The following is a 114051-nucleotide window of genomic DNA, read 5'->3' on the forward strand; positions in this document are numbered from 1 at the left end:
TAAGCGCAGCCTCAAGTCGTCCTTAAGTTGCAAAACTAACACAAAGAAGAACAGGTCAGATATTTATTATGTATCTAAGAGAGGGGATATGTTAAGTATTTATGTCACAAAAACTGCAGGGGATTTATATGTCATTCATTAATAAAACTCAATGATGACATAACATTAATAATGAGTGTTGTGAGGATTTGGTTCGAATCAAATAAAATGTCCTGTCTCAGTTTTCTCAGTAGCTTGTCTCAGTAACAAGTCAGCTGCTCTTTTAGCTCCAGCAGACTTCACCCCCCGTAGAGACACACAGTCTGTAATCCTCGGTTGGTTTACTGTAATTACTGAAGACATCGAGCTGTAATCATGACTCCGCCTCACCCAACCTTCCTGTCTCTCTCCTTAGATGACCTTGACTTCTGTCTCCTCCTAAGGTTGGGGCTTTCCTGTCCTTGAAGGTTCCTTCCTTTTTTTTTAAAAATAGCACAATATTCTATGACACATCCATGAATATGTCTTCAATATAATGTACATAAATTAGGGACGATTAATCTAACTGGATCCAGATTTGCATTTCAGTGCAGGCAATCAGTGATGGAGCTTTTCTGTGGTTCACCATATAATTAGCTGCACTATTAGCTGGTATGAAAATACATCCATGATGCGTGAGAAAGTGAGCGTTTATTACAATAACGATGCCATAATGCTCATCCACACCAGCGCTTTTCAAACATGCACACAGATAAACTTAGATTTGCATGTTAGCACTATTCAGATTACGTCACCTATTTCATCTAAAACAATATTTTGCCTTATTTTATAATGATTTACTACAACCCCATGACGTTCAACTTTATCAATGGAAAAAATAGCTTATAATAGCATGCACTATTGACATAATGCAGCATACAAAGGTGACTTCTCTTCTAACAAAGGCAACACCATTAATCTATAATACCAATGCATGTTTACTTTGGGCTGGGCTTTTCAGAATAAGCTGCCTTTTCAGTTTGTGTCATTCTTGCCAGTAGTCTATTTACCCCAACAGGTGCCTCACACAAAGCAAATGTGCTTTATTCACTGCAGGTTATTGAATTCCAGAGATGTGAACAAAGTGACTCCTTTTGTTTGGGTGTCATGGAACAAACAGCTCTTAAAATAGTCATGTCTGAAACCAAAACATAAAAGGTAATGACATGGTGTCAGACAGCGGAAGAACGTTGTTGTAAAATATGACAGTAGGCTTATAGGATTTTGACTGATTTGGGGATTAGATTCTGGCCTTAAGGTAATAGACTTGCATTCTTTTATATGCCACACCTGCCTAAATCTATAAAACAAGCAACAACAGGAAATTTAAAGTCTGACGTCAGGTAGGTGAAGCTTAACCAACACGTTAGGAAGTTTTTATATCAGTTTTACATATCAACATATTGATGGATTATACCGTTAATTAAGGTTATAAAAATTCATAAATAAATCTAGTAAAGTATCATTAAAGTATTACATTTCTCTGCTGCCAAAGCTCTGTTTATCTCATCACTTTATATGCCTCTGTACGTATGTCCCATTCTCACGAACATGATCTCTCAAGAACGTTTTGAGGGATTTTCTTAAATTTCCCTCCAAATGTTAACTTTGAGTCAATGATAATCTGATTACAATCTGGGGGTCAAACAAACGTCCACTTGGATTCAGCAATTAATTGATAAGAATTTGGTCGTCAAAGACCACTGTGACCTTACATCTGTCTAATTCTCGTAAACACAATATCTCGTGAAGGCATTCAGGGCATTTTGCCAAATTTGTCACAAACGTCCACTTGGACTCCATGATGAATTTATGCAAAATATTTAAAAAATCACACACGTGTCTAATGGAATATAATGATAAAGTTTTTAGTTTAGTTTAGTTTTAGACATTTTATATCCAAGAGGTCAAAAGTCACAACTCAGGAACAGAAGGGGAGACATTAGGTCAAACACTGAATTGGTGACACTGTTCTGGGGTGTCCATCTTGAAACTGTGTTGATTGTAAAGATCCTCTGGTTGAAGACGTGTGTGGAGCATCAGTGTTTTCACAGACATGGATGCAAAGGCATACAAACACGAGGCGGTAATTCTAGTTTTCTTACTGGATGGATCCATTAATTAATAAAGATTATAATGCTCTCACTCTGTCACAACATTGTCAAATGCTGAAATTAGGACACTTTCTCTCAGAAGATGTGTCACACATTGTGCCTCAAAAAGTTTCTAACCATATGCAGCCAAAGGTAAATGAGTTCAGCCTAACAAGTAAATAAGCAAGTGTAAGTGGTATCAGAGCCGCCTGACATGTGACTACACTGTTATCAAACAGGACTCTATCCAATTTGCAGGTCTGACACAGACTTAGCTGATAGGTTCCTGCTGCTGCACAGTTACTGACAGAGATACTGCTGGAAAATTGGGGGGTTAAACAAATTTTGTTACAACAAGACAGATGAAGAGAGACAGCACATGGGGTCATTTTGGAAGAAGATCCGGCAGGTGACTGAGAACAAAATGCTGTTTTTCAGCAACACTCACACCAAATGTCTGCCGGATAGAGGCGTCATCAACTTGTCTGAGGTCAGTCGCTGTTTATTTCAGCCATACGTGTCATTAATATGATTTATTCATCTAACTCTATGTATTTAATTTATAGTATATGTGACTGGCATTGGTGAATATGAAGCATCATTCTGACCAGTCAATTTAAGTATTACAACCACAACAATACTATCAGATGAGCTAAATTTAGGCAATATAAGATTATTTTTAGTTGATCATCAGCAAAGAAATTTAGCATGTCAGAAGCTCAAAGAAAAGATAATAAAAGTAGGTAAAAATGGCAGTTCAGGAGCTTTGAATATTTTACCCAGTGTGCATACATGTTTTTTTATGGGCAACAAACAGAACCGACAGGGAAGACTGGGGTTGGTTGACACACAGCTATTTTCTGTTTCGTTTAAGGTCACAGAAACAATAAAGTAAAAATATTTGCTTCCTTTACCTACACAGATTTGCGATGCTAAAAACATCTGAAAGTCACCAACTTTATTGGCGAGGGGGACTTTTTACTATTTTTTAATAGTACCGAAAGTTAAAGAGTGGACTGTGAATAACTGAAGGTCTGTGGTGAGTGATTGTAGCTGGCTAACAGAATATGATCTCAACGGTCAAATTTGAGCATAGTTGTTTGGTAAACTAATTTTGGGGAATTGTAAAATTAACAGTTGTAACTGTTACTGTATTTTGAGAGATTAAAACTATTTTTTAAATATTAAAAATAATGGTTACATTGATCATTTTTATTAGTATTTTTTAATGGTCACTGGCATGACTATGGCTATTTAAACATCCCTACTGATAAATTGCTTAAAAAATGTTTGGTTAAAAAAAAGGGAAGATATTCTATTTCATGTTTACATTTGTTGTTCATATTTAAATTAAACATTTACATTTCTTTTTTCTATTGTTTGTGTAATTTTTGGTCTCTATAGCATTTTAACACTGTGTCAACCAACACCAATACCATAAAATGCACAACTTTAATCATAAATCATACAATTTTAGAAAACATTTGTGCACATTAAAATAGTCCTTAACTTTTCATTTGCTGCTACAATATTTTTATATAAATCATTACAAAGCAATATGGCAGAAAGTGGAAAAGTGTGCCAAACAACCCCGGTCTCCCCTACAATACATAAAAATGATTAAAAACAAACAAACAAAAAAAAAAACCTAACGAAATTAAAAATTTAAAGAAAATGTATTACAGTTTTAAAAAGTAAAAAGATCAGAAAGCAAAACTACAAAATATACACAGTGGCTTCTGCTTCCCGTGTGCTGATTTATGATTCAGTGCATTCCGCTGAAACGAGGCGCAGCTGCTGCTGAAGACCTGCAGGGTTCAACTTCACTACCTGGACAGAGAGTGAAGGCAGCAGGACGCACTCAGGTGTCTCCTCGCTCTTTGTTTATGTTGCCTCTTGTTTGCGAGGAGGACGAGATGTAAAGTTTGAAACACTGACAGGATAGAGAAAAGAGACTTTCGACAGCTTTAATTTCGTCTACTGTTGTGTTTTGACTTCACTTTCCTCTGAAAAGATGAGCGGAGGAGTCACGCGGACTGAAGGAAATGGAGAAGAGGACCAAAGAGCGAACGTGAGTGATAAAACTAGTTTAAATGTTTCATTTAAAAGACAACAATGAATCCCTGTAAGGTTAAGCTTAATTTAAATGTGACTATGGTACTAAATAATACGCTTATTGTGAATTAACACCGCTTTATATTTCTTGTGGTACCACTGGACTAACGCAGTTAACTTTATTACAGTCCACAGTGGCTGCAGATAACGTTAACTGTTTTAGACAAGTATTTGAGCTTTCCCTTTCTTAATCCTTTGAAACCAGAGGAAATTGGCTTAATTTTCTTTCAAAAACAAGGAAAGAAGGCAACTTAAGTAAAATAACTCAAAACAGCACAAAATTATTATTATTTTGTTTAAGAAAGACAATTAGCAGAAAAAAGATAAGGTTAAAAAAAGGCATTTTTTTCTAAAGATTTGCAAAAATTAAGATTAAAGAGGGAAAAAAGCCAAGTATATGACCAGGAAAAAAATGAGTAAAATTCTTCATAATTCTGTAACAATCATTTTTAATACATAAATATGAATATAGTTGAATAGACATTTACCCTAGCTATTTTCAAAACAATAATTTCTAAGAGTTCTAAGTTCTTAGTGTTACATTTCAGAATTATGTATGTGAATGCATATACAGCACATTTGCCACAAAACATATGTTGTGTGACTGCCTCGGATGTGTTTTGCCCCAAAGCAAATTTAAGATCATGGCAAACAGCCAAAAGTACCTTTATATTACTGTATAGACAGTTAGGAGCTTTGGGCTGGAGTATGTCAATCTGGTGGTATTATAATTGCACACTGTAACATCATGTAATCATGTTATATCTTGAATTTAAATCAACAATTTAAAAGGCAAGCGGTTTCCTTGACATACATTATCCTCCGCAAGAGATCAAAGAAATGCCAAATAGTTGCCAAATTCAATAGTATGTACAAAAACAAACACCTCTTGCATTGTTATGTATCATAAAATACTCAGGCAGGTCAAATAGTAGGTGTGAGTGCTGGGTCACTTTGCTACTTGTTGCATAAGTTTAATGTCACTTATCATTAACTTTTCCTACAGAGTGTGTGTCACTGTGTACATAATCCTTTCACTTGAACTTTAACCTCTTTTTCATCTTTGAAGAGTTCGTGTAGAGTTTGCTTTTGATATCATAGTGGTTGCTTTTTTACACCACGCTGTAACTTCATATAAAAATGAGTTGATATGCTGGGACAAGTTAAGTGTGAACGCCCTACTTCAAACGTCCTAGAAGTAAATTAAAATGATCGTACCCTCCAGCAGTGTTTTTTGTGGCTTAATTATAATCGGAACTCTTTTTTTTGTTGTTGTTTTTTTCCACATTCTAGAACTTAATTAAGTTAAGGCTCGATTGAGAAAAAATCCGAAATGTATAATTTACTGAGTATTCCATGACAGGAGTTCCACAGAACAAAAGTGGTAAACCTTGTTTGTTGGCTTGTTCAGCAGAAATATTCTCTTTTCATTGGCAATCTTATAATGTTTTGTTACGCCATCAATCTTATTTCAGCAACATCTATCTGACATTTGATCCAGTTTGAGCAAGACCTGCTCTTTTACATTTTGTTGCAAATTGTTTTTATTACGCACTTCCATGTAGATACCCAGATGTAATAGATATTTTCCAAAGTCACATAAATAAGAATTATCAAATGAAAGATTAAATATTACATAACTTTTTTTATGTAATTTACAGCAATTCATCGGCCTGATCGTTGATTTAATGAGTGTCATAATGGCACATGTGCGCCTGGATGTTGCGTGAATGAACAGATCCTTTGTTTTTACAGATATCTGGCAGGAAGAGGAGAAATACATAATCATGCCTAGACTAAAACACATGTTGCTAAAGCATTTTTGGCAGCTGCCAGCTTTGATGGGCTCTGTGCGCTGTGATAAAACCAAAAGTGAATAAATGATTAGAGTAGGATTTATAGACCTTTTCCTGGCTTTACAGTTTGAGGAGGATGTTTTTTTTTCTTGACTATGAGAGTGATTTAGAGCTTTATAGAGATAAACTTGACTTGATAAGGTTGAAACTATGAAATCACTGATTATTTACAGCAATGGCACTCTGCTGGAGATAGCCAAGGAGCATTTTTGGATGATCTCACTGTAAACATAAGCTTTGACGTCATTTGCATCCTGTTCTCAAAACCACTGTTTCCACTGAGAAACCTATTGCATCCCACTGAAGCACATCTATGACTTTTCTTTATTCTTATCTTGGCAATTGACATTCAAGTTACTGTGTGTCCTATCATGGCGTGAGAACATGCTGCAAGAATGGTGTAGGCAAAGATATTATTAAAATAGCTTAGCTGGATTGTTGTGGGTTCTTTGTCAACTCGAGGGTGTACTTACATGGCTACATAAGAGGAAACCTTTGTGTGCGACACCAGCATTGTTAAATGGCATGTTTGCAGTGCTCACATATCAACAAAAGGATAAGCAACTCTAAATAGCGTGATAGATGACAGGGTGTTTAGGACACACCAGCACAAGCTTGAAGACTCTTTGTGGAAGGTAACACTCAAACCAGCACTCTGTATGTGAGACATAATGTCATACGTTTTGCAAATAATACACAAGAAATTTAACCAACAATCAGTAAACAGAACTTGACCAACAAAAAATGTTATAATTTAGGCGTTTAAGTCATTATTAGTAAAATATTCAATGGTTAGAACCTTTTCAAATGGGGCTATTTTGGGGCTTAATAACATTGTAAAATAAATATGTTTGTGTTTTGGAGTGTTGGTCTGATAAAACAAGCAAATGTAAGGCATCCCCATGAGATCTGTGAAACAAAGATGGGCAGTCGGTTAATAGTTTCATCCGTAAAATGTCAAAAAGAAAAATTGTGAAAAAAAATCACTAATTTCCAAAGTGGTGTCTTCAAATGTCTCATTTTGTCCAACCAGCAGTCCAAAAACATAGATACTCAGTTTTCTAACATAAAAGACTAAGGAAAAATATTTACATTTCAGAAATTTAAACCACAGAATATTTGTATTAAAAAAGATCTCAAATAGATTTAATGATGATGAGTATTCTAAATATTGAAGCCATATATTGATAATGAAATGATTTTAAGTTGCAGCCCTATATAAAGCACTTAAAATGGTAGTTAAAAAAACATAACATTTGAGATCATTTCAGCAATGAAAGGTTACTGTAAAGTAGTGATAAGACTATTTATGGTTTGAGGACCATGTTAAAAAACACAAAGTTGTTTGTGGTAAATTTAGTGCACAAGAAAAGAAACTGAAATGAGGAAAGAAAATAAACGACTAAAGTCAAGATGGTGCGCAACTTTTTGGCCAAGACAAAGGCAACTGGAGGGGATGCAACAGAGGGCTTTTATCGCCACTAGTTCTTTGATGTCACTTTGGTGTGTCTGGGCCTTTAGTGCCCTTTTTTCGAGTTTTTGGCATATTTTGATTATCGTGGATCACAATTATTCTAACCAGAGTAATTATTCTAACCAGAATGAGAAGAAACGTTCACATCGTCCCATGCCTAGTTTGAAGTTTGAAGTAGCTAGAGACACATGATCAAACACACAAGCATGAACATATTCGGACTGTGGCATTTGGCTTTTGTTTGCACAGTTTTGTTTACACAGCACACACTGAGCCAGTAACTGTTATATAAAGACACTTCATTAATCTCTCTTATATAACTCGTGCCACACATTCCTCAGAGCGCTGCTACCTACCACTGTCCCAAAGTGGCAGATAAATGAAGCTTTTTGACCTCAGTTGGTACATTACTGCACATTTGCAGACATCTAGGCTACAAGTATTAACCTAGTCACTTGTTTACTTTGAAAGATTGAGACTGTTTGATGAAGATAAAAAGCTTTGAATTGTTGCTTACATCCACAGTTTTCTTAGTAATTCAAATAAAATGTGAAGAAAATGGCAATTTAGTCCGATTATTAAACTATAAAGGTGGCTTTTAAACTGTTGTGCAGTTTAGATTCACCATCATCAAACTTCTGTGTTCAGGACTGTTTATAATCTATTCGGAAAAATGTTCCCTCCAGTTCTTTCCATTGTGTATTTGGCCTTACAGTCCTGCAGGGGAGGCTAACAGCCATGTGCCTCCTTGGACTGGCACCGTAGCTCTCTGACTGGAGAACAATCTGGAGGAAAAAAGGGTTGGGCAGCTGGTGGAGCCTCACCCAGCCATGTAAGGCAAGACAGCCGTGGCTTCCCACGAACTTAGTCACAAAGACACAGACAGTGTGGATCAAAGCTCCCTCAACATCCCCGTGAAGAGTCCCAGACAGCCTCGTCTGCCCAGGTAGATATCACAGTGATCATCTGTGGGATAAAGTAAAGGGTTTGCTTTTGGGATTTTACTGCGTGAAGTGCATGATGGTACTTGTGGTTATAGTTTTGTTTGCTTTATGAATGAGTGTTTGCTTATAGAAATAATGGCATTGTGAACTTGTCATACTTTTAAACATGCTTAGTTTCCCCACATAGATTAAACCAGTCAAAAAAGCTAAGTAAGTAAATATTTTAACAAAATGAGGTATATATTTGCCTGTTATTGGATTGGCGTAGTTTATACAGCCACTAATGACAAATTTCAATCTGAGTTTTGTCACCATCTTTATATTTTATTTGACACAGACCACCAGAATGCAAACATTGCCATTTAGTTTAATTTTTTTAGACAAAAAGAAACTTTAAAACTTTTCAGAGTCACTTCCCAGTTGTCTGTTGCTTCTTGTGCTTTGGAACAGTGATTCAGTTTTTGTGTTGGTGACACATACTGTTGGCATTAATCACCAGGGAAGAGTTTGTAACTACCATGAGTGACGTAAGGTGGTTTGTGGCGGGACGTGCTGATATCAACAAAGTTACCCTGTTGTTTTAAGTGCTTTATGATTTTTCTTATCACTTTTGGTGTGTGTAAGTTGTGTTGCTTGGTTGATAAAACTGCTTTGTTTTGACTGCACTCGGAGATTGATGGATTTCACATGTTGCTGTGATCTGTTAGCACCTGAAATGGGAATGCAGGTGTTGGTGCTCAGCTTGTTCTCAGCTTGTTAGAATGATTTAGTACATAGATTTATATATTGTGTAAGTCAGCGTGTACAGTTGTGATGTCATCTCCAAACCAGTAAACAACAGTCATGGATGAGTTTGCAACTGGAGAACTGGGATTGGATGGTCCTGTATTGATTGTGGGAGGTCACTGACCGGTACAGGGATGCTGTTTTAGCTCTCACGCTGAGTTAAGGCAATGATGTCACCTCCGAATCAGTGAACATACATGAGTCACATTGAACTAATGCGTCACTGTCTGTTTTCATATTAGCTGCAGGTCTAAGTCAGTATAGATGATCTGATTATCAGTGTTTTGTTTTTTTTTCCTGAATACTTGACTGTCAGAGAGATTCTGAAATTAAGTCATATTTTGATGACAAGATGAATGATTCAAGTCATTTCCCATACAAAATGGTGAACTTTATCTTTCCCTGAAGATTGACCGCTTTTCTTTGTCTCATGTAAAAGTAACTAAATATCTCAATTTATAGATAAAACCAACAACCCTTTGAAACCTGTTACATTGGTTTGTTTTTTTCCTGAAAAACATGAGGATAAGGCTATGAGCAACTTCATAAAACATGGCCCAAATATAACCAAGAAATTAGTAAAAAAAAAAAAAAAAAAAAAAAAAAAAAAAAAGTCACAAGAAAATTACCCAAAAATAAGTAAAAAAAGAAAAGTAAAAAAATTAAAAATTAAAAACAAACAAGAAAATGATTTTAAAAAAATGCATTCTTTTTTTTCTGTAACATAATTTGATATATATATATTTTTTTTTTTTATTATTTTTTTAAAATAAAATTTTAGTATTTAAACATATAGTTTTCAGGGCATATTTCTCTGATTTATTTTTTTTACATTTTTGGATTCTTTGTTCATCATGGAGGCATGAGAGAAACCGTTTTGTTTAACATAAAACGGGGTGAGTAACTGAAATACAAATAATCATTTAAGGGAGGAAATCTTCCTTAAATCAAGAAAACAATCTGTAAATCAATCGACAGTGAAAATGTTTTGGTGCAGATACTGCACTTTACTCTGCACTTTACTGCTTTGTAATCTAGTGCACTTTAATTTGAACTTCTTTGTGGTTATCCTGTATGTAGGAGTGACAGAGGGGTAGAAATGTGTAAGGTGTGCTAAAGCACTGCTCTGACCTCCTGCTCCATTATCTGCTATGACAAAAGCATTACACCAGAGACAGAAAACAGACTCTCCCTCAGGGCTGCTGCTGCAGCTCAGCTGAAGAGCTGACCTGTGAAAAGCTCCAGTGGCAGATTATTTACAAGAAGGTTTATTTTAACACTTTGCTAGAGCCTCTGCATTGTCTTTTCCTTGTGTAGTTTCACACCAGTAGATGTTAAATCAATCTGGAGATGTTCATTTGGGCACGCTTGCGAGGATCTATTATGTAAGACAGAAATGTTTGGAAAGGCATACTTACTGTTTAAAGAAATATGTTGATCGCTGTGTATATGTAAAACAAATTACACATGCAGTTGATTATTTGCACTGTCTACGTGTAAACAATTACCAGATTACCAGTGTTGCTTTATATGTTACTGAGCAAAATAGCAATGCTTCTTTGTAGTAAATTAATTTTCTTTTGCATGTTTTTTTCCAGTGGAAAACATTCTTATGTAAGATGTGGAGTATTAAGTTATAAGTTTGTCTCTTGATCTGATTAAACTCATGAGAATCTGATTAACGTAGATTTATACCTCAGAGGGAGAATCAGTCAGTTGTAATGAAACAACACCTCAATTACTGGTATTGATATCATCTCAAAAGTTATTTTCATTAAAACCATTAAACCTGGAAGCTGTTTTTACATGTATTATGAAATGAGTTTGTATGTAAACATACCACTCATGTTGTATAGGAGATATGGAAAACCCTAGGGATACCTATCTACCATGCTTTTGTTTTCTTTGTGCTTTCTAAGTGAATTTGAGGTTACTCCTCCTAGAAATGAAAATTAAGCATGCCCTGAGTTGCATGGACAAGCCTAGTGGGGCCGCACTGAACACTGGAGGCAGACACATTATTGAACTGTATATGCAGAGAGCAGATGAAAGTGCTGATCTCATTATGTACACCAGTGTGTGAGTTTGCACTTGTCTGTGCAGCAGAAAGCAAATATGGATTAGAACAAAACGGAAGGAATGTTAAGTTAAGGTTATGTGGCAATATAACCTGTTTACTCAGACAAAACACCTGCATATTCTCATCGCACAAATTTTCTGACTTAACATTTTTTGTGTTTTAGCACAGGAAAGAAGATTTTTCATAAAACTGGGCTGTCTATGCTGTAGAAAGATGCAAATCCTTTTGAAATTGGTGCCACGTGACCAGAGAAAACAGAGGAAAAGGACTGTGGCATTTGCTTTTGTTCAAGAGATAGAAATCCTCCAACCACCACATTGCAATGCACTGCACCGGACCAATAAATGCTACTGCTGGTTAATGACTTATTGCAAGCTTGGCCATTTGACACAATGTGGCGGCCTGTAACAAACAATCAAAAACTTGTTTCTGGCAACATTTTAGGTAAGAATTAGGTAATACAGTTACATAATCTTGGTTCATTTTGATCATTACTGCTTAGTTTTACTGTCTGATCTGAGTTTGGTCTGCATTTGAGAGAGAGAGCGAGAGAGAGAGGGGCAGCTCTCTCTCAATCCGCTCCTATACTCTTTTTGTCCGTATCATGGGGGGTATACGAAAATGCGGAAGTACAATCTGTAGTTCGAGCAACAGCCCGAGAGCCAACAAAAATCTGCTGGATGACACGCAACGCTTCATCCAACAGATTTGAGCTGATACATGAGATGAGATGAGATCTGGACTCTGGTAAGATGGAGGGAAGTTTACCATAATTCCATATTATTATAATGCAAAGCTGGTTGAAAATTTGTCAAAAATCCCCTTAATCAGTTGTGTTTGTCTTGTCAATACATGAATGTAAGAGCTGTTAGGACACAACAGCAGTTAGCAGTTGCTCATACCACCACAAAAGTATGCAGTGATTCAGTGTTTAATTTCTCCTTGGAACATGATCACATGAATGGACTATTTGGCCGGTAATGACACCGAATAACACCTATCTGTAGGAGTGGTTTCCAATCAACCTTTTTATTTATAATCACTGACTGGGAATGTTTTGGCACTGTTGTCACGGTGCTGTTCAGTCGACCTCTGCAATGTTTGTTGAATGCAATATGAAAGGTCAAGCTTTTTAAAGGTAATAATGCAGTTTCTTGTCATTCTGAAGTTTGCCGATGCGCTGGATAATTCCCGGAAATCACTCAGTGATTTTTTTTTCTCAGTTTAAAGGGAAACTCCTCACAGGCATTCAGCTCAGCACATAAAAAAGGTTAGGGTTGTTGTAAGATTTGACTCTATTAAAGAATAATTTGCATATTAAGTGCCAAATTATATCTGTAATAAAATAACTGAGAAAAAAAAGTATATATCCTCGTTACAACTTTGTTCAACAAGAAATCTATGGTGGCCTAAGACTTTTGCACAGTGCTGTATTATTCTGCTGCGATTATTTTGCTTTGAAATGTAAACCTTTCGATGGAGTGGGCATTTAAGAAATACCGAAGAATAGCGTGCGGCTGTCTGCAGAACATTATGTTTCTGTGTATAGTAAGCACCTCCCAGGGTGTGTCCATCCCATAATCCTCTGTGTGAAACCCTCAGGCTGTCGCTCCCTCAGATCACAGAGTGAAATGTTGGCCTGCCTTTCACGGCCTCTGATGGTTTTTCAAACGTCGCAATTACACACGAAAATCTGCCACTCAAACTAAACCATTTAGTGTTTGACTTGCAAAGCAGAGAACTGGCTGCTTACGTAAGTAATCAAATGTGTTGGCTGCATGTGACGTACCCTGGGTTGATGTTCTTTGTTCTTCAGCCATACTTTACTGTCTTTGTGTGATAGTTGACAAAACTCAATGGTGGGCATGTTCACACACCATTCACATGCAGGTTTGTTTTATGTGTCACAGTGGCTCACAAACACAGCAAAAAGAACAAAAAGATCTAAAGTAAATTCAATTAAAATCACTTTATTTGTCCCTGAGGGGCAATTAAACATGTAGAATAGCTGCATAGCAACAAATAGGAAAAAAAGAATATGTTCTATATCTTAAGCATGTATCTATTTTAGTTTTTTACTCTACATTTGATAGGAATCCTTCACATATCAATGCTCTGTTGGAGAAGATATTGTACATAGAGCAGAGGTGGGGAACTTTAGTCGCAGTAAATATGTGACTTAAGTCACAAATTTATGGACTGAAGACTTGCTTGACCAATACCGATAAGACTCAACTATAACCTGACAAACATCCAAGCAGGATCGAAACGCCATCTTCATTAAACTTGTGTGGACATGAAGTAAGTGTGCATGAGTGTTTTTGAAACATGATTTTGTGATTTTGACTGCAAACCAGCAGAATCCAACACGAAGCGAATATTCATGGAGGAAGCTCGTCCGAAAATAATCAAGTTTGGATTCAAGGATTATGTTGTTGATGAAGGCAGTAAAAAGGGGGTAAAAAGGGCCAAAATCCATAAAGCAGTGTACTGGGATGGTGCAGGAATGAGTCTATAGCTAATTTATTTATTAAATCATCATCAGAATTTCATATGACTTGATTTGCTTGACTTTTAACAGGAACTTGACTTGTTTGATTCTTTTTAAATAACTTGGGACTTGCTTGAGACTTGAATGTTAAGACTCGGGACTGGCTTGTGACTTTCACATTTGGCACATTCACCTCTGATTTAGAGATTACTTACAGCCTCATAGAAGTTAATGTTAATCCCCTCAGCACAAAAAAGTTAGATTGAGCACACATAATAAAAACAATATTGATGTTATTCTGCATGTTTCCCAAAATCATCATGATCTGCAGGTTCCAGGCATCACATGATTGTCAACTGCCTAATATCAATAGAAGGGAAGCATAATGCATTCACTTGAAAAAATAATACTTGCCTTGTTTTTCTGAATTAACGAGAGAATTATCTCAGAATTAGGAAAGAAGTTTTCATGGAAATGTGAAAACTTTGCTCATAATTCTGTGTGAATTACACAAAATGACCTCACAAATACTGGGAAAATAATCTTATTTATCCAGACAAATATTAGACTTTCTTTCCTCAAGTGAATGCATAAAGCTTCTGTTCAAAGTGCAACAGACTGCAGTCATAAATTTGGTGCCTCTGTACCAGGTGCTTCTGTTGCCACATTGTGACAGAGAGCTGCAACATTCAGCCACTGACTGGTACTTGATGTGTGTCCGGATGACTTCATTTCCAAGGTGCTGCTTGGAAGCCAGACATAGTTAAGCGCTTTCCCAAGGAACAGATAATAGCTTTTCCCAGGAAAGAAGGCGTGATTGTTGTTTGTCTGCGCTTTTAAATGTGAAACAAAATCTACCAGGAATGATTATGAAATGCTGGTTGGTTTCCTTCTAAATTCTCAGCCCGGTTCACATGTGCTGTCACTAAATCATGCTGGTGTTGAAGTTATTATATCTGTATTGTTTTCACACTTACAGCTGACAAAAGACTGTGGTATGTAGAGAACGTGTCACTGCCTTTTTGTCATTCCTGCACTGTAACCACCAGTGTTATTTTCCCAGGGAGCAATTATTATTAAGTGTACAGTTGGTACACTGTGAACATTGTCACCGTGCTGCATGACAACGTGTTTCTGCAGCCTACTGCCTAACATCCACCAAACAAATGACACTAAAACATGTTATAAAACAACATTACATAAGTGAAATTAACAAGACAGGGAAGATTCCTGATGTCCTTTGGCATGACTTAAGACAGGGGAGCAACATCTGTTTCTCTGCATTTTATATACCGTGTAAGAGTATCACCTGCTTGTGAAACTTGTAAAAATACCTCTCTGTCTGAAAATAAAAAGCCGGTCCTGGAAAATACGTTTTTTATGGGCAAACTCACAGCTTCCACCGGTGAAACCAGCAAGCGTCGGCTTGCTGGTTTCACTGGTGGAAGTGCTGATGCATGGGTATGAACACATAACCCCACATAGGGGATAGGATTAAGCATATTTCAGGTTGGTGATAAGATAACAATCAACTGTGTGACATAACTCACCTTCACCTGGACTTTTATCCTCCACTTGGAATAGTTTGTCAATGGGCCAAATGTTATGTTGTCTTTGCACATTCAGAGAAAAGGCCTCATAGTTTGTGTGGAGTCATGCATCCACTTACTTCAGTGGGTGTTTCCAATGGAGATTATCTATAGTTAAGCAAGTATTTGCTTTGGGCAAATGCTATGCTTTGTAATATAAAAGAGTCAGCTGAGTTTAAGGGAATCTAATTATCCTGTTGTCTTCTGAACTATACATTTCATAACTGTTTTGTCTAAATTATGTCAAATCAGATTTAGCTGTTCAGTACAACTATTTGATTGTTCATTCCTTTTTTTTCCCAATTTAGATTTTGAGAGTTTAAATTTGGTTCGGCGGGACGTTCAGGGTGACAGCAACGCCTAGTAACATAGTCAACAAGCCAGGGTTGCCCCTTGAGCTAATGCATATTAACAAACAATTGTAAATGCACAACATTTTTTGCCGATACTAGAAATCAGAAGCCGGAGACTATATTGTATTAAATGTATTAAATTAAGGAAAAGCGTTTCTTTCTCTGGGCAGCAGCCTCTGGCTCATTCTGACTGGGCAAAGAGGTTCAAAAAGATGACAAGTCATGGTGTCATATCACATCATAGTGATGGGTTAAAACACACGTGCGATGAAATCTGGTCTGCAGTTTCCAAAAGGTTCAATAGCTGGCGCACTATCATAGACAATAGTTGATGACTGACTTGTTTTACTGAGGGGTCCGCAGTCAGCCTCGACTCTGAATATTTTTGTAGGAAAAATAAAGATAATGATGGCGATTACAATTCTGCAATTACTGAAAAAGTTCATTATTAAAGGACATAAACAAATACTTTATGTGTGCAGACTTCCTTTGTATTTTGGCCACCATCCTTTCGAGTGCACCCTAAAGTTCTGGCCAAAAAGAGCGCAGCCAAACGACACCTTCAGCATCTCTTCATTTCTAATGCCGTCTGCTGTGACCCTCTAACACTGCAGCTCCAGGCTAACCTGCAGCCCCCATTGTTTCAAAGAGTGTGTCCCAGCCTTCGTTGAGTAGCCTTGAGTCTGGGTCTGCAGCTACCTGTACTAGAGAGCATCATGAAAATGAGGCGCGCTCACTCTGCAGCTAGATCTTGGGGTCGAAACGTCACCAGAAGTACACTGCACATTGACTGACAAAAGCAAAACAAACAAACAAAAAAATAACTGCTTGACTTGAAAAATCTCAGTCAACTGAGGATTCTCCAACTGATTATTCAGATCTTTGACTTTCATGGGGCAAACCTAGTTTTGTATTACAGTTAAAGAAAGTTTGTCTTTGTTGTGCGATTTTCTACTGTGTTAGGTGATTCTCTGTGGATTATTTTACAAGCTCTAGATAGATAAACTTCCACGACATGAAATAAATCAATAGCACTGGATTATGATGTGAACTCTGACTAAATGGCTGTAATAAACATGTATCAACACGCACTTTACTGAAAGCCGTCACTCCATGTTATCAGGAATAATGTCTTTAAATGAGCAATAAGAAGCTGGCACCCTATCAAAAGTGGCCTCAATTTTAAACAAAACAACATCTTTAAAGACAGAAAAAGAGTGAACACTAAATCTGTTTTCTTCAGAACTGTCAGTATGACTGTGTTGTTGTTGTTGTTGTTGCTCACATTATTTTCAACCAGTACTCTGTTTTGAAGTAAAGTTATCAAATTCTCACATGATGTTTTAGTTTCTAAGGCAACACAGTTGAAATGAGAGTGACTCATCAGTCACGGATGTTTTGAGTGTTGGTATTTTTGTCCCTTACTGGACAGGACTGGTTTCATTTTCTCCAGTGAGTAGAGTGGAATGTTTTGGTCAGCAGACAGCCCCGGGGATGCAATGGAAATGTCTCCTCTGTGTCGGTTGCTAGGCTTTTTAGTCCAACAATGTGGCATCCAAAGAGGAACTCCAGTGTGGGGAAGTTTTATGGTCAAAAATACGCCTCTTTTTCTCTGCTCCACCCTTTTTCTCAACGGTGACTTTCGATTTGTGCCCCTCTTCTTTCTCTTCACTGGTGGTTTTCCTTAGAATCCCCACAGCTCTGTTAAGTCATCTTGCTTCCATTTTTCATTTCAGGTCCGATGCAGTCGGCTTAGTATCTCTCTACAAGGTCGGGATCAGTCTGGCTGCAGCTTGGAGAGGCAAATTAACAAGGTACGAAGCCAAAGAGGAAAACTGTCATTTACTGAAGGAAAAAAGCACAGAATGGGATATTTTGTTAATGTGTTTTTTACTGAATGTAGGAGAGCAGCATAGCAGTCGTGCTGCCACAGAAACCAGAGGAGCAAGAAGAAGTGTTCATCACGCCCATAGACGAAAAAGTTGAAGTTATTAAGGTATGTGAGCTTGTTTTTGTGTTATCTTTGACTGTGTAATTGTGTGCATGTACGAGCCAGTCCACCTTTCAATCATTTCACTCAATCTGTCATTTTGGTATTCAGGTTTACCTTGAATCCCGTCCAGAGACAGCTCGGAGTGTCAAGATGCTGACGGACGAGGTTTCCCAGATTCAGGAGGTCAGTGTGCGACGGACAGAGCTGAGCAGAAACTTCCCTTAGACACATTTAGACAATGAGTCAACATTCAGTGGAAAACGTTAGAGCATGTGTGTCTGTGGGTTGAATAAGTGGAAGTGTACAGTAGGTTTTAGTTATAGTTTTAATGTGTTTGATGTGTTTTTGCTTCTAGGTGAGGTACTGTCTGAAGACTCTGAGAGAGCAGATGGCAGCCAGACAGAACAATAACAACAACAAGGTACACACCCTCTGACTCAAAGATAAAGATGTTTTGCTGAATGTGTTGCAAAAACAATTAGAAAAAATCATTTTTTGGTCAATTAACAGGGAATGAATTGACAGTGATTAAGATATTCTATTTTCAGTAAAATGTTGTATATGTCTTGTCAAAGTGGTAAAGATATTTTCATCATGTGTTTCTGTATATTTTTCGTGTTTTTTCTTAAGTAGTTGTGTGTTTAGTGCTCTCAGCTACTGTGAAATTAACCCAGTCACACTTGAAAGTAATTACCTAAGGATCATTAAGAGCAGTGACAGCAGCGCTGGTGTTTTTACCTTATTGTGTAACAGTTGACAACCTTCCTTTGTGGCTCAAACTTAGCCTTCATTTTCCAGAGAAATCGTACCAGGGCTACAATTTAAACACAGATGGTGTCATTATTTAATAGCTATTAAATTGTGCAATCAGTATTTACTTCATAATGGTAAGTTAAAGCAAAAAAACTTGACTATGTCCACTTTATTCTAGCATTGTTCATATCATTTGAATTATTGTTACAAGTGCTTCACAGTTACAAAAAAAGATTTAAATCAAAGATGAGCAAACATTGCGTAATAATGATACGTTTTCAGATCTGACCCTTAAAGGGAATCATGACAGTTAAGACTTTGAGCACAACATAACCAGGAGCCCTTAATTGGTATCAGCGACTCGCTGATAGATGGTGGTGCCAAGTTGTTTAAGGCCTTAAAAGTAATTATGAGGACTTTAAATTTAGCAGGAAGGTAGTGTAACACAGCCAGCACCAGGATAATACAGGGACGCTGTGGAGTTTTAGTTATTGATCGTGTAAGAACCTAATTGTAGATGTGCTACGGCTTACGGCTTAAATAACATTCAATACGTAACAATTGTAACTGAAGTTTTTGTGTTGCCAGAGTAATGAAGATCCTGCGCTTAATCAGAAACCAATACTTCAACAACAAATTGACCATCTGAGAATAAGCCCGTCATGCTGTGTTACCTTGAATTCATGTGGAAAACTTTTTTTCATGTGCACCATGGCAAACAAACCTCTCCCAAACACATGCATTTTTGCTACAACCTTCATATTTACCTGACTGAAAGTGAAACTGATCTATGCTCACTTCAAAACCAGACTCCAGTACTAAGGTCGTTTGGCAAAACTGTGAGGGAAAATAAAGTTCTCACTTAGTAAAGCTAACATGGCATGACTCATTGATATAAAAATAGTCATTTTCTGGGTTAGGTATTACTTTCAATGTATAGTGCAGTGATCTCTCTTGGCCACTTAAGTACTTGTACATTTTACAAGTAAAAGAAGAAATAAAGCACTAACTCCACTAACCAGCCGCTGCTTTCCTCTTCAGCATCCAGTCAACGGCTTCAGAGTCCATTCGCCCCACAGCCGAGACCTCAGCAATGGAAACATTGTTGTCACTGACTCAGACGCTAAAGTAAGCTAATCACAATCAGCCTTCTCTAACGTCCTCAGAAGAGCATTTGCTGTGTTTTTTTATGATCTGATTATTCATCAGTCTAATGTGAGTGAACCACAGGGAACAGCAGGAACCAATTTCAAGTGAAGCTAGTTTGAATGCATTTAAATTTGTATTTAAATGACAGCCATAACATCCATTATGGAGAAAAAATGTCTGGCCCTCCAGCTGTTTCCCACTCACACGATCCAACTACCTGCTGCTCCTCAGAAAGCGGCGCCAGACTGATAACAAAGCACCACACACACAGCGCAGGGGCTCACTTACACTCTGACTAACAGCGCATACACAGCCCACACACACACACACGCACACACACAGACAATATCGTATTTTCATGCATTATTCTCAACTCAGCACATCACAGCATCTCCTGTTACACAACACCATTATCTACCAGGGAAGTGGAGTCAGAGCAGGGAGGTTTTGTGGCGTTCATACACAGTGACCTGTATATGTGGTATGTAGGTAACCGAGAGTCAATTTACACTTTATACAGCAATGTAAAGTGCATTGTTTGCGTGAAGACAGTATTTTGCACACCTAAGGGACGGCTCCAAGATAAAGTGTTATCTCCGCACAGTTTAACACACTTCTCGTCTAAATGCTCTTGTTTTACCTCAGGCTGGGCCAAACAACCTTTTAAACACGTAGTAAGAAGCCTAACAGCAGCCGCTCTTATCTGTTTGTTAGGTCTGCTTTGCCCTCAGGTTCAAGCAGCTTGCCAGATTAATCCTAATTGAGCATGTCACTTTCTGTCTGCCTGCACTCTCAGGTCGAGGATAATCAGGAGGAGAGCGTGCGGCTCAGAGAGGCGACCAGGCGTCTGTACGCGCAGCTGAAGGAGATGGAGAAGAGGCATCAGGAGGAGAGGGAAAAACTGCAGGTCTGTCTCATGAGATCAGTAACATTACACGATTTCCTGTCTGCAGCGATGACTCACTCCTCTGCTGCCGTCTTGTTCCTTTAATCATCCTCATTATCTGCCAGTCTTATCTGCGGATTTCATCCCTCATCCTGTGATCCCCCATTGTTTGGGTCTTTGCTCTACAGCACATTCGTCTGTCAGGTCATGTAGGGACACTGCCCGCAGACTTAAAGATAAATAAATAATAGACTTACCATGGGCCGATCTATCAAAAACCGTCCCGATGGCGTTGTTCTAAATCCCTCTTAATACTGCTGTTAGCAGCAACAACACAATTACATTAATGCAGAAAGCAGACGCATGGATCCATTTACAAAGTTATAACCCTAACATGTCACGTGAAACACAGCAAATATTACATTTAGACTTAAAACTAAACACATAATGTTTTTCTCAAAAGTCAGTTGTTCATTTTTTGTTTTTTGAGATGTTCCTGGAGCTGTTACACCACCGTCCACAATTAGTTTTTCCTGTGAGGTAAAATTACTGCTTTTGTCAGTGGAGTCTGGTGGCTTTGACTAAAGCATAGATGGGGAGCTCGCAGTCGGAAAGGACTGTTTGCGTCAAGGTAAAGTGGTGAAAATATTCTGAAAATAGCATACATTTAAAGTGATAATTTTTTTTTAGATGGCTAGATATATTTTGCTAATGCCCCCATCCACAGCAGTCCATTGCTTAGCTTCTGTGATGGTACTCCTGCCTGCTTCTTCAAACTGGGGGCAAGCGGACAGACATCTACTGTATGTAATACACTGTCTGTAGATAAGTACCTCATTCAACTCCACTTCGAAACGTCTGAATCTGATCCCTTTAATTGCTTGGATCTGGGAAAGCCGCTAAGTTGATATAAAAAGACATTGAAATACACAAGAAGTCAGGGCTTTAAACAAACCCAACTATCTGTTGCAAACATCCATTACAGTTTATAGACTTCCCTGGATTAACTTTTACTGTCGTACTTACTGTTTTACAAAAAGAAATTATGCTGACATTTGAGTGGCACTCATTTTCAGTTTTACCTCCAAATAAAATGGTTTGGACAATCTCGCTCACTGTCGGCAAGCACCAACATCTTCAGCCTGAGCAGAGGTCTAATCAGCCAGAGAAATGGAAAACTGTAATTGTCTGGGTGTGCAGAGCCTTTAATAGAGTATCCATCACCACTAAATCACAGGAAACCACAAACAAGTTCTTACTCTACGGGTCCCCTCACAGGCCGAGTCGCAGGAGTATAGCGCTCGTCTGGCTGAGCAGTCCGAGCGTCTGCAGAAGGCGGAGGAGCAGTCGGAGGAGAGGGGTCAGCAGGTGGAGGAGCTGCAGAGGCTGCTGGGAAGCATGGAGATCGAGAGTGGCATCCTCAAAGACAAGATGGCAGCAGGGGAGGCAGAGCTGCTGCAGCTCAAAGCGAACAGGGAAGAGGGGGCGGAGAATGAGAAGAGGTGAGCTGAGAAACAAAGTGATGAATCAAAGCACAATAACTGCTCCAAATAAGAAGAGAAGTTGGATTGTTTTGTTTTTTTTATTCCAAATTTTTTTATTTCCAAATCATGAGGAAAAACTCAAAATACTGCACCCAATGTCACTTTTTTTAGTGTTGGATGCAAATATATGTGAATCCTTTCACTTTTATATCCTATAACATGAGAGAATGTATCCCAAAACATGAAATTGAAATTGCTTCCCAGGGTCCAATATATGAATCATTCAAATAACATCACTTTCTCTAGTTAAAATTAAAAAATAACATGCTCTGTAGTTTTTTAATGTTTGGCTTCATATTGTATGTGTATCCATTTGCTGTTAGTTTGGCAGGGTTTTATATGTGTGTGTGTGTGTGTGTGTGTGTGTTTGCAGGTGTGAAGAGCTGGAGAAGGAGGTGGCCGTCCTGAAGGAAAAGATTCATCACCTCGATGACATGTTAAAGAGTCAGCAGAGGAAAGTCCGCCACATGATCGAACAGGTATTTATGCACACAAGCAGATTGACTAGCAGTGCAAGTTGCACACACACACACACACACACACACACACACACACACACACACACACACACACACACACACACACACACACACACACACACAATGCAAATGAGCACTCCGGTGCCCACAACTGCACAGGAAGCCATTAACGGGGAAATTAGATTTTGAGGAGGCGGACACATAAAGCGTAATTGATTTGAGGGAGTGGAGCCAAGAGGAAACGTGTGGTGAAACAAAACTCACTTGTCATGAATAAGTGATGCTGCATCTGCTCCTGTTGAAAAAGTGAGCCGTGTTTCTCCTGAACATCTCACATTGTTTGTTTGTGTTTTGTTTGTTTTCGTGTACGATACAGCTGCAGAACTCCCGGACGGTCATCCAAGAGAGGGATCGATTCATCAGGGACCTGGAGGAGAGGGTGGCTTTCCTGGAAGCTGAGGTCAGGAGGCTCATGTTAGATGTATTATTGCTTTGACTGCATGCTCCTCTGACATCTGTATAAAGTATGTTATGTGTAATATTAGTTGCCCATTCTGCGCTAAATCATAAACACCACACTTTTCCAATCAAGTAAAAGCTGAAACGTTGTCCTGCATGTAAAACATTCATACAACTGCTCTGTAATTGCATCTGTGCATGTAATTAAATCCCTTTAACTCCTTTCTGTCTGCAGAACAAGGAAATGCATGACCATATGGAGTACTTCCTGGCAGGCCAGGAGCCTCCATACCTGACATCCAGTGAGAACAAGCCAGAGGTTGTTTACAGGTGAGCTGCTTATCTTCTTATTTACAGTAAAGCCAAACACAACACTAGTATTGCCAGGGGACCTCATGTGATTTAGAAATTATCCCTATTGTCTGTTTCATGCAGCACATTCACAATAGATAAGAGAAGTCTAAACAAACAGAACCAACTCTGCTGCACATTATCGTGGCATTCATCTCATCATCTTTCAAGATTGTGCTCTTCTGGTGGATTTTAGCTCACTCTTTCTGCAAGTGGATCTCGCTGCTGTGTAGTGAGATGAGCTTCCTGCATCCAACATGGTGTCAAAACTTTCATTTATAATTTCTATTGCAGCTTCCATAGTTCTCGACCTGGAAAGAGGCAGAGACAACAAACAAACAAAAAAATAACCATTACGATGAGAGGCTAATTCCAATTTGACTAATATTATCACATGACCTCTGTGTTTGGCGAAATGTGTTATTTTCAGCAGAGATTTTACTTGACAAATTACAGGCATTGCTGATTCACAAGGTATTCGGATCACAGACGACCTCGGCAATTATTACAAATTACCTGAGGTCCCCAGTGATAACCATGCGAATAGGGCTTAAAATGCTGATTTCATCCTTCTGAGAGTGTGCTTTTGTCAAATGTCCATGTGTACCTAATACATTTCATTTTTAATTTTTATATTCCCCTCTTTGCAGTAAACCACTCACACCAACATCTCCGACCAACAAGGCCCTCCCGTTCATCAAAGTCATCGAGATAATGTCCTGAATGGAGAGTCCAAAGGACTGACCTGAGGTGAAATACGGTGTAAATATATGTAACCATCTACCAGGATGTGAACGTAAAAACATTCTGGCTGAAGAGGCCGCATGGTGACAAAGCACATTGGTCTTTTGTTAGAACGTCACAGTAACTTTAAGGCAGTTCTGCAAACCTTCACTGGCTCTCGGTGTTAAACAGATTTTAAAAAAGGAATTCGAACTAAGATCCCATGTTATGGGGAATCCTAAAAAGGAAACGAGGAGGAGGCTGTGCAATGCAAAGAATTTTACTGAACTTGTTGTATGACATGCAAAGAGAAATCTGTGCAGTACGCGCTGTGTCAGCAAGTCCTTACGATGCAGTGACAGGAGAAATAGTTCAGGAAAGTTCTCTTGAGTTGTAAAGTTTTCCACCTTCACCTTTGTCCCACGCAGAAAGACCTGTCTGAATAGGTCTGCATGAAAGGTGGATTTAAATTTAAAACAGCTGTTATTATTGTAAATATCTGTGTTACACATACATCTGGACAAATGCACAAACACTGTGTTGAGTGTTTTCAGCACTTCTTTATCCGACAGCAGCGATACTCAACTTGCTTTGTCCAAGGGCCACTTAATTAAACATGAATAATTAATTTATTAATTATTAACCCGCAGTTTGTCAGGGGAATCCTCCCCTTATTATTATTAATTTCTTAAAATACAAACAAGCTCCGTTTTGATGTTTTTTTTAAATACCTTATTTATGTTCAAAGCACAAAAAATAATCCCATTGTGTATCAATTTATGTTCATTGTTCATCATCCTAGCTGCGTATCCTATTGAGCGTTGGGGTGCTGGAGCCAGTGCCAGCTGTCATTGGGCGAGGGGCGGGGTCACCCTGGACAGGTCGCCACACTGTCACAGGGCTGACACATAGAGACAGACGTGCGTTCATGCCAACATTCACACCTATTCCCACCTAACCACTACTCCACTTTGCCGCCCTTATTTATCTATTTATTTTTATTTATTTATTTTTAAAATCTCTGGCAGGCCGCCCAGCACCCCATGGGCCGCAAGTTGAGTAACGCTGTCCGACAGCCTGTTGACCACAATCCTGTGCAGCCAGGGTCAGCGTCAGATTCCTCAGTGCTTTGCAGCACATTGACAATTGCAGGCATGCAGTTGGCTGTGTCAACAGTTAGATATGATTCATGTTGATAATAACTTAAATATAGTTCGCTGACAGAGTGGGTTGCATGTAATAAGTTGATAATGCTAATTTATGTATTAGAATTTTTTGCCTTTAATTTAGTTCTGCTGGAAAAACATATTAGATGCTACTAGTATTAATGGAGGCTATTTTTTTTTTTGTATCTTTGCTGCCAAGTGCTGCCTCAACATCCTTACATATTCTGTTTTGTGCTAAAAGGTTGCATATTTAATAACTGATTAAACTTATAGACTTACTTAAATAACCTAGATAGCTTTGCATTTTTTGTACAAACTTCGCTTTTTTCTGTGCGATACTTTATGTTGCTGTCCAGGATGTATAGTTTTATTAACAAAGTGCGTATTTACTGTGAATACTGTAGATAGATACGTCGAAGTCGAGTTTTTTGTTGTAGACTGTACACTTTAATTCATGTTTATCTGACTCATCTGTTTTACTTATTCCAGCTTTCATCATCTCTGTGTTGCATGTTTACTCTGTAACTCTGTACTGCCACCTAGTGGAGAAAATAAAGACAATATGAAGAGGTAGGTTGTCAGGCTTTTATCTCAAACCACAGAAGTATACAACCTCACATAAATACAAATCACACCATATCAATATAATAACTTATCAATGTCTGTATAAATATCTTGCATCTGTACAAACACCATCAATTAAAAGGTCGACTCATATTTACATTTGGACTTTTGAGAAACAAACAAATGCCGGCAACTTTTTTTTTCTTTTTTAACAAAAGTGACAATGGAAACCTGCCATGTTTGCTACAATCATATTTGTCCTCTGAATGCTCAATAGGTCCAAAACAAGAACAAAGGTGCTGGTTGCACTATGTACACATAACTGTTTCAGCATTTAAAGAAGAAAATCTTTGACTGCAGATTTTAACAGTTATTAACTGAATATAATATATATATATATATATATATATATATATATATATATATATATATATATATATATATATATATATATATATATATATATGTCAGTGGTTCTCAGACCTTGTCTGTCATACCCCCTTAAGAAGCTGGAAAACAGTAATGCCCCCCACCCAACAAATTTTAATAAATAATTGGAGAAGCATCTTATTACATTTTAATGCAATACAGGTTAGCACAGTAACATCAGCAAAGTCTTGTTCATTTTCCCCACATAAATCATAATAATGCAGCTTTGTTCCACTCCATATTTTTCCTGTGGTCATCCACGACTCTCCACAATTTTAGAACCACTGTTGTACATAATCCTTCGAAATTACCTGAAAAATACTTACTTTTCGAAGATTTTTCTCCAACTTAACTCGTGGGTGAATTTTAAAGGTCAACTTTAAAACAGTATGTTACAACTCCTTGTTTGCTGTACACTGTGTAACTGCTGTGCACACTTACACACACACCACACAAACATTGTGAAACAGTCAGTCTGCAGCAGCAGCAGCAGTCTCTCACAGGGTGCTCTCCAGCGTGTTGTAGTTGTCTTTGAAACTCTTGAGCTCCAGAAAGTGTTTGGGCCTCTTGCTGCGCTGGCCGGTGGAGGGCAGGTAGGTGACCTGGATGGTGGAGGGAGTGCTGCGGACAGGAGAGCCCGTCAGGTCCTTGGCCGCAGACTGGTGATGCTGGTCCAGGCTGGTGGAGCTGGAATATGCTTTCACCCTGAGGGAGGGGAGGAGAAAGGGAGGCAAAGGAAAGGGGGATTACTGCAAAACTGTTTACAGTGTATGATAGATGGCAATGCTCACGTATATTAGTGATACAAGTGTGGTAATATTACTGGATATTAATAATGAAACAGCAGCAGTAACAGTCGTAGTAGTAATAATAACAGAGTATTTAAATGTTGATTGTAATGATTTGAAAACAAGATCAGTGTAAGTATGTGCTTCTACAGGAATACAACAGCAGATCTGCTCTTTATAACGTATGACTGGGGTAATAATGAGCGAACATGAGTGCTCTAAAGGCAAGGTGCCACACTACAGCATGAAGCCTACCTGTTACATCAAATCAGTGGAAACTGCATTCAAATTTTACCAGCTCATTTGATGTCTAAGCTGATTTTTTTTGTCACATTAGGAGTATTTTCAGTGGTTAAAACTGAGGAAATCAGTTTGAGTGAATGCATGCACCCGGGCCTGTCCTGTCAGTGTGAGCAATGCAGATTAGAAAACTTGCCCCAACAATGTTACAAAGCAACTTCAAGTCTGGACCAGTGTAAAAGCACTTACACATCGGCCAGTTCGTTGAGAGCTTGCTGGTATTCAAGAAACTCAGCTTCACCAAACACCTGAAACAAAGAGTTAGGAGTCAAACCAGTAATGCTACAACAAAACTTTTTATGTTAAACACACAATGCTCATCCATCAGTTACACACAAAAACCTTTGTACGCACCCCAGTCCCGTGGCGAGCGCTGTCGTAGCCTTCAAGTAAACGGTCAATGAGCGCACTGCGGCTGCTCTTGATCAGAGAATGGGAGTTGCGCAACTCCAGCAGCCAGTTCCTGAAGTTGCGTCCAGTAAACGCACTGGGAGAGCGGCTTATCTCCTGCAGAGGAATTCCTGAGGTCCAAACAGGAAGGAACAAGAAGTGAAGGTTAGAAAGGTGAAACTTTAACACTCCCCAAGGAGAAATCTGGTCACTGCAGGAAAAAAAACCCAAAACACTTTTGCACATCCCTTGATAAATATTTTTACATCCGACACAAAACTATGCAGATTTCTCATTCTGAAACAACTATATTGTACAAATTTATGTTTTTAGTATATTAAAGTAGAATTTTCATATTTTTATTTTAATATTTCTATTGTTTATTTTTGTTCTTGACTATTGCAATACTTTTGCTTTTATTTCCTCTGTATAAGTTTTCTGTGTTTTCAATGTATAAACGACAGACTAAAACCAGTTCCTTGTAAGTGTAACCCTACTTGATAATAAATCTTTGTCTAATTCTGAACAGCATTTGGTGAACTCATAGAAAATAATGTACAATAATAATGAATTAATAATGAATACAGTTATGTGGTGAGATGATGAGAAAAATAATGCATGCACCTGCAGAATCAGTAAGTCTGAGCATCACATTTAGTCTCACCTGAGTCACGGATGGCATCCAGGGCTTTCATTCTGTACAGGTAGTTGTAGCAACCTTCAACAAACACATGTTTTTTTTATTGCATTACACAAAAAGAGGATAAAATACATTTCAAAGGTAGAATAAGATGAGCTGAGAGGGTGACTGACTGATCTGTGAGCCTTGCTTCAGCCTGTCGTCTTCTTCTGCTAAAAGACGGGGTTCAAAGCGGATCTCCTGGACCTTGGACAGTCTGGAGTCGATCTCCTCCCTCAAACCCTGGTAATAAATTCATGAAGAAGATGCACACAACTATTGCACCAGCAGCTGCATATTCAACCAATCTTTGACAACACACAGGCTTTCAAAGGAGGAGATCCCCTGTACCTTTGGTGCATTGTGGCCAATCGGTGCATGGGGTCCTCGGCGGGATCTCATTGCGAAACGCATGATTTGCCTTTTGACGAAGATAAACAGCAGCACAAACACCTGCACACAAAAACAAACATGACGGGACAGGGTCATAACTCCTGCACGATCAAATTATCAGCCAGAAATCACGACTGAACCTACTTACCAAGCTTCCGTAGGCCATAACCAGAACAACATTAACCCCCGATAACGGCGACGACTCTGCCATGTTTCCTCTGTCAGTTTTTACAGTTTATTTACAGGTCGACTGGCTAATTTAGCTAGCAGTTAATCTAAACGTTACTATTTTGCTACATTAGCTTAGAAGCTAACAGTCGGTTGACCATTTTGAGGAGAATGGCCACTGTTGCACAGATGAGATATTGTTTATATGCTTTAAAGGGATGTTTATAGAAATCCAACTAAGCAGCGATACTAATATTTCTCTTCATGTTCAACGACATCATGGATGAAGTACGCACTTTAGCTTTTATGTTAGCCATGATGGTGCTAACGAGAAACAGTGAGCGCGACAATAACAACTGATTTACGACGCTTCAAATTACCGTAATAACCATGTAAGGAAGACCAAATAGGTCAAACAACCCACCTGTGCAGTATATTAAGTAGTAGTTTATTTTGTACAGTATAGAAATGTTTAACTTTGTTTTGCCAAAATATTTCAAAAGAACCTAAAAGCTAATTCTGTCTGTTCTGTTTTTTATTAGTCCATGTATATTTTGTAGAATTTTTTTTAATTTTGTACAACATTTTATACAAACAGTAGCAATAATTTTTTTAAATTATTTTTAGTGTTTAATTAGACTGTTGTGCATTGAAACAAACACTATTTTGTACTAAATATATTACATTATTGTATTCATACTAGTTGTCATAGAATTAGTAGTATTTAACACTGTATTATATCATTTTTTCACATTCACATCACTTACACTAGTGTTTAATTTCTACATTTAATTTATAATTTCTGCAAAATTAATTTTTTTTTACATTTAATTCCACTGTTGTGCATTGAAACAAGCACAATAATGGAATTAGCATTAATCATATATATTACATTACAATATCAATACTGATAGAGGTAGAAATAATAGTATTTAACACTATATTATATAGAATTATAGATAGGATAGTTTGTGCCACTGCTGTAATTAATGTCATTAATAAACTTAGTTTTATTGTTGTTGATATATTGTTGTTATTGTTGTTCTTATTTTTTTTTGTCTTTTGTAGTTTACGTGTTTTCTTGTTGTTGTTGTGTTGTCTTTTTTATTCATAGTTTTTGGCTTGGATTTTTTTGATCTTATATTTGTTTTACATTATGACGTAATGTTTATTTGCGTGGACCCCAGGAAGAGTAGTTACTACCCAGCTAGTAGGGCTCAAAATGAATAAATAAATAAATACATGACAAATTTTCTTGCATTTTATATTAGGCTACATAACATGTTATTGTACAATTATCGTACTGTGAGTGTATATAAATAACATATTGCAAACTAAACTAAACACCCCTAAATACTTGAATGAAATGTAATTTATTTATTATTCATGCATGCACCTTTACACTTGTAATACATACTATTTAGGACTGTTAACAAGTCTACTTCAATAAGGATTTCATTGTTGCACCGTTATTTGCACAATTCATAAAGCATTTTACATTGAAAAAAGCAATGTACTGTATACATGGTGTATATTGGTTGACTATAATTTCTGCACTGTCTTTCCTTTATGTTATTTATTTATTACATTCAATATTTTTTTCATCTATTTTCTTAGCTCATAACCCCCCTCTTGTCATTCTGCTATAACAAGGAGTATTCTTCATAGTATACTTTATAATGAATGTATACAGTAAAGTTCATGGCTCCATTGTAATATCTATGTGTATTTTCATTAAATTAATTCCTCACACGCATCATCCCTCAGTTTGCCAAAGTTCATTATCTATGTTTTGCATCCCCACCGGTGACATGTCATAACCCCGGTGATGATATTAAACTATTTCGGTGTGTGATCACATGTTGTGGGTCCAGTTTCCTCGCAGCGCCCTGTAAACCACGTGACGCAGCTCTCCGTGGTGTCAGAGTGGAGAAGAAACAGGTAAATTCAGTCTCTCGCTTATTGTGTGAGCGAGTCGGTTCGCTATATTTTCCCAACTTAGTTGTATCAACTTGGGGTTCAGGAATTGTATCCTGTCCTAAATCCGACTAGAAGGTCGACAGCGAGACCACTTGTCGGCCGGTTGTGTAGCAGTGTCTAATATTGAGCCGGGTTTCTGGTCAGTATCGCCTGTTATTTATTTTCATTTTAGGGGCCTGTAGGCCTGCGTTCAGCCTCGGTCATTTTAAAATCGAGAGCCCGGCTTTTAAAACGTTGTGGTGCGAGAATGTGGCAGAGTGGTGGTGCCGTTTATGGAGCTGCTACGGTGCTAACCGAGCTAACCGGCTAATATTTCCTAGCTACGCGAAACGACGTTAGTTAATTAAGATAGCATGGCTAACACTGGTTAGCAGACAACCAGAGGCAGTGGGGTGGCATGGGCGTTTTGGGTTTGGCCGAACATTAAAGCTTCAATGCTCGATAGTAGCTGATTAGCTAATTAACTTGTTGGCTATGAAGCTAAGTCAGCTAACGCTAACAACTCAGCTAGTTATTTAGCTGGTTAGCTAGCGGCTGTTGGAGATAAGTTAGCCTCGTTGTCGCCATGAGGTGAAGCCGTGAGTAGCGGAAGCCCACCAGGGCTTCAAAGCAGGATGATTTCCCCTCAAGTATTAGCTAGTTGGCTAGCATTTTGGCCATGTGGTTGGCTAATAGAATTGGATATAATCGACGGGCCCTGTCTTAAGGCTTGTTTGTGGGCTAACGTTGGTCCAAACAGGGTTTTACGTAACGTATGCAAGATTAAGGAGTCCATAGCAAGGTTAACAGTTTGCTTTCCAGCAGAGATGTAACGTTAGTCGCATGTTTTTAACTGTGTGTTTGTATCTTGTCTCCCCTATTTGGTGATCAATACAACGTAGATCTGACTATCATGGGTTTTTCGATCATTTAATGTTTGAATATATAGGTTGACCAAACAGCACCAGGGCTATTTTGATATAGAAAACGTTGCATAATGCTCTGAAGAGGTAATAAGGTAATGTCAGCCAACGTTATGCACTTGTAAGCCTTGAGTGTACCCAGTGTACCGTGGCACCCTTGCTTCCCGGGTCAGCTAGCTTTGCCTTAGACAGAGACTGAAAAAAAAAACCCTTTGTCAACGTTTTCCAGGCGTCTCTGGAAACAAAGCTGATGCTGTCTTCTTGATACTGCTGCTAGCTTCCCCACACTAGGCAATAAGCCACCAGGCAGTTTGAGGAAGTAGTGTTCAAGTGTACTAGACATGTACATGATGGTGACATAAATAGGTCACAGGTCTGTAATGCTTATCTCTCATCCCTCTCTCCCCAGGTGTTATTCCTTTGTAAATACTGTTATTTGTATATACTGTAAATGATGACGTCCATGGGCGGGAACCGAGCCCGGGGCAGCTGGGAGCAGACACAGGGCCAGACACAGAGTCAGACACAGCACAAGCAGAGGCCTCAGGTACCCTGACTCTCACCACCTGACACTGCACACATGCACAGGGATTTGCACCAGAAGCAAACATATGCAAATCAGTGTGTTGCTAAATGGCATTTGTTTTGTCAAACGCAAAGTTTCTACAAAACAATGTAGTACAGACGCCAACAATTTGGACAACAATGTTCAAACTAACAAAACAATTCAAGTTACAGCCATATTACCTCGCCTTTTAATAACTACACTAGAAGATATTCAGGGCTGTTTGACAGTCAGGAGGAGAATCCCTGATTTTAGGCATTTGTGATTACAGCTTCAGTCTGAAGTGTACTGATCAACCCACTCACTGATCTAAGTTCACCAAGTAACACCACGCAAGTTAGTTAGTCACATTTTAGTGTTTGTAGAGGTCTTAACACGTTAGGATTGTAGGGCCTAAGAAGAACTCTAGCAGTGCTTTCTCTAAGATGAGGCACAATATTTATATGAAACCGTTGTTAAAGATTTTATGAAGGGCTAAATATGAGTTTATTCTTTCTTTTTTCTTTTACAACAATGTAAATCTTATACTCATGGGTACAAAATTGGCATGACCTACTTGCCAAATGCTGATAAAATATTCAAATATGGTAGATTTGCTTCACTCACCAACCAGAAATACAATGCTAATCTGTTAAGTGACTGGTAAAAAAATTGAACATTCACGAGTGATTTTTTTCCAGTGAACAAAACAGTTAATTTTGCACCCTGCTTGTGCCTCTATGTTTTTAAATCCTGGATGTTTCACTCCTTTTGGAACAGGCTACAGCAGAGCAGATCCGACTCGCGCAGATGATTTCAGACCACAATGATGCAGACTTTGAAGAGAAGGTCAAACAGGTGAGCTGATGCACATTCGTTTGCCCTATTTTAGCTTTCCTGTATAGTTGTTCTTGTTTCTTTTAAAATGTTTATGTTGTGGTAAATGTTTTATTACATCTCTTGTGTCTTACATTGGGCGTGTGTGTACGTGTCTTTTATATTTTGTTTTGCATATTTGATTTGTCAGATGTCATCAAGCTCATAGAGCTAGTGACACAGCATTCAGAGCATTATATTAAGACTGTGATGGTGGTGAATATTATATAGCATTTTATGTAAAATGTGTTGTTTAGCTATGGTAGTCATAGGAAACATTACTTGGGTAATGTATAAAGGCCACAGTGTCTGTAATGAGACAGCAAAAAAAAACAAAGCTTATTTTATTGTCAATTTCTTCATTTTTGCTTGTGTAGAGGATAAAAAATTAAGGTGCCACCCTGGACATTACTGTCTTCTGGGGATGTAACTATGCATAAAAGTCAATGTTTGGTTCATACTCCTGTTTAGGAGTCATGGTTTGGCACGAGTTGGTGCAGCAGAAAAAATACAAATGCATAAGAATATGTTTTTAGGATATATTTTTTCTTAAAGATTATTTTTTTGCCTTTTTGCCTTTATTTGATACGACAGCTTAAGTACGAAAGGGGGAGAGAGAGGCTATGACATGAAGCAAAGGGCCGAGGCTGGAATTGAACATGCGGCCGCTGCGGCGAAGACATGGCCTGTACATAGGGTGCCTGCCTGACCATCTGAGCTACTGGGCACCCCATTTTCATTTATTTTTAACAGACAGTATTGCAGGTGTCAAAGACAGACTTGGTCCTTCGAGGTTGCATTTTGCTCACTGGTGACCTTAAGTTTACTGTTTTCATTATTAAAATAAGAAACGTTGTTTCTCCTTTATTGGAGAAGGCCTGGCGGGCTGCTAGGTCAATGGAAACCTCTGGCTGGCCAATAAAAAAATACCTTTTAAATGCCTAATATCCATTAATTCAGAAATCAGTAGCCTCTGTGCAGATGTTCTGAAACAGTTTCCATGCATGCATTTCATCTCAGTGTGAGAGTCTTTGGCGTGTCTTGCTGTCATTTACGGATTTCTCTTTGTTTCATTGAGAGTTGGGGCTCTGACTGTCAAAAACACATAGAGCGAAAGCATACAGAGGAGAGATAGGTTAAGTTAATGATATCCGAGTTGACGACAACTTGTTACGTTTTGGTAATCAAAAGGAAATTCCCCCAAACCAAAGATGGACCGCTCTAAATATTTGAAACTCAAGCAAAAATATCTGCGTTTCATCAATGCTCCGCCCAGCCCAAATCTGTTGCCACAGTAGTGAAGATGCTATCAGCTCTGCTGCTGATGGGAGGGAAGCTAGTCATGGCCAGAGCACGAGCAGCTCTCCTGCTGATACAGCTGCAACCACTGACAAGCACAGACAGACGGGCTTTGATCCATCTTGGCTGTCAGTCAGAGAGGAAATACTCCTTATGTCTGACTGATGGATGATTGGTATGGATGGGTGCAAAAATAAATAATTGTGTAAATGTATAAATATTGTTGTTGATAAGCCATGTTGCATGAGTCTTTAGTGGAGGCAGTTTAACCAGTAATCATAATATTGTGATGAAACTTACACCCCTAGTAAATAATTGGGTCAATTACACCCAGTATAACCTTTTTATCCTTCCAATGTGTTTTTTAAATATCTTTTCAGTATTATACAGACCCTAAAACTATATCTAAGGTTAGAAAGTTCTGTAAACAGGTCATCACGACCTTTTGATAAGAGAGGTTATCTTTTGCACACTCGTTGATAGTGTGTAGTAATATTAAAGGCACTGAAAGAGGGCATGGTGTCACAGTCTTTGTGGAAAAGGAATCTTGTGCTCAAGCCGCTGAAATGACCAAGATGCTGAATCCCTGCTGGTAGCGAGCATGCTGTTCTCTAACTAACACTGTGTTCTGATGCATGTATGCTTTTCAAAAATATTTTGCATAAGTTTACATAAGAGCCTTAGTATTAACAGGATGCCGGGAGTGTGTGTCTTGGGTCACCTCTGTTTCTAATCATGCCACTTCTTCTTTTGCAGCTGATTGACATCACAGGCAAGGACCAGGATGAGTCAATGATCGCACTGCACGATTGCAACGGGGATGTCAACAGAGCCATTAACGTGTTGCTGGAGGGTAGCCCAGACACTGTGAGTATTGGCTTTGTGTGAGGGCTTAGCGCTGCGAGGGCCTGATTCTGGAGAAATCAGTGCTACATTGAGTTAGATAACTATGATATTGCACTAACAGTTTGCTCTGTAAGAGTAGGGCTCCTGTAAAGGTGTAGCATAGTGTGAACCTGGGCAGAAGCAGGGGTTTCTTAGTTCAGACAAAGTTGTATGTAAAGGTTAAAAGCTGCAAGAAGAAGTTATTTTAAAAAAAAATTCTCTTCTTCCTGTGTTGGTCATCATGTCATTTCTGCATGCCCCTAGTGTTTTCTGTAGACTTTTAAGAAAAATGAATCCTTTCACGTTTATTTTTTTAACTGTCTCACTTTTTTTTCAACTGATAATTTCACGTATGACCAGTTCTTACAAAATTCAGGTTTCTAAGATCATGGAAAACCTGGAAAACTCATGGAATTTTACAGTCACATTTTCCAGGCATGGAAAAGTCTTGGAATAAGTAAAAATCATTGAAAGTATTGGAAAAGTCATGGAATTTTGTAGTGTGTAATGAATTTATTACAGTAATCTTTATCGGATAACCTTCCACGTAATGCAACATAGCTGCACATCAATTTTCAAAAAATATCAACATAACGTAGCTGTAAAAGCATTGGTTTTTTTTTTTTTTTTACCATTGCATATGTTTCTTCAATTTTTCTCTGCACTCTGCCTCTTCCTCCATGTCTGCCAGCAAGCGTAAATTATGTATATAAATGTATGATGGATCCTTGAAAAGTCATGGGAAAGGTTTTAAACTATTTTGGTAATCAGTTAACAGTTTCAGTTATATTTCAAGCAAAAATGTCAAACATTTGCTGGTTTCAGCTTCTTAAATGGGAAAATTTGCAACTCTTTTGTTTATGACAGCAAAGGAGTCTTTGGGTTTTGGATTCTTTCTTGGACAAACGAAGGAAAGTGATGATGTAACATTGGGTTCAAAAAATACTTTGATGAGCATTTTTTGACATTTTATAGACTAAATGATTAGTTGTGAAAATAAACATCAGATTAGTCAGTAATGAAAATAATTGTTAGCTGCAGCCTAACTTGTGACCCAAGTGCAACAAGGATCCACTCAGTGAGCTCTCATAGTTGCATATAAGCTTTGATATAAATATAACTTATAGGACAGTGAGGGAAATTGAAACCAGAAAGTGGAAACTTGTTGCACCAGCACATAAATCAGACCTGATAAGAAGGTGTCATATACTTGCGTTGTCAAAATATTGGCTCGGTGGAGAGACTTTAAAATGAACTTGCTCAGAATGGCTTTCTGGGAAATTACCGTCAAAAGAAACAGTTTATTTTTGTTTTCACTTTGTGATTTTTAAGTAGCTGCTGCCACGTCTGGCCCACACAACCTTAAGTTTCTGCATCTTTGACAAGCAGAATATAACTAAGATGTGGGCAGATGTAGAGTTAGCACATGTGGAGAAAGTTTGAGCCCACCAGAAACATTTTTGACTCAAACTGACCACCAGGCAAAATCCAACCTGTTTGTTGAGGAATTTATTTATTTATTTTTTTTTTGCTGTGATCATATTTTGTCAGGGCAAATTATCCTGTTGTTATGGCAGCTGTCTAGAAACACTTGAATTAACCTTCACTTTTCCTCAGTGCTTCTTCTCTTTTGGTGACTTAAAGTCAATGAGATCAGCAGTGCATTGATTTAAAGGAACAGGAGTGTAACGCTGTCTTTATCTCTTCTTCAGGACTCTTGGGAAATGGTGGGGAAGAAGAAAGGGGTGTCCGGCCAGAAGGAGGCGAGCCAGGCAGAGACTGGAGAGGAAGGAAAAGAGAACCGGGAGAAAGGAGGAGAGAAAGATGTAGCACGTCGTCGAGGTGGAGCTCCACGCAAGGGCCGTGGAGCCAGCAGGGGACGAGAGTGTAAGTGTTTACTGTGGCTTCACGGTTTTGCTTTTTAAGACTCTTAAAATGTGAATATTTGTTTTGCCAAATGAAGAGCTGGTTGCAGTGTTTCATAGTTATGTAGTGCTTTTGCACTGACTGCTCTTTGGCTTTCTGGTATCACAGTTATTTTCTGAGAGAGAGCCTCATGCTTTTGACACTTCAGAATATATTTGCCAATTTTCCATGAGTTGAGGTACCAGCTAACTGTGGCTGCGCTTTTCTTTTACCATTCCTCTCATGCAATATTCAAAACCTGTCTGTGGATGAGATACGCAGAGTATCTTGCAGTTGATCACTAACCATCGTCATCTAAAAAAACTGCGACATGCACGCTACAATTTACAGCATGGGATAATTTCCTCTTTTGTGAATTTTGATGCATTTCACAAATTTTACAAACTATCAAAGCTGGCAATGTGTATTTATAGCACCTTTTACAGACATCAGTTACCACATATAGGGGCAGAGACATAATAGACAGCCTAACATAAAATGAAACGTGCTACCTAAATGCCTGTCTGAACAGATGGGTTTCAGCTGTTTTTTTAGCAGAGTTCACAGAGTTAAAAGACCTAAAGCTTATTAGGATGCTATCCCAAACCCCTCATTACCGAACACAATGCTGTGTTCACACCATAAGCGTCACATTTCATAGAGTCATTTTCAGTGGAAGCCGATGGCATGAAGCTACAAACAGACGCCCAATATTCACAAATAAAAGCTGAGCTGGCCTCAATTTTTTCAGAGCTCCAATCATCCAATCATGTGTTTTTGCTTCTTGCTGTGATACTGTTGTACTTAGCGTAATTAATTATTATTTTATTTAGCCTTATTAGGTGACGCTGTGCTAGCGTTCTATGCATTGCGGTGCACATGGGGATGCAGTGGGGTGGTGAAATGTAATGACAAAATGAGACTCAGGTGTTGATCAAAAACAGATGTTTTTTTTTTTACCAAATACAAACTTAAGATGATGTTTAATTGAGGTGCTTTGTCACCACTAGCACATACACACAAGCTGTGATGACAACTACGATAACAAGCACTTGAGCAACACTGTAATGTAATGTAACTGGTCACACTGGTGCTGTGTCGCTCGTAGTGTGAATGCAGCATAAGAGCTCGGTTCATGTGGCGGACGTGCAACAGGATCTACTGTGGAGCCTGGCCATGAAGGGCTCTAAATTTTAAAATGAATTTTAACATTAATTGGAAGCCAGTGCAGAGAGGTTGAAATAGGTGTGATCGTGTTGAGAGCTTAGCAGCAGCCTTTTGGATGATTTGTACTTGAGACCTGTGCATGAGCATACTAGAAACAGGCAGCACTCCAATTTTTCTGCAATTTTTGAGCTTCAGTGTTGTCAAATTAGGCGGCACTTCAAAATAAAAGTCCTATAGTGGTTCATCAATGGGAGGGTTTCAGAGTGAAGAAGCAAGTAGAACGAGTTTAGTTTGCATCGACAGTAATTTGTAAACTTGTCGGAACAGCGTGGCCTCCGTCTGTTAGATGAAGTTAAGAATAGAAACGTTGCAAAGGTGTCACAAAATTACTGCAAGAAAGGAAAACGTCAGTTTCTTGACATCACCTGCATGAAAATACTGTTGAAGCCCCTGTGCCTGATGGCACCATCTAGTAATTTGCAGTACACCAGTAGACCTTTTCTAAGCCCTAACTGTGGTCCTGAAGAGAGGACAGGGTGTGCCACAGTGAATGAAAGCCAGTGAGAGATTTGTCTTTCATCTTCATTTTGATGAAGGGCTTCTGGTCTCATAGAGGAACACAATTTTAGATACAGTGTGTGTCTAAGCCATAACTTTTTTTTTTGTTGAAATTACTATTTTGACATTTTGAGGCAGTTTTTGTAGTATCCAAATCTGACGTTGTTCTCTCTTCAGTTCGCGGTCAGGAGAACGGCTTGGACGGAGGCAAGGCCGGAGTAGCTGGAAGAGGAGCAGAGCGAGGCCGAAGGGGAAGAGGCAGAGGAAGAGGGACTGTCGGTAAGTGGCTGTAATCCCCCTCAGACAAAGGAAATGTATCTAATCAAAATGAGGCGGTATCGAGGGAGGGATTTTATTTTTCACTTAAACCGCTGCTATTCTTTTTTGTGACAATAGTTGTCACAGGAAGAAACCGAAGTAAGCTCTTGTTGTCTCTGCAGGAGTATCTGGACGGCGAGGAGGCAGATTTTCGGCGCAGGGCATGGGGTAAGAGAACACCTGCGTTGCCTAAAACAAGACGGCCTTTTGTGTTCCACTTTTACCTGTTGCCATGGTCACCAAAGAGCAGGACCCCAGCCTATTGTTAAGCCTTAATCCAAAGGAGGGAGAACATACATCAGCCAATGGGATAGTGCGGCGTGGGCAGAAAAACACTCCTCAGACAGTCTAAACATTTTATTTGGAGTGAAATTTTGATAGATACACACAGGGGGTTGTCTGCTCTCTGGCACAAGGCTTCAGGTTTTGGGTTTTTTTTTTTTTTTTTTTTTGCTTGTTTTTTCTATCTTTTGTGTGTGTGTGTGTGTGTGTGTGGTTAATAATATGCCAGTTAATGATGATTTGGCATCTTATACAGGCAGCTTGGTGAGTAGGTGCCATAACAGAGGAAGTTCTTTCCTCAACTACGATGACATTTTTGACTAATGTCAGCATTTAATGTGCGACATTGTAGTCGTTATAACGAACCTCCTGCCTTTAGTTATAAGCAGATCGGTGTGATGTGATGTAACACCGCTGTTGTCAATTTTTAAATCTTCTTGGTCTGCTGAAGCAGCACATGTGACATGATGTGGCTTTCTCTGGTGAGGTCAAGGGCTGAGTGGCTTCCTTCCAGAAGAAGCCTGAATGTAATCTTCACTCTTACCAGCACAAAGTGTTTAATGCTGACTTCAGAGCTGCTAATCATGTCATAAATACATATTACATACATATTTGAATACAGAGGCTCCCAAGGAAGTCACTGCTTGAATGAAACTAAAAGGTGTAATTCACTTTGCAAACAATGACTACAACAAAACATCATATCTTTAAGTTTTTATCTGTGCTGTGAAAACGTCCTACATTTTTAAGGGTATTTGTAGAGTGTGGACCCAGATATTAACTTGCATATCTCAAGACGCACTCCAGTGTTCTGTTTCATATAAACTAAGCTTGTTTTCGGTGCCTGGGCTTCCCACCTGCCAACGCATGCAGTCCCAGCTGAGGTGTTTTCATGGTACCTAACCTCCCTCCCCACCTCGCGTCACACAGCAGTAACTGTGATTGCTTTTGCTTCATGCTGCTAGCAGACACAGTTTACCAGCTTGGCATCAGTGTGAGTTAAACACTTAAATGAAACATTTGGCTTTAAAGGAAGATGTCTCAAAGCGGATAAGGTTTTTGATCTGTTTAAATATGATAAGATGACAGTGGGCAGGTGTGTGTGTGTGTGTGTGTGTGTGTGTGTGTGTGTGTGTGTGTGTGTGTCATGGTATCTTGTACTTGTACATTTAAGATGATGCTAAGAAAGCTTGTACCATTCACCTCACACACAGTGCTTAAAAATATTAGCATGCACTGAATCAAACTGTGAGCTCACAAGGGAAGAGCTTTTCCACACGTCATTACTGATGAATAAACTGATCAAAGAGACTTTGTTCTAAAGTTGGTTCAAAACTTAAATGACTAGCATGAGGGGAGGAATATTGATCAATGAATTTCATTTTATATACAAACTGTGGTTGTTAGCCAAATATACTAGATTTTATTTTTATGTCCAAAGGGATTTATTATACAGTGCCAAGAATCTCAGACATGAATTCACTCATTTTCTCAGTGGGCCATGGGAGGAATGAGGCAGTGCTCAGTTATTAGTTGTCTTATTCCTGTGTCACTAAAAGGTACAGATCACCCTAAATCAATTTTTTTTTCTCTTACCTGTAGTGCTATTTATCTAGTACAGAAGTATGTATGTGTGCATAAGTATGCACTTCTGTGCACTATTATTTACTGCACAGAGGTGCAGTACAGAAGATGCACTCTACCTTTAGTGCTAAAGCTGTTGTTGTGACCAGTTTAATGTAGGAACTATTTTCTTTCAACCAAACTACACCTCAGGTGGCGTGCATCTCATGCTAACTCACCCAGCACCACTGAGCTTGCTAATGTTACAGCTCAGCAGAGGAGGACGCCATTAATGTTTATATCTCACCCTGTCACAAGCACAAGCCTCTCACCCATGAGTAGATGCACGATTCCTCCCACGACACATATCTTCAGCTGGTGTGGTTCTGTTGAAAGATCCTACATGAAACTGCTCACAGCAAGGTCTATGCACTATTTTCATTAACTGGGTCATGATTTCTGGAAAGAGAAAGCTTTTTTCTTTTTTTATTTATTTTTTTAATGTATATTTTTTTTGGTGCTTTGAGTGCCACAAGCCGAGTACCATCTAGTTCGGAGAGAAGCCCGAAGTCTCTATGGCTGATATCTCCAGCACTCAGCAACTCACACCTAAACAATCTAGATTGATAAAAAGCACGACAGGTAACAGGGAAAATATGTATTTTTGATTTCTGGGTGAACTGTTCCTTTAAACAAAACCCATCTAGCAAAGTTTTTGCTTCTTCCCTGAGGCTGCATTGGCACAGTAAACCCAAATAAGATATTTAGTATAATTAAAATGGATTCACATGCTTTTATATGTGGAAAGTATCATAATTACAAGAATCTCTGACACAATTATTTCTATCGTTTAATGCAGTACAGAAGATGCACAATCTTTATAGCTCGTCCCCAGTTTGACAACTCTGCTTAAGGAAGTTTTCAGTGTTTAGTATTGCACAGTAATTTTTAATGACATAATAGAAACTTCCATTTTTCCCTCTTATTTTAGAGTTAGTCACCTTTAGGGAAAAAACATATTTTGCCTGTGTGTGTGTGCTTATAATATGAAGTATTAGCTTATCGTTGTTGAATCTAATCATGGTTTTATAAACTGTAATAAAGTGATCTTAAATTGCTGTCCTGCAGCTTGTGACACATACAGAAATGTTGCATTTGGAGTGATGTTGGTACCTGCAGCATGCAACATGGGTGCATATATCGACCTCCTTCATTGCTGATATTGTCTTGTATAAAGGCGATGCATTCATTAAAAGGCCAGTTTATATTTACTTGTACCAAAGCATTGGTTGGCACATTTACAGCGCTGTCTCTTTGGGGTAACTGTAAGCCGCTTTTGCATTTGAATTCAGTATGTGAGTTTGCAGAAAATAAACTGAAGGAATAGACTGCAGTTTGTTTGTAACTATAGAGGCTTCTCTGTGTGAGTGTGTATACCAACCCCTGAAAATGGTTAATATTGTAGGCCACAAAAGTAAAAGTGTGATTTTGCCCTGGTGGAGACTGAGCTGTTCACCTGAATTGAGCCAATTAAATTCAAAGCTGGTCAAGGTTTATCACGAAGCATGTGTTTATCATTATCCGATTTCTAAGGAAATAACAAAGAGATAAAAAAGACTATTTGACTGAAGATGGAGATTTCTTTCAATGGAGGAGATATTGAATGCTGGCTGCATTCACAAAAGCATCCTGTGTGGCTGTTCAGTAATAGCTTTGAGATGATGCGGCTGTGTGATAGAAGGTACCATAGAAATTCCTGAGATTGTTTAGGCATTAACTGCATCAATGGAAAGATTACTGCATTTACTCTTGCATAGCTGCTCTCATCTGGCAATGGTTGTTGTGTTTGTGGCTGCATTGTGTATCCCTCTGACGATTTGGGTTTTATTGGACTGTGTGTTTACCCACCATGACTAAAAGCATACTGGCTTGCCTTGCATCGTAGAGTGACTGACAGGTGTAGAGTGTTTTGTTACAGGATTGGCAAAAGCAGATCGAAGGCATTCTGCTTACGCTGCTGCTCTGGATTATTGTCTGAAAAACAAAAGCTTTGTGTTCTACTTTTACTTTGTTGTCCTTCTTGTAATTGTTGCCATTATGTTTCCTCTAAAGCCAGATTGATAAGGGGCCCAGATATGATATTGCAGGAGGTGAGAGGTGAGTGCATCGCCTCTGGTGTGTCTGTTATTCTTGTTTTCTGTAGGGAGACTTTTGTGTGCCATAAAACAGGACGCTGTAATGTAAGACATTATCAGAACAGAAAGCATTACTCTTCGCTCTATTAATAGCTTATGAAAAAGATACGACCTTCCAGAAATTTGATGTTAAATCTTTTCACACAAGCCATAAATGCCCTGAGATTTGCACAGGAAGGATCTTAGACAAATAATGAAAGCGGCTTTGCTTAGCTTGACTCAAAAGAAAAGTGTTGTACTTTATGTTGCTAGGTTGCACCAGCTGTAATTTTCTCAGCGTACACGGATGTGTCAGATTAATGAAAAGCAAAGGAACAGCTAAAACAGTATTTACATGCTGCTTATTTGCATGTCTTGACTGTACAAACTCTCAAAGACAGTAATAGTTTCACTTCAGTCTCTCATCATTTCCTCTTCCTGCTAAAACCACAGTCACTGCGTTTCTGAAGTGTTTCTATCAGCTAAAAGCCTAATGACGATAAGAGCAGAGCTGGGGATTTATTCAAACAGTACTCACGGTGCAAGGTGCAGGCACAGAACCAACCAGCTCACCAGTGGTTTCAAACCAGTTCAAACTTCATGTGCAGAGCGTGAACTCCTGGTTTGGATCTGTTTAGTTTTCATTGTTCAGGGTTTTTTTTTTACCAGGAACCAAAATATCGACAGATGTCTCTTCTATCAAAACAAACTGACCAGGCGATTAAAACTGAATAAAGCAGTTTTTTTTTATTGCAAATCAGTGTTTCTCTGATGCTGTTGACGCGTTGCAGATGGGATGCTAGCCTAGCACCTGCTAACGTGTGCTCACCTTTTTTTCTCAGACAAATTAAGACCCAGACTCCAGGAAATTTTCAACAGTAACCAAATTATCTGCAGAGTAAAAACACAGAATAAAGTAGTTTCACATAAAACAAAAATCTGCTTGTGGCAGAGTGGCTGTGAACTACAGTGGCTGATGCAAAAATGCAAATAGAGCTGGTGTTTGGTTTGTCCGTCAAGGGCTTCTGTAGAAACACGTTGGTGAAATATGGAGCTCTCCATAGATGAGGACCTGCCCCCTATGTAGATATGAACTGCTCATTCAAAAGAAACAAAAACACAACACTTCTTATTTTCAAGTGATTAAACACTAAAGAAAACATTTTTTCTAAATTATATTTAATTTCTGCAAATATATCTCCTGAATTGTGAATTCTGAATTCTACACACTGGACCTTAAAAAAAAAAAAAAGAAAATAGAGAGATTTGTGTGTGTGTGTGTGGGCACCCAGTTGTGGCTAAATGTTTATATATTTTTTTATTTTATTATTATTAGTTTTTTTATTTCTGCGCTGACGGCCCCTCAGCTGTTGGTCACTACATGCACTCAATTCTCAACCCACTTATCATTTTCTTCCCCAGAACATTCAACCCTGCTGACTATGCGGAGCCAGCCCAGACAGAAGAAAACTATGGCGGAGGCAGCACCTGGAACAACACAGGAAGCGTGGAGCTGGAAGAGGGAGCTAGTAAGTTAATTTATTAAGAAAGGTTGCCCTCCAATAAGAGAACTTAATCTTATCAATGAAGCATCTGTTTACCATCCAAACAATTTTAAAAATCATTATCAGCATCCTAAAAGAAGCTCCAGCAGCAAAGATGAAAGGAAAGCTCACTTGCGTTCAAAGGGCGCTCACTTTTTGATGCTGTGCAAAGAAGCTTTCCTCATCAACCGTGCAAACTGTCCACAAAAACCCAAATCCCTGACATTTTGTTTTTCTCTCAGATCTTTACATCCAGATCTCTGTATGTCCAGACTAAAGTATAATAATCTCTTTTCATTAAATTCGACTTTGATCTCCTCACCTCTGTCTTTGTCTCCAGGGTTGGAATACGCTGCAGGAGAGGGAACAAATTACCCGCCCAAGTTTGACTCTGCTCCAGGTACACCTATCATCACTTCTTTGTTGTTTTCATGCATCACTTATTCTGTTTCAGTCTCTCTCTGTAGTATTTAAGTGTTTCCCCTTTGACTCACAGGTGCCTGGAGGACCGCCACAGAGGAGTGGGGCACAGAAGACTGGAATGAGGATGTGAGTGTTTAACCTCATGCAACTGTGGCTCTAAATATAACATTAAGTGAGAACTTTTAAAGATGATTTTAGCGTAGTTTCACTGCTGGAAGACTCCATTCATTTTAGTCTCTAAGTTTACTTTTGTTCTTCTAACTGTAACTTGCTCCATCCTCTCTCTCCTCCTCTGCAGCTTTCAGAGACCAAGATATTCACAGCTTCCAGTGTGGCGTCCATGCCTCTGCCTCAAGAGAATGTTACCATCACCAAAGGACAGAGGTGGGTCACTTATACTCCTTATTTGCCTGACTCATGCTTTCCAGGAATGGGCTGGGAGAATAATTACATTTGCTTAGTTTTATTGTTTACTCATTCAATGTTTTTATTTATTTATTTTTTTTAAAAGGGTCAAGCTTTCTCATTTTGAAGATTTGTTGCATTTCTTTAGCTTGCATTTTCATAAACTGAGTATTTTGGATTGTTAGCTAGGCAATAAACATTGTTGTGACCTTTACGCAGCAGTGGCATGACAAATCAATGAGACACAAATACAAAATACTCACCTCTGTGAATTTGAGTTCACTCTGGCAAATATGTATGTGGCAATTCTTATGAAAGTTAAGAACAGAAGGAGTGGGTCTTTGTCAAGGTTGATAGAAGTAATAGTTTGCTTTCGTGGTTCGGCCTCCATGATTTTTGTAATCCTAGTAAGTGTAATCGCAACATGATTGGTATGTACCTCCGCTGGTGACATGAAAGCTCAGAAAAATCGACCTTGTTCCGCAATACGTTTTTTTTTCGCCATACACTATTACCATACTGTATGAAAATACTCATGACAAAAACAGTAGTTTGAACAAAATATTGTGAATTAATCACACGAAAAAAAACGTCCCAGTGTGTAAAGGCCTTTCATTTAGACGTCACCTGGGTTTTTTCTTTTCTGTTGTTACTATTTTCTAATGGTTTATAGACCAAACAGTTGCACACTATGTAGAATTGTCGATTTGTGTTTGTAAACACACTTGCAGCTGAAATTGAAAGGAAAAGTCAACCCCAGATTTCACATTTGCCTTTTTTCTTTGCTGTGTCTCTTGGATGCCTGCTGCTTATGGTCTTGCACCAGGTCCTCACTTTTTTTTATAAAGCCCTGACCTCGCCTAAGGGTATACACCCATAAGAGTCCTGCTCACAGAAAATAAGAAAATATAGATGGCAGAGTCTCTGCTGGAAAAATGCATTGCCACACACGTCTAGTGGATCATATTTATTTATTTATTTTTTAAAGAAAATCATGTTTAGTGTACCTTAAGAAAATAATCTGCAGATTAATTGATAAATAAAATGATTGGTAGCTGCATCTCTAAAATAATTGCTTAAATCATAATAACAGTAAATTTGATACAAACTAGTTTTAAATGTCCTCTTGTCTTAATAAATATTTCCACCTTGCTATAGGATCGACCTTGCGGTGCTCCTGGGAAAGACTCCCCCGTCCTCCTCCTCAGAGACAGAAAATCCCCCCATGGAGGCCACCCAGCCCCCCTCCTTGTCCCAGTCACTGGTTTTCAGCAACTCAAAGCAAGGGGTGCCACTCTCCCAAACATCCTCCAGCACCCCGTACACCCAGCACAGCATGGTGAGACTCTTCTTACAAAACCTGCCTGTGAGATTGCACTTATTGATGCAAATTACCACTTTGATTTTTATATCTCATCCACTTCTTCGCCATACAGGAAGAGGATGATGCCATTGACATGTCATAATGTGCCACTGGTGTAACACCGATATTTTTATTTTTGTGATAACGTTGTGTCGTCATGTGCCAACAATGCAGGTCAGCATGCTGAGCAAGGGTTTTGGTGATGTGGGAGATCCTAAAGGAGCGAGCACAGGGACCACTGGTTCTCAGTTCCTGGAGCAGTATAAAACGGCTCAGGCGCTGGCCCAGCTGGCAGCCCAGCACTCCCAGACTGGACCTCCCAACACAGCCCCTTCATCCTGGGACACCAGTGCCACCTCACTGGGACAATATGGTGAGATGACATGCTGCTATAATTCAAGGTTCCCATTGTCATAGGAAATATGGAAGTCATGGAGTCATGGAATCACAAGCACATTTTCCAGGCCTGAAAAAGTTGTTTTGGAATAGTCATAGAATTTCATTGTGTTATGAAATTAATTGTTAGTAGGCTTCTGTGGATAATCTCCCAACTAATGTAGCATAATGGCAAATTTATCTTCCCTTGCTGTCGATGCAACATACCTTTAACCTGTTAAAACGTGAGCGAAAATTTCTTTCTAAAACATGGGAAGAAGGCAATGAGCAACAAAAGAAGAAATTACCTGAAAATTAGCAAGAAATTACTTAAAAGTACCAGAAAATTACCTGAAAATCTGTGAAAAAATGGAAAAAAAAGTTAAACAAAACAAGGAAATGACCCGGAAAAAAAGCTTTGAAAAATTGTTATGATTTTGAAACATAATTTTTAATATGTAATTATATTTATAAATATACATTTTTCCTAGCTTTTTAAAGATAATTTAAAATCTGTTCCTTGCAGTTTGTGAAACATTTCTTAGGAAGTTGTTGGTTGCCTTATTCCATGTTTTTGAATGAATTCGAACTTGCTCAGGGTTCAGAGGGTTAATATGTGTCACCGTGTGACGTTTTATGATCACAAACCTTTCTTCAGTCTCACCCTTTATTTTTTCCTTATATTTTATAATGGGTCTTTGAAAAGTCAAAAAAATGTTTTTTTTTGTTCATAATATCCTGGTAATTGATCTTCTTTCAATCCCAATGAGCATGATAATAATAATGATATACATCTTTTTTTCAGTGTAGGACAGTCCAAATCCTCGGGGTTTCTTTCCTGACTTTATTTTGTTTTCTCCTCCCCATTTTCCAGACATGAAGACTCAACCTGAGTCTGCGGTCCATACGCCCTTTACGAAGCGGCAGCCCTACCAGGCCGCCACTTCAACCTCGTCCATGTTGGATGTTTTCCTGCAGGACAAAGGCCTGCCTCCTTCCTCCTCGTCTTCTTCCTTACCCCAACAAACAGCGTCCTCACCCCATGTGGTGCCCCCGCCTGCGTCCTCCCTCCCCAAAATGGCAGCAGTCCCTTCATTAGGTCAGCAAGTTTCCCCGAGTTCCTCAGATGCCCAGGGTTCAAGTCCGCTGCCTCTGCAGCAACACAAACTCAAACAGCAGAAGAAGAGGACCTCAATCACAACAAAAGTAACTGAATTTAAATTACAACAAATTGATTGCATTGTGTTTTGATCATTTGATCAAGAGAAAAGCAAAAGAAATTCTCAATTTTAATATAAATGAAACATGTTTTTTATGTGATGGGAAGTCTAAAGCATCCCTGCATGAGCCTCAGAGTGTTTGTGCAAAGTGTTAAAATGTCCTTTGTCTTCCTCAGATTCCTGCAATGGCGGTAGAGATGCCTGGCTCAACAGATATCTCAGGCCTCAATCTTCAATTCGGAGCCCTGCAGTTCGGATCAGAACCAGTTTTACCAGAGTACGAGTCCACACCTGCAACCACAACACCAGCCAACCAGGTTCAGAACAGTCTCTACACGAGCCCCAGCAGGTTGGTACATCAAAGACACTGACTTAACGTAACTCTAATATGCTGTGTGACAACATTTTCTTTTGTACGTTTCGTTATTTTCTATCTGGGTTTGTCTCATCGTTCCTGTAAGCTAGTTAGAAGAAAGAGAAAAAAAAACCTCTGATATGAAAGTTTGGAAAATGTGTTCATGAAAATGTGTGGGAAACCTGTTTATTAAAAGTACGGGGTTGTAAAGTGCTTTCAGGTTTAAGTTGTCCGTATCAAATTTTAAGTCAGAACCACAAATTGTTCTCTAAGAACACCATCTTGTCAATACCATCACAATCTGCAGTGAGTCAACTCCAGCTCTCTCCAACTCCAGCCAGATGGACCTGTACGACCAGAGAGCGCCTCAGACTCGACGCTACCCTCCCTCGGTCTCCTCCTCCCCCCAGAAGGATATGCAGCCCAAGGTAAGGCCAAAGCTTCACTCTTTGGTACTTAAACTGGTAACAGTGTTCACACAAGGTGCGAGAAAAAAATTGAAATACCTTGAAAATAACCTTTCTCAAACAAAGTGCCTCAAAAGTCTTTGAAATTGAAATGAACTAGATGCTGCACAGTACTGGAAAATACTGAAATTGCAATATTTTTTATTCCTGTGATATACAAAAATACAGAAATTTTCACCAGATGACTTAAAAAAGCTCCATTTGAAAAGGATCTTTCAAGCATTATTGGTGTCATTTTGCAGAGGAATGCATTTGCAGTAAAAAGAACAATAACAAAAGCTTAAAAAAAAAGACTGTACTGTGAAGAATTGTCTGAGAGGGAAACTGGAAAGTTTAATATAGTGGTTTACTCACCTTGACACCACTTTACTCATATAATACTGAATCCAGGCCAAAGGCAAGGATATAGCATGTCATAATAATGCATGTTGCTTATGCCAAACTAAGGGGGTCCTTTGTGTTTCTCCCTTACCGTTCCTCGCTTGTTTTCAGGTTGTGGTCGACCACTAGCGAGGCCTTGATTGTTCATCAGATAGACTTTGCTTTTAGATCAACGTTAACGTTACCCTTTCTAGCCTTGTAGCCCTGAACTGTAGTCAGGCTGACTCAGTTAGCTTTACGTCAGGGACATACTGCAGGCACGAGCAGTGCGTGAGCGTTGTGGAACCTGTTGTTTTTTTTTTGTTTGTTTGTTTTGTTTTAAAGTATTCACACTGCCTGCATGAGCAGCCCTGGTAAGACGTGTCTCAGTTGAGAAACTAAGTCTGGCAGATATTATTTTTACGGATGACGTGCACGGTTTTCAGCAGAAACAGACAGTAAAAATGTACTGTATCTAAACCGCATCTACAGTTTCAATGTCTGTTTGTCACAGACATGAGGAAATACAAATATCTGTTTTAATCAATTTTTGCTGTTTCTGTTTCAAAATAAAGCCCTCTGACTACGTTTTTGTCAGCAGAATCCCTTCAGTTGTTGACACAAGGCATTTTTTGTGAAATATTTGCCGGACTGTGTTGTTGACAGTGCATTAGCTCGCACGGCTTCATAAATGAGTGGAATATGTGCTTATAATTGTGGAAATACAGAAGGCCTACTCATAGCAGCAGGCATTGTTGCATCACCACGCTGTCGATGTCAGCGCCACAAGCGTGCAAGACGCAGCAGTTTGGTGAGATTGCTGTCACGCCCTGCTCATGCATGCAGTGTGTCACGGGCGTTAGTCTGGCCCACAGCTGGTTACTAGCTCTAAAAGTCAGGAAACTCTGTGGTGAGGAATTGTTTGGACATGTTGTGATAATGTTGCATTAAACAGATGCTTCTTCTGTGCAGCAGACACAAAACAATGCCCTTTTTACAGCTGTTACACTGGAAGAAATGCCACCAGATTACGTCACATACACACGTAACCTGCCTGAAAGGGGAAGGCTTGGCCAGTAACATTAGTCATTAGTCACACAAGTTTTTCTTATTTATCAAGCAGCAAAAAATAACATTTAATATGGTGTTGCATTGTTCTTAGAGGAGTTATTTGGGGCTCATTACAAATGATGAAAGGCTTTTGTTTAATGCACAAGTCTCTTGCTGTAAATGTCCAACTGTAAAGATTTTCTGATTTAAACCTTCAATATACAGAGCTACACATGAATTGTGTGAATCAAAGTTACAGGTCTCAAGGTTTAAAGTTCCTGTTTAATCTGCGTCAAGCCCTTTATTCCCTCCACATCCCTAAAATAATTTAGAGATCATGACCTAAATTCGAGTATTCAGATTTACGAAGTGAACAGGAAAACTGGTTTTACTCAATTCCCTCATTGCTCCAGTTGTTTTGTGTTATAAGATTGTGTTCATTGTAAAAAACCTGTACTGACCTGTAGCATAGCAAACAAGCTTCTTGGCTCGCCTGTTTCCAAAAGCCCAACACCCCTCAACTTCTTATAAATGCCTGTTTCCATAGAAACCTGTGAGCTCACCTTCATTGTTGATTTTACAGAATGGCTTCAATTCAATACAAGCAACGCAGTCTGTGGAAGGTAAGTGTGTATTTACGAAGCTCTTTTCTTCTTAAAAGCATTGTTGAAATAGTCGGAAATGTTAGTCACACACTTTTTTCTCTGATCACTCTGGGTTGGAATTTATTCCAGAAATCTCTCTCCTCTCTTCTCCATCTCCAGCTGCAGCAGGCTCTGCAGTATCAGTGAAGCCGGTCTCTGATTCAGTCACGCCTGTCTCCAGTATGGGCACTTTGACTGACAGCGGTTCGGCCTCCTTGTTGACGACATCCAATCAGACGTCCCTCAGTAGTCTTGGGCACAGTGAAGACCTGCCTCCAAGCACCATGCCCCCTCCTCAGCACAACAAGTGAGATGCCATCCAAATTTACACATATATTTAAAAGACAAAATTAACTTTGACCTCTGGGTGAACCCTTGTAAAATGTGATGTGACTTGGAGATAGTTGAGGCGTGCTCTGAGCCTTCCTGTTATTTTTACAGCTCTCACCCATCACAACAGAACAGCCTTGCTCCGTCGTCAGTGCGGACATCCAACTCAAGCTTACTGGTGAGAACGTGATGTTAATTTCTGTATTTATACCACAGCCCATCAAGTGGATCTAGCATATTATCTTTCTTTTCTTTTCTTTTTTTTAAAATGACTATTGAAACTAGAACTCTGATTCTCAGCCCGAACCTAATTTGGACGCGACCCGCAGGGTTTTGGTCAGGCCGGGCTGTAATTTCCCACTATAATTCAATAATTGCCTAATGTGACACTGTAACCATCGTAACAGACACAAATACTGTAAAGCAAAACATGAGTTGTGTGTACATCTGCAGGACAGTGAGTCTCCCTCCATCTCTGTGAGCATTTTTAAAGCTGCATTTCCTGTGATAGCAGATGGACACATTAGATGTTCATTCACTCTAATGGAAATGTAATCTCATCAATCCTAACCGCATCTTTTTATCTTCCTCCTTCCGTCTCTACAGCATCCCACTGTAGACGGTGACTCAAGCCTTCACTCCTCCTCCTTCCCTCCTTCTGTCTCAGCCGTGCCGTCGTCATCAGTCCCCTCCTCTTCCTCTGTGGCTGCTGCGCAGGTGTCCCTAGGGGCCCCTCAGGCCTCTTCTGTAGGCTCTGCCACAGTTTCAGCCCCCTCTGGTCTCGGCCCCGTCAGCAGTCTGGGCATGGGTCTCAACACTGCCTCCATGGGCGCCCCAGCTGCAGCAATCGCCGCCGCTTCAGTCTCCTCAACGGCCATTCCTTCTTCAGCTACTTCCTCATCCTCGCGCAGCTCTGCAGCATCCTCAGGTTAGACCGCAACACAAGAACAAGCATGTCAGTGTTTGATATCCACTAATTTACAGACACTTCTTCATCAAAGTTAAAAAAAAAAATCTTTCTTTGTGTAAAATTTTAGCTTTTCTTTTCCTCTCAAAGTGTCCGACTCGCTACATCTACAGGTAGCAGTGAGCTGATTGTAGCCTTGGTAAACTGGTGTCAGGGCTCCACATTTATGAACAACTTAGTCGTGAGATGGACCATGAGATGATAAGAGTCTTATGTTGGTTGTTATCATAAATTTGCCATTGCCACAATTTTGGTTTGTCACTGAGTGTACTAAGAGCAGTAACAAAGTTTCCCATAATTAGTAGAGCTTGTCTAGTGGTAATGCTGTTCTTTTGCACAGTTTTGATCAGAGCTATATATTCGACCAGGCGATAAATGATTATCCCTCTTCTCTTTTTTGTGCCTTTGAGAGCTTGATGGTTGTGGTGATGTAAAGTGAAACTGTGCAACCAGTATGGTTTTGGCGTGGTCAGGTCACAGGAATTTTCTTGCAAGCTTTTGCAGCTTCAGTATAATGCTTTTTTCATGTGATTCTTTAAAGTTGCATGCGTAAACTCACAGTGGTGCAACTATGACAAAACGTTTTATGCACTTTTTAGATCAAAAACCGTTAACAATTTGTGACCCTTTATTTGTTACAAGCGCAGATTTGGGGTTAGACAAATTGGTTTCCATTTCCTCAGCGTTACTGGCAGGTTTTCCACTCTTCTGACTCATCTTACTCTCGGTTAAGTTGCTCCTCTGAAGCTTTTTCTCCCTCTCGCTCACTCTCAGATTTGTTTGTCTCTCTGCTCCCTCTGCTGGTAGAGTTTATCACGTGATGCATTGCAGTCTGGTCGTTTTCAGATGCAGCTGAGGAAGAAGTTTGTAGCACTTGGTTTGATGCAACAGATCAACCCCTTGATAGTTAAAACGTGGTGATTGTTCTCATATACAGATGAGGATTTTAAGGTGTAAGAACTGACACTGGGATTAGTGCATGATTGACTATGCAACCCAGCTTTGTTTATGTGTTTTTTACAAAAAACAACATTTTTCCAGGGAGCAAAGTTAAGCAATATGTTACAGATTTTTAGTCTTGGTTTGTTTGGCAAATTAATAAATTTTTATGTTTTACATGGCTTTGTGCATACAGGGAAAGCACCTCCAAACCTGCCACCTGGAGTGCCCCCTCTACTGCCCAACCCATACATCATGGCCCCCGGACTACTGCATGCCTACCCTGTAAGTCCTGTCAAAGTTAGTCTTTATACAGTCTAAGCTTTACCTTTGCTTACCAGAGTTTATGTAATTTAATTTACATGATTTTTCTGACGCGCATGCTTCGTCTCAGCCTCAGGTGTACGGCTATGATGACCTACAGATGCTGCAGACAAGAATACCGCTGGTTAGTCTTAAACTCCTCTAAAAAAAATGTTATGCACAATTCATACTTCACTGCTTCATATCAAGTAATTTTATTTTATAAAAATGTTTTTCTCTCTGCAGGATTATTACAGCATCCCCTTTGCAACCCCCACAACAGCACTGACTGGCAGAGACGGCAGCCTGACAAGCAACCCGTACTCTGGTGAGCCGTTTAACAACTGCGTTTATTAGAAGTCGAGCTTACGATGTCACATCTGCAGTTAGCTGCATGTTTAAGAAGCTTTATGAGCTCAACTTGATGAAGGAACAGTTAAAAATGTATGATGAAAAGTGTTTTCTCTTTGGTTGGTTCTCTTTGGTAGAAACTGAGCCCAGCAGGATGACAGCTCACCTCTTTGCGGTCAGACATTGGTTTTATTATTAGGACAAAATCGGCCACATATCTTTTTATAAACAACTTTAAGAAGATATAATACAGGCGAATAAACTTACCTCCAGAAATTGCACTTTCAGTGTGTCCCGGGGCTCTAATTCCAGCATATCAGTATCAATTGCTGTCGGAAAATATGAGTGTATGATAACAATGAATCATTTTTGGCAATGAGAGGCTGAGTTTGTTTCTTCAAGAAAAAATGGTTCAACAACGTCCTATCGAACCTCACAATACGGCTGCACGATTAATCATTTCAAGATCACAATCTAGATTCAGGTATGTACGAAATCTGTACTTAAGTGTCCTTACTGTGTCATTCACAAATGCACTTCAAGGCTGACAGACAACAAAATTATCTTATGTAGAATTACTTTGTCTCCATTAACATAGACTGAATGAGATGATCAGAGCCAACCTCAGTAAACTACTATCCTCGGCTTTGTTCCATTCACAAAGCTGACGGTCACCAATTTACCACTGTTGGACTTTTTTTGTTTATGTTTTTTTAATGAAATTGGAAGTTGTCATGTGGAAATAACAGGAGTATTAATGGACTGAATCAGTAGGGAAAAAGGGAGAAAAAGGGGAGGACTGTAACTGAGAGAGGAAAGGTAACTGAAAAGCCCCCCCTTCTGTCATTTTCCGCCCCCTCCTCTCAACTTGCAGGTTTTGTTTTTTTTTTTTAGGCCAAATCAGAGCTCTAACATGCAAAGCACTTACAAGAAATGAAAAAGTGCAAATGGCATTAATTTCTTTGGATTAGAAAAGAAACACAAAATTACCCTTAGAGTCGTGATCTCAATTCTTACTAAGAAAATTGCAGCTCTCATTTTATCAACAATCATGTAGCCCTACCTCCAAAAAAGCCACCAATTTATTTGTGCTGTATTTGGTTTTTTTTTCTTTACTCAGGCGTGACATTTGTACTTCATCACTTTTGGTAACTTCCCACTCTCTCCTGTTGTTCCCGATTTCCCATATTTGCAGGCGACTTATCGAAGTTTGGTCGAGGTGACGCATCATCCCCGGCTCCAGCCACCACATTAGCTCAGACGCAACAGAACCAGACCCAGACGCATCACACCACACAGCAGCCCTTCCTCAACCCCGCGCTGCCGCCCGGCTACAGCTATACAAGCCTCCCATACTACACTGGCATGCCAGGCCTGCCCAATACCTTCCAGTACGGACCTGCTGTGTTTCCGGTGAGAAAACTCAAGTCTCCACAAGTTAGCTCACTTGTTGGTTTCCATTACAGTCCTGCTCCCATCCTGAGTTTTTTATTATTGTGTGTAATCTTTTCATAAGAAACAGATCCATCATAATACCATTGCGTTTTGAGATTTAAATGTTTTTCTTGAATGTAAACTAGAAGAAAACTGTATTTTTGTGACCCCACATGACAAACTTTGGTCACCAAATTTGGTTACTGCTTGCTGACTTGATGACATCACATGCCGCCGTTTTCTTTTCAACCAGGTGGCTCCTACCTCGTCAAAGCAGCACGGTGTGAATGTCGGCGTCAATGCATCAGCCACGCCCTTCCAGCAGGCTAGTGGCTACGGTTCCCATGGATACAGCACTGGTGAGGCACTAAACAGTATTGAAGCGGCATGTTCGGAGGGGTCATGCAGGTCTTGCTCTATATACTTGCATACCAATAACTCTGTGCTGTTTGTCACAATGAGCCCATTGATTTCTCATCGGTGTGGAGTGCATATTTCATTTGAGCTCTGCAGCATCTACAAGCATAAACACGATGCTTGTGTAAGACTTTTGTTCCGCTTGTGTCAAGGCAGTTTGTTAATGGTTCCTAACACATTCTTGTTTGCTGATCCTCTCTTGAACTGTTGACCTCAAAGTTAATCACAGTGTTTTTGGACTGAGCATGATTAATATTGAGGTTTAGTTGTGTCCGAATATTGGAAATGCAGCTGCATCTTGTACCTAGTTTTCATCGCCTGTAAACACAAGGAACCTGTCTCAGTAATCAGCTGTTTTTCATGATGAACTTTGTGGGCTTCTTGAACTGAATGGGAGAGGGAAGATGGGCTTGAGCACTGGCACCTGGCTCTAACAGTTTCAATAACAGAGGGGTTAGATTATTGGTCTCCTGCTGTCTTCCATAGCTTGCTTTGCTCATTTTCAGAAAGTGGAGTTTGCCCCCAAGGCTTCACCTTCCACCACATCTCCTGCACACGCATTCATCTGAAACACATCAACAAATAGAGCACCCATCACCCTCCTATATTTCTTAACATGACTTCCTTATTTAGCCCATTTTTTGAGCAGTTTTTATATTTTTCCAGTGGCCTTCTGGTATCTACTCCATCACTTTATTAGCACTGCGATCAGCCAGAGGAAATCTTGGTTGACTTAAATTCTACTTCTGTTCGACCAATCGATTGGTTGATGGGTAAAAAAATCTGCACGTTATTTCTAGATTGACTAACTTGGCCACAGTGCACTGAGTGCATTCTACGTGGTAGCATTGTGTGTCCACTAAAGCGTTTTTTTTCCTTTTACAGGGCTCAACAAGTAATACGTGGCCAGGGCAAATTAACTGTGTTCAAGCAAGTTGAATGTCTGGAGTGAAAAATAAATGTGATCTCTAATTTAAAATGATTCAAAATTAAATTGAGAACTGTAACGCTTTAATTCCTGAGCTGTTTGCGTGAGTTTTGAGTCCGTCTCATGACTAGGCGTAGAAACAGGACTGATTAGAAAAATGTATCAAACTGGACACTTAAGAAGTTAATTTTAGGGTTTATGATGTCATACATAACATAACATTACTAATATTAAATATCTATGTGATGCTGCATCCCAGAGACAGACTTACTATTGGTAGTAAGTTTGTCACCGGTCGTCCAATCGCAGTCTAGAAGGGGCGGGACAAATACTACGAGGACCGGGTCCATTCCATTTAAGTGTGCTGGTGCACCGTTCAACATGTAACGGTGAGGGCAGGAAAAGCTGTTTAAATGGTGTGTAATCTGTCAGCCAGCAGCAGCGACCACGTAACCGCCAGCTGACAAAACAAATATCAGTGTTGGTCTACAGGGCAAACGCCAAGTTAGCTTCCCTAGTTGACAAATACTTGCCTTAATGGACGGTATTGCACACAAAGTGATAATATTGGAGCCTATGTCATTCGTCAGTTCTCTGTTTTATCAGTCTCCCATGACTTGTTTTTTTGGGCCATGTGATCGTGGTGACGTATATGCTGCTCTCGCTGCTGAAATTTAGCAGCATATCTGCAGGCTGTGATTACTGTCAAAAGGTGTCCAGACTCCGCCTACTTGGCACCAGCAGGTGTGCGCCAGCATGGTAATGGCGCGGACCCACTAACCATCGCGGAGGACAAATGCAAGTGCTGAACAACAATAACTATGTTTTCATCTGGGAAATGAAACACTTTGGTGGACACACGGCTTCATTAAATAAACGATCGTCCAGCCAATGAGAATTTGGTCTGACAAGAGCTTATCGACTAACCAATCGACCAGAATGTGACGGCCCTACACTTCATACTCTTTGCAGTGATGCTGTATTTTTTTTTTTTATATACCTAGATTCATCACTCAACATCCACCTTTTGGTCACAAAATGTGCGATACCTATTTGTTCTAAGCTGCACCATCTGCTGCTTTCTGCCATCACCCAACTCAAGCTCACTCTCCAACCCCCCTCCCACACACACCCTGCCTGCCCCCTCATTTCCCCCACCTCCTCCCCTCAGACTTGGGTCAAATAGTATTTGCAAATGATGTCAGCGTTGATTCTGACCTGCTGGTTGTATCGGATGGGCAGGTTTTGCCACACAGGACAATGCATTTGATGTCAAAGTTCAGACAATTACAGTATTTAAATGTCAGTACTGTGCGACTTGACACTATGCATTGTCACAGTTTGGCAAATACCTGCCCATGTGGTACACCGTTTCAAACAAACGCTATAAATTATTTGCAAATGCTATTTGAGGCAGGTCTGCTTCCCCTGCCTGGTGTGTCTAACGCTGTGGGCTGCGGCTGTGTGTCTGACTGTTGCAGGCTATGAGGATGTGGGCCAGGCTTCAGGGAGTGGGGATTTCTGTAAGGGCGGATACGGCACTGCCGTGGCCGCTGCCGCTTCTGCACAAAACAAGCCAGCCAGCTCTGTCACCGGGCCTGGAGTCGGTGAGTGCCGCCACATGCCAAAATAAAGCAGGAAAGAAAAAAAAAAAAAACCCTGTCCCTCCCGTCTTCCTCCTTGTGTCACCAACCATCCTTCTCCCCCTCTTTGCTCTCGTTCCTTTGCCTCATCGCTGATGAGCTGCGCCTGTGGGAAGATCCGTCACACTACATTCGCTTTTAGACAGTCCGATGCAGCCTGCCTCTCTTACAAGCCTTGTCTGCCATTCTGTCTGTTTCCTGTTCTCTTCCAGGGCAACTCATCATCAATTCAGTCTGGTCTTTACATTCTAACTGTCTGTGCTACCTAATTGTCAGGTTTAAAGTAAAATATGTGGCAGATTACGAGAGCTGTGGCTGCCATAAACTGATCAGTTGCCCTGGTTGATGCTGTCCCATTTCCCCTCTGTGTTGCTTGCTCTTCACTCATGTTGTCATTGCTGGTATGTCCATCTCCAGAGTATCGAATTCACCGTCCTGTGGTGGAAGTACTTGGTTATAATCCAAAAAAGAGAGGGCAACAAAATGTATGTTACTTGTAAAATAATGCTGTGCTATATAATAGTGTGTGTGAATGTACCGTTTGAAGAGTCTTTTCAAGTGTAAAGTGACTGCAGCAGAATGCGCTCTGCACATTTATGATGTTCTTCACACTGAATGGTATTTGAATGAAGTTGCCCTGTAAAGGGGCGCATGAGGTTTTATTATTTCTGCAACAATTTTGAGGTCTGCTCTGTTATATTTCTATGACAAATCTCTCATGAGTATTATTATAAAGACTTTGTTACCCGAACAAGACGATGAAGGAAATGGCACCATTTTGACCTGGAACTACAGTGAAGGCATGAGGGGTAATTATTTCTTTAGAAAGATGTTCACTTTCGAAATTAAATCTATCGTATTGTGCCTTTCAGGAGTAAGCGCTTTTAATATATATAGTGACCAATATTTTGTCTCCTCTTTTGTTTGGACGAGGGCTGAAATATTTCGGAAAAAACATAAAGTTGCTTTTATTTTGACTGATATTGCAATTAGAGATGCCCTGATCAAGTTTTTTTTTGCCCTCAGTCCAAGTAATTTAATATGAGTATATGAGTATATGATACCGAGGCCCGTTCAGATACTTCTGTATGCATCGATAATATGGCTGCACAGTGCACACTTCAGGTACTTTAAAATGATAAATTCAGTCCCATGTATCGCCTGTGCTTGACAGTTGAATAGCTTTACAATGCATTAACTTAAAAAAACCCCCTGCAAATTACCTGAAGGATTTGGCTACATTTACAAAAAATTGTAATAAATACGTAAATAAATATGCTGCTTTTTGCTCGTGGGGCTTTTGTTGCACTTGCAGTGATGTGGTGAGTGTGGTTGTCATAAGCTCTGCACCGCTGCGTCTCTCGCGCAAGCAGGGTGATGAAACGCCATGTGCCATAAGCAACAGCAAAACTCAAGAGTCTCTCCGACACTGAACTGAAATGAAACGCTCATAACTTGAATAACTTAAAGAGTCTCTTACCTTATTGTGCTGGTGTGTCACTGTGGGTGGGTTGATAATGGCTGCACTCATTAAAATGCTGTGCATGAAAGCTTCTTGAGTAAAAACTTGTGATGGATACAGATCTTTAAGATAAGAATAATCATTTTTGCATCATTATTCTTATTTGCATCAAAAAAAATATATGGAAATTATTATGTTACAACAATTAAGGATTTTCCATGAAGTCTGTAGAACATGACTTGTAGGTCAGGACATCTCAGCAGCAGCAGCTGCTGAGAATAATACTCAATTTAGAATCCAATTTTGACAGATTTTCCTTTAAGATACAGTGGCTCTCCTGTGATTTGGATTTTTGCAGGAGTAAGAATAAAATTGGGACAAATTATTCAGTCCTACTTCAAGCCAAATAATTTTTCTGTTATGCTTTCAGCACAGGACAAGTCTGAATGCTGTCAGATGAATGTAAAGATGCAAGATGTAATGAGCATCTCTCGTACTGACAATGAACATTAATAAATGCTCCATCAGTTTTGAAATCTGTCACTGATGCAGCCTATAAAATATCCACTCTTCTTTCCTAATATCATTATGTTGCAACATGCTGCTGCTTTCTAGCAGTGCCATGACTTTAAATGCCAAATATTGCATTAGCATTTCGGCGCTTTCCGTAACAGTCCTAAATAAAGCTATAAAAATGAATTAAATAACTGACTGAATGACAAAAAGTCATTTTAACTCACTTTATGATGATTCCATCATGTGATCAGTCCTCAGATTCTGACAAAAAATGTAATAAAACATTTACAGACTTAAGTATACTAACATTTTGTTATGTTAATATCATTATAACTGAGTGTTGAAAGTGCAAGTCTTTTCTGTCCTGTGTCGGTCTTGTTCTGCACACCAGTTGACCCTGTTCTGCGTCTTCATGGCGATACAGGGGGTCAGTGTGTGCCAGAACAACCACAGCAGTAACCACCAGATACAGTCAGACCTATACCACTGTGGCTGACTGGAACTGATACGCTGCTACACCATCTCTCTCACCTCTCCTCCTCTTCATCTCATCCCTCCTCATCTCCTCTGCTGTCTTTGAGAAAGGGAAATCCGCCTCAAATCATCTATGAACTTAAGCTGACATAGATGCTCATACTTGGAATTTCCCATGTTTCTCTTTTGTTCCTAAATCATGCTTTTTTTCTCACATGCTTAATTGGAGAAAGTGTTTCTACGAATATAGAAAGTTCCTATAGATACAGATTATATGGGAATTATGCTGGTTAGAATCTGAAAATAACCATGTGGCCGGGCATGGTTTATTGGCGGCTGCTCCCCATGTCCCCTTTACATGCCCAGTTTTTGGACTTATTTTGTCTCCTATCATTTCTGTCTCTGCAGGAGTTTCTGTGACATCAAGTAACACGGGGGTACCAGATATTTCAGGGTCTGTTTACACAAAGACGCAGGTAATTACAGATCATAAATATTTCAAGCCCTTCCTCACAGGAAAGGACTTTTCCCTGCTCCATGCGGTCTGAATCAAGCAAAAATGTCACGTCTGTTCTTTGTTTCGCTTCCTCCTGCAGTCGTTTGAGAAGCAGGGTTTCCATGCTGGCACGCCAGCAGCTTCGTTCAGCCTGCCCTCGGCTCTGGGGAGCGGGGGACCCATCAACCCCCCAGCTGCCGCTGGCTACGCCCCGGCCCCCTTCATGCACATCCTGGCGCCACACCAACAACCCCACTCTCAGATCCTGCACCACCACCTGCAGCAGGACGGACAGGTAGCATACATGCTGTTGTTGTTGTGTTTGTCTCCACCTTTTGGTGCAGGTCAGGTCTCACACCTGCAGGTCTGTTGGTCCAGACAAAGCAAACAATACTTGGCTAAATTTTAAACTATCACAAGATGATATAGACTGACTTTTATCATTCATTGGACAGTTTTAGTCTGTTGTTTTGCATCACTGTTGCTACATGGACATCAAATCCTTGTTACTGAAAGCAGATCATGCAGCTCCAGACTAACATGTTGCAGATTCAGAAAGAGTTCAGGCTGAGATATACAAGTCAGAGTTTAAAGTGAACCTGGTTATAAATCCCAGTGATCTCAACTTAGTTATTTGTGGTGTCAAAGTGGTTGAGACCATAAATACAGTGATTTTAACCTTTTCAAATGATTTATCAGTGAGTGGTGCTTGTAAATCATCCTTTAAACCTGTGAAAAACTCTGCTGGAGAAATGCAAGTTTCTGAGACATTATTTGTAGTTTTTAAAAAAAAACACGTTAAAATGACATTTTTATACAACCTGTCATCTTGATTATAATTTCTGAGACCCTTTATTAGCCTGACTGGATAAGTTTAAACAGGGGAAAAAAATCCTTGACTAAAAATAATGATTAAAAGTTGAAAAAAAATTTTTCGACTAAAACGTTTTGAGTTTTCGTCAACTAAGACAAGACTAAAACTATGAAGGATAAAAATAACTAAAGTGTGACTAAAACCCATAAGCATTTTCGTCTCAATACTAAATCTAAAATAGCTGCCAAAATTAAAACAGCTTCTCATGCGTGTATCTGTCTCCTCAGGTCACGAGCATTATTAGTTGATAGTGCAAGTGGACCTCATCTGTCAAGAAAAATAACCAACAGGTAGAAAATGGACAAAAAGGGACGTCACGTTAACGTTTTTTAGAGTTGCACACTGATGTGGTCGAACAGCTCACCCGTCCTGCCAGTTGTCCCTTTGACACAAATATCGATTTGGAGCTGTTCCTTCCTCCGCTGCCGGCTTAAAGGCGAGACAACTCTGTACCCCCATTAGGCGATCGTACGGTAGAATAACTGCATGATGATTCCTTCGTGAACAGACGGTAAAGGGGCTTGAGTCTGAGTGTTTAGTCCACACCAAAGTACGATCATTAGCTTTCACACCAGCCTGACTAAACAAACAGTTCGGTGTCAAAGCATTGAGATGATCTTCTTGAAGAATCCAACTATAATGCCCAGAAAGCGTCATTCTGCCATTGTTTATTTTATTTAAAAACCCAGATTGTTTCATAGAAGAGCTTATAAAAACAGATGTAATGTATACAGGGTGTCTAGCTGAAGCTAATTCACAGCCGCAGTCCCTCGATAAGCTTTTAAATTCAAGTTAAAACAACTAAAACAATGGACAAGACCAGCTCTGGATAAAAACAACAGAAACAGCAGTGTGTGTATGTTGATACATTCACACTCCTGCAATCCCAGTAGAAATTGTCCTTGGCAGATGAATCGTGAAGCATATATAGGTTCATTGTGTCACTAAGCTACGCAGTGTTTCAGCAAACACATGGCATGAATCAGCAGCTCACAGATGTCCTCTGTCCTCTCTGCACAGAGCGGCACCGGACAGCGCAGCCAGAACGCCTCCATTCAGCAGAAGTCTCAGATCAACAAGTCGGCATACAACAGCTACAACTGGGGGGCAAACTAACATCCACTGTCGGGGCCCCCACCCCCACACTGTTGACAGAAGCTAGAAGGGGGGCTCATCACTCCTTCCGCAAAACAGTCTCCACATATAAACTCCCTCTTCCTCCTGCAGATTCCCTCCCCAGTCTCTTGGCCCAGCACTCCTGCAGCTCTGACTGCGGTCAGAGGAGGTGCTGTGCCGAGAGAACGAGCACTGTATGGATGCATGGAAGGGCGGGAGGGACAGGAGGGGCTTAGAAGAGAGGGGAGAGCGGAGCTTAATGGTTAGAAATAACACCGTCAAGAGGTGAAATAATGAGTGTTGGGAATTTGTATCGTGTTAATCCCCCTGCCCCACCCCTTTTTTCTTTGACTTGTATGTAACATAGAACTGTTTTCTAAAAGAATGAACGTTTCCTGTATGGTCTTTTTTTTTTTTTTTTTTTTTTCTCGTCTTCCCCCTTCCATTTTTTTCTTGCAGATGGGGAGGATTGAAGTAATATCTGAAGGTGGGGGGACAGGCTGGTTTTGTATTTCTCACCCTCAACAACTCCCCACTCCTTAATTTTGGTGGAAACTCTTCCTGCCACACAAATACCCAAACACAATAATTTGCTTAATTGCTGTTAAATGTTTTTTTTTATGTCATTTAAAGTTTGAAGAAACAATTCTCTAAATTGGTAGAGTTGTGAAGTTTATTTTTTACCAAATATAGATATATTATATATAAAGACATATAAGCGAGCTCACTGGCTTGGACTGTGAGGAAAGTGTGTTTGTCATGTGACTGCGTGCATGTTTGTACACACGGGGGCCGTGGTTGTGTACTGTGCTTTGTTTTTTGCCTAGCACAGAATTTTTCATTACCCAACACTTGTACAGTAACTGTTCCCATGAATTATAAATATGTTGCATAAAGGCCCCACCTATTCTGCAAGAGATGTTGAATGATTTCCAAGGCCAATACACACCCAGTCTGCCTTCCAGTGTGTTTTATTTTGTTCGTTTCCGAGGCCCCCCCCCCCCCCCCCCCCCCCCCCCCCCGACCCCCATAGTTAGGAAACCTGCAGCATTGAATACTGATGGACAGAATTGTACTATGGGTTTTTTTTGTCAGTGATTTATTTTTTCTTTTTGTACTGTGCGTTTTAAAAACAATTTAAATGGATAAACTTGTCTTGTACATATATAAAAAAAACACAAGTACTGTAGTCCCTGTTTGTTCGATGGCTTTCTCCTTTTCCTTCTCAAATCCTTGCAGACTTGTTAGCTTTTTGTTTCATATTACTGTGCGTTTTAAAAACAATTTAAATGATTAAGTAAATAAATAAAAAAAAAGACATTTTCATCATTTTGGATGTGAATGTCTTTGAAGAAACTTATATTTGTTTCTCATGTAGCAGCGTCTCTTCTTCCAACAGTTTGACAGTGACGCTCAGTGTTTGTGTCGCTGAGAGCTGGCCTTAATTCATCTGACAGTTTGAAACGTTAAAGTCACTGATACTTGATATCAGGGCAACAATGAATCCACTAACCCTGTAAGCAGCCTGAGCCATCAAGTGTTTGGCACAGCTGAAACCGTCTGACTCAGAGGATGGAGGGTTGATGTCTGTTATAGGACCCAGTTATCTAACAGACCAGCAGACCAGCAGTGTCAAATCAACCTCCAAACACAGCCCTCAAGTTTTAGAGGCACTTTTGCATCTGAATAACCTGTTTTACAATTTGCAATAGTTGAATATACACCCCTAATATAGTTAAATATTAGGGGTGGGTATCACCAGAGGTCCCACAATATATCATGATACAATTATTGCAATTTTAAACATTTTTGCGATATTGTGATAACAAATACTACATAATATTGCAAATATTTACCTTTCTTTCAACTGCGAATCCTTTACCCAAAGGAAAATTGTCAACATATTTTCTTTTAAGATACTTTTCAGTCTGTTTTTCTCACTTATTTTTATTGCAGCAAAATGTATCCAATAGACAGGAGAAAAAAATATATTTTACGTTTAGGCTACCAAGACTTGAATTTTATTTGGAACATAAAAAATCAATATAATTTTAAAAAATCAGTAAGTAGCATCTGTATAATAAAATTGCCAGGCAAAACATGTCAATAATATGCTGTGTCGATTCCCACATTCCTGTTAATCATGTTAGCATAGTGCTTGTCATGACAATTTTAATGTAAAAAGTTAAACACATTTGCTCAAGTAGGTAAACTGGACTTGATTATTTGTTTTATTGTACTTTATACTAATACCCCCCAACATTCCGTGGGAAACTTAACTTTTTAAATCCAGAACATTTAGTTAACAGTTATTTGCTACTTAACGAATGGTGTAAAATATTTAATGCAGGCGTTTTTGATTTTTAATCAGTAATTCTGCTACTTTCAACACTACTGAAAGCTTTAGGCCAAAGAGGACTTCCAGATAAATATCTGTTTACAAAGTCGAAATGCCTAATTAACTCATTTCGTGATTAATTTCACAGCTATCACATAAACTACCCCGCGTGTTTATAATGCGCATAATAGACGTTGCCACTGTTACCAGGGTAACTACCTGGCGTCATAACGCTCGTTGGAATTTTTCTCACTAATGGAACGTAGCCGCTTGGTGATGGAAGCCGTTGCTAGGAAACAGCAGTACGCTTTAACTTAGCAACCACTTCCACAGGTAGTGGTAACGGAAGTTAAGATACTTCACTTTATAAGTAGTAGTACCATACTGTACTCCTATTAAAAATCTTTACCTATTTAGAAACTCAGTAGTGTTATAAGACAAAAGTAATGGCTAAAATTCAAAAGTACTAGTGCAAACAGCACAATGGCCTCTGCCAATATTATATTTTACAACTAATGCCTTAACATGAAGCAGCATTTTAATGTAGTTAGTCGAGATGGAGCTGAGTTTAACTCTTTAAAAATATTGCTCGGTAGCTCAGTATCAGTGGATCATATTTTATATGAGCATGTTTTGTATGTATTAGCTAATCAAGTTTGAGAACTGTAGTTAAAAAACATAGTTTCATATTAAACGTGGAGTAGAGAAAAAAAAAAAAAAAAAAAGAGGTACCCGTGTATATCAGAATTAGATCTATTGCAAAGTAAGTTTTCAAAGAAGCTACAAGAAATTTGCAAGGGGTTTCTGGTGTGTAGACAATAAAATAAATAAATGAATGAATTAATTAAAATTAAAAAATAATAAATAAATAAATATATATATATATATTTTTTTATTGTCTGCACTCTCTCTATATATAGACCTGTAATGTAGCCTTAAAAGAGCTAATACAGTATATTCCAGGGGATGAAAGGTTCACAGTATTATAAGAGTAATAAAAAAAAAAAACAATGTACAGAGATAATAGTCCAAAAAAAGTGCTTTGTTTGATGCAGTGCATATTGGCGGATTAAGTACCTCAACCTGTGTACACCTACTCGGTTACTTTGTATTATTTACAACAGATCATAAAGTTGTGCATCTTTAACGTCTTCTATTTCAAACAAATGTATCTCAACACAAATGTTTCCAACTATGTCTGCGCGTTTCTTCTGACCTTTACGGTAACGTAGCGACACGACTACTTGCGTCATTCGGAAATATCTGGAACACTTTACGGCTTTGTTGATAAAACGAGGCTTACACTTTCCCCAGCAAGTATCTGCTGCTTGGCTGGTGTATTTTTGAAGTTATGATTTAGTTTCCAGCCAAAGCTGTCGTTAAATGAGTGTATTTGATTTGTTTCGCGGATTCTTCGGGGTACCCGGAGGTCATTATCGTGGCCGGAGGTGAGTTTATGGAGTCAAAGTCGACTAACGTTACACAGATGCTACTCTAAACTAAGCTAAGCTAACAGAAGTTGGCTAAGTTCGTATTAACGCTGCTGGTGTTTGTTAGATAATGAAACAGCTTTAGTTACAAGATTAGTGTTTCTCTGCCAGGATGACCACAGGGGTCCCTCTGCTAGCACGGTGTCTGTTTTATTTAGAGTGACCTCGAGATTAATACGGTTGAGCACTTCAAGGTCTGTTAACGTAACTGCTGATCAGCTGACAAATCGGAACTCAAACTTAGATTTAATAATCGATTTATAAGAGCACATATCGGTGTCATACTTACAGTTTTATTCAACAAAAAATATGTACACAATATGCTAGATAAACAAGAACACCAGCATACACGAGAGCACAGACAATTGTCATTTTTCTACAGAACACAATAAATAATAATATAAAATCATAATATCTATTCATAGATAAAAAAAAATCTTAAAATAAAAACAAAATCTGTCCATGAAAATTCTAAAATTTCCAGATAGGCAGATATTAAAAACTCTTGATTTCCACCTGATGTGACATTATTATGAACTATTTTTGTATGTTTGCTCTTGTTTCTATCAGGGACCCTTTCTTCGATGCCATGACTCATGATGACGACGATGATGACGAAGAAGAAGATGGATTCTACTATGACGGGTTTCGGGGAGACCAGCAGGATCCCTTTGATAGTGCTTTGAGGTTTGGCTTCAGCTTTGGCCCGACGGGATGAGGATCCAGGAACCTCCCGTGTTTGGCCAGGTGCTCAGGGAGATGGAGGAGATTTTCTCCCAGCTGGGTCGCTGGGACGGACAGCAAGAGTCTGGACACTTTGGTATGAAAACAGAGTCCTGGTCCAGGACTTTACTGCTCACCTCAGTATATTAAAACAATAAACAAAGTCACCCATGACTTAGCGCGCCACTTTTCGCCTACATTACCACAGGTTTACTCCTTAAAAACAAATTGGTATGATGTAGAAAAGAGATCGTCATCCTTTTTTTGATATCGATCCTGTTGATGCCACAATCGATCTTAGATCTTCAAAATGAAAACAAAGTATCTATAGTATTGATTTTTTGGTATTGATACGTCCACCCCTACACATTAGACAACTAAACAAAGTAAAACAAAACTGTACAAATGTCCCGCCTGTTTGCACTGTAGTTCTATATGTATACATGTCACGACTGCTTCTACTGCTTTTGAATGTGTGTCATTTTTCAGTCTTTAAGCTGCAAGCCCTTTCTTTGTTTTAAACATTTTTTTAAATTTTTTTTTTTACCTTTGTGACACCTTTGCCACAGATGAAAAATAGTCTGTAGGCTAATTCTGGCATTTTTGATTTTACCATGTGTATTTATTAATTTGCTCCGTCCCTTCTCTCAAACAAACTAGACAATCCTTAGCTGCAGATTAAGTCTGTGTCTCCGTTATAATCCAGGTGTCCCCAGCATCATGCCGCCACCACCTCAGGACAGGACAGAGAGGGACAGATCTGGTGGGAACCCCCTGAGGGACTTCATGCTCAAATCACCTGATAACGACCCACAAGGGACCCCAAGCTGGGCCGTCCAGAGAGCCAGACACGATGGCCGCCCATCTTATGAGTCACCAGAACTTCCCAGCTCCCCATTTCATGGATGGACCCCTTTTTCAAAGGTAAACATGGTATTTTATTATTTTTTCCAACAATGTTTTGCTTCCGTGGCAACATGAGGTCTTACAGGTCACTCATTTTGTTATTGTGTCTTCATAGTTTAATGATATTTGGAAAAAGGGGCCGCAGAGAGCTCCAGAGGAGGAGCGCAGAGAAGACAGAGGTGGGTGATATTTTTAATTCTGCAGAGAAAGAAATGAAGTGTATGATTTTGCTCCGTGTGCCAGCTGACCTCCCGTTCCTGTCCTTTCCAATCAGATCTGGATTCTGCAGTGTCCTCTGGAGGCCTGGATCAGATTCTGACGCCACCTGCTGGTCAGGCACCAAACCAACCCAGGACCCGCTCATTCTTCCAGTCAGTCACCGTCACCAAGGTGGTGAAACCTGATGGGGTGAGAAAAACTCTTTATCATCATTTTATTATTAATCAAATATTGATCAGGGTTCCCACAGTCATGAAATTCCTGGAAGTTTATGGAATTATAAAAACTTTTTTACAGGCCTGGAAATGGTTTGGAAATAATAGAATAGAATGGGCTCCTGATTAGAATATGTTTATAAAAAATCCCAAAATGTGAATAATGTTGCTTGAAAAAAGAGGTCTAGTGCTTGCCGTGCTGCATGGCTGTTGAAACTTCACTAGTATTATGTGATACACAAAGACCAGACTCACTCATCCACATGGACGGTGGAAGACTGACGGGACATGAAAGCTGTCAACTTAATTTATTAACCGAAAAATGACCAAAAAGCGAACAAGAAATTTGCAAAAAGTTACAAGAAAATTACCTGAAATTAGCTGAGCAAAAATAAAAATAAAAGCAAAAGAACTGAAAAGGGATATGGCCTGAAAAAAGTGCTCAAAATAATAATAATTTCTGATAATTCTGATATTTCTAAATATTTTTTTTTTTTTTGGGGGGGGGTATTTTTCCAATGTAATTTGAAATAATAATAATAACAGATAGGACTTTTTTTTAAACACTTTTCTAGGTACTTCGAGATGCTTTAAATGAAATGCAAAAAGAGAAACAAATACAGATGCAAAATAAAGAATACAATATACAGGTAAAAATGAAAAAATGTGCGGGAACCCTGGTTAATGCACTTTCACAACAGATTTTCATGGACAGATTAAGTGGTCCAGTTTAGCCCAGTAACAGAACATACAAACATAACAGTTTGAGAAAATATTCTTCCTGGTGAAAAACTGTGATTATGATTAATTGAGTTGTAATTCTCCTTTTTTGATACCACTGGGGTTTGAATTAACGCTTTTATTGTTGTGTTTGTCAGAGTGTAGAGGAGAGGCGAACAGTTCGAGACGGCCAAGGCAACGAAGAGACCACAGTGACCCGCTCAGGAGGTCCTGGCACCTTTGAGGGACCAGACCGTCAAACTGGACCTGTCATCTCAGGTCAGTCTATTCATACTGTGTGATTAAATTCAGTTTTTTTCTATAGTTTGTTTGTAGAGTATTTTGACTAAATTAGCAGTAGTTCTAATGCATTGTTGTTTATATTTTAGGTCACAGTCCATTTTCTGACATGCGGGATGATGACTCTTGTTCTCCAAGTTCTTTGGAGGGTTTAAATAACATGAAGAAGGAATATAAAGTGAAAGCGTGTATTCTCTGGACTGGTTGACTTTAGCTCTTGTTCTCTGATAATATTTCAGTCTGACTGTTTCAGTAGAGCTGTGAGTTTGCATATGTTTAGGATTATATCTGGACAAAAACACTTGCACGACCTTCAGTTGCCAAAATGAACGTCTTGGATCAGGGCTGCCAGATTGTTTCAGGTCACACCGAGTTTCCACACTGAGTAGACTAGAAGCTGCCAATCCCGAAGATTATCTTAACAAATCAGGTTGTAAACAATTCCCAATTACATGTTTTATTTTTGAATTGTTCCGTAAAGTAAGCTTGTATGTGAGTGTGTGATATGTTAAGTAAAGAGTTTTAATATATTTACAAATTTGTTGTCGGTCTGTTGTTGCCTGTTGTATGATTTAGGGGGATGTAGTGGCATCTAGTGGTGAAGATTGCACATTGCAACTAGTTGAAAAACTTCTGATTAAAAGTAGAATAGAATAGAATATTCCTTTATTGATCCCCTATTGGGGGAAATTCCAAATGTTACAGCAGCATGAAAAAAGAAAAGTGAAATGTAACAAAGAAAAATACAAATAACAATAACAATAAATAAGTAATAAAATAAGTATGTACATAGAGGAAATAGGGTATGTACACATAATAATAATTAAGTAATAGAATAGTATGTACACAAAAGAAGAAAAGAAAGTGATCTCTTCCTCTATAAAGCAAATGGACCTGTTGATTAAAACCAGTAAAAACACACAAAAAAATGCAGTATCACGTTTCAGACTGGGCTGCTAACTATTGTGGCAAATGCGGAAACGTAATACTAATAATAATACTACTACTAATAATAATAATAATGATTATAATACTAATAATAACTTAATTTAACATGGCAGTGCAACCTATGTTGACATGAACAGCTCATTCTAAGGTAATGAAAACACAATTATTCTCATTTTTCAGGTGATTATACACTAACGAAAAATGTACTTATTATATTATATTCCATTTCTGCTATTGTATCCATCTAAATCCTACACACTGGACCTTAAAGATAAGACTTAACGTTCTGAAATAAGAAACAGCACAGTCTTTACAAAAAAGAAATGCTTGAATTCAATAGCAATAAAAGCATTGTTTATTTATTTTTTATTTCTGTAATTTCGATTATTTGGCCCTTCCCATGGGATTACGCGACACCACTGTTTTTTCATGCATCTTCCAGTCCTGCGTATACAAGAAAAGAAAGACAAACTGTAAACAACACAGGCAATATCCCTAATGAACTATTCACAAAAGGAACTACTAAATATTTACAGATGATCTAAATAAAGAGCTTTTTTCTCTACTCCCAAGCTTTTTTTTCCCCAGATAACTGAATAATTTATATGTTTAATATGTAAACAGCCTCAGTCTTTGTGTATTTTCCAGACTTTTTTTTTTTTTTTATCACACTTAAAAGCACCACACACGTCACAACGAGATTTCAACACACAGTTAAAATACCAGATGTCAGCGTAGCGCGTCATCGTGGATAATTCAATTCAGATAATTCTGGTATGACCTCTCCCACATTCCTGTCATTGTAGTTGTCTTATCAATAATGGGAAAAATCCCCCAAAAATAATAATACTAATTTGCTGATTCAGTTTGCAGACGTATTGATTGTTGTCGTTTCACTGTAGCAAAAGACGCACCCTGCCACTAATAGTACTAATGAATTGGACATTGACCAATTTTAAGTCAGTCCTCTGACTTATATTGAACAATGCCGTCCAAAGAATACATTTTTGTTTAAGTACCAAGTCTGACATACAGATACTGTTTTGTGTAATCTGCACAGAGACTCACGCCTGTGCTGCATCTGTTTTTACACGTGCAACAGCTCAATAGTCCAATCTCAACAGATTCCTCCAGTTTGATTTACATTTGTGAATTTTTGGAGATTTTTTCTTTAATCCTTTGCTTTCAAAGGCCACTTTAATTGAGTAAATGAGCCGGCTCGACCCCGGAGGTCATGTGGAAGAGGCCGCCAGATTATTCCCTGCTGAAACCTGATGACATTAGGAGTGACCCAACAGTATCATCTTTGTAAAATTGAAGACATTCTTTAACCAGTGGTCTGATTATTTTATTTTATTCTATTTTGTTTTCATTGGTTTTAACTGTGCTTTTACTTGAATGTTTATTGGTTTATCTTTTATTTTATTTTGTTGCTTTTACTCTTGTGTCATCTTTTATTGTTCTGTTTATCTTATTTTATTCTGTTTTTGGTTCTTTTATTTATTTTAAGTAGGGCACCAAATAGTGTGAGGACCCTATCCAAATTGAATTATTATTATTATTATTTTTTTTAAAACATTTATATTCCAAAAGGATCACATATATGAGGGCCTAACAAGCTCAAAAGTCACCAAACTCTGTACATGCATCAGAAATAGTGAAAATTTCGATATTTTATGGGTCTTGATATGTATTATTCTCTTCCAATTGTCTAATTTTAGTATTATTATTTTACTGAATTTTAACAAAAACATTTTTCATCAGTTCTGACACATCTTTGTGTTTTTTAGTGGTGTTGTTACCATCTTAGTTATTATTTCATGAGGTTATATTATTAGTTTTAATGGATTTGAACACTTTTATAGTTGGTTGCTGTTTTTTGTGCCTGCAACATCAACTCATTGTGCTTCCACCCTGAATGAAAAATACAACATTTCTAAGGTTTTTTGCTTGATATCGCAGTGTTTGACTGGTCCATTGTGTGGTTTAGGAGGGTGTGCATATTTTAGAGGTTGAGTTATAAATCCAGCCTTTCTTAATCACATTTTTTACCATAAAACCATTGCACTGGACCTTCCTGTGTTGCATACCAATGAACTGAAGTGAAACACCTTAAATTATCAAAACACTGACAGAAAATGCAGATTGTTCTGTTCCTGTCGGGTCTTTACGTGCCGCTCTGTTTCTGCCAATTATCAAACAGTCTTGATCTTTCCAAACAGGAGTCTTATCAGGTCCTTATCAGTTTAGCCCTTTTATCAAGGTGTGTCACAGATGAGTGCAATCCACCTATTCTCATCTCCCCATCTTATTTAGCTCATCCCAACTTAACCCTTCTCATCCTCCTCCACTGCCCTGTTTTTCCTTTCTCAGTCCTTTTAAGAAACGTCAGCTTAAAGGCCCTCAATGTGTCAGCGTGACCTCAATCAGGTTTGTGCACTTTCATGTTTGTAATATTAAAAAGTCTCTTTGCTCCTCTCATGTTCTGAGATTGTGAGACTTTGGAGTTTCTCTTTGAAAATGCTGAACGTTATTAATGATCTGAGGCCTCATGTATCTTTACCCAAATATATCTTTTTTAATCTGTGTTCTGAATCCAGGTACTAATGTGGATAAAAGAGTCTTGACTGTGGATGAAGCAAGCAAAGGTAATATAATTAACTTTAATACAATTACCTATAATTTTCTTGCTTATTTGAACAATGTTGCAAAAAACGGCCGACTTGGCAACTTTTGGAAGCACATTTTTTTTCAGCTTTATGTTTTTCATTTTTAGTTTATTGTTGTTTTTTTTTTATTTTACACGGATCACTGCTATTCACAAGCTACATTACAGCTGCTAATACTCGTCTATTTCTGTGTGAGCACTTTGGTTCATGTATGCCCATCAGAAGCTTCAAAACATTTACATTTTTTCAAGCTGAGTGCTTCCAGCTGTTTCAAGTAAGGGAAAAAAAAATGTGAGTAATCAGAAAAGTGCTTTCATGCAAGATGCATCTTGTTTCGCTTCCACATCATTTAAATTCCTCTTCTGTTTTTTTTCTTCTTTTAAATGGAAGATTATCTTCACAGGAAACCTGTGGACTTTAAAACGTATTTTACAGACGCTGTTAGACCATAAAACATGAGATGTGATCAAACTAAACTAGAGGTTGCTTCTCTTGAATTCGACTATCTAATGCTTTAACAGATTGTCATTTTAAACTGCAATGAGTGTGCTGATCGCTAGATATACGTTATCTCCAACACAAATGTTTGTCAGTTATTTACGTCACTGTTGCAAAATCCAACAAAACGGAGGATGCACAAACTAGATGGGTTTGATCAGCATCATATAAAGATTACACCTTAAATCTACAATGTGTGCTCTGTTAATTAGCCTATTTCCTCCTTGACTGTTAGAGGAGCAATAATATTTAACAAGATTAGGATTTTAGTCAGGGGGAAGGGTTGGGCTAAATAGATTCATCATTTCAACCTTAAAAATGCAGTTTTAATTGAGCTGTTCAAGGAGTTAAACTCTTACTACACAATCATGCTTTTTGTGGTTTATTAAGAAACCTAAAAATTCAATACAAAGACATGAGGAAGGGCTGGCTGAACCAGACTATTACTATTTATCTTTTGTTACAACAGAGGTTGCAACAGAGATAAAAGACCAGACGTGTTTATGAAAGTCAAAATGTAAGTTGGTGGTCTTCTATGTCATGAAGCACACTTGGCCCAGGTGTGTTTACCTTTACCCAGATCCTGCAGGACAAACGGCAGTCAGGAAGACTGCACACCTGGTGGAGCTGAGGGGTCCTCGCACTTCTAACGCCAGATATCGCATACTGCATGAGGTTTTGGTAAGTAGAGCTGCAACTAATGATAAATCCGTCAATTATTTTATCCATTAATTGAGTTGTCAAAATGTCAATCAGTGTTTCCCTAAGCCTAAGAAGATGTCCAAAAATGTCAAACTTCATTTTTCACTTGTGGTTTTATTGCTTTGTTGTTGTTTTGGGTCTATTTGCTATTTTTTGTCCTGCATCGATCATTATTTATTTATTTTTATATGATCCCAACTCTACCAACTCACCAACTCTAGTTTTGTCTCACTTGTGTTCAGTAAGTAATCGAGCAAACATTTTATAGTAGTATAGCAGTATATATTGTATTTATATAGTATTTATATAGCAGCTTTCATAGACACCGGTCACAAAGTGCCTCAAAAACAAAATAAAATAGAAACAAATAAATCAATATAAAACCCATATAACATATAAAGTGAGAGCAGAAAAAAAGCGCCCTGAACTCTGCCTCACAGAAATCCTCCAGATGATGTTTTGTAATGTCCTCTACTGTGTACACTGGGAGATTACATCAGCTGTTATCTGTTTGGAAAATTTGAGTGGTAACACTGGGTTGTCCTGCTGCTAAACGGAAAATTACTATGAATTGGAGGATCAAAAACTCAATCCTGTTTATACTGTAAGCTGTTGGCTAAGAGCTGCCACATTATGTGGTGGAAGAAGTACTGAGACCTTTTACTTAAGTAAAAGTAGTATTACCACAATATAGAAATACAAGTAAAAGACCTGCATTCAAAACTTTATTTTACTAAAAGTACAAAAGCACGAGCATCAAGGTTTGATTAAACTAACAAAAGTAATATCACTCTTACATAGAATGGCCCATTTCACAATAATATATATAATATTATTGGATTATAATTATCAATGCATTCATGTGTTCATTACTTTAATGTTGCAGCTGGTAAAGATGGATTCAATTTTAACGGCATTTATAAACTGCTGGAGACCTTAACTTATATGAAATAACAAAAATCTGCAAAGTAACAAGTAACTAAAGATGTCAAATTTTCTGGAGTAAAAAATACAATATTTGCCCCCTAAATGTAAAAAAGTAGAAGTATAAAGTAGCATGAAATGGAAATACTGAAGTAAAATACAAGTACCTCAAAATTGTACTTAAGTACAGTGCTTGAATAAACTAGTTAGTTACTTTCTACCACTGACGTGAAGGCACCTTAATCGAGGCCAAGAGGGATTATGGGTTACAGTTAGGTTATATTTGGATTCCTTACTGGATAATGTGTAACTGTGCAGTAGTTTTAGCGTTTCATTGAAACATTACTATTTTAACAGCGTCATGCACGGACGAGTAGTGAGCCTGTGCAGATTTTAGTAAGGATGCATGTGTTTGAGAAGCACTGAGCAAACAAACAGATAAAAGAAACTCGGATTATACTGCACTATACTGTTTTGTGAGAATTTGTAAACTGATGTTTGCTGATGTTTAACATTTTTTACTTAAATTTATGTAGAATTTTCTCAGTTTTTGGATTCTTCGTCGATTGCGGAAGCATGCAAGAACAATAAAGTGTTCCTCCCAATTTCAGCGTAACACATGGTGAGTAATTTATATGCAAATTGTCATTCAGGAAGTGAAATGATCCTTTAAGAGCAGTTCATCACTAGAAACACATTATTCTGTCCGCATCTCTTTGTTATAGCTTGCAGTGATTTCATCATCTTATTGCAGATTACAGTGATGATAGTATTAGCAGAATGATGCAGCCAAAGAGACCTCCATCTTTAATCATCTTTATTGTTCTATGGTTGTTCAAATAGATGTAATATGGCGCAAAAACATTTTGTCACACATAAATTCAAATGCATCATACTGTTGCGAAACAAGAAAGAAATGCATTTTGCTTTCATTTGTGGACACTTTTCTTTTTAGTGGAAAAATACTGAGCTGTGGGGTCACATAAGGGGGTCACATATCACCATGTTTGTATTCACAGAGGAAGAAATGTAACAACCAATCAAAGGAGAGGAAACAATCAGAGCAAATTCCACTCAGGTGAGAGGATAGAAAACCAGCCAAGTAAGCCCGAGTCAGGCCTGTCTGCAGGAGCCCGCGTCTGTGCTGTGAAGAGTTTGAAATCTGCTGTGGTTTCAGGAAGAAGATGTCCTACAGAGTGAACTTCTCTCCTCTCCTGCATGTGCACACACCACCGCCTCAGCCCTGTCATAAAGTGTGTGACGTAGGATACAGCTCCAGTATGAAAGGGCAAACTCTGCTCGGACGGGGAGGCTATGAACCACTGTGCGGCTCAAATACCCCTGATGAAACCGACCCGGCTCTGAAAGATCACCTGTTGCTGCCTGGTACAGAGGAACCCTTTGGGATGGAGAGGCTGCTGAGGAAATGTCAGATCAGAAACCAGCTGGTCAGAGAGTGCTTGGCTGAATGCCTCGGAGTCTACGTCCTTATTGTGAGTATATTTTTTAGGGATCTAGACTTCAGATAGTACATAAAACACTTTGATTTATGTAGGAGAAGTTAACCACATTTTCTGCAAAGTACAGCAAAGTATTCAACCTTTAAAGTCCATCACAGCAATTGTTTTTCTTGAATATTTGAAATGTCGTGACAAACTATTTATGGCATACTGTAATATGACTTTTTTTTTTTTTTTTTTTGCTTTTTATGACGTACTATGCTTTGTTTTGTTTTTTTGTTTTGTTTTTTTTTACTAACTCTAATATGACTTTGCATTTTGATGCCATACCATACTATGACCTTTTGGGGGGGGGGGGGTATATTTATATTTACAACATTCTATAGTATGGCTTTTTTATGGCATACTATACCACTTTTTTTTCTTTAATTACCTACTACACTATGATTTCTGATAGCATTTTATAACATATTATACTATGAATTGTGTTTGCATTTTATGGCATAGTATACTATGATTTATCAAATGAGCTGTAAAAACAGAAAACAATGAATTTTTTTCTCTACCAGCTCACCTAAATCCTCACTTACTCCTCAAACTCAACGTCAAGTAGCTGTTTCATACACTCCTAAAACATAGAAACAATAACAAGCTTACTCACTTGTTTTGAAGCAGCAAGTGAATCCTCACAATGGATAACCGGGGACTTTGGCCTGCAGTGACAGTGAAAACAGAGAGAGAGAGGCGGGGAGGTGATGGGAGGATTTAGATTGTGGGTGGTGCATCATTAATTTGAAATGAAGCAGTGATGTTTGTTCGTCTCTGCTCGCTGTCTTTATGTTTTATCTCATCTGTCTCACCTGTCAGGGCAATTAACGTTTACAGCACAAATCATAAAACAGCTTCATAAAAAGAGGAGATTATAACCGAGGTAATGATGTGTGTTCAGATAAGCGTCTGTTTCAGAGTTACTGCACTTTTCTACGTAAATATGAGCAAATAAGTTTAAAGTTTCAGGACTTGTCGTGGCAACTCAAGCAGTGAGAAACCAACTCAAAATCAAACGGCCACTCAGGCACAAAAAAATAAATATTATGCAGAGGAGAATAAGTTTATTGTCTTGGTAAGCATGAAGTTTAATGTGGTTCATTTTACTATTTCAGTGGCAAGCAATCATAAAGTGTAGCATCTGCAGCCTGTCTTACCCTGAGCATGAACTCGTCCTGCTGCCTGCCTGGCCTTTTCCTACATGCCGGTATAAGTAGATTCACCCGGTGTGCCCAAACTGTCTGATACCTTCTAAACAAAAGCATTAACAACTACTCAAATTTACTACAATTATACTAATATTGTAAATTAATAAAGTGTTTAATTGAAACTAAAAAACAAAATAAACAAATGTTGAGGAGGTAAACATCACAAAATAATGAATAACTCGATCAGTACTAAAATGAAAGTTTCATCATCGAGTGCTGAAACTTAAAAAAAAAAAACATTGTAAGTGACAGATAGTTTTTTATATATATATTCTTACTGTGCTTCTTCTTGCTCTCAGGGTGTGATATAATTCTTCTTCTCATGTAATTGCAGCTGTTTGGATGTGGCTCCGTTGCCCAGGTGACCACATCCGAAGATAAGAAGGGGCAATATCTGTCGATCAACCTGGGCTTTGCTCTGGGAGTAACATTCGGTGTCTTTGTGTCTCGTGGAGTCTCAGGTAAGGGACTGTATGACAGTTATGTTGCACAGTTTGTAGGGAAAAAAACACAAAAGCAACTCCTGCAGGTTTGGGCTGAAGACTACAACTTTGGAAATGAAACGATGTATGACAAAAATACAAACTGTCAAAAGTGGAGTTGTGGGTAATGTAGAAGTCAGGTTTTTGAAAGGAAGATTGTGTAGGATAAAAAAATATTTTTTTCAGACAGAATTTTCAACTTGATGCACATCGTTTTCGCCTTCAGTCTGACATTGTGTCCATTCCCAATTTCTCAGGGGGAGGGGGATTCAGGTTTTCCTAACTAATCGCTTGAGATGGAAATATGAATCTGAATCTAACTCATTTTATGTCACCACTTACATGTAGCCATGCCAACAACACCTGTTTGGCTGGAGCAAAGAAAAATGAACCACGGTGTCAGGCAATATTCAAAAGAAATGTTAATTAGAACAGCCTCCAAATCGGTGTCTATCTTGTCTGTTGTTGTCACCATGTTATTAGTTCATTAGTTACAGCAGTTGACAAAAGCATTAGTCTCACCCATGTTGCTGATTGACTAACACTCTCTGCCCCAAATAATTTTTCAACAGTCCCTAAATTGTGCAAAACAACAAAAATGCCTGCACTGCATATAATGATGTTACTTTTGTTTACTGTAGGTCAAAATGTCTTGATTGTATACTATGTGTGCGAGCAAAATGTTTTTAAAGCAATCGTGTTAATTTCAGGACAAACAAAACTGTTTATATTATGAAATGTTTCATCCTTCATTCTTTTACCCAAAAGGTGCCCATCTGAACCCTGCTGTATCTCTGAGCTTGTGCGTGTTAGGCAGACACCCCTGGATAAAGCTGCCATTTTACGTGTTCTTCCAAGTGCTCGGAGCCTTCCTGGCTGCAGCCACCGTTGGCCTGCAGTACCATGGTGAGTTAACAATGATGATCACTGCAGTCAGAATCACAATTTTTAACATTTTTTTACTTAATTTTATTTTTTTTTTATTTTTAAAAAATGCATACTAAATTGTTAATTTTGAAATGAGTTTTGAATTACATACTATAGCATGTTTTCTTTATGGATTGTTTGAAGAAATTCATAAAAGATTTTCTCTCATTTTTGTGACATGAGATACTGACTTGTTTTTTCTTGCATTTTCTGAAATACTATACCATGACTTTTTTTATGCTATTTTGGATGATATACTATATTATGACATTGATTTCTGTTTTTGATGACAGACTTTATGACTTTTGTATGGTATTTTGGACGACATTTTATGCTGTGACTTTTAGTTGAGAAGCTATAATATGACATTTTTATGATATCTTATATGTATTGGTATACGAGGATTTTTTTCCTGGTATTTCATATAATATGACATTGTTTGTGATATACAGTATTTTGGATGACATGCTATACTATGAGTTTTTATGTTATTATTAATGACATGCTATAGAATAACTTTTTGGTGCTATTTTGGCCAACATGCGATCGTATGAACATTTTGGTGCTATTTTGGATGAAAAGCTATAGAATTACTTTCTTAGGGTATTTTGGAAGATGTGCTATAGTATCACTTTTGGTACTATTTTGGACGGCATACTATAGTAGGATTTCTTGATGGTATTTTGGACTACATGCTATAGTCTGACTTTTTTCTTTTTTTTGGACCACATAGTAAAGTATGTCCTCATACTTTACTATGTGGGGGGGGGGGGGGGGGGTTATTGCAACATTCTATCCTATGGCATGTCTTGGCATGCTATTTTTTATGTTTTCAAGTGTTTTTGAGATATGTCATATTTTGACCTTTTTGGCCTTTTTGGCTAAAAATGTCGAAATATGACATATCGCAAAAACAACTTGACAAACACTTGAAAAAAAACAAAAACTTGCGTTCGTAAACATGCTGTAGCATAGAATGTTGTAAGAACGGCCGAAAACACAATGAAATACCATCTCAAAAAAATGACCCAAAAGGCAAGGCTATAGTATTGCAAAAATGTCAAAATTTGACACGTCCCAAAAACTGCTGAAAAGTGTTGAAAATCTTTTTGAATCTCATGCTTACACACGCCAGAGCAAAGATAGTTGCCAAAACTTCAAAAAACACAATAAAATGACATGTCGAAAAAATGACCCAAAAGCCAAGGCTATAGTATGGCAAAAATGTCAACATTTGACACGTCCCAAAAACTGCTGAAAACTGTTGAAAACCTTTTTAAATCTCATGCTTACACACGCCAAAGTAAAGAAAGTTGCGAAAATGTCCAAAAAAGACGATGAAATAGCATGTCGAAAAAATGACCCAAAAGGCAAGGCTATAGTATGGCAAAAATGTCAAAATTTGACACGTCCCAAAAACAGCTGAAAACTGTTGAAAACCTTCTTAAATCTCATGCTTACACACGCCAAAGTAAAGATAGTTACGAAAACGGCCAAAAACACGATAAAATACCATGTCGTAAAAATGACCCAAAAGGCAAGGCTATAGTATGGCAAAAATGTCAAAATTTGACACGTCCCAAAAACAGCTGAAAACTGTTCAAAACCTCCTTAAATCTCATGCTTACACACGCCAAAGTAAAGATAGTTGTGAAAACATAAAAAAACACAATAAAATAGCGTATCGAAAAAATGACCCAAAAGGCAAGGCTATAGTATGGCAAAAATGTCAAAATTTGACACGTCCCAAAAACAGCTGAAAACTGTTCAAAACCTCCTTAAATCTCATGCTTACACACGCCAAAGTAAAGATAGTTTTGAAAACATAAAAAAACACAATAAAATAGCGTGTCGAAAAAATGACCCAAAAGGCAAGGCTATAGTATGGCAAAAATGTCAAAATTTGACACGTCCCAAAAACAGCTGAAAACTGTTCAAAACCTTAAATCTCATGCTTACACATGCCAAAGTAAAGATAGTTTTGAAAACGTAAAAAAACACAATAAAATAGCGTGTCGAAAAAATGACCCAAAAGGCAAGGCTATAGTATGGCAAAAATGTCAAAATTTGACACATTCATAAAAAAAGCTGAAAACTTTTGAAAACGTTTTTAAATCTCATGCTTATACACGCCAAAGCAAAGAAAGTTTCCAAAAATGGCCAAAAACACGATAAAATAGCATATTGAAAAACTGACCCAAAAGGCAAGGCTATAGTATGGCAAAAATGTCAAAATTTGAACACGTCCCAAAAACAGCTGAAAACTGTTGAAAACCTTTCTTAAATCTCATGCTTACACACGCCAAAGTAAAGATAGTTTTGAAAACGTAAAAAAAAACACGATAAAATAGCGTGTCGAAAAAATGACCCAAAAGGCAAGGCTATAGTATGGCAAAAATGTCAAAATTTGACACGTCCCAAAAACAGCTGAAAACTGTTGAAAACCTTCTTAAATCTCATGCTTACACACGCCAAAGTAAAGAAAGTTTCAAAAAAAAAAAAACACGATAAAATAGCATATCGAAAAATGACCCAAAAGGCAAGGCTATAGTATGGCAAAAATGTCAAAATTTGACACGTCCCAAAAACAGCTGAAAACTGTTGAAAAACCTTTTTAAATCTCATGCTTACACACGCCAAAGCAAAGATAGTTTCGAAAACGGCCAAAAACACGATAAAATAGCATGTCGAAAAAATGACCCAAAAGGCAAGGCTATAGTATGGCAAAAATGTCAAAATTTGACACGTCCCAAAAACAGCTGAAAACTGTTGAAAACCTCCTTAAATCTCATGCTTACACACGCCAAAGTAAAGATAGTTTTGAAAAACGGCCAAAAACACGATAAAATAGCATGTCGAAAAAATGACCCAAAAGGCAAGGCTATAGTATGGCAAAAATGTCAAAATTTGACACGTCCCAAAAACAGCTGAAAACTGTTGAAAACCTTTTTAAATCTCATGCTTACACACGCCAAAGTAAAGATAGTTTTGAAAACGTAAAAAAACACGATAAAATAGCGTGTCGAAAAATTGACCCAAAAGGCAAGGCTATAGTATGGCAAAAATGTCAAAATTTGACACGTCCCAAAAACAGCTGAAAACTGTTGAAAACCTTTTTTAAATCTCATGCTTACACACACCAAAGCAAAGAAAGTTTCAAAAAAATGGCTAAAAACACGATAAAATAGCATATCGAAAAAATGACCCAAAAGGCAAGGCTATAGTATGGCAAAAATGTCAAAATTTGACACGTCCCAAAAAACAGCTGAAAACTGTTAAAAACCTTCTTAAATCTCATGCTTACACACGCCACCAAAGCTAAAGATAGTTGCGAAAACGGCCAAAAACACGATAAAATAGCGTGTCAAAAAAATGACCCAAAAGCAAGGCTATAGTATGGCAAAAATGTCAAAATTTGACACGTCCCAAAACAGCTGAAAACTGTTGAAAACCTTCTTAAATCTCATGCTTACACACGCCAAAGTAAAGATAGTTTTGAAAAACGTAAAAAAAACACGATAAAATAGCGTGTCGAAAAAAATGACCCAAAAAGCAAGGCTATAGTATGGCAAAAATGTCAAAATTTGACACGTCCCAAAAACAGCTGAAAACTGTTGAAAACCTTCTTAAATCTCATGCTTACACACGCCAAAGTAAAGATAGTTTTGAAAAACGGCCAAAAACACACGATAAAATAGCATGTCGAAAAAATGACCCAAAAGGCAAGGCTATAGTATGGCAAAAATGTCAAAATTTGACACGTCCCAAAAACAGCTGAAAACTGTTGAAAACCTTCTTAAATCTCATGCTTACACACGCCAAAGCAAAGAAAGTTTCAAAAACGGCCAAAAACACGATAAAATAGCATGTCGAAAAAATGACCCAAAAGGCAAGGCTATAGTATGGCAAAAATGTCAAAATTTGACACGTCCCAAAAACAGCTGAAAACTGTTGAAAACCTTCTTAAATCTCATGCTTACACACGCCAAAGTAAAGATAGTTTGAAAAAAAAAAACACGATAAAATAGCGTGTCGAAAAATGACCCAAAAGGCAAGGCTATAGTATGGCAAAAATGTCAAAATTTGACACGTCCCAAAAACAGCTGAAAACTGTTCAAAACCTTCTTAAATCTCATGCTTACACACGCCAAAGTAAAGATAGTTTTGAAAACGGCCAAAAACACGATAAAATAGCATGTCGAAAAAATGACCCAAAAGGCAAGGCTATAGTATGGCAAAAATGTCAAAATTTGACACGTCCCAAAAACAGCTGAAAACTGTTGAAAACCTTTTAAATCTCATGCTTACACACGCCAAAGCAAAGAAGTTTCAAAAAACGGCCTAAAAACACGATAAAATAGCATATCGAAAAATGACCCAAAAGGCAAGGCTATAGTATGGCAAAAATGTCAAAATTTGACACGTCCCAAAAACAGCTGAAAACTGTTGAAAACCTTCTTAAATCTCATGCTTACACACGCCAAAGTAAAGATAGTTTTGAAAACGGCCAAAAAACACGATAAAATAGCATGTCGAAAAAAATGACCCAAAAGGCAAGGCTATAGTATGGCAAAAATGTCAAAATTTGACACGTCCCAAAAACAGCTGAAAACTGTTGAAAACCTTCTTAAATCTCATGCTTACACACGCCAAAGCAAAGAAAGTTTCAAAAAACGGCCAAAAAACACGATAAAATAGCATATCGAAAAAATGACCCAAAAGGCAAGGCTATAGTATGGCAAAAATGTCAAAATTTGACACGTCCCAAAAACAGCTGAAAACTGTTGAAAACCTTCTTAAATCTCATGCTTACACACGCCAAAGTAAAGATAGTTTTGAAAACGGCCAAAAACACGATAAAATAGCATGTCGTAAAAATGACCCAAAAGGCAAGGCTATAGTATGGCAAAAAATGTCAAAAATTTGACACGTCCCAAAAACAGCTGAAAACTGTTGAAAACCTTCTTAAATCTCATGCTTACACACGCCAAAGTAAAGATAGTTTTGAAAACGTAAAAAAAAACACGATAAAATAGCGTGTCGAAAAAATGACCCAAAAGGCAAGGCTATAGTATGGCAAAATGTCAAAATTTGACACGTCCCAAAAACAGCTGAAAACTGTTGAAAACCTTCTTAAATCTCATGCTTACACACACCCAAAGCAAAGATAGTTTTGAAAACGTAAAAAAAACACGATAAAATAGCATGTCGAAAAAATGACCCAAAAGGCAAGGCTATAGTATGGCAAAAATGTCAAAATTTGACACGTCCCAAAAACAGCTGAAAACTGTTGAAAACCTTCTTAAATCTCATGCTTACACACGCCAAAGTAAAGATAGTTTTGAAAAAACGGCTAAAAAAACACGATAAAATAGCCATGTCGAAAAATGACCCAAAAGGCAAGGCTATAGTATGGCAAAAATGTCAAAATTTGACACGTCCCAAAAACAGCTGAAAACTGTTGAAAACCTTCTTAAATCTCATGCTTACACACGCCAAAGTAAAGATAGTTTTGAAAACGGCCAAAAACACGATAAAATAGCGTGTCGAAAAAATGACCCAAAAGGCAAGGCTATAGTATGGCAAAAATGTCAAAATTTGACACGTCCCAAAAACAGCTGAAAACTGTTGAAAACCTTTTTAAATCTCATGCTTACACACGCCAAAGCAAAGATAGTTTCAAAAAATGGCCAAAAACACGATAAAATAGCATATCGAAAAAAAAAATGACCCAAAAGGCAAGGCTATAGTATGGCAAAAATGTCAAAATTTGACACGTCCCAAAAAACAGCTGAAAACTGTTGAAAACCTTTCTTAAATCTCATGCTTACACACACCAAAGTAAAGATAGTTTCAAAAAAACGGCCAAAAACACGATAAAATAGCCATGTCGAAAAATGACCCAAAAGGCAAGGCTATAGTATGGCAAAAATGTCAAAATTTGACACGTCCCAAAAACAGCTGAAAAACTTTGAAAACCTTCTTAAATCTCATGCTTACACACGCCAAGCAAAGATAGTTTCAAAAAATGGCCCAAAAACACGATAAAATAGCATGTCGAAAAATGACCCAAAGGCAAGGCTATAGTATGGCAAAAATGTCAAAATTTGACACGTCCCAAAAACAGCTGAAAACTGTTGAAAACCTTCTTAAATCTCATGCTTACACACGCCAAAGTAAAGATAGTTTTGAAAACGCCAAAAACACGATAAAATAGCGTGTCGAAAAATGACCCAAAAGGCAAGGCTATAGTATGGCAAAAATGTCAAAATTTGACACGTCCCAAAAACAGCTGAAAACTGTTGAAAACCTTCTTAAATCATGCTTACACACGCCAAAGTAAAGAAAGTTTCAAAAACGGCTAAAAACACGATAAAATAGCATAAAAAAATGACCCAAAAGGCAAGGCTATAGTATGGCAAAAATGTCAAAATTTGACACGTCCCAAAAACAGCTGAAAACTGTTCAAAACCTTCTTAAATCTCATGCTTACACACGCCAAAGCAAAGATAGTTGCGAAAACGGCCAAAAACACGATAAAATAGCATGTCGAAAAAATGACCCAAAAGGCAAGGCTATAGTATGGCAAAAATGTCAAAATTTGACACGTCCCAAAAACAGCTGAAAACTGTTGAAAACCTTTTAATCTCATGCTTACACACGCCAAAGTAAAGATAGTTACGAAAAAACGGCCAAAAACACGATAAAATACCATGTCGTAAAAATGACCCAAAAGGCAAGGCTATAGTATGGCAAAAATGTCAAAATTTGACACGTCCCAAAAACAGCTGAAAACTGTTCAAAACCTTTCTTAAATCTCATGCTTACACACGCCAAAGTAAAGATATTTTGAAAACGTAAAAAAAACAACACGATAAAATAGCGTGTCGAAAAAATGACCCAAAAGGCAAGGCTATAGTATGGCAAAAATGTCAAAATTTGACACGTCCCAAAAACAGCTGAAAACTGTTGAAAACCTTTTTAAATCTCATGCTTAATACACACCAAAGCAAAGAAAGTTTCAAAAAATGGCTAAAAACACGATAAAAAATAGCATATCGAAAAATTGACCCAAAAGGCAAGGCTATAGTATGGCAAAAATGTCAAAATTTGACACGTCCCAAAAACAGCTGAAAACTGTTGAAAAACCTTCTTAAATCTCATGCTTACACACACCAAAGTAAAGATAGTTGCGAAAACGGCCAAAAAAAACACGATAAAATAGCATGTCAAAAAAATGACCCAAAAGCAAGGCTATAGTATGGCAAAAATGTCAAAATTTGACACGTCCCAAAAACAGCTGAAAACTGTTGAAAACCTTCTTAAATCTCATGCTTACACACGCCAAAGCAAAGAAGTTTTGAAAACGTAAAAAAAACACGATAAAATAGCATGTCGAAAAAATGACCCAAAAGGCAAGGCTATAGTATGGCAAAAATGTCAAAATTTGACACGTCCCAAAAACAGCTGAAAACTGTTGAAAACCTTCTTAAATCTCATGCTTACACACATCCAAAGTAAAAGAAAGTTTCAAAAAACGGCCAAAAAACACACGATAAATTTTATGTCAAAAAACAACCCAAAAGGCAAGGCTATAGTATGGCAAAAATGTCACCCAAAAAACTGCAAAACTGTTGAAAACCTTTTAAATCTCATGGCAAAAATGTCAAAATTTTCAAAAAATCCCAAAAACACAGCTGAAAATAGCTGTCAAAAAAAACCCAAAAGGCTTAAATAGTCTGGCATGCTTTTGACACGTCCAAAAACAGCTGAAAACTGTTGAAAAACCTCCTTAAATCTCATGCTTAAACACGCCAAAGTAAAAAGTTACAAAAATGATAAAAACACGATAAAATAGCATATCGAAAAATTGACCCAAAAGGCAAGGATAGTATGGCAAAAATGTCAAAATTTGACACGTCCCAAAAACAGCTGAAAACTGTTGAAAACCTTCTTAAATCTCATGCTTACACACGCCAAAGCAAAGACAAGTTTGCGAAAAACGGCCAAAAACACGATAAAATAGCATATCGAAAAATGACCCAAAAGGCAAGGCTATAGTATGGCAAAAATGTCAAAATTTGACACGTCCCAAAAACAGCTGAAAACTGTTGAAAAACCTTCTTAAATCTCATGCTTACACACGCCAAAGCAAAGATAGTTTTGCGAAAACGTAAAAAAAACGATAAAAATAGCATGTCGAAAAAATGACCCAAAAGGCAAGGCTATAGTATGGCAAAAATGTCAAAATTTGACACGTCCCAAAAACAGCTGAAAACTGTTGAAAACCTTTTAAATCTCATGCTTACACACGCCAAAGCAAAGAAAGTTTCAAAAAATGGCTAAAAACACGATAAAATAGCATGTCGAAAAATGACCCAAAAGGCAAGGCTATAGTATGGCAAAAATGTCAAAATTTGACACGTCCCAAAAACAGCTGAAAACTGTTGAAAACCTTCCTTAAATCTCATGCTTACACACGCCAAAGTAAAGATAGTTACGAAAACGGCCAAAAACACGATAAAATAGCGTGTCGAAAAAAAATGACCCAAAAGGCAAGGCTATAGTATGGCAAAAATGTCAAAATTTGACACGTCCCAAAAACAGCTGAAAACTGTTGAAAAACCTTCTTAAATCTCATGCTTACACACGCCAAAGTAAAGATAGTTTCGAAAAATGGCTAAAAACACGATAAAATAGCATGTCGAAAAAATGACCCAAAAGGCAAGGCTATAGTATGGCAAAAAATGTCAAAATTTGACACGTCCCAAAAACAGCTGAAAACTGTTGAAAACCTTTTAAATCTCATGCTTACACACACCCAAAGCAAAGATAGTTTCACGAAAACGTGGCTAAAAACACAATAAAATAGCATGTCAAAAAATTGACCCAAAAAAGGCAAGGCTATAGTATGGCAAAAATGTCAAAATTTGACACGTCCCAAAAACAGCTGAAAACTGTTGAAAACCTTTCTTAAATCTCATGCTTACACACGCCAAAGTAAAGATAGTTTCGAAAAAAAATGGCCAAAAAAAACGATAAAATAGCATGTCGAAAAATGACCCAAAAGGCAAGGCTATAGTATGGCAAAAATGTCAAAATTTGACACGTCCCAAAAACAGCTGAAAACTGTTCAAAACCTCCTTAAATCTCATGCTTACACACGCCAAAGTAAAGATAGTTTTGAAAAACGTAAAAAAACACAATAAAATAGCGTGTCGAAAAAAATGACCCAAAAGGCAAGGCTATAGTATGGCAAAAATGTCAAAATTTGACACGTCCCAAAAACAGCTGAAAACTGTTGAAAACCTTTTAAATCTCATGCTTACACACGCCAAAGCAAAGAAAGTTTCAAAAAATGGCTAAAAACACGATAAAATAGCATATCGAAAAATTGACCCAAAAGGCAAGGCTATAGTATGGCAAAAATGTCAAAATTTGACACGTCCCAAAAACAGCTGAAAACTGTTAAAAACCTTCTTAAATCTCATGCTTACACACACCAAAGCTAAAGATAGTTTGCGAAAACGGCCAAAAACACGACGATAAAATAGCGTGTCGAAAAAAATGATGACCCAAAAGGCAAGGCTATAGTATGGCAAAAATGTCAAAATTTGACACGTCCCAAAAACAGCTGAAAACTGTTGAAAACCTCCTTAAATCTCATGCTTACACACGCCAAAGCAAAGAAAGTTGCGAAAACGTAAAAAAAAACACGATAAAATAGCATGTCAAAAAATGACCCAAAAGGCAAGGCTATAGTATGGCAAAAATGTCAAAATTTGACACGTCCCAAAAACAGCTGAAAACTGTTGAAAACCTTTTAAATCTCATGCTTACACACGCCAAAGCAAAGATAGTTGCAAAAACGGCCAAAAACACATAAAATAGCATGTCGAAAAAAACCCAAAAGGCAAGGCTATAGTATGGCAAAAATGTCAAAATTTGACACGTCCCAAAAACAGCTGAAAACTGTTGAAAACCTTTTTAAATCTCATGCTTACACACGCCAAAGCAAAGAAAGTTTTCAAAAAATGGCTAAAAAACAAATAAAATAGCATGTCGAAAAAATGACCCAAAAGGCAAGGCTATAGTATGGCAAAAATGTCAAAATTTGACACGTCCCAAAAACAGCTGAAAACTGTTGAAAACCTTCTTTAAATCTCATGCTTACACACGCCAAAGTAAAGATAGTTTTGAAAAAATGGCCAAAAACACGATAAAATAGCATATCGAAAAATTGACCCAAAAGGCAAGGCTATAGTATGGCAAAAATGTCAAAATTTGACACGTCCCAAAAACAGCTGAAAACTGTTGAAAACCTTCTTAAATCTCATGCTTACACACGCCAAAGCAAAGATAGTTGCGAAAACGGCCAAAAAAAAACACGATAAAATAGCATGTCGAAAAAATGACCCAAAAGGCAAGGCTATAGTATGGCAAAAATGTCAAAATTTGACACGTCCCAAAAACAGCTGAAAACTGTTGAAAACCTTTTAAATCTCATGCTTACACACGCCAAAGCAAAGAAAGTTTCAAAAAATGGCTAAAAACACGATAAAATAGCATGTCAAAAAATGACCCAAAAGGCAAGGCTATAGTATGGCAAAAATGTCAAAATTTGACACGTCCCAAAAACAGCTGAAAACTGTTGAAAACCTCCTTAAATCTCATGCTTACACACGCCAAAGTAAAGAAGTTACGAAAAAAACGGCCAAAAAACACGATAAAATAGCATGTCGAAAAAATGACCCAAAAGGCAAGGCTATAGTATGGCAAAAATGTCAAAATTTGACACGTCCCAAAAACAGCTGAAAACTGTTGAAAACCTTCTTAAATCTCATGCTTACACACGCCAAAGTAAAGATAGTTACGAAAAATGGCTAAAAACACGATAAAATAGCGTGTCGAAAAATGACCCAAAAGGCAAGGCTATAGTATGGCAAAAATGTCAAAATTTGACACGTCCCAAAAAACAGCTGAAAACTGTTCAAAACCTTCTTAAATCTCATGCTTACACACGCCAAAGCAAAGATAGTTGCGAAAACGTAAAAAAACACAATAAATAGCATGTCAAAAAAATGACCCAAAAGGCAAGGCTATAGTATGGCAAAAATGTCAAAATTTGACACGTCCCAAAAACAGCTGAAAACTGTTGAAAACCTTTTTAAATCTCATGCTTACACACACCAAAGCAAAGAAAGTTTCAAAAAACGGCCAAAAACACGATAAAATAGCATATCGAAAAATGACCCAAAAGGCAAGGCTATAGTATGGCAAAAATGTCAAAATTTGACACGTCCCAAAAACAGCTGAAAACTGTTGAAAACCTTCTTAAATCTCATGCTTACACACGCCAAAGTAAAGATAGTTACGAAAACGGCCAAAAACACGATAAAATAGCCATGTCGTAAAAATGACCCAAAAGGCAAGGCTATAGTATGGCAAAAATGTCAAAATTTGACACGTCCCAAAAACAGCTGAAAACTGTTGAAAACCTTCTTAAATCTCATGCTTACACACGCCAAAGCAAAGAAAGTTTCAAAAAAACGTCCAAAAACACAATAAAATAGCATGTCGAAAAAATGACCCAAAAGGCAAGGCTATAGTATGGCAAAAATGTCAAAATTTGACACGTCCCAAAAACTGCTGAAAACTGTTGAAAACCTTCTTAAATCTCATGCTTACACACGCCAGAGCAAAGATAGTTGCGAAAACGGCCAAAAAACACGATAAGATAGCATGTCAAAAAAAACCCAAAAGGCAAGGCTATAGTATGGCAAAAATGTCAAAATTTGACACGTCCCAAAAACAGCTGAAAACTGTTGAAAACCTTTTAAAATCTCATGCTTACACACGCCAAAGCAAAGAAAGTTTCAAAAAATGGCTAAAAAAACACATAAAATAGCATGTCAAAAAATGACCCAAAAGGCAAGGCTATAGTATGGCAAAAATGTCAAAATTTGACACGTCCCAAAAACAGCTGAAAACTGTTCAAAACTTCTCCTTAAATCTCATGCTTACACACACCAAAGTAAAGATAGTTACGAAAACGGCCAAAAACACGATAAAATAGCATGTCGAAAAAATGACCCAAAAGGCAAGGCTATAGTATGGCAAAAATGTCAAAATTTGACACGTCCCAAAAACAGCTGAAAACTGTTGAAAACCTTCTTAAATCTCATGCTTACACACGCCAAAGTAAAGATAGTTACGAAAAATGGCTAAAAACACGATAAAATAGCATATCGAAAAAATTGACCCAAAAGGCAAGCTTTAGTTTGGCAAAAATGTAAATTTTATTTATAAACATTTTTCTCAGCACTCACGGACACTTTACAAGCATAAAACAATTACAGTTAAAAAACAGATAAAAGCAAAAAAAAGACAAACAGTGTAAATGGAAAAATGCAATTACACAGAGTGAGCAATCTTGAGCAGGTGAGTTTTGAGTCTAGATATGAAGACAGGAAAAGAGTCAATGTTTCCGATGTCCGGTGGGGGTGAGTTCCAGTGTTGGGGAAGAATGGCTGAAAGTTCTTCTCCCCATGGTGCTGAGGAGAGCAAAGGGCACAGTTAGTTGAATGGAGGAGGAGGATGTAAAAAACGGGAGAAAATGGGGATGTGGAGGAGATCTGACAGATGAGGATGGTCAAAAGGAAGGCTATAGTATGGCAAAAATGTTGAAATTTGGCACACGTCCAAAAACAGCTGAAAACTGTTGAAAACCTCCTTAAATCGGCGTGTTTACACACGCCATAGCAAAGAAAGTTGCAAAACAGCCAAAAACACAATAAAATTGCATGTCGAAAAAATGATCCAAAAGGCAAGGCTATAGTATGGCAAAATTGTCAAAATTGACACGTCCCAAAAACAGCTGAAAACTGTTGAAAACCTCCTTAAATGGCGTGTGTAACACATGCCATAGCAAAGAAAGTTGCGAAAAAATGGCCAAAACACAATAAAATAGCATGTCGAAAAATGAACCAAAATGCAAGGCTATAGTATTGCAAAAATGTCAAAATCTGACACATCCAAAAACAGCTGAAAACTTTGGAAAACCTCCTTAAATAGCATGCTTACACACGCCATAGCAAAGAAAGTTGCGAAAACGGCCAAAAACACAATAAAATAGCATGTCGAAAAAATGACCAAAAGGCAAGGCAAAAAATGTCAAAATTTGACACGTCCCAAAAACAGCTGAAAACTGTTGAAAACCTCCTTAAATAGCGTACTTATACACGCCATAGCGAAGAAAGTTGCGAAAACGGCCAAAAACAAAATAAAATAGCATGTCGAAAAAATGACCCAAAAGGCAAGGCTATAGTATGGCAAAAGTGTCAAAATTTGACACGTCCCAAAAACAGCTGAAAACAGTTGAAAACCTCCTTAAATGGCGTGTTTACACACGGCATAGCAAAGAACGTTGCGAAAACGGCCAAAAACACAATAAAATAGCATGTCGAAAAAATGACCAAAAGGCAAGGCTATAGTATGGCAAAATGTGTCAAAATTTGACACGTCCCAAAAACAGCTGAAAACTGTTGAAAACCTTTTTAAATCTCATGCTTACACACGCCAAAGCAAAGATAGTTGCGAAAACGGCCAAAAACACGATAAGATAGCATGTCGAAAAAATGACCCAAAGGCAAGGCTATAGTATGGCAAAAATTGTGAAAATTTGACACGTCCCAAAAACAGCTGAAAACAGTTGAAAACCTCCTTAAATAGCGTGTTTACACACGCCAAAGCAAAGAAAGTCGCGAAAACGGCCAAAAACACAACGAAAATAGCATGTCGAAAAAATGATCCAAAAGCAAGGCTATAGTATGGCAAAATTGTGAAAATTTGACACGTCCCAAAAACAGCTGAAAACAGTTGAAAACCTCCTTAAATAGCGTGTTTACACATGCCACAGCAAAGAAAGTCGCGAAAACGGCCAAAAACAATGAAAATAGCATGTCGAAAAAATGATCCAAAAGGCAAGGCTATAGTATGGCAAAATTGTGAAAATTTGACACATTCCAAAAACAGCTGAAAACAGTTTGAAAACCTCCTTAAATAGCGTGTTTACACACGCCAAAGCAAAGAAAGTTGCGAAAACGGCCAAAAACACAACGAAAATAGCATGTCGAAAAAATGACCAAAAGGCAAGGCTATAGTATGGCAAAATTGTGAAAATTTGACACGTTCCAAAAACAGCTGAAAACAGTTGAAAACCTCCTTAAATAGCGTGTTTACACATGCCACAGCAAAGAAAGTCGCGAAAACGGCCAAAAACACAATAAATCGCTTGTCGAAAAAAATGATCCAAAAGGCAAGGCTATAGTATGGCAAAATTGTGAAAATTTGACACGTTCCCAAAAACAGCTGAAAACAGTTGAAAAACCTCCTTAAATAGCGTGTTTACACATGCCACAGCAAAGAAAGTTGCGAAAACGGCCAAAAACACAATAAAATAGCATGTCGAAAAAATGATCCAAAAGGCAAGGCTATAGTATGGCAAAATTGTGAAAATTTGACACGTTCCAAAAACAGCTGAAAACAGTTCAAAACCTCCTTAAATAGCGTGTTTACACATGCCACAGCAAAGAAAGTCGCGAAAACGGCCAAAAACACAATAAAATTGCATGTCGAAAAAATGATCCAAAATGCAAGGCTATAGTGTGGCAAAAGTGTCAAAATTTGACACGTTCCAAAAACAGCTGAAAACAGTTGAAAAACCTCCTTAAATAGCGTGTTTACACATGCCACAGCAAAGAAAGTCGCGAAAAACGGCCAAAAACACAACGAAAATAGCATGTCGAAAAAAATGATCCAAAAGGCAAGGCTATAGTATGGCAAAATTGTGAAAATTTGACACGTCCCAAAAACAGCTGAAAACAGTTGAAAACCTCCTTAAATATAGCGTGTTTACACATGCCACAGCAAAGAAAGTTGCGAAAACGGCCAAAAACACAATAAAATAGCATGTCGAAAAAAAGATCCAAAAGGCAAGGCTATAGTATGGCAAAAATGTGAAAATTGACACGTCCCAAAAACAGCTGAAAAAACAGTTGAAAACCTCCTTAAATAGCGTGTTTACACACGGCATAGCAAAGAAAGTTGCGAAAAACGGCCAAAAACACAATAAAATAGCATGTCGAAAAAAATGACCCAAAAGGCAAGGCTATAGTATGGCAAAATGTCAAAATTGACACCCCAAAAACAGCTGAAAACATGTTGAAAACCTTTTAAATCTCATGTTTACACACGCCAAGCAAAGAAAGTTGCGAAAAAACGGCCAAAAACACGATAAGATAGCATGTCAAAAAATGACCCAAAATGGCAAGGCTATAGTATGGCAAAAATTGTGAAAATTTGACACGTTCCAAAAACAGCTGAAAACAGTTGAAAACCTCCTTAAATAGCGTGTTTACACATGCCAAAGCAAAGAAAGTTGCGAAAACGGCCAAAAACACAACGAAAAAAGCATGTCAAAAAATGATCCAAAAGGCAAGGCTATAGTATGGCAAAATTGTGAAAATTTGACACGTCCCAAAAACAGCTGAAAACAGTTCAAAACCTCCTTAAATAGCGTGTTTACACATGCCACAGCAAAGAAAGTCGCGAAAAACGGCCAAAAACACAACGAAAATAGCATGTCGAAAAAATGATCCAAAAGCAAGGCTATAGTATGGCAAAATTGTGAAAATTTGACACGTCCCAAAAACAGCTGAAAACAGTTGAAAACCTCCTTAAATAGCGTGTTTACACATGCCACAGCAAAGAAAGTCGCGAAAACGGCCAAAAACACGAATAAAATTGCATGTCGAAAAAAAGATCCAAAAGGCAAGGCTATAGTATGGCAAAATGTCAAAATTTGACACGTCCCAAAAACAGCTGAAAACAGTTGAAAACCTCCTTAAATAGCGTGTTTACACATGCCACAGCAAAGAAAGTCGCGAAAAAGCCAAAAACACAACGAAAATAGCATGTCGAAAAAATGATCCCAAAATGCAAGGCTATAGTATGGCAAAAATGTCAAAAATTTGACACGTCCCAAAAACAGCTGAAAACAGTTGAAAAAACTCCTTATATAGCGTGTGCTTACACATGCCACAGCAAAGAAAGTTGCGAAAACGGCCAAAAACACACGAAAAATAGCATGTCGAAAAAATGACCCATAAGGCAAGGCTATAGTATGGCAAAATTGTGAAAATTTGACACATTCCAAAAACAGCTGAAAACTGTTGAAAACCTCCTTAAATAGCGTGCTTACACACGCCAAAGCAAAGAAAGTTGCGAAAACGGCCAAAAACACAACGAAAATAGCATGTCGAAAAAATGATCCAAAAGGCAAGGCTATAGTATGGCAAAATTGTGAAAATTTGACACGTCCCAAAAACAGCTGAAAACTGCTGAAAACTTCCTTAAATAGCGTGCTTGCACACGCTAGAGCAAAGAAATTTACTAAAACGTCAAAAAACACCATTAAATAGCATGTCGAAAAAATGACCAAAATGCAAGGCTATAGTATGGAAAAATTCAAAATTTGACAAGTCCCAAAAAAACAGCTGAAAACTGTTGAAAACCTACTTAAAAAGTGTGCTTAGACACGGCAAAAGCAAAGAAAGTTGCGAAAACGGCAAAAAACACAATAAAATAGCATAGCGAAAAAAAATGACCAAAAGGCAAGGCTATAGTATGGCAAAAATCTCAAAATTTGACACGTCCAAAAAACAGCTGAAAAACTGTTGAAAACCTCCTTAAATGTCTGAGACAGGCTGTAGTGAAGAAAGAAAGTTACAAAAATGGTCAAAAACACACCATAAAATCACATCTCAAAAAAATGACCCAAAAGGCAAGGCTATAGTATTGCAAAAATGTCAAAATTTGACACGTCCAAAAAGGGCTTGCAACTGTTGAAAACCTCCTTAAATACCGTACTTACACACGCCCAAGCAAAGAAAGTTACAAAATGTCAAAAAACACCATTAAATAGCATGTCGAAAAAAAATGACCCAATATGCAAGGCTAAGTATGGGCATAGTATGGCAAAAATGTCAAAAAAATGGCATGTCCCAAAAACAGCTTAAAACAGCTGAAAACTTCATAAAATAGCTTGCCAAGACACGCCCTAGCAGAATGGTGCAAAAAAAGGCCAAAAAACACCATAATACAATACATGTCAAAAGCATTTTGTCAATATGCTACATCATGTCATTTTTGGACGTTTTTGTAACATTCTATACTATGGCGTGTCTTGGTACGCTATTTAATGCCTTTATCAGCTGTTTTTGGGTCACGTCATTTTTTGACAATTTTTGCCATAATATAGTATTGCTTTTTGGAAAAGTTTTTCAACATGACATATCATGGTGTTTTTTGCCGTTTTTGCAACATACTATGCTATAATGCGTCTTGGTAAGCTATTTTATGTGTTTTCAGCTGTTTTTGGGTCGTCATATTTTGACATTTTTCTCCATATTATAATATGGCATTTTCAGTTGTTTTTCAACATCCTTTGTTATGGTGTTTTTGGTTTTTTGTGTTCCTGTTTTGGATGACATGATGACTCGATTGGGCTATTTTGGACAACATTCTTCACTTTTTATTCTTTGTGGTATTTTGATGCAACTACTATACTTATGTATAGTATGTTATATAAACTACACATATTTTTATGGCATTTTGAATGCTACATACTACAGTTACAAGTAGTACACTGCAGTGACATACTATTTTAATGACATACTATGCTTTTTTAAAATTACCCTTTTAATGGTACATATGTCTCCCATGTGTGATAATTGCAGATGCCATCCATGCTTACAGCGAAGGTGAGCTGACAGTGACGGGTCCCACTGCCACAGCTGGCATATTCGCCACCTATCCAGCTGACTACCTCAGTTTTGTGGGGAGGTGTTATGGACCAGGTGAGATACTGTCACTCCCTTTTTAATCAAAGGCCCATCAATCACATCAGGATCAGTTAACACCATTTTTCCTTCACTGAGTCTGTTATTCTGCTTCTGGCCTAAATACACGACAGGATGTGAACACAATCGCCTTTCTGCATACATACATACCATTTCCCTGTTCTCAAGATCATCGGCACGGCTGCACTGCTGTTATGTGTCCTCGCTCTTGGGGACCAGAGGAACAGCACCCTCCCTGATGGGCTTCAGCCTGTTCTGGTGGGGAGCAGCGGTGCTGGTTATTGGCATCTCAATGGGATCCAACAGCGGCTATGCCTCAACCCGCCAGGGATTTTGGACCTCGACTGTTCACATACATCGCCGGCTGGGGAGTGGATGTCTTTAAGTTAGTTTCAATCAGGCGATCAGTTTTATCTCTGAATTTTAACCATGTATGTTGCTGATAATAATAAATCAATCTTACTGTCTTCACAGGGCTGGAGGTGGTTGGTGGTGGGTGCCCATAGTGGCTCCCTGCGTTGGAGCGCTGCTGGGAACTCTGATGTACGAGCTGATGATTGAAGCCCACCATCCTCTCAGTCCGTCTGAGCTCCAGACCTCATGCCAGGAGGCCACTGAGGGCAAGACGGAGCTGGAGCTGGACTGTGAAAAAAGCTCTTAGTGCTAAAAGTAAGCCGCAGTTAAGCGGTTTGTTGTGTATAGTTAAGGCTGTTTATGGTGTAATACTCACTGAAGCTGTCTTTGTAAATATATGTGACTGATGTATTAAAACAAGCAGATTGGTTGTGTTTGCAGAGATACATGTCCTGTAGCATAACTGCACATGCAAGCACAACTAAATCTAGTTTCTGATGTTTTGTTAAAAAACTTTTGGATAAATTGCTATAAAATTTGATACAAATGATCAGTGTGTTTCTTGATTCAATTGGTGCATGCATACCCCTAGGGGTAATTTTGAACACTGCAGGGGGTACATGATACTTTTTTTTTTTTTTAAATGTTCATTTTAGATTTTTACATAGTAATCTCACATATTGTTAAACTGCTTTTTGAAAGTCGAAGAAAGTTTTACAAATATAAAACATCAACAAAAATTCAGAATAGGGTCATGCAATTCGAGGTATCCTGTCAACAATTTTAAACATAAGGCCGCAAGTGGTAAAAATGGTAAAACAAGACTAGGTTATTTTCCTGGAGGCGTGTATATTACTGATTCACTCTGTCCATAGTATAATCATTGTGTCTGGCTTGAGCTACGCTACGCTGCCCCTACAATTTACATTGGTACTACTCCGTTTCGTCCATATCCCTAAGCTTTCAGAAAAACCTACACTATGTAATCAATCATCTGAATGCAATATGAACGGAAAACTGAAAAACAGTCCAATTTATCAAGTAAATCCAACCCTGAACTCTGCAGATGAAGCTGCCGCAAGAGTAAATCGTCTCTTTTACACATTTATTTTGAAACAGCACGAAAGTGTATGGCATTTCAGCAAGCAGACCACAACCATGGAAAAGAAAATGACATGAAGTTTTCCACTATTGAGCTATATAAATATGATATTATGACATATAAAAGATACAAACAAAAAAAAAAAAGAAAATCCACTCTTAGGCCTCCATCGTGTGACCATGAAGGCTGTTTTTGAAACATACAAAAAGAAATGTGAGTACAGCAAGCACTGATTCTGTAGATAAAAAAGAACCGTCTCAAAGAGATAAACATTTGTATTCATACACATTAAGACAACACGACCCCCGCGCTCTCCCTCTGCTTTGTAATTACAATGTATAGCTACCTCTGGGGGGGGATTCTTTTAAACTTCAAATTGTTTGGAAAAAAAGGGAACAGTACAAGTACAAATACTATACGTATTCACATTATCATAGCAAGTTACTAAAACCAGAACGCTTTCTTTTAGTGTAATATGTATTTACATGGCAAAACGTACACATATACTACTGGCAGGAAGCCTGACCTCTCTTCTTCCTCTAGCTTAACGATTAACAACATCACACATTATTCACACTACACAGGTTACAGACCTCCAGTAACCTCGTCTCCTAATAAAACACCGCCAGAGATTCTTATCTCATGTTTCTGTTGCAGGTAAACCAAATCTAGTATGATTCGACGCAACCAACTCACGGATACCAACAGCAGTGATGTGTTTCGTATAAATAAATATTATAGCAACATAAAAATCAGTGTTAAATTCTCCTCTTCATGCTTCTTGAGAATTTAGCTTGAAATCAGTTTTAAGACGTTAAAACTGAGCTCACGCCAGAAAAATGAGCTTGAGGCGAACGAGTATGAATACCACGAACAATGTTAGGTACAAAAATATGGGCACTACAGCTGTCAGGAGTACAGTGGGATGTGTTTGTGTGTGTTATGTTTAAAAACAGGCAGGTGGCTACAGTCAGTGCAGAGTGATTGAGATGGAAGGACAAGACGTATTAAACACAGTATGGCTGATATATAAATGCTTTACTCGGGGCTGTTTGAGAGCCTTCCCGCTCGAGAGTCTATCACAGGTGTGTTCTGTTAAGTGACCGGAAACATGATCAAACATGCAGTTACAATCGCACAGAAGAGGTGCCGTAGATTAGAGTGGAACAGTTTATGTTGGCTAAAAAAAACTGCACAGGAAGCAGCTGTTTCATCTCAGGATCAACATTCATGTTCTACAGCCTCCCACCTCTGTCATGACTCCTCGTTGTAGATCTGTCAGTCACCCCCTCCTCTACTGGGGCTTGTCTGTCTTGTGTGCGGTGAGGAAGGCCATGCCGTGGGTCCTGAAGTGGGTGTTGAGGTCCGAGGCCTTGTCGAATCGCCGGCCGCACACCTTGCAGCACATATTGCCCTCTCCGTCCTCGCCATGCGCCAGAGGGGAGCCAGCAGGCGAGCCGTCAGGAGAGCCGTGAGCGCGCGGGGTGCTGCGGTCCGCGTCGCCCTGGGTGTCCCGCACACGGTGAGTGATGAAGCGGTGCCTGCTGAGAGAGCCGGCTGATGCAAAGCAGACGCCGCACTGCAGGCACTGGAAAGAGGCTGTGTCTGCCCGGTGCTGGGGGATGTGGCGCTGAAACTCTGCCCCGTCCTCGGTTGAAAAGCCGCACGGGACACAGCGGAAAACGTTGTCTTCCTCCTCAAGCTCGCTGGGTGCCAACGATGCCGACGCAATGGACGCCCTGGTTCTCTTTGCAGGACCTGCAGACCCCTCCTCACCGTCCTCAGTGGCGTTTTCATCCTCGTCTCCCGCTCTGCCTCCAGGAGGTCCGCCCTCACCGTCCTGTTCTGAGGAACTGCCCGGTCCTTCTCCTCCTGTGGCTGCACGTTTTCTGGTCATGGGTCTGTCCTGAGGACACAGAGAAAGAGAGAGACTTAAGTATTGATAAACGAATCAAGCAAAAAGCGCAAGGAGAATTTACACCCATCAGCCACAACATAAAACCACTGAGGGGTGAAGTGAATAATATTGATCTTCTTGTTTCGGTGCAACGTTCTGCTGTGAAACCTCTGGTCCTGACATTCATGTGGATGCCACTTGACACAAACCACTCACCCAAACACTGTTGCAGAAAAAAATAACCCCCGTCATGGCAATGGCACTCCCCATGGCAGTGCCTGCGCCAGCAGGACAACACACATCGCCAAAACTGCTCAGGAACGTCCCGAGGAATGTGACCAAGAGCTCAAGGCGTCAACCTGGCCTCCAAATTCCACAGATCCTAATCTGATTGAGCTTTTGTGGAAGGTGATGAACCCTGGAGGTCCTGTGTCTATGCCTCGGCAAGTCAGAGCTAATTCTGATCCACAGTGGGACCTGTTGAGGCACAGACGCAGGACCTCTGCAGTCCGGCATTTTGCACAAATGCTGATTTTATTGTTGTGGCTGATTGGTTTGAATTTTGATGGATACTTTTGTTTTGTCCCATTTCCATATCACCTGTAGTTAACAACAAATAAAACGTATAACTTACATTGCCAGCACACCTTATAAAAAACACAAGAAAAAAAAAATTATAGACAAAATAAAGAAACATCTTTGCCATTTTTACACATTACACTTTTTACTGTCTTGAGTATAAACTACTGTAACTACAAATGGTCACAGTATACTGTTTCTGCAGTTAGAATACAAAAGACTTCACTTTTTTGTGATAACAGAAGGTCGTGCAGTATAAGTTGTAGTATGTAACTGGGACACAGATAAAGCCTATTGATGTCCAGAAACAGAGAGAACTACACTGCACTGTCTTCACTCACCTGTCCATCTGTGGTTCTGTGATGGAGCCGAATATGCTTGTCCAGTAAGAACCGACTACCAAAGGTGCGTTTTCCTTCTGTGCAATATCTGAAAATTAAAGACCCAGGGTTAAATCAGAATATAAGATTAGCAGGTCAGAGTCTAGGCCTTAATTATGTAATCTGACTGATTTCAGAGTTTTAAAAATCTGATTACAACATGTAAATTGATTTAAAAAATATATATTTGTAAATATGGAAGATGCTTGAAGACTGAGGTAGCAGTACACATATTAACATATAAATTAGCGCTGTTTTTTGTTGTTTTTAGCGTGTTTTTAGTTTGTTTTTTTCCTTTCCCACATGTTTTGTATATGTAAGACTGGAGGATGTATGTAAATAATGGTGTCTTGAAATTTAATGTGCGATGGGCCATATATTTGGCATGGCTACAAAATAATAAATAAATGAATGAAAGAATCTACATACACGATATATATGCAGTACGCCAATATATCAGTCTATCTCTACCAATTAACATGCCTGAATAATCAATCAGACAGCGATTTATTTTTCAGCAAAACATTGAAAATGGGAAATAATAGTTATGTGTTGAGAGACAAGCATCGGAAGTTAGCTGCAGCAACAAATTCTCTGATACACTGTCATGCAGTTCTCTATGTATACTGTATTTGTCCTTCTCAAATAAACCATAAAGAAAAGTCTGTGTCTGATGAACTAGAAAACGTATTTGATGAAGGCTGAAATAACTCACTGGCAATGGAAGACTCTCTGTTGCCCTCATGAATGACACGCTCATGACGTCTCAGGCTGGATGAAGTGCTGAACGTGCCTCCACAAATACGACAAGGGAACTGTGGAATTGGCAGCAAACACACACACACACACACACACAACACACACACACACACACACACACACACACACACACACACACACACAGGGCAGATAGAGATGAGATAAAAACATATTGAGTCTCAGTCAAATGCGCTGCAGTGCACACAGGAAATTAACAACAGCCTCCCTCTAAGTACCAGTGATTCTTTTACTGCTTTGCCATCCACGAGTGGGCGTCATCTCCCATCCACAAAGTACAAATTGCTACACAAAAGATTTGATGCTGTAACTGTAACCTTTGGATTCAACACTGTCAGATTAAATAACAGCAGGTCACACCTTGCCGTGCTCCATCTTCACGTGACTCAGATAGTCCTCGTTGTCGGTGAAGGTGGTCTGGCACTGGGGGCAGGTCCACTCAGTTTGGGCGGGGGGATGACTTCCGCCCCCCGAGGCGGCTGAGTTACCCCCTGGAGCCTCGTAGTCTTCGTCCTCATCATCATCCTCTTCCTCCTCCTCGTCTTCTTCCTCCTGTTCCCGACCCCAGTCCTCTCCGTCTGAGTTGTCAGGTTTTCCAGAGGATTTTGATTTGAGGCCAGAGGAGCTGGATGTGTTTGCCGGGGCTGAGGCGGGGTTAGATGCATCGGACTGAGACTCTGTCTGTTTGGCGGAGGGTCCTCTGTGAGCCGTCTGAGAGGCATACAGAGCATGCAGAATGAATTAATTTACCTTTAAAAATGCTAAATTAATCAAAGCGGCACAGAAAAACATAATCTTACTCATATAAACTAATTTCTGGCACAAAAACAAATACTGTACTTGGTATAGAACTTAGGACAAGGTCACCGGGGAGGGACCTTGCTAAGGCCGATCCAAGAAATTGTTGTATGCCTTTGTTGACACCACATTCACCATAGAAAGCAATGAATGGGCAACACAAAAAGGCAAAACTTTATGTCTAAAATCTATATTTCCTCATGAGAAAATGCACCTTAATATGCTCCATCATTGATCCTTTCTGGGCGTAGAGCTTGGTGCAGTCGGGACACTTGAACACATGCACTTTCTGCTTGGCTAAATGAGTGTCAAAGTGCATGTACAGCAAGGGCTTTTGGGTAAAAACTGTATCACACATCACACACTTGTAGATCATTCTGCAAAAGGAAGAAAAAACAGAAGAATTCTTATTTTAGGGATCTATTCCCACATTTGTGACAATATTTTCCAAACATCCTCTGAAGACATTGCTCTACATGTTTGTTGAAAATGTATTTTTTTGGTAGAAGTAGTAAACATACTTGGCCTGTCCTCCCGTGAGCGTCGGGTGCTGGGTGCTGATGTGACTCTGAGCGCTGGGGGAAGACTTGAAGGCCATGGGGCAGCTGGGGCACTTGTGGAAGACCTCGCAGTGAGCTGTCTGAATGTGGGACTTGATGGAGTTTAACCCTCCGAACACAACCTGGCAGCTCGAGCACCTGGACAAGATGTGACACACAGCATGATGAGAAACAGCTCTGATAGAAAAACATTTTGATATCCGTCTATGGTAATTTTTAAGACTCTGCATCCAATTAAAAAAAACATTAACAGCAAAATGAGTCATTTCAAACAAATACGTAACTTCTATAGCACAAAAAAGCTAAAATACACAAGTTGCAAATAATAGATGTAACAATGGCTGAAAATATTTCAACAAACTTGAAAATTTTGCTATTTTTTCAATTACAATTTACTGAAATGACGATAAGAAAGTCTTCATCAGCCACCAACTAGTTACTAACAATAAATCTACATGGTGTGAGGATTCTCTCAGATCTATAAAGGTAGTTCTATAAATTGAAGATCTGTCAATCTTAACTTTCTTAAAGGGACAGTTCACCCCGCAAATCAAAAATACATATTTTTCCTCTTACAGTAATGCTATTTATCAGTCTAGATTGTTTTGGAGTAAGTTGCAGAGTGCTGGAGATATCAGCCGAGACATGTCTGCTTTCTTTTTAATGTAATGGAACTCGACAGCACTCGGCTTGTGGTGTCAAAAAAATACATTTGAAATACTCAACAGTAATCCCTCCAGAAATCATGACGCAGTTACTCAAGATGATCCACAGACCTTGTTGTGAGCAGTTTCATGTATGAGCTATTTTCTTTCTACCGAACTACACCTGCCAACCGAATCACCGTGCCGACGGAAGCGTGCATCTACTCATGGATGAGGGGCTCGTGCTCTCGCCAGCTTGAGATGTAAACATTAACGGCATCCACCTAGCTCTGCGGTGCTAGGGGAGCTTAGCAGGAGATGCACGTACATGTACATTTTTTTGTGAGAAAAAAGGTTTTCTGATTCCAGCTTCCCAGTTGAAAGTATTTTATAGTTTCTTTACTCCTCTTTGACAGTAAATGGAAAATCTTTGGCTGGTGGAAAAAACAAGACATTTGACATTGTCATTTTGGGCTTTAGGGAACACTGATCAACATTTTTCACTAATTTTAGACATTTTACAGATCAAACAAATAATTAATTAACCATGAAAATAATCAAGAGATTAATTGGCACTGTAAGTAATTGATAGATTTAGAGAGAAAAAAATGTGAATTTTTTTAATTTGGGGGTAGAAAGTCACTTTAAATTTAGAAATGAAATAAGGCTTTTTAAAAGCTAAAGATAGCTTTACCAGAAGAACTCAATTATCTTTGCTTCTTTCATTTAATACTCTGGGTCATCTAAGAACCTGGCCAATGATAAATTAATATTTGGCAATCTTTCCTGTTGAGGTATTGAATAAAGGCCAGCTGAAGCTCTACTATATGATCATTTAGCAAAGCGTTACAGATGATGATGGGTCGTAATGATGGTTTTGGGAAGTGTCTCCATACCTGTATCCAATGCGCCTGGCAAAGTGCAGGCAGGCCTCCTCCAGGTGAGTCTGGAAGCTGGCCTGCCGGGCAATCCCACCACACTCAGGACAGACGTGAGGCGCTCTGTGTTTATGGATCCTCTGATGGGCGGACACGGCACACGAGTTGGGCAGCATCATGGGAGGCGAGCATTGCGTACATGTCTGAAATAGAAAAAAAAAAATCAGTGACCACCAGCGTTTCAAAGCGGCAGGTTATCAGCAGCCTGAAACACGGACTCACTGAGTTTGGAGCAGCTCTGATCTGCTGGAAGTGGGTGACCAGCTCAGCCTTTCCAGAGAATTGTGTTTGGCACTCTGGACATTTGAAGTTGTTGTACTGCAGACCCTCGGCCTTCTTGCAAGGCAGAGGCATCAGCGCTTGGGGGCCCTGAGGTGTGCGGCGGACCGGCCGAGGCTGAGCCGCTGCCGGAGATGAAGCATCCTTCATTGGGCTGGAGTTGGCGGAGACAGCGGGGCCCCCGGGTGTGGTGTTAGGAGAGGAGACTGGAGGAGAGGAGGACGAAGAGGAGAGCAGGCCTGGTCAGCCACAGGTGGAAATCAGAAGAGACAGATGGGATGCGGTCAATGGAGATGAAGGAAAAAGACGAGTATTTTCTCATTTTATGAAATACTATCAAGCGAACTTATGAAGTCACACATTAACTTGAGAACTCTTACTTATTTTTGTGTACTTCTTTCAACACTCTCTACTCAAACAGATATAAAAATATATTATGTGGAGCTGAAATTATTTGTCATTCAGCAGAAAATTAATCAGCAAAACTATATTGATTAATTGTCTGCAATTTGTTAAACAAAAAATTCCAAAAATAAATATTTTCTGTTTTTTTTTAAATTATTTTCTGTAGTAGTAAACTGAAAATATTTGGGTTTTGGACTCTTCGTTCATAAAAAAAAAAAAGGAATTTGAAGACATCACCCTGGGCTCAGGGAAATTGTAATGAATGTTTTTCCCTATTTTCAAACATTTTATAGACCAAACACAAAATTAAGACAACTACAGTAACTTTTACATAAAAACATTTTTGATATATTTACTGAAACTATGACTATTTCCACACAGTAGTACACGAGACAGATAATTAGTGAAGAAATCACGTCTGTCCTCCCCATAGTGCTCCTTATGGCTTTTGCAAAAGTCCATTAGGCCTGAAAGAAAACAACCTGTCTGAGCGGAGGAGTCTGTAAAGCAGCTGCTAATCATGTCAATCACTGCTTGTGAACTGAATGTCAAACACAGTGCTGATCAATTATGAGTCAAGATTTTGTTACTTTGTTTCCCATTTCCTATTTTATGGCTAAACAGGACACTAAAATTTGTTTCTGAAAAACATTTGAAAAAGGCAATGCAGTAACAGAAACTTGAATCACAAGCGGTGAGTGACACAACAGATAACACAGATTTCTGGGCTCTGATTGGTTGCTTTGAATCATGGTGGATTCTTGTAAATGTCATTGGGAGCATTATGAGGAGGCAGAGAAACATGATTTTTTCACAGTTGATCTGTCTCATGCACTACTGTCAGGATAAAGACAGTTTCAGAAAAAATGACATAAAGTTATTTTTTTATTAACGTTACCACTTACAGCTTGAAATGATATATCAATGATTGTTAGTTGCAGCTCTTCTTACCACCTATAGGTGTTATGTCCTGCTGTCCAATCATCTGCTCCACAGTGACAGGCCTCATGACCAGGTGTGAGCACTGCATGACCAGCCCACGCTCCTTATGCTCCCTGGCATGCAGCAGCAGGCTGCATTTATTGAAGAAGGCCAACCTCTTAGCACAATGGTTACAGGTCACCTCGATGCGGAGTGATCGTCTGTCATAGTGTCGAGCCAGGCTGCGCTCCAGGGCGAAAGCGTCTCCGCACTCCAGGCAGCGGTACCCTGTGGCCGGGAGCGGGAGACCCCACTCAGGTGGAGGTGGTGCTGAGAGGTCGGGCTTGTAGCTCGGCAAAAGGTTCTTACTGTTCAGGATTTTGTTAAAAGCCTCCACCAGGCTCGACTGACTGCGGGAGATGACGGCACCCGTGCTGTTGACGATGGAGGCAGGTTTGTTTGGCTGGAGGGTGCCGCCGATGATGGTGCTGCTACCTCCGTTAGCTGTCTTATTAGTGGCTGTGCGTACACTGATCCCACCAGCAGCAACTGAGAACTTGGGAGAGGAGGCCACGGCGGGAGTTGCAGGCAGCGCAGCTGATTTAGTGATGCTGACAGCGGTGGCAGAAACCTTCGCCTTGTCAGATGCAGCCATTTTGTTTTGGACCTTCGTGGCGGCAGCTAGCATGACGCTGCTGGCCGCGAGTGTGGACACAGGCAGAGCATTGAGAGCACTTACTTTCTGGGAGGTTGTCGTCATGTGACCGGGGGAAGCTTCAAGTTTTTGGGCCTTGTTTCCTAACGTCTTACGTTCCCCAGATTGCGCTTTAGGGTCCAAACCTTTCCCTGCAGCACCACCTTTGGGCGCTACCCGTGTGACAGTTCTGGTTATTCCACCTGTGGAGGTTTTAATTGTTTTTATTCTGACTTTAAGGGGTCGGGCTGGAGCTCCAGAAGGAGCAGGTGCAGCAACACCTGCCTCTGCTCCGTCAGTGGACTGAGCTTTAGGCTTTCCATCATCTACCTCCATCTTCTCCTCACTTGTTCTCCCGTTTTCTTCCTTGTCAGCTTTGCCGTCAGCGGCCTTCTCTATCCCGTTCCCCACCTCCATCTCCTCCTCCTCCTCTTTGGGCTCTCGTAGTTCAGAAGGAGGTGGAGTGGACGCCACCGCAGGGCTGGAGCACCTTTTCGCTGCGACTTGAGCAGTTGATTTTGGCATCTCGGGTTCAGGACTCTCTGGTGAATCTCTCTCCTCTATGACGTGTTCGGGATGCCTGTCCTCCAGCTGCGGACTCTCTGTTGAACCAGATTGGGGTGTCGATGAAGTCGCCCCTGAGGGAGTGTCCCCAGGTTTAGGATGCGATGCAGCAGAGGACGTGGGTTGCGTTGAGTCGGACTTGTAACGTCGGCTCAGCTGAGTGCAAGTCGGGGAGTCTGGGTTCTCCTGGATCACCAGCGGACTCCCCAAATCCGGGTCAGAATCATCCTCCTCCATCTGCTGGTGCTGAAATCCAGCAGGGCCTCCTTTGGGCGCTCCGTTAAAAGGCTGAGATGAATGCAGTGGGTGTGACGAGAGGGCAGAGGGTGGAGTGGGGAGCAGGGGCTTAGATGGGGGGAAAAAAGGCGACGCTAGTCCGACGGCGCCACCTGCAGCCAGAGGAGACGACCCAGCTGACAGAGAGGAAGATGACGGTAATGATGCTTTGACGCCGTCTGCCCTCTCTTGACCTGTATCCTGCTGCTGCTGGTGCTGCTGCTGTAGAAGCTGCATCTTCCTGGCCCGACCCACTGGATCTCCAGACCCCTGCGCCACAAGCGGTTTAAGTCTGTTGAAAATGTTCCCGCCTGATTTGTGAGCCTTGGCTGCACCTGCTGCCTCTGAAGACACTTTGGGGGTGTTTATTGACCACGGCGCTCCATTAGACTGAGTCTGGCTGAGAGGAAGGGGCGTGGAGACACCAGACGCCCCAAAACCGTTGTGGTTGAGCGCCTCCGATTCAGCCATTCCAGGCGCACATGCTCCTAATCTAGGACCAACATCTACCCCTGCGATCACATCAATAGGGTCCTGGTCTGTGTCTCCCTCCCCTCCATCCACGGCCTCAAGGCGCACTTTATTCTTCACAATCACACTAACAATTGAGGTGTCCGCCTGGGGGTCTGGGGGGCTGGGCGGTCTCAAGGATGAGCCCACCACGCTGTCTGACTTTCCCAGAGGTGCACCTGCAGCTCCATGGGGTCCCTCTGCCTCATCTGGTGCAGACTGGATGGCCTCTTTGGCATCAATGTCAGGAATGTCAAATGCTGCCAACAGGTCATCAAAATCTGGGGTCTTCATGTCCCCCATACCGGGAAGAACTCCTGTAAAAACACATATTTATTACATTTTGTTTCTTTTTTTAAAATTAAACCCATATTTAACCAGGTAAGTTAAGTTCTTCCTTTTTAAAGGGAGACCTGGTCAAGACAGCAGCATAAGAAAGAGTAATAAACAATGACAACCACAATAAAAACATAGAAGAATATACAGTTACATGCAGAAATATTTAAAACACCAACTCACAATATACCAACCAATTCATTCACCCTTGTACCAATGAGAGCTTTATAGTCAGGCAGAGAGACCAGTTCTTGTAGTTTAAAATATTTTCGAAGGCTATTCCAAGTGAGAGGGACAAAGCAAATAAAAGCTTTCTTTCCCAGCTTAGTCTGTGCACAAAAAACAGACAACAAAACTCTTGAGATTGCAGACTAAAGCTGCAATCAGATCTCTGTTTAATCAAATTGCAAATGTAAGAGGGGAGTTTACCCAGTAAGGCTTTATAAATAAACAAGTACCAATGACTGAGCCTACTAAAAGGTCAAAGATGGCCAGCCAGCTCTGGAATAAAGTGTACAGTGGTGAGTGAGAGCTTTACAATTTGTAACAAATGTCAGTGCACTATGATATGCAGTATCTAACATGTGCAAGCAATGTGTAGATGCACACGTGTGCAACAGATCGCCGTAATCCAGCATGGGTAAAAACGTAGCAGCGACCAGTCTTTTTCTGGCCTCAAAGGAGAAACAAGACTTTTTTCTCAAATAAAACGGTGACTCCAACATCAGCATTTTACAGTTTTTCCCGATCCCTTACAATACATTAACGGAAACTTAAGCTCAGTTTCTTGAAACTCGAAACACAAATCTGGAAAGAGTTAACTATTTTGTCAAATCTCAACAAGTCTCTTCGTTACACTCAAAAGCATGTTTTCTCTTCCCAAAACTGATTCTTTCCACCAAAACAATACGCACAGTTATCATAGAAATATCTCATACTGATAATCAGTTAAACAAGTCAAACAAGAAACACTACAGTACAGTAAGAAAATGTTTAGACTGTGTTTCTGGAGATGTAATCAGCACACAAATACAAAAATGTAACAGAGCAAATATTTATTTGTTATTATAATATATAATGTTCAGCTGACTTAACTGGCTGCAAAATATTTGTTTTATTTTGAATGCCATCCGCTCTATTATCAATGCTGCTTTTTGCTACACCCCCTCTCCAAAAAACCCTAAAAACAAAAAACAAACATAAGAGGTCAGATGAAGACCTCTTTTAAGCTCTAACACATGGTTAAAGCGTTTTGCAAGCTTGGTTTGAACAAGTGAGACATGGATGAGATGAGTTTGTAATTGCAGTGGGGCATTTTACAGGTCAGTGCTTTACAGGTGAATTAAGTGTGCTAAATGATGCAATCTGAGCTTAGTGTTTTGCAAAGATGTGATTTCGAATTTCTATTTGAATAAAAACACTGAAATTGTGGTTAGTGTTTAGCAGTCTGGAGTGCTGTTGTTGATACACGAGGTTTAATTTTTCAGAATTGAGTGCACTGTTTCATTTTTGTGTATATACAATAGAGAAAACCCTAATATAGTTACAGTAGCTGCAGGAGGCAAAATACACTGGCATGAATCTGGCTGTGTTGTTGTCCATCATTTGTCTTGCTAGCATAACGCCAGCTGCAAAAACATCAATATGCAACATTTGAAATCGTTATGATCTTTAAAATGTTTGCATTTTAGCAGTAAATCATGTGGACGAAACGTCTTGCATGCATCTTACTTTGACACAAACTATCAAGCTACAGCAGGTTAACCTGCTATCTGGGAAGCTAGCTGAGCTATCCCTGCACTAGCATTAGCCAGCTAGCGCGCTAGCTACGGCAACCAACCCTTCCTCTGGTGACAGGTCCAGCACTAATTTGCTATGAATGGGAAACACCGCTTCAATAGTGTTATCAGTGCATGCTACGTTTTGCAGCAGTGATCGTTTGAGAGCCAGTTCAACCGGGACAACGTCTCATAGCAGCGTCGGTTATATTGAGCTAACGTTATTCCTCCCCGACTGAGGCTGGCTAGCTGGCCGCTGAGCTCCAGCCAAGACAGAGAGGGGTCATTTAGCTAACTAGCTAGCATCGCCATTAAAAAAAAAGCAACTGGAGCGGTTTGCTGAGGTATGGTTTGAAAGCGGTAACAATCCGGTGATCGTAGGGTCGACGATGTCACATAAGAGGATGGCAGGGATGTGGATTTTGGTTTAATATTTCATGTATTTTGATTGTTTACCTGGATGTGCGATTCCCGACTATCCTAGCTCGATTTCAGCTGAAAATGCTGCGCTTCCCGTCACGTGACCGGAGACATCCTATCAGGCTGAGATAGCGCTGGAAAAATGCATGGAGGATGCTGCAAACGACACGTATATTATTTCAACTGTGGATGACATGTAAACATTAATACATGTCCTCATCGGACTATTTTTAAAACCGCACGAGGAATAGGTGTCTGTGTAAAACATACCGTTTTGTTTTCCCAATCACAGCACTGTCAGTCACACTAGACCAGGGACACTCCACTTTATTTGCCTGGGGGACACTGTTGCAAAATGACAGGAGGTCAGGGGCCAGTCAGCAGCCCCGTACATGTTGCTAGGATTTTAGGACATGTATAGAATATTAGGACAACTCGGATTTAATGGCATTTCTCAGACTTCAAGATGGTTTCAGGATTTTAGGACATTTTTAAGGAATTTAGGACATTTCTTGGATTTTAGGACAACTCAGATTTTTATGATTTTTTTTTTCAGATTCCAGGATGCTTCTAGGATTTTAGGCTGTTATTGGATTTTTGGACATTTCTAGACTTTGAGGATCTTTCTCGGATTTCGGGATGTTTTTAGGAGTTTATGATGTTTTTAGGATTTTAGGACGTTTTAAGGAGTTTAGGAGGTTTGTAGAATTTTAGGATGTTTCCTCAGATTTAAGGATGTTTCTCGATTTTTCAGACATTTTTAGGATTTTAGGACAACTCAGATTTTATGACATTTCTCAGATTTTATGACATTTCTCAGATTTCAGCATGTTTCTAGGACTTCAAGTTGTTTCTAGGATTTTTGGATGTTTCTAGGTTTGCAGGACTGAGTTAAGGACATTTCTTGGATTTTAGAACATTTCTAGGTGTTTTGGATATTTCTCAGATTTTAAGACATTTCTCGTCATCAGTTTATTTTTATTGTGAATCAGAAAAAGGTTCAAGGTCCACCCAGCACCCTACCGGGGCCCAGATTTGGTCCAAAGGCCGTAAATTGAGGGCAACAAAACACCAAGAAGCAACATATTTATACATAGCTTTTATTGCAAAAAAACACAAAGACATGACCCAACTGCTTAAAGGAATAGTTCAGATTTTTTAAAGTGGGGTTATAAGAGTTGCTTAACACAGTCAATACATTACCTACTACTGGTGTGCC

The 114051-nt window shown here is 38.9% G+C and overlaps 6 protein-coding genes and 1 non-coding gene across 13 annotated transcripts; 4 read left to right on the top strand and 3 right to left on the bottom strand.

The window, feature by feature from the left end:
* The first annotated feature begins 3946 nt into the window (after positions 1-3946).
* On the top strand, positions 3947-25875 carry tuft1b (tuftelin 1b). 2 transcript variants are annotated; one of them, XM_042506321.1, is made up of 12 exons: positions 3947-4182; positions 17536-17613; positions 17703-17795; positions 17901-17975; positions 18148-18213; positions 19587-19673; positions 20491-20601; positions 21859-22082; positions 22498-22603; positions 22980-23063; positions 23298-23392; positions 24064-25875. In XM_042506321.1, the coding sequence occupies exons 1-12, from the start codon at positions 4126-4128 to the stop codon at positions 24134-24136; spliced, it is 1149 nt and encodes a 382-aa protein (XP_042362255.1). In that variant the 5' UTR covers positions 3947-4125; the 3' UTR covers positions 24137-25875. The 2 variants fall into 2 exon arrangements, with proteins under 2 accessions (XP_042362255.1, XP_042362256.1); XM_042506322.1 differs by lacking the exon at positions 19587-19673.
* A 441-nt stretch (positions 25876-26316) lies between these two features.
* LOC121957633 (protein C1orf43 homolog) lies at positions 26317-29322 on the bottom strand. Its single transcript, XM_042506323.1, has 7 exons — positions 28994-29322; positions 28804-28905; positions 28587-28695; positions 28438-28491; positions 27738-27904; positions 27573-27631; positions 26317-27000 (listed from the first exon to the last, which is right to left on the bottom strand). The coding sequence occupies exons 1-7, from the start codon at positions 29054-29056 to the stop codon at positions 26793-26795; spliced, it is 762 nt and encodes a 253-aa protein (XP_042362257.1). The 5' UTR covers positions 29057-29322; the 3' UTR covers positions 26317-26792.
* A 1561-nt stretch (positions 29323-30883) lies between these two features.
* On the top strand, positions 30884-64946 carry ubap2l (ubiquitin associated protein 2-like). 6 transcript variants are annotated; one of them, XM_042506007.1, is made up of 30 exons: positions 30884-30954; positions 32305-32442; positions 33220-33297; positions 35371-35481; positions 37212-37386; positions 39307-39408; positions 39570-39615; positions 43405-43449; positions 44889-44995; positions 45351-45410; positions 45507-45559; positions 45732-45817; positions 46997-47177; positions 47376-47574; positions 48451-48782; positions 48973-49145; positions 49459-49579; positions 51612-51651; positions 51793-51979; positions 52114-52180; positions 52609-52930; positions 54105-54193; positions 54303-54356; positions 54458-54539; positions 55758-55975; positions 56250-56355; positions 58823-58948; positions 61845-61912; positions 62033-62227; positions 63827-64946. In XM_042506007.1, the coding sequence occupies exons 2-30, from the start codon at positions 32347-32349 to the stop codon at positions 63920-63922; spliced, it is 3615 nt and encodes a 1204-aa protein (XP_042361941.1). In that variant the 5' UTR covers positions 30884-30954; positions 32305-32346; the 3' UTR covers positions 63923-64946. The 6 variants fall into 6 exon arrangements, with proteins under 6 accessions (XP_042361941.1, XP_042361942.1, XP_042361940.1 ...); XM_042506008.1 differs by lacking the exon at positions 30884-30954 and adding an exon at positions 31011-31132 and having other exon boundaries at positions 49489-49579; XM_042506006.1 differs by lacking the exon at positions 30884-30954 and adding an exon at positions 31012-31132.
* A 2599-nt stretch (positions 64947-67545) lies between these two features.
* LOC121957707 (HCLS1-associated protein X-1-like) lies at positions 67546-71433 on the top strand. Its single transcript, XM_042506446.1, is given in 9 exon segments — positions 67546-67708; positions 68321-68457; positions 68460-68570; positions 69180-69397; positions 69495-69558; positions 69654-69787; positions 70692-70812; positions 70923-70958; positions 70961-71433. Coding segments are annotated over 9 exon segments (918 nt in total). The 5' UTR covers positions 67546-67643; the 3' UTR covers positions 70993-71433.
* Positions 71434-77409: 5976 nt separating this feature from the next.
* aqp10b (aquaporin 10b) lies at positions 77410-99524 on the top strand. Its single transcript, XM_042506445.1, is given in 9 exon segments — positions 77410-78067; positions 79625-79751; positions 80541-80678; positions 98498-98592; positions 98594-98617; positions 98789-98887; positions 98889-98935; positions 98937-99005; positions 99095-99524. Coding segments are annotated over 9 exon segments (1095 nt in total). The 5' UTR covers positions 77410-77758; the 3' UTR covers positions 99282-99524.
* A 651-nt stretch (positions 99525-100175) lies between these two features.
* znf687b (zinc finger protein 687b) lies at positions 100176-112919 on the bottom strand. The gene is given in 11 exon segments (XM_042506560.1): positions 100176-101982; positions 102894-102981; positions 103648-103666; positions 103669-103747; positions 104070-104420; positions 104722-104884; positions 105029-105205; positions 106608-106792; positions 106872-107167; positions 108285-110615; positions 112869-112919. Coding segments are annotated over 10 exon segments (4287 nt in total). The 5' UTR covers positions 110602-110615; positions 112869-112919; the 3' UTR covers positions 100176-101370.
* On the bottom strand, positions 104542-104677 carry LOC121958341. The gene has a single exon (XR_006106828.1). It is a non-coding gene; the product is annotated as a small nucleolar RNA SNORA13 (small nucleolar RNA).
* Positions 112920-114051: the final 1132 nt, after the last annotated feature.

This window comes from Plectropomus leopardus, chromosome 18, assembly GCF_008729295.1.
Source record: "Plectropomus leopardus isolate mb chromosome 18, YSFRI_Pleo_2.0, whole genome shotgun sequence".
NCBI lineage: Eukaryota > Metazoa > Chordata > Actinopteri > Perciformes > Serranidae > Plectropomus > Plectropomus leopardus.

Coding starts and splice junctions, on each gene's coding strand:
- tuft1b (XM_042506321.1), top strand. CDS start 4,126: ATGAGCGGAGGAGTCACGCGGACTGAAGGAAATGGAGAAGAGGACCAA. Junction 17,976..18,147: donor AGGTTTCCCAGATTCAGGAG/GTCAGTGTGCGA, acceptor TTTTGCTTCTAG/GTGAGGTACTGTCTGAAGAC. Junction 22,083..22,497: donor GGGGCGGAGAATGAGAAGAG/GTGAGCTGAGAA, acceptor GTGTGTTTGCAG/GTGTGAAGAGCTGGAGAAGG.
- LOC121957633 (XM_042506323.1), bottom strand. CDS start 29,056: ATGGCAGAGTCGTCGCCGTTATCGGGGGTTAATGTTGTTCTGGTTATG. Junction 28,696..28,803: donor TTGGCCACAATGCACCAAAG/GTACAGGGGATC, acceptor ATTTATTACCAG/GGTTTGAGGGAGGAGATCGA. Junction 27,905..28,437: donor GGATGCCATCCGTGACTCAG/GTGAGACTAAAT, acceptor TTTGGACCTCAG/GAATTCCTCTGCAGGAGATA.
- ubap2l (XM_042506007.1), top strand. CDS start 32,347: ATGATGACGTCCATGGGCGGGAACCGAGCCCGGGGCAGCTGGGAGCAG. Junction 39,409..39,569: donor CAGAGGAAGAGGGACTGTCG/GTAAGTGGCTGT, acceptor TTGTCTCTGCAG/GAGTATCTGGACGGCGAGGA. Junction 45,411..45,506: donor CAAGTTTGACTCTGCTCCAG/GTACACCTATCA, acceptor TTTGACTCACAG/GTGCCTGGAGGACCGCCACA.